At 54.5% G+C, this 137,223-nt stretch overlaps 2 protein-coding genes across 15 annotated transcripts; both read left to right on the forward strand.

Annotated features, from left to right (window-relative positions):
- Positions 1-1,534: 1,534 nt before the first annotated feature.
- On the forward strand, positions 1,535-25,816 carry LOC105494540 (FGR proto-oncogene, Src family tyrosine kinase). Of its 3 annotated transcripts, none has more exons than XM_011763052.2 (13): positions 1,535-1,687; positions 12,630-12,692; positions 13,856-14,094; positions 14,641-14,743; positions 16,132-16,230; positions 20,837-20,940; positions 21,128-21,277; positions 22,271-22,426; positions 22,502-22,681; positions 23,185-23,261; positions 23,528-23,681; positions 24,761-24,892; positions 24,989-25,816. In XM_011763052.2, exons 3-13 carry the CDS (start codon positions 13,869-13,871, stop codon positions 25,195-25,197), a joined length of 1,590 nt encoding a protein of 529 aa, XP_011761354.2. In that variant the 5' UTR covers positions 1,535-1,687; positions 12,630-12,692; positions 13,856-13,868; the 3' UTR covers positions 25,198-25,816. The 3 variants fall into 3 exon arrangements, with proteins under 3 accessions (XP_011761354.2, XP_011761356.2, XP_011761357.2); XM_011763054.3 differs by lacking the exon at positions 1,535-1,687 and adding an exon at positions 11,082-11,318; XM_011763055.2 differs by lacking the exon at positions 1,535-1,687 and adding an exon at positions 12,124-12,146.
- Positions 25,817-34,339: 8,523 nt separating this feature from the next.
- On the forward strand, positions 34,340-104,343 carry LOC105473734 (AT-hook DNA binding motif containing 1). Of its 12 annotated transcripts, none has more exons than XM_071097770.1 (8): positions 34,340-34,354; positions 35,017-35,114; positions 80,329-80,506; positions 80,682-80,906; positions 86,022-86,133; positions 86,278-86,315; positions 87,018-91,946; positions 104,119-104,343. In XM_071097770.1, exon 7 carries the CDS (start codon positions 87,092-87,094, stop codon positions 91,901-91,903), a length of 4,812 nt encoding a protein of 1,603 aa, XP_070953871.1. In that variant the 5' UTR covers positions 34,340-34,354; positions 35,017-35,114; positions 80,329-80,506; positions 80,682-80,906; positions 86,022-86,133; positions 86,278-86,315; positions 87,018-87,091; the 3' UTR covers positions 91,904-91,946; positions 104,119-104,343. The 12 variants fall into 12 exon arrangements, with proteins under 12 accessions (XP_070953871.1, XP_070953858.1, XP_070953864.1 ...); XM_071097757.1 differs by lacking the exon at positions 34,340-34,354 and adding an exon at positions 34,517-34,786 and having other exon boundaries at positions 85,903-86,133; XM_071097763.1 differs by lacking the exon at positions 34,340-34,354 and adding an exon at positions 34,517-34,786 and having other exon boundaries at positions 85,917-86,133.
- The last annotated feature ends 32,880 nt before the right edge of the window (positions 104,344-137,223 follow it).

A 137,223-nucleotide genomic window follows, 5' to 3' on the forward strand; every position in this document is an offset into this window, starting at 1 on the left:
GCTGCCCGGCTAGGGTGAGGCCACTCTTCCAGAGACCCTGCACCGCCACTGGCTCCTCTGTCTTCCTCCTCATCCCTCCTCCCATTTCCTAAGAGAAAAGCATTCTTATCTGCATCCCACCACTCTGTTACCCCAGTCACATTGGGACATACTTGAGCATGTGAACGCATGCACACATACATCCCCACACGCTCCTGCCCATACATACAAACACACCTGCCTGCATGCCGTGGCCTAGTTGTTGATTCCAAAAGCAAAGTCATCATGTCATTGCTTTCTCTTTCTCTCTGTCTCTCTCTCTATCTCTCCCTCTCTCTCTCTCTCTCTCTCACACACACACACACACACACACACACACACACACACACACATTCTCTCTCTCTTCTGTGTTTATACACACTCTCCCTGCCTCTCACCACATCCCAACTGACACATACTTCTCCACCAAACAGCCCTCCCCACCACACCTCTTCCTCTCCTGGACAGGAGGGATATTCCGGGTTCTTGCTTTTAAGGCTGAAGTAACAGTGGTGGGAGTGGGGACTGAACCCCAGGTTGAGGAAGGGTCAGGGATCCCTACCAGACAGAGAGATTGGAACTGATAGAGGATACTACTGTTTCTCTTGTTTTTAAAAATCTTTTTCCACATGTTCTAAGATACTCAGTTTTTCTTTTTTCTTTAAAAAAAAAATCATTTTCTGCAACAAAACCCACATTTTTTTTTTTTTTTTTTTTTAAGGCAGGGTCTTTCTCTGTCACCCAAGCTAGAGTGCAGTAGCTCAATCACAGCTCACTGCAGCCTCGACCCGCCTGACTCAAGGGATCCTTCCACCTCAACCTCCACAGTAGCTGGGACCACAGGGGTACAACAGCACACCCAGCTAATTTAGAAAACAAAAGATGGTGTCTCCCTATGTTGCCCAGGCTGGTCTGGAATTCCTGGGCGCAAGCAATCCTCCCACCCAGCCTCCCAAAGTGCTGAGGTTACAGGCTGAGCCACTGCCCCCTGCCCAGTTTTTCTAAAACTTGGGTGTGTGGGGGAGGCTGACACCCTTCCCGCTCCTCTGAAAGGCAGTTGCCTAACAGAAAGGTCCTCTGCTGCTCACTGCCCTGTGTCCCCAGTGCCCAGCCCCTGAGGAAGGGAAGGCATGCTGACAGGGTCCAAGTGATCCATGTCCAGTGGCTCTGGTGACAGCAGTCTGAAGTCAACTGGCTGTGAGAACTCGAGTAAGGCCAGTCCCGATCTGGTCCTCAGTGATGGAGAAAAGCCCCTCTTAACCTCCAATTCAATGATCCTGAAAGAACAGGTGCTTCAGGGGTGCGAAAACTGCACTTTTGGAGGGGGCCTTTGGGAAGGCCGTGCTGGGGACTCAGGTCTGGAGGGTGACAGACCTGACCTCCCGTAACCTGGGGAGGAGGAAGGTGGGGGCGGGTGGGCCTGGGATCTGAGGGCGCCTCCTCGCTGCGGGCAGCTGGCTTGCGGCTGGGGCGTGACTGTCTCCCCGCCACCACCACCGCCCGCCCGCCGCGACTGCAATAAGAGAAGTCCGAGGCGGCTTCCTCCTCCCTGCCCAGCAGGGGCGGCGGTCAGAAGCGGGCAGCACCCCAGTTCTCCCCGCACGCCGGCACTCGCGGCTGCTGGAGCCCCGGCTGGCTCGCTCCGGGGCCAGGCAGAATTTGGCTCCAGGTAAGAGACCGCGTCGGGTGGGGGCTGGGCAGGTCAGGCAGTGCCCTCCCCCTCGGGGCTCTGGGGAGAGGACTGGGGGTGGAGGGGAAGAGAAGCCTGAACATGGGTGTGGGGGGACACCTGAGCAAGGTGACAGCCAAAGGGACCCCAGCCCGAAAAGGCCTAAGGAGTAAAACTGGCGACCTGGAGAGCAAGGCTGATAAACCTGGGGGAGAGGGCGGAGGGGAGCACCGGGGAAGCCGACCAAAGGGACCCCAAAAAGGTCTAGTGGGTAGAATGGAGGGGACTTACGAGAGTTTAGGAAGGGGGGCTAAGACAGGCGGGGGAGAAGGACTAAGGGGAACCCCAGGAGGGTCTGGGGGAGAAACTGGAGGGATCGTGAGAGTGGGACTTCGGGGAGAAGCCGACGGGTCTGATGGGTCCGCGAGAAGGGAAATGGGTGGGGGTGCTGGAGGGAACAGGTGAGGAAGCTGGCGGGAAGAGGGTCGAGGAGAACGATCTCTGGAGGACGGAGAACCTGAGGTGCAATTGCGGGTCCAGGAAGTTCCCCTTTTCCGAGCCGGCCGAAGTCGGGGTGAAGCCCACAACCCGCAGGGTAACGTAGGCGGCCGCGACCCTCCCGGCCCGCCCTTGCGGTGGGTTCCGGGCTGCAGGGGACTCCTTCCCGGTGCGCAAGGCGTGGGTCCCCTCTTCCTGGGGAAGTCCCCGCCCTCAGCAGGGACTGGCCTCTCCGGGCGCCCCCTCCGCGCCCGCGGCGGTCTCGGCCCGCGCTCCCCGCGGGATCCGGGAATTGCTGCCTCCCCGACGGAAATCCTGCCTTTGACCGCCAGTGCCCGCAGGGGCTGCCTCCATGGCAACGCGAGGGCGGGCCGCACTGGGCCGCCGCGGGGCTCCTGGCGGGGGCAGCCCCCTTTGCTCTCCACCTTCGCCCCCTTTTTGCATCCTCGGTCTGGTGGGTGGGTGGGGGGGGCTTCCCGACTTAGGAGGGCGCGATGCCGCTGTGTTTAGGGATCCTGAGTTGGAGGATCTGCTGTTTGAGAGACCTGGGTTCTTAGCAAGACTGGGCCCTTAATTGCTGTGTGACTGTAGGCAAGTTACGGGGCTTCTCTGGGCCTCCTTTTCCTCATCTGAACTATGGGGAGAAATTATCCTCGTGTCCACCCTACCCCCACGAGGATCAGGTGTAGAAAGCAGTATTTGCTGAGTGTCCTGAAGGATTAAGGGCTATCCCTGACTCAGCGAGCCTCCCCTTCACTATCTCAAAAGCATGCAGAGGAGACCAGCCTGGGCAGCACAGGGAGACCCCCGTCCTGTCTCTACAAAAAAATATAGTTAGCCGGAAGGCCAGAAGTGGTGGCACCTGCCTATAGTCCTAGCTACTGCAGAGGCTGAGGCTGGAGGATCGCTGGAACCCACGAGTTCAAGGCTGCAGTGAGAGCTCCTGGGTGAGAGAGTGAGATTTTGTCTGTAAAAAACAGCAACAAAAAGCATGGATGAGGCCGGGGGCGGTGGCTCAAGCCTGTAATCCCAGCACTTTGGGAGGCCGAGACGGGCGGATCACGAGGTCAGGAGATCGAGACCATCCTGGCTAACCCGGTGAAACCCCGTCTCTACTAAAAAAATACAAAAAACTAGCTGGACGAGGCGGGCGCCTGTAGTCCCAGCTACTGGGGCGGGGGGGGGGCTGAGGCAGGAGAATGGCGTGGACCCGGGAGGCGGAGCTTGCAGTGAGCTGAGATCCGGCCACTGCAGTCCAGCCTGGGCGACAGAGTGAGACTCCGTCTCAAAAAAAAAAAAAAAAAAAACAGGCCGGGCGCGGTGGCTCAAGCCTGTAATCCCAGCACTTTGGGAGGCCGAGGCGGGCGGATCACAAGGTCAGGAGATCGAGACCACAGTGAAACCCCGTCTCTACTAAAAATACAAAAAATTAGCCGGGTGCGGTGGCGGGCGCCTGTAGTCCCAGCTACTCAGGAGGCTGAGGCAGGAGAATGGCGGGAACCCGGGAGGCGGAGCTTGCAGTGAGCCGAGATCGTGCCACTGCACTCCAGCCTGGGCAACAGCGTGAGACTCCGTCTCAAAAAAAAAAAAAAAAAAAAAAACAAACAAACAAACAAACAAAAAAAACAAAAAAAAAAAAAACAAAAAAAAAAACAGCAACAAAAAGCATGGATGAGGACCAGACAGCCCTGCTCTCACTGACAGGGCCTCCAGGGACCAGCGCTCAGTTGACATCTAAATAAACAGTCTATGGCTCTGATGAGGGCCCACACTGGGGAGGTCAGCAGAGTTGAAATCTGTCTCGCACCCTCTCTGGTGCCGCACCCAGTTGGCCACACCTCGGGTGTGTACTCTCAAGGACCCTGACGTCCTCAGCATCCTTCCGACTGTGGTGGTGATGGGAGAGCAGGACCCTGTTCCCACTTCACAGATGGGAAGATGGAGATTTGGGAGTTGGCAACCTGCAGGGCCAACAGTAGGGACCAGAAGTCCAGGACATCTCGTCTCTGATGTAGCCTGAGCTAAGGCCTGAATCCTTACCTCATCCAGACCAAGTTTCATGTCCCCACCAGGGAGGAGGGTGTGGGATTCCAGGGCTTCATGACCACTTCCCGTTCCAGTGAGTCGGTGCTCCCACGCCCTCCTCCAGTGAGGGTGTGAGTGTTTGTATGTTTTGGTCTCTGAGTGAATGAGCATGAACCCTTGAGCACACAGGTGGATGTTCGGGTGTTCTCTGCAGCCACCTGGAGCTGATGTGGCAAAGGAAGTGGCCAGACCTCAGGAGGCTGAGTAGGGAACCCCAGAGCTGGAGAAGTAGGGGCAGGGCTTTTCCCACGGGGAGCAGACTGGGCTGACCTAAGGTGGGAAAAGGCAGGATGTCCTCCTCACCGCCCCCCTCCCCTGAGGAACCGGGGACGGGGTTTCCTGTCTGGCCACACTGAAATCTAGACTCCCATCCCTCGGCTGCCCCTGGACACCCCCATGGCTCCCATCTCCTGAAAATCCTGAGTCCCAGGACAGATGGCACCTAAAGAGCTGTGTTTTAGAGGCTGGTGGGTGGTTTTCAGCGACAGGTGGAAAACCGCTTTTACCCACAAGAAGTGGAAAAAACTGCTGATGGCTTCGGGACCACATGGAGGGTAAAGGCTACCCCCAAACACCCCCTGCACACACCTGGCCTCACCATGGTGGTGGTGGAGTCACACAGGGTTGGGTGGGCATGTCTTCTTCAGGAGGCAGTTTCGAGGCCTCAAGAAAAGATCGTGTGAGATGAAAGGTGGTTAATGAAGGCCAAGCACAGTGGCTCACACTTGTAATCCCAACACTTTAGGAGGCCGAGGTGGGTGGATCACCTGAGGTCAGAAGTTCAAGAACAGCCTGGCTATCATGACGAAACCCCGTCTCTATTAAAAATACAAAAATACAAAATTTTAGCTGTGCATGGTGGCGCATGCCTGTAATCCCAGCTACTCAGGAGGCTGAGGCAGGAGAATTGCTTGAACCCGGAAGATGGAGGTTGCAGTGAACCGAGATTGAATCATTGCACTCCAACTTTGGCGACAGAATGAGACACTGTTTCAAAAAAAAAAAAAAAGAAGAAGAGAAAGAAAGAGAGAAAGGAAAGAGAGAGAAAGAAAGAAAGAGAGAGAGAGAGAGAAAGAAAGAGAGAAAGAGAAAGAGAGAGAGAAAGAAAAAGAAAAAGAGAAAGAAAGAAAGAAAAGAGAAAAAGAAAGAAAGAAAGAAGGGGCCGGGCGCGGTGGCTCAAGCCTGTAATCCCAGCACTTTGGGAGGCCGAGACGGGCGGATCACGAGGTCAGGAGATCGAGACCATCCTGGTTAACACGGTGAAACCCCGTCTCTACTAAAAAATACAAAAAACTAGCCGGCCGAGGTGGCGGACGCCTGTAGTCCCAGCTACTCGGGAGGCGGAGGCAGGAGAATGGCGTGAACCCGGGAGGCGGAGCTTGCAGTGAGCTAAGATCAGGCCACTGCACTCCAGCCTGGGTGACAGCGCGAGACTCCGTCTCAAAAAAAAAAAAAAAAAGAAAGAAAGAAAGAAGGAAGGAAAGAAAGAGTTAATGAGCAGTGGGGGCCTCAGCGAGAGAGATGGGGATTCAGCAAAGGCGCTGGGGTTCAGCAGGGTGAAGGGTCTCTATGAGAGGACTGGAGATGAGGGATGGAAGCCCGGTCTGGGGGACAGAGCCTAGTGAGAGATGCGGCACAGTGGGATGGGAGTCACCTGCTCCCTGCTCCTCCAACCCTGGCCTGCCCCCGGTCAGCCCAGAGCCCGGAGGAGAAGCCGGAACTCTTGCAGGATGGTGGTTTCCTGCCCCTGCCCAAAGTCCCAGTTCCCTTTTGGTGAAATCCCCCAGGCAGCTGGGCCAGCTCAGCCCTCTCACCTCACCCTGGGAACTTCTGTTTCTTCTCAGCCCTGCCCAGTCCTGTACCCTCTGGTCCCATACCATCATTGCCATGGAGGACCTTTCTCAAGGGACAGGAGGGAAGTGAAAGTTCACTGGGCACTTACTGTATGTCTGATGCTTTCAAGGATGAGACCCCATTTGATGCTGAGAAGCAACCCCAGGAGGTGGACATTTGTATTCTCATTTTATAGGCAAAGATGCTGCCGCTCAGGGAGATAAACTGACTTGCCCAATGCCTTAAGTCAGTTGTCAGGCAGGCTAGAATGTGAGCCTAAATCTGCCTCTAGATCCCACAGACACTTGGTGAGGGTTGCGGGGGCAGGACATCCTGTGTCTACATCAAAGAACTGGCATAGCTTTGGGAAGTATGGGCCTCGAAAAAGAATGGGTGAACCTGGGGTTCCTATGTCCAGCAGTAGGGATGGGTGGGAGGCAGGGTCCCTCCCTGCTGGGTGACCAGCTGCCATATGACAGGGGTGGTGTGTTCGACCGGAAGTATGACATTCACTAGTTAGGAACAGGATGATCTCCTGCTCAGGCTTTGGAGAACACAGCCATGGGGGAGGGAGCAGAACTCTGGACTTGAATTAATAGTCCTGACTTTGAATCCCCTGTCTGACTGTGTGATCTTGGGAAAGTAACTTCTCCCTATGCAAAAGAAAGGGTGGAGTTGTAAATGGTCCCTGGGGGCCATTCTGGTTTTGGTTATTGGTCACACTTGGCCACTGCACATTGGGCAAGAGCCACATGTCATGAAGCCCTCACAACAACTGCTCAGAAGGTACAGATGCAGCAACTAAGGCTCAGAGGCTTATGTCAAAGATCCAAGGTCACAGAGCTACTGAAGAATGGAGCTGGGGAGGGCCACAGGGCAGATGTTGAAGTGGGGAGCACTATGGTCCAGGGTTGGACCTTAGTCTGATACTTGTAACCTGATTTTGACCCTGATGGGGATCTCGGAGCCAACTCCTGTAAACCAGATGTTCAAGAGACATATTTATAAACAGAACTAAGTGCCCAGAAGGATGCTGTGGCTACTTTCTGGGCTGCCGCCTTTCTGGTGTTAGCAGGCAGCCAAGTTCAGTGCTGAGAAAAGAGAGACCTGGCTTCTTCAGATTCAGTGACTTCCTGAGAAAATCTGGGCAGATATGGCTCGCTCTCTCTCTCTCCCGCACCCCTCCCTCCTCCAACCTGCGCCCTGCCTGCTGGATCAAGGATTCAGAGCATGAGGCACAGGGCTCAGAACACTAGGTGCTCCGTAAGAGACACACGTTATTGCAGGGATGTCCAATCTTTTGGCTTCCCTGGGCCACACTGGAAGAAGAAAAATTGTTTTGAACCACACATAAAATACACTAACACTAATGATAGCTGATGGACTTTAAAAAATTGCAAAACAGGCCGGGTGCAGTGGCTCATGCCTGTAATCCCAGCACTTTGGGAGGCTGAGGCAGGCAGATCATGAGGTCAGGAGATCGAGACCACCCTGGCTAACATGGTAAAACCCCGTCTCTACTAAAATTAGCCGGGCATGTTGGTAGCACACCTGTAGTCCCAGCTACTTAGGAGGCTGAGGCAGGAGAATCACTTGAATCCAGGAGGCAGAGGTTGCAGTGAGCCAAGATCATGCCACTGCACTTCAGCCTGGGCAACATAGTGAGACCCTGTCTCAAAAAAAAAAATCTCATAATGTTTTAAGAAAGTTTATTCATATGTGTTGGGCCACATTCAAAGCTGTCCTGGGCCGCATCTGGCCCATGTACTGTGGGTTGGACAAGCTTGCATTATTGCTTCTACTAGGATTGCAGAATGGACCAGTGGTTACAGTGGTTTTTGGCAACAAATTGATCAGCATTGCATTTTATCATCCTTTAGTCACAGTGTAATCTTGGGCAAGTTACTTAACATCTCTGTGCCTCAGTTTCTTCATCTGTAAAATAAGGGCAGTCATAAACCCACCTCATAGGTTCACTAGACAAGACCATGACTGGGAATTGCTTGGCAAGATGCTAGTCACTATTTAATAAATTAGCACATTTTTACTGCCACCCAGATTTCTAGGAAGTCAAATTACTCTCCAAAGGATTGGTGGCACATAGAGATCAGAGTAAGGGGAGGATGATGAGTCCTAGGGCTATTTTTATGTAGATGCCTGAGCAGAGTGAACCCAATCCGCTCTCCCTCCGAGGTCTTTTCCCCTCCTTGTCTCTTTAGCTCTCTCTCTCTTTCTTTTCATCTCCGCCTCTCTCTGTTTCTGTCTCTTTCTGTCTCTCGGTTACTCTTTCTCCTTAATTCTCGTTTCTGCCTCTGTCTCTTTGTCTCTGTTTCTTGCTGGCAGTGTGTGCTGGAGCCAGCTAGTTACTGGCTCAGGGGAGTTCATTCTGCGCATCTCTTCCACCCCAGCTTTCAGGAACTCACTCTGGTAGCTTTAAATCAGCCATGGTGGGAATATTTACACCATGGAAATCAGAAAATGCGACAGATCAGGGCTTTTTTTATTTTTTTGAGAGTCAGTTTGCCAGCCTACCACGCTGTATTTCTCTGTCTCTGGCTCGTCCTTCTGTCTCTTTTTCTGTCTCTCTGTCTCTGGCTCTTTCTCTTTATCTCCCTGTATCTCTCAAACTCTGCCTCTCTCTCTCTCTCTCTCTCTCTGCCTCTCCTTTTTCTATCTTTCCCCATCTCTTTCTTTCCTCTGACAAAACAGCATGAACATGGCTACATGCAGTGTGGCCCCTCACTGCCTTGGGCCATGCAGATGCCATACCCTGTGCCCTACATCCCCTGACCCCTCAGCATACTGGTCCCCAGAGAGCCAGGCCTGGCCAGGGCTTTGGTCTGTACCAAGTCTGGAAGTGGTAAGACTCAAGAACTGCCTACCTCTGCCTGCTGACAACACTGTCAGCCGTGCCAGGGCTCTTCCTGAGCCCACAGAGCTTCCTTCTCAGATGCTGATAGTCTCTCCCTTCCAGCCATACTGGGCATGCAGAATTCAGGGATCCCCTTGGTCTGATGTAGATATGTTGTGGCAATATATACGTGGGTATTATTGGAAGTGGCAACATTGTATCTGTGTGTGAACATGAGAGATTGTATAAGTCTATGTTCTATAGAGGAGAGCTCTATGTGGGTCTGTGTCACCGGAGAGAGCTGTGTATATCTGTGTGTGTGTCTGTGTGTGTGTGAGTGTGTGTGTCCCTATGTGGGGGGCAGGGGGACAGTGTGGGGGCATCTGCATTTGTGCATGCCAGCAGGAATGGCTGCATCTGTCTGTATCTGTGATGGGCAATGGAGAGAAGTACTTGAAAGCTCAGATTCTGGAGCCAAACACCAGGATGCATCATATCTGCGGCCACCTTTTTTGAGACAGAGTTTCACTACTTTGCCCAGGCTGGAGTGCAGTGGCATGATCATAGCTCACTGCAGCCTCTACCTCCTGATCTTAAGCGGTCCTCCTGCCTCAGCCTCTCGAGGCACGTGCCACCATGCCAAGCTAATTTTTGGAGTTTTTTTTTTTCTTATCGAGACGGAGCTTCACTATCGCTCAGGCTGGAGTGCAGTGACAGGCGTAAGCCACCGTGCATGGCCAATTTTTGCATTTTTTATAGAGCTGGAATTTGCCATATTGCCCAGGCTGGTCTCGAATTCTTGTGCCCAAGCAAACCTCTTGCCTTGGCCTCCCAAAGTTCTGGGATTATAGACATAAGCCACTGTGACTAGCCAACCCTGGGCAGATTTCCAAACCTCTCTGTGCCTCAGTTGCCTCATCAATAATAATAATACTTAGGCCAGGTGCAGTGGCTCACACGTGTAATCCCAACACTTTGGGGGGCCAAGGTGGGTGGATCACTTGAGGTCAGGAGTTCAAGACCAGCCCGGCCAACATGGTGAAACCACTGTCTCTACTACAAATACAGAAATTAGCCTGGCGTGGTGGCGGCGCCTGTAATCCCAGTTACTCGGGAGGCTGAGGCAGGAGAATGGCTTGAACCCAGGAGGCGGAGGTTGCAGTGAGCCAAAATCATGCCATTACACTCCAGCCTGGGTGACAAGAGCGAAATTCCCTCTCAAAATAAATAAATTAATAATAATAATAATAATACTTAAATCATAGGGTTGTGTGGATAAAATGAGATAATATAGGTAAAGTGCTTAATGCAGTGGCCAGCACATAGTAAGTGCTATAAATTCTATATTTGCTATTCTTGTATAGAAGATGTGTGTGTGTGTGTGTGCACATGCGTGTGCATACGCATCTATGTGAAGACGGATGAGGGCTGGACGTGTGTGTATATGGGGTGTGTGTACACTGAAAGATGTTTGTGCTAAGAATCTGCAGAGTAGCCTGAGACTGCATGAGGCAGCTGAGGTAGCGTGCCATCTGAGAAGGGGCTGAAGGGCTGTGTGGATCTGGGTATCAGCACGGTGCACCATTTGAGGTGTGTGTGTGTCTTCCTGTGAGAAGGCTTTATTCTCACCCTTGGTTTTTCTGTTTTCTTTTTAAAATAGAGACAGGGTCTTACTCTCTCTCCCAGGCTAGAGTGCAGCGGTACAATCACAGCTCCTGCAGCCTCAAACTCCTAGGCTTAAGCAATCCTCCCACCTCAGCCTCCCGAGTAGCTGGGACTGTAGGTGGGTGCCATCAGGACTGGCTAATTTAAAAAATTTCTGTTTTGTAGAGACAGGGTGTCCCTATATTGCTCAGGCTGGTCTCAAGCTCCTGGGCTGAAGCAATCGTCCTGCCTTGGCCTCCCAAAGTCCTGGGATAGCAGGTGTGAGCCACTGTGCCCGGCCTCACCCTCGTTTTTGTATCAGCCTCATTTCTGTTGTCACCAGTCCCTGAAATCCCTTCCCTTGGGCCCTGGATGGCTTCCAATCCTCCACCTCTATTTTCTGCCCTGGCTCTGACTAGCCCTGTAGCATCCTGGGGCCTTTTAGACACAGGGGTTTCATCCTAGGGAGGGGTCCCAGGGCACAGGTCTCAGGCAGGGCCCAGTGAACAGGGGCTATTTTAGGGCAGGCTTCTCACCACAGCCCGCCCCACAGTTCACCACATGGGTGTGAGGCCCCTACCCCCACCCAACACACACATGAGAGCACAGCAAAGGGTGAGAGGGGCAGGTGGGGCTAGGGTGGAGACCAAAGCACTGATGTGACGGAACCATCGGCCAGGCAACTGGACCTGGTGGATCCAGGAAGACTTCCTGGAAGAGGTGAGTGGTGCTAGGAAGGAAGGACAGGACCCAGAGAGAAGAGGAAGAGAATATCTGTAATGGTAACTGGACTGGGGATCAAGAGGAGAAGCTGGTGGGTCCTTGCTTCTAGGACCTTGGGGCCCCTCTGGGGCAAATCAGGGTTCACTGGATTGGCCCCACCCTCAACTCTCCATTCTTCTCACATCTTAGGAAACCAAGCCTTCTCACCAGTCAGTTCCTCTCTGAGTGTTGCAATGGCAGAGTTTCTGGCAGGGTGTGGGGGACCCTTGCTCAATGACCTCCTGCCCTGTTGTTCAGAGGATACAGCTGCCAGAAAAGAGTTGGCTCATTGTGGGCCTTCCCAAGGGACTCTGGTGGCCCCAACTTCTGACGTGGTCCTTTCCCTGCTATGGGGATAGGGGCAGAGCTCCGGAGGCAGGTATCCACTGTCACTCAGCCACCACATGGAACCCTAGGGTGGCTGGGAGCACAGCAGGGTTCAGAAGAAGGGCTGTTTTTTGTTTGTTTGTTTGTTGTTTTTTGAGATAGAGTCTTGCTCTGTCACCCAGGCTGGAGTGCAGTGGTGCGATCTCGGCTCACTGCAACCTCTGCCTCCCGGGTTCAAGTGATTCTGCTGCCTCAGCCTCCCGAGTACCTGGGACTACAGGCGCCCACCATCACGTCTGGCTAATTTTTGCATTTTTAGTAGAGATGGGGTTTCACCATATTGACCAGGCTGGTTTCGAACTCCTGACCTTGTGATCCACCCACCTCGGTCTCCCAAAGTGCTGGGATTACTGGCATGAACCACCGCGCCCGGCCAGAAGAACTGGTTTTTAGGAGAAGGTGACTGGGGACTATGAGGGAGCTGAGCATGGCTTGATAGAAATCCTGTTAGAGAGATGATTATAATGTACAAAATCATGCGTGTCTGAGTGTGTGTGTCTGTTAACCTGGCAGGCACCACATGTATATGTGCATGTGTATGTGTGTGTGTTATTGTGAGCTTGGGCTTGTTAGAGCCTCTGTTGGCGTGTGACGGTGTTGGCATGCACACTCATGCAAATGCATGCTGTGAGTGTTGTTGCGTGACTGTGCTGGTGTGTCCCGTGAGTATGAGTGTGAAAGAGAGCTGGTGTGGGTGGTGTGCCCTGTGTGACAGTGGTTGTGTAAGTGTGCCAGGGGTGATAGGAAGGAAAGTGAAGGCAGAAGTCATGCTGGGGCAGAGCCCAGGCCTTCTGGCTTCCTGAAGAGGGCAGGAGCTGGGCAGCTGCTGACAGAAACATTGGCAGAGCCTTCATCTTCCTTGTCCTTCTGTCTCACCCTCAGGTCTCTGACCCCTCCCAAGGATCATGCCGCAGCCCCACTGACCCAGGAGTAGGGGCCTAAGGGGTGAGTGGGGTGGACTGAGGGCTTTCAGGGTCACGAAACAGGGTGGGGGTGGCCTTCCTGAACCCCACAACTCCTCACAGCCCCTTCCTCCTATAAGGACCCTGTTGCTAGGTAACAGATGGGGGAGCCAGAATGAGGCAGCTTGAGAGGCTGGAGACTGGACCCATGACAGGAAATGGCCTTGATCCCCCTCTGCAGTGACTCTCCAGGTGCAGACACACAGCCTCACACACACTCACACACAAACATGCACAGATATATAGACATACACGCAGAGATACATCCAGAGACAGGCACACTGCTCCCACACAGAGCTACGTGCACATTCATAGACACAGACACAGAGACACCCACTCACACAGACAGGCACACATAGACTCACACAGAAGCACATACACACAAACACGGTCTTACAGACATACACACATGCAGCCAAACACATACATAGAGACTTTTACACACTGTCACATACACACAAACCTGCACACACAGACACACAGACATCCATAAAGAGCTGCACACACACGCACACCCACACAGGCAAACTCACCCATACTTAGAGACACACAAAGACACACATGTACAAGCACACTGAAAGAGTCACAGAAACACAACATATCAAAGCATTAGGACCCAACCTGAGCAATATAGCAAGACTTTGTCTCTACTAAAAATCGAACAAATTAGCCAGGGGTGGTGGCACGCACCTGGAGTCCCAGTTCTTGGGAGGCTGAGACCAGAGGATCACTTGAGCCCAGGAGATCAAGGCTGCCGCAAGCTGTGATTGTGCCACTGCACTCCAGCCTGGGCAATAGAGTGAGAGCTTGTCTCAAAACAAAACAAAACAAAACAAAAAACAAAGCAATAGGAGGCAAAAATATACAAATAAGCATAGCAATATCCCAATGTAGAAAGCCAGCCCCGGAGACATAGACACGAGCCAATGGAAAGAGAAGCACTGAGCGGGGACATACTGTGAGGCAGACTGAACGGTACAGTAGGTGGCCCGGCTCCGCTTTTTTCCCTTAGAGGGAGGACCCCAATCTAGGCCCAAGAGAGAAAGCCATGTGCCTGTATGAGCGTATGAGCATGTGCGTACACGTGTGTGCGCAGAGTGATGCACCTGGCAGGGGCCCTTGAGTGAGGCATGCCCCATTCTGTAGCAGGGAACCTGGAATGGGCTGTGTGTACTGCAAGAAATTGGAGCCGGCGGCCACGGCCAAAGAGGATGCCGGCCTGGAAGGGGACTTCAGGAGCTACGGGGCAGCAGACCACTATGGGCCTGACCCCACTAAGGCCCAGCCTGCATCATCATTTGTCCACATCCCCAACTACAGCAACTTCTCCTCTCAGGCCATCAACCCTGGCTTCCTTGATGGTGGCACCATCAGGGGTGTGTCAGGTGAGTCCAGGGGGCCGGAGTCAGGTGCTGCCTGGATCCTGGGAGAAACTGAGGGAAGAAGAGGAGATGCGGACTTGCCCTTAGGAGCCTCCAGTAGGATGTGGCAGACACAACCCCGCTTTCAAGATCACACAGGCTGAGGGAGTCTGTACAGCCCTACCGTCAGAAACCACAGTCTGCAGGGGAGGGTCAGGAAGCTCTACTCCCAGGCTGAGAGGGGCATGACCCTGTGACAGATGCAAGTGACAAAGAGAAACGTCTTGCCCTTTTAGGAGCCACTTCCCAGATGGGAAGTCTTCTTGGTGGGGAAGAGGAGGAGTGGGCAACAAGGGGATCCTCCGTGGTGGGAGGAATGGGCTTGAAGTTGTTGTCCTAAGCTGTGGAGACCAAATCTGAAATTCCTTAGACTCCAAAGGCCTTTGGGAGCCGGGGCACTAGAGGAGTGGGGAGGTGCAGCGCCTGGCTGGGGAACAGGAATTTGGGGGTGCAGCCCCCTTGGTGCTTCTGCCCCATGCCCTACCCTGCTGAGTAGCCCTGACTCTGCAGGGATTGGAGTGACCCTGTTCATCGCCCTGTATGACTATGAGGCTCGAACTGAGGATGACCTCACCTTCACCAAGGGCGAGAAGTTCCACATCCTGAACAATACGTAAGTGACCAGGCCACCTAGTCAGAACATTGTCTGGGCTGGAAGCAGGACCCAGACAGGAATCCCGCCTGGTCCCTAGCCTCAGAATGCTCCAGCCTAGTTGCGAACACATATACATAAAAATAAAAACCCTGGATGATTGCAACTGTGTGCTGGGGTGGGGTGGGGAGTGGGGTGGGGGGTGGGTGGGCAGGTGTTGGGCCACTGCAACCGGCCTGGAGAAGGTGATTTTTAAGCTGAGGCTATAAAAATGAGATAGACGGCCAGGTGCGGTGGCTCACGCCTGTAATCCCAGCAGTTTGGGAGGCCAAGGCGGGTGGAACACCTGAGGTCAGGAGTTCAAGACCAGCCTGGCCAGCATGGTGAAACCCAGTCTCTACTAAAAACACAAAAATTAGCTGGGCCTGGTGGTGTGCACCTGTAATCCCAGCTACATGGGAGGCTGAGGCAGGAGAATCACTTGAACCCGAGAGGTGGTTGCAGTGAACCGAGATCGCGCCACTGCACTCCAGCCTGGGCAACAGAGCAAGACTCCATCTCAAAAAAATAAATAAATACTTAAAAAATAAAAAATAAGAGGGAGGAAAAGAGGAAGAGAGTGACAGAGAATGAGAATAAATGATAACTTCTGAAAACCACAAAGTGGTTCACCTTAGGTGGTTCATAAAATATGGGATGCAGAATGGGAGAGAACAGAGGCTAGAGAGGTAGGCAGAGGCAGATTCTGTCAGGCTTTTTTTTTTTTTTTTTTTTTTTGAGTTGGAGTCTCACTCTCTCTCCCAGGCTGGAGTGCAGTGGTGCAATCTCAACTTGCTGTAACCCCCGCCTCCTGGGTTCAAGTGATCCTGGGACTACAGGCAGGAGCCATTACGCCTGGCTAATTTTTTGTATTTTTAGTAAAGATGGGGTTTCACGATGTTGGCCAGGCTGGTCTCGAACTCCTGACCTCAGGAGATCCACCTGCCTCAGCCTCCCAAAGTGCTGGAATTACAGGCATGAGCCACCACACCTGGCCTCTGCCAGGCTTTTTAAGCCACGTTGAGAAGTCTAGATTTTATCCAGAAGGAAATCTGTAGCCATTTTCTGTGGGGAAGTGACCTAGTCAGCTGTCCACTGTATTCCCAATCCCCAGCCCAGCCCAGCTGAGGAGCCCATGGAAGAAGCTAAGAGGCCCAAGTGCCCCCGAGCTTATTCCTTCTGCAGGGACAAGCCCTCCCAGGGAAGCTGCAGTGGCTGGGGCAGAGCAGACAAAAGACCTGGTGGTGGTGGGGTGTCCAAGATGGGGGGTTGGCAGGATTCATCTCTGCAGTCCTGTGTGGCTCCACCTGGCCCCAGGGTGCCTTGGGGGCTGGGGGTGCTGCTGACCATGCCCTGTTCTGTGCCTACAGTGAAGGTGACTGGTGGGAGGCTCGGTCTCTCAGCTCCGGACAAACTGGCTACATTCCCAGCAACTATGTGGCCCCTGTTGACTCCATCCAGGCTGAAGAGTAAGTGAGGATTGCGGCAAGGCCAGCCCTATGGACAGGACCCTGGAGTCCAGACTCCAAGGCCACCTCTTGGACAAGTCATTGCTCCAGTCTGAGCCTGTCTCCTTATCTAATAATTTTGTAAGGTCATTGTGAGAATAAAAGAAGATTATACTGATAATAATAGTAGTAGATAATACTTACAGAGCATGTACTATGTTCTGGGCACTATTGAAAGTACTGTCTGTGTATTAATAGGGTTAGAAACTACTATTACCCTATTTTACAAATGAGGAAGTTGAGGCACAGAGAAAGTAAATATCCTGTGCGAGTTCACACGGCTAGTGAGTGGTGGAGCTGATGTATGAACCCAGATAGTTAAGCTGCATTTGCTCAGCATTATACATATTGCCTCCCAGTAAAAACAACAGTGTGTGAGCTTTAAAAAATTGTAAAGTGCTGGACAAGTGCAAGGGAGCATTACTAGGAATTAATTCTATTAAGGAGACAAGAATTTTTCTTTTCTTTTCTTTTCTTTTTTTTTTTTTTTTTTTTTTAATTATTTTTTTTTTTTTATTTTTTGAGACGGAGTCTTGCTCTGTAGCCCGGGCTGGAGTGCAGTGGCCAGATCTCAGCTCACTGCAAGCTCCGCCTCCCGGGTTTACGCCATTCTCCTGCCTCAGCCTCCAGAGTAGCTGGGACTACAGGCGCCCGCCACCTCGCCCGGCTAGTTTTTTGTATTTTTAGTAGAGACGGGGTTTCACCGTGTTAGCCAGGATGGTCTCGATCTCCTGACCTCGTGATCCGCCCGTCTCGGCCTCCCAAAGTGCTGGGATTACAGGCTTGAGCCACCGCGCCCGGCCTTCTTTTTTTTTTTTTTTTTTGAGACAGGGTCTTACTCTGTCGCCCAGGCTAGAGTATAGTGTAGTGACACAATCACAGCTCACTGCAGCTTTGACCTCCCTGGCTCAGATGATTCTTTCACCACGCCTAGGTAATTTTTGTATTTTTAGTAGAGAGAGTGTTTCGCAATGTTGCCCAGGCTGGTCTTGAACTCCCGAGCTCAAGCGATCCACCCATCTTGGCCTCCCAAAGTTCAGGGATTACGGGCATGAGCCACTGAGGCCTGGCCCAAGAGGCAGGAATTTACCATTCATTGAATGCCTTTATATACTTGAGCAAGTATACTACAGCAAGTATTTACCACCTTGGTTCATTTAACTCTCACAATAACACTGTTGATATTATTAGTTTTTTAAGAGACAAGGGCGTGCTCTGTTGCCCAGGCTGGGGTACAGTGACATGATTTTAGGTCACTTCAGCCTCAAACTCCTGAGCTCAAGTGATCCTCCCACCTCAGCCTCCTGAGTAGTTGATACTACGGGTGTGTGCCACCATGCCTGGCTAATTTTTATATATATATTTTTTTATAGAAGCAGAATCTTGCTATGTTGCTCAGGCTGATCTCAAACGTCTGAGCTCAAGCAATCCTCTCACCTTGGCCTCCCAAAGTGCTGGGATTTCAGGCATAAGTCACCATGCCTGGCCTTGACATTATTATTTTAGACAGAGTCTTGCTCTGTTGCCCAGGCTGGAGGGCAGTGGCTCAATCTTGGCTCACTGCAACTTTCACCTCCTGAGTTCAAGCAATTCTCCTGCCTCAGCCTTCCAAGTACCTGGGACTACAGGTGCACGCCACCACACCTGGCTAATTTTTGTTAATTTTAGTAGAGACGGGGTTTCACCATGTTGGCCAGGCTGGTCTCAAACTCCTGACCTCAAGTGATCTTCCTGCCTCAGACTCCCGAAGTGCTGCGATTACAGGTGTGAGCCACCATGTCCAGCCCCTTGTTATTATTATTGTCCCCATTTTACAGATGAGGAAACTGAGGCTCATAAAGCTTTTAAAAAGCTATCCTCACAAATGTCATACATATATGAGAAAAGAAGGGATTGAAGAGACTGCAAAGTGAGAATCCAGGACTCTGTGATTGATTTGGGTTATGGGGAGTGGGAGGAATCAAGGGTGACTCAAAGTCTCCTTAAGGAGCTGGGTGGATGATGGCACCATTTGCTAAGGCAGGGAACACAGGAGCAGGTATAGGTTCATGAGTTCTAGGGGGTACTTGTTGGATTGTGGTTTGTGGAGAGGAACATCCATGTGGAGGAGGCTGCCAGCAATTCGATTAGGTTGTGCTTTGTATGGCAGGCAACCAGCCCATGCTAATCCATGCCCCTGAATCAGCCCAAAGGAAGGGGCACCTTTTCCTAATTGGCACTAAGACTCCTCAGTTTGTTTGCTATGGTCCTTGCAGAGGTCACAGTGGGCTAGGGCAGAAATGTGGAACTCATGAGAGTAAAGATGATCATTAAAGCTATATAGGAGGGGGCCAGGGGCAGTGATGCATGCATGCAATCCCATCACTTTGGGAGGCTGAGGTGGGTGGATCACCTGAGGTTAGGAGTTCAAGACCAGCCTGGCCAACGTGGTGAAACCTTATTTCTACTAAAAATACAAAAATTAGCTGGGTGTAGTGGCAGGCAACTGTAGTCCCAGCTACTCAGAAGGCTGAGGCAAGAGAATCACTTGAACCTGGGAGGTGGAGGTTGTAGTGAGCCGAGATGGAGCCACTGCACTCCATCCTGGGTAACACAGCGAGATTCAGTCTCAAAAAAAATTAATTAATTAAAATTTTTAAAAAAAGCTATATAGAGGGTTAAGGAAGAGAGCAGAGAGTGAAAAAGATTGGCTCTGGGACCCCACTTTGGGGAAAGCTGCCCTCGAAGGAGAAGGAGCCACTGGAGAAGTGAGGAAATCCAGACCAGGCCAAGTCAGAAGAACCAAGAGAGCGCAGAAGCTTCAGGAAACTAGAGAGGGCGTGTCAGAGGCTGCCACTGGATTTGGCAGTGGGGGTGACCTTGGTGAGAGATTTCTCTGTGCGAGGGTGGGAGGCGGAGGCCAGACAGCAGAACCTGGGAGGCAGTGGGAGGTGAGGAAGTGGAGACCCAAGTGCGAAGCACTTTTTCAAGTAAAGGGAAGGCGAGAAGATACAGCAGAATGTTGATGGCAAGATGGAACTTAGAATAGTTTCCTTTGGGGAAGGGAGAAATGTGGGCATGTTTGGAGGTTGTTGGAATGGAGAGGCTGCATGCAGGTGGAGGCTGCTGGCAGGAAGTGGGTATGACTGAGCAGGAGCGGGTGGGCATCACTGAACAGGAGTGGGTGGGCGAGGTTCAGAGGTCAAGTGCAGTGAGGCCCAAGTCTGGGGAGGTGGTAGGAGGCATGAAGGAGAGGAGGGACAATGATGCAGAGGACAGGAGGTTTGTGGGGAGCTTCATGCTTGTGTCCACATCTTGGAGCCAGTGTCACCAAGCGCTGAGAGGTGCTCAGTGCAGTGTTGTGGTTACGGGTAGTGTGGTTAGGAGCACAGGCCCTAAAGCAGACAGCCTGGGTTCCTGTTCTATCAACTGCAGTCCTGACTGTCTAATGGGGGTGAACAATGGTAGCTATCTCACAACGTTGTTAGGAGAATTAAGTAAATACATACATGTATTAAGGCAGACCCTAGCATGAAATACGTGCTGTTATTATTATACTGATTATTAAGGAAGTAGCTAATGTCATGCTTGTGGGAGGGGGGAGGGCTTTGAAAAAACTTGACAATGTGTCCTGTCTATACAGTCCTTCAACACTTCCTCCGTCCCCCTCCCGCCTGCCCTCTTGGACACACCACTTGCCAGTGCTTTCTCCTGTTTCCTGAACTGTGCCTAGTACCCAGGGGCGGACTGACTTACCCAGGGGCGGACTGACTTTCCCAGGGTCCACTAAGACTTCCATCACCCTTGGTTTGAAAACACGAGGCTCCTTTAATTCAACCCAAGATGGCCACAGGCCAGTTTCATGATCATCTGAGTCTTCTATGGCACCTGTGGTCATGTCAGCTCCCCCATTGTACCTGCACAGTTGGTTTAGGGCTACAGTTCAATCCCGGAAAGAATCACCCAGGGAGAGGAGTGATTGAGGCCTGAGGTTGAAGTTTAGACTTAGGACAACATCCAAGTCTAAGAGAGTGCAAGAAGAGCAGGAGCTGGGGCGGGAGCAGCCAGAGAGAAGAGAAGCAGGAGACCGTGTTGCTCTGGAGGCCAAAGGAGGAAAGGATTTGGAAGTGGGGGTGGGAGAAGGATCTGAGTGATCTGATTACTGGAGTGGTGAAAAAAGAACTAGGGTGAGGGGCAGAGGATTTTAGGTAGATCTCATTAGCCAGCCTGTGGACAGGTCACTTTCCCTCTCTGAGCCTCAACTTCCTCATCTGTAAAATGAGTGCACAGAGGGGCTAGAGTGAGATGAACTGAGGGTCCATGGCACCCTGATGACTGGGATTGAAGCAATTTTAATTCAAGAGAAACCTAACGAGAAGAGATGCTAACCTTTGCTGGGCACCTACTATGTGCCAGGCATTTTACATTCCCCTTCTCTGTGATCCTCCCAGCCAGGCTGTGAAGCAGGTGTACCAGCCCCATTGTACACATGGGGAAAATGGAGTATTGACTTGTGAAGTGACTGCGCAGGAGGCTGAGGTAAGGATTGAGCAGAGCACACCTGACTCTTGCCTGCCTTTCCCAACAGGTGGTACTTCGGAAAGATTGGGAGAAAGGATGCAGAGAGGCAGCTGCTCTCACCAGGCAACCCCCAGGGGGCCTTTCTCATTCGGGAAAGCGAGACCACCAAAGGTAGGGGTGGTGCCATGCGCCAAGGTGACTGGGAGGCCCAACCATTGGGGTAGGGCTAGGAGCGGTAGGGTGCTTGGGTCAAGGCCAAGACTGGGACCAGGTCCTAGGGATGCTGCTGTCAGGCCTCTCCCAGCTCCCAGACTAGGGGAGAGGAGAACAGCAGATCCAAAGTGATCCTTCTCCACAGGTGCCTACTCCCTGTCCATCCGGGACTGGGATCAGACCAGAGGCGATCATGTGAAGCATTACAAGATTCGCAAGCTGGACATGGGTGGCTACTACATCACCACGCGGGTTCAGTTCAACTCGGTGCAGGAGCTGGTGCAGCACTACATGGGTGAGGGCAGGGGCCTCAGATCCCTGAACCAACCCACTGAAGCATTGTCCAGATGGGGAGACTGAGGCCCAGAGAAGGGAAGGGTCTACCAAGCAGTATTGGCCAGACCAAAACCAGAACCCAAGGAGTGGTCTCCTAGGCCAGGAGCTTTTGTGAGCTTCTGGAGGAAAGCAGTCCATCACCACGCAGCACCTCCTAATAACTGAGCAAGGCATTGGTCAGTTTCTTGCCTCAAGGCCTCAATTTGTGGAAACTTGATGGAATGTTTGTGCCACCTGAATGCCCCACCAAGGCACCAGGACTGCCCTGTGGGCAGACAGGGAGCCATCATCACAGGGCCCTGAGCAGGGGGTGACAGAGGCTGGTCTCACTTTTGTGAGAAACTCTGGCTGCTGGTGGAGCTTGGATGCCAGGGGACAAGGCAGAATGAGGGGTCCATCAGAAGGCAGGGGCCGTTGTTGATGGTGAGACTAAATTGGTGGCAGTGGAGTAAAGACGAAGCAGATGATTTTGAAGCTGGGTAGGAGGCAGAATAGGCCTGACTTGGTGGAGAATTGGCTGTGGGGGTGAAGGCAAGGCAGGAGTCAATGCCCACGTTTCTGCCTTGATTGGTTATGCCAAGGATGAAGTCCATGGAAGACCATGCGCCTCATGTCCACACCTTTGCCTGGAATCCCCAACCCCATGTCCACCTGTGAGAATCACACCTTATCCTTCAAGGCCCAGCTGGAGGCTACCTCCTATGGGAAGGCCCCCAGGCCTTACAAAAGGCTTACAGGGATTATCTCTCCCTCTGGGTGCCACTCCCTTCCTTGGGCACCAACATGTTCCCCTATTCAGTGGGTCGAGTTGCCTTTCTTCCTGGCCTGTGACCTCATTTGGGGCCTAGTTCCTTATAATTGATCTTAGGGTCTGGCACCAGGCTGGTATAGGATAAGGAGTGGAGGGGGGTGTCCTGGCCCTCCTGTGACTACCCCATGACCCCTCCCCTAGAGGTGAATGACGGGCTGTGCAACCTGCTCACCGCGCCCTGCACCATCATGAAGCCGCAGACGCTGGGCCTGGCCAAGGACGCCTGGGAGATCAGCCGCAGCTCCATCACGCTGGAGCGCCGGCTGGGCACCGGCTGCTTTGGGGATGTGTGGCTGGGTACGGAGCTCCCGGGGGCCGGGGCGAGGGCCTGGGATCGGGGGAGAGGGTCCTGACAAGACAGCCTCTGAGCAGGCACGTGGAACGGCAGCACTAAGGTGGCGGTGAAGACGCTGAAGCCAGGCACCATGTCCCCGAAGGCCTTCCTGGCGGAGGCGCAGGTCATGAAGCTGCTGCGGCACGACAAGCTGGTGCAGCTGTACGCCGTCGTGTCGGAGGAGCCCATATACATCGTGACCGAGTTCATGTGTCACGGTTAGGAGGCGGAGCCTGGTCGGGCGGGATTCGGGATGAAGTTAAGAGGGGAGTTTTCAGGCGTGGGACCTGGGACGCGATCTGTGAGGGACGAGGGACAATGGGTAGAGTCCCACTAAAGGACCAGGTGTGTAAAACGACTGGAGCGCTGGGGTGGGAGCCGGGCCGAGTGAGACCACTACGGATCTGGGGCTGGGAGCGGCGCCTCTGGTGTTGGGGGTGTGGGGTTTGGGCTAACGAAGGCAGAATCGGGAATGAGGGAGGGTCTGGGGCGGAGTCTGAGTGGGTCGTGTCCGGGGCACCAAGGAACAGAAGAAATGAGATGTGGGCAGAGTCCGTGTCTGGCAGCAAGGCCAGCGCGAGACAAGTGAGGGGTTGAGGTACCCGCGGGATCCTAAGTGAGGGGCGGGTCCAGGTGGGCAGGGATGGAGGGGCGGGGCCAAGCGAGAGGAGGAGGGGCTGGGGCCAGGGCTAGGGCTGACGTTCTGGCTTCCTCTTCCCAGGCAGCTTGCTGGATTTCCTCAAGAACCCGGAGGGCCAGGATTTGAGGCTGCCCCAGTTGGTGGACATGGCAGCCCAGGTAACTGGGCCAGCAGCCTTTACCTCCCGGACCTCCTACCTATTAACTGTTCCCAAATTCTCTGTCCCTTCAAACGCCTGGGAGGGCGGCCCCGCCCACTGCATCAGTTGTGCCTCCAGCTGTGCCTGAGAGGTACTGCCTCTCTTTCTGGGCTTCAGTCTCCCCCTCTGGAAAGTGGGTTTTTCAAATGGTCCCTCACCCCTCACACAGGCCACGGTGCTGTGAGTCCACATGAGCTCCCATCTCTCCACACTTTGGCCCCCCAGGTAGCTGAGGGCATGGCCTACATGGAACGCATGAACTACATTCACCGCGACCTGAGGGCAGCCAACATCCTGGTCGGGGAGCGGCTGGTGTGCAAGATCGCAGACTTCGGCTTGGCCCGTCTCATCAAGGACGATGAGTACAACCCCTGCCAAGGTGCCCTGCCTCACCCCACCTTCCAAGAGCTCCCCATGCAGCAAGGGACTTCCATGGGGCCCCACACACTCAGGAACCCTTCTTCACCCCAGGTCACCCGAGTCACCCCCATCCTGATGTAGTATGAGAGGCAATTCTGGGCTCAAATCCCAGGTCAGCCACTTACCAGCCATGTGGCCTTGGGCAAGTCACCTGACCTCCGGAAGCTGCCTTTTCTCTTCTGTAAAGTGAAAATATTCAGATAACAGCAAATCAGCAGATGTTTACCAGGCACCTGCTATGTGACAGGCACAGCTATAATTCTTAAATGAAAGACAATGACGTTCAACAGTGGGAATTCTGTAGCCAGAATGCCTGAGTGTGGATCCTAGCCAGGTATTAACCCTGTGATCTGGGCAAGTTACCTAACTAATCAGTGCCTCTTTTCCCTCACCTGTAAAATGAGTCTCTATCTCATGGAGGTTTTGTGAGGGTCAAATGAGTTAATGCATGCATATCACTTAAAACAGTGTCTGGCACACAGGAAAGGCTAGCCAAGTATTGGCTGTTATTAGGATGAGAATTATTGCAATGTTTGGAACGTGCCCATCACTATACTAGACACATAGTAGGTGTTGACTAGATACCAAGTCCTTTCTACTATGCCCAGAGACCCTTGTGCTCAGGATCCCCAAGATCCTCATCCCTAAAGTCCCCATTCTCTCTCTCTCTTTTTTTTTTTTTTTTTTTGAGACAGAGTCTCACTGTCACCCAGGCTGCAGTGCAGCGGTGCGATCTCAGGTTATTGCAACCTCCACCTCCTGGGTTGAGGCGGTTCTTCTGCTGCAGCCTCCCTAGCAGCTGGGATTACAGGCACCTGCCACCATGCCCAGCTAATTTTTGTATTTTTAGTAGAGACGGGGTTTCGCCATCTTGGCCAGGCTGGTCTCAAACTCCTGACCTCAAGTGATCTGCCTGCCTTGGCCTCCCAAAGTGCTAGGATTACAGATGTGAGCCACTGTGCTCAGACCCCATTCTCTTAATCCAGCTGTTTCCAGGGACCCCCTCACTAACTTTCCCTGCTCCCCCATCCTCTCCAGGGTCCAAGTTCCCCATCAGGTGGACAGCCCCAGAAGCTGCCCTCTTTGGCAGATTCACCATCAAGTCAGATGTGTGGTCCTTTGGGATCCTGCTCACTGAACTCATCACCAAGGGCCGAATCCCCTACCCAGGTTTGCCCCACCAGGGGTAGGGCTGGGGTGGGGGATAGTCACGGGGAAGGGCTTCTTCCTGGCTGTCCCTTTGACTAACAGAGCCCCATCCTTCAGGCATGAGTAAACGGGAAGTGTTGGAACAGGTGGAGCAGGGCTACCACATGCCATGCCCTCCAGGCTGCCCAGCGTCCCTGTATGAGGCCATGGAACAGACCTGGCGTCTGGACCCGGAGGAGAGGCCCACCTTCGAGTACCTGCAGTCTTTCCTGGAGGACTACTTCACCTCCACCGAACCACAGTACCAGCCCGGGGATCAGACATAGCCTGTCTGGGCATCAACCACCTCTCTGGCGGTGACCACCAGTCCTTGCCAATCCCCAGAGCTCTTTTTCCAAAGTCTCCAGGCTGGCTTAGAAGCCCATAGAGTCCGAGCATCTCCGAGGAGGCGGGCTGCTCTGACACCACCTAGGGCAACTCACTCACTTTACAGATGGGGCAAAAGGAGGCCCAGAGCTGATCCCTCATCCGCTCTGGCCCCAAGCACTATTTCTTCCTTTCCCACTTAGGCCCCTACATGCCTCTAGCCTTTCTCACTCCACCCCCACCCAAAGTGCTCAGACCTTGTCTAGTTATTTATAAAACTGTATGTACCTCCCTCACTTCTCTCCTATCACTGCTTTCCTACTCTCCTTTTATCCCACTCCAGTCCAGGTGCCAAGAATTTCCCTTCTACCCTCAATTCTCTTGTGTCTGTAAGTTACAAAGTCAGGAAAAGTCTTGGTTGGACCCCTTTCCTACTGGGTGGATGCAATGCTCCAGGACTGGGGTCTGGGCCCAGGTTTGAGGGAGAAGGTTGTGGAGCGCTTCCCACCTCTCTGAATAGTGTGTATGCGTTAGTTTACTGATTCTGTAAATAAGTAAAATGACAATATGAATCCTCAAGCCATGAAATACTCTTGAACTTTCCTTTGGGAGGGAGGATGGTCAATGGGAGGTGAACGGACAGATTTGGCCACAGGCAGCAGCAGGGGAAGCTGAGAGAGGGCCCTAATGCCTACCAAGCATGGGGCATCCAAGGTGTGGAGTTTTAGAACACCCAGAGTCCCACTGCCCATCTGCTTGTGAGTTTAGAAGACAAGCAACTGGCCAGGCGAGGTGGCTCAAGCCTGTAATCCCAGCACTTTGGGAGGCCGAGGCAGGTGGATCACGAGGTCAGGCGATCGAGACCATCCTGGCTAACATGGTGAAAACCCATCTCTACTAAAAATACACACACACAAAAAAAATAGACGGGCGTGGTGGCGGGCACCTGTAGTCCCAGCTGCTCGGGAGACTGAGGCAGGAGAATGGCATAAACCTGGGAGGTAGAGCTTGCAGTGAGCCAAGATTGCGCCACTGCACTCCAGCCTGGGCGACAGAGCAAGACTCTGTCTCAAAAAAAAAAAAAAAAAAAGGCAAGCAACTGAAGATACATTAAAATTAAAATGTCCCCTTCGTTACTGATGTGGCCTTCAATCTGTGTACAATAGGTTTGCTAATTCTTTATCTGAGTTCGTCGGATTTGGCATTCATCACAGGCGCAGTGGGACAACCTTAGGCCTCCTTTGCCACGGCAAGGAGGAAGACCACAGCGGAACTTCTGGAGCTGTCAGATTCTCCAAAAGAGGACAGAAGAGAGGGGAGGAGAGAGGAGAGGCCTGAGGGTTAGTCTAACTCACTGTATCTCACTAGGGGAGTTTTGCCCCCAAGGGAGCTTTTGGAGAGGTTTAGAGGCAGTTTGGTTTGTTTGGCTCCTACAGGTAGGGATCAGGGATGCTGAACAACCTGCAGTGCACCTGTGCCACGATGAATCTTCACACTCCCTCATTCCCCTTAGAGAAACTCTGGAAGCTGACATGCCTCCGTGTGGAAACAAGGGGAGCAGGGAATAAAGATTCCCACCTCTCCCGTCAGTAAATTTTTGTTGACCATCTGACTGACTAAGGGAAAGGACAGGGAAGGAGTCTGGAAGCTGGGAATCACTGCTGCAATTGGCAAATCATTACTGAGCATTGACTCTGCAAAGCATTGACTCTTTGCTAAGGAGGACCCTGGGAACACAAACATGAATAAGACCTGTCCCTGCCCTGGAGGAGGAGTTCATAGTCAAGCAGAGAGGAAAATTGTAATAATAATAACTCATTTATTAAGTGTCCTCTGAATGTCAGATGTATTTACAGCCATCTTTTCATTTTAATCCAGTCCTGAGCCTGGTTCTGTGATTAGTCCCATTTGTAGGTGAGAAAACTGAGGCTCAGGGGTTACATGATGTACCAAGGGCATGCAGCTGTATGTGACAGAGCTAGGATTTGAACCTAGATCTTACACCAAAGCTCATGGTCTTTTCACTAGACTTCATTGCCTCTAGGCTTTGGGAAGAGAGCATCTGTGGGGTGTGGGGTGTGTGTGTGTGTGTGTGTGTGTGTGTGTGTGTGTGTGTGTGTGTATGATCTTTCCTCCTCTAGTTATTGGTGGAAAGATTCCCTGGAAATCCTCCTATGCTGGGTGACCTAAAGGAAAGAAAGATAAGGCGATCAATGCAGACTGAGAATTCCCTGTGTCCTGCCCTGTGCTGGGGGTTGTTAAATGAGAGCAATAAGATGGAGAGAAGCCAAATGGCTGCTCAGAGGGGTTGTCATAGGGGTGGCAGCCTTAGCTCTACAGCAAAAGTCTCAGGGGCCAAGGCTTCCCAAGGGATACAGTTTCTGGTTGACCAAACTCACAAGAGCCTGATGTATAAGCCAGAGGCCAGTGATTCTACCTGCCATGAAATAAGCAGAGAAGAGCATGGCACTGGAGCTGTAGTGCCTGGTGTGAATCCTGCCTCCACCACTCACTAGCTGTGTGATTTAGTGTAAATTTTTCACCTCTCCAAGCCTCGATTTCCTCATCTCTGAAATAGTAATCAAATGATCAATACATGTTAATTCTCTTTGTCACTACCATTTGCAAATTGTTGACTCTGTGCCAGGCATCCTGCTAAGTGCATGCATGCTGCCATTTTATCCTCGCAGATCCCTATGAGGAGGAGTTTGTTGTATCTTCATGTTGCTAATGAGGAAACTGAGGCACAGTGAAGTGAATCAGCAGGACAGAAGTGGCAGAGCAGGGGCTTACACCAAGTCTTTTGACTCCAAAATCAGTGCTCTCAGTCTCCATAGCATTTTTCAGGGACCAGAATATTCTTGTCCGCCCTACAGGGCTCTGTCTGGTACTGGGATGCCTGTTTGGTTTCAACGAAAGCCCAGCAGGGCAGTGAACCACCCGGAGTTCACCAGGCCCCTCACTGCTCCTCAGTAGAGACCAGGGCCTCCTGAGCCTGGAATCCCTGTGTCTACTGGTACCTTCCTTGTCTCTCCCTCTGAAACAGCTAGATGAATTCTCCCTTGCACCCCATTTTCTGTGCTGCCTTCTGTTCCCTTCAGATAGAGCACAATGCAATTGATTAGGCTTCTGCTTTCTCAATTTCAATCACATCCTCGCCCTGCCTCCCTGAGATTACAGGCGGGTCACCTTGATTGCGGTTTGCACCGTTCACAAAACTCTTCAGTCGTTTACAAAACCATCTCTCGCCTCATTCACTCCCCCACCTGGCTCTTCTCCTCCGTGATGCGTGGATTTTACTGGTTTAAGACTCAGAGGGCAATTTTATTTCCAAGTTCATGGTGGGGGAGGAGGACACCTAATTGACTAATGCTGGGTATTTCGCATGCATCGTCTAATTTGATCTTCACCACAAGGCAGCACAGATGTGTGATTATCCCCATTTTACAAAAGAGGAAACAAGACTCTGAGAGGCTACAACACTGGCTCAAGGTCATACAGGCGGATGGTAGAGTCAGGATTTGAACTCAAAGTCTCATGTGTTCCCCGAGTCATATTTCTTTATTTGAAGGAGCAGCCTGGGAAAGTGTCATATTGACCCAGAGTCAGGACCAGGAAGGGCCTGGTGCACATAGGGCTCAGGGGTAGCTCCATACATGCTGAGGATTGTACTCGTAAAAGAACTAAGTCATTTATTAATTTCACACACATCTACTGATGTCTCCTGTAGGCTGGTCCTGTCTAGGAGGCAGAACAGTAAACAATGACAACACTTAGGGGCAAGGTCAGTCTGGGAGCCAAGTCTGGGGGATTTCTTGGAGTCTGTGAAATAAAAATCTGCTTGATGAAGCAGCCAGAGGGTGAGGTCATCTCCAGCAGAGGGAACAGCATGGGCAAAGGCCCAGAGGTATGGTGGAGTAAGGCCCATTCAGGCTAGGCAAGTGCCAATAATTAGGCATGGGAGGCCTGAGGGTGAAGATGAGGCATGGAAGAAGAGGGATGGAGAGTCAAAGGCAAGAAGTAGGAGGGGGAAAACCAAGGGGTATGGGCCCTGAGTTGTGGGGAAAATAAAGAAGAAATCTGGGGGACCCAGGACTCATTGTGGGGAATGGAGTCTAATCTGGATCCCACTGCTCCAGGACTGAGCTGAGTGGATCCTCTCTCCACTCCAGTAGTTGTCTCCCAGGTACAGTATCTAAGACACACACACACACACACACACACACACACACACACACACACATACACACATCCTCTCTCCACTCCAGTAGTTGTCTCCCAGGTACAGTATCTAAGACACACACACACACACACACACACACACACATCCTCTCTCCACTCCAGTAGTTGTCTCCCAGGTACAGTATCTAAGACACACACACACACACACACACACACACACACACACACACCCCGCGCCTGGATGGTCCTGCAGTGATGTTCACACTCTCTCTAGTGGTGACTCTGAGTACTACATCCAAAACTGCAAGAAACTTTCCCCTGGGATGGGTCTTTTCAGAAACTTCCCACCACAGGACAGGAGGTATGGCACAGTTCCTGCTCTCAAAGAGGTCACAGTTTAATGGTGATGGGTGCTAATGGGACAGATGCAGGCACAAAATGACAATAAAGCTATGTGGGAGAACAGGGGAGAGTCCTAACTCAACTGGGCTGGGGGAAGTCTGGGAGGCTTCTCAGAGGAGGTGTTGATTCACGAGAAACAAGAGTAAGAGTAAGAGTAAGAGTTTGCTTGGTAAAGAAAGAAGCAACAGAAAGGCATTCCAGACTGGACAGAATTAAGTGAGCTCAAAGGCAAGAAATGAGACTGCTCAGGGAGTTACAATTAGGTAGGTGTGCTAGGAGTGTGAAATTTCAGAGGGGTTAGTGGCTAAAGATGAAGATGGCAAAGGCAGGCATGGGTCTTGTCTGCCACGCACTCGAGCTGGGATCCTAAGCCTTGGGCAATGGGGAGCCACTGAAGGGTTTTGAGCAGGGTAGTAGCAAGGTCAGATTTACTTTTTTTTTTTTTTTTAGACGGAGTCTCACTCTGTTGCTCAGGCTGGAGTGCAGTGGTACCATCTCAGCTCACTGCAACCTCTGCCTCCCGGGTTCAAGTGATTCTCCTGATTCAGCCTCCCAAGTAGCTGGGACTACAGGCGGGAGCCACCATATCCGGCTTATTTTTGTATTTTTAATAGAGATGGGGTTTCGCCATGTTGGCCAGGGTTGTCTCGAACGCCTGACCTCAAGTGATCCGCCCACCTTGGCCTCCCAAACTGCTGGGATCACAGGTGTGAGCCACCGCGCCCAGCCAGATTCATTTTTCAGAAGGAATCCTTTGGTGACAATGGGGAGGAAAGATGGGAGGGGAAGAGGCAGGAGAGGGACACCCTTCTTGGACACAAAGAACCATACCAGGTCACCGTCATATAAGGACATGTAGCTTTGACCGCACCAATGAACCAGACAGAGTGATACAAGTTATGGCACCTACAGACATGTCAGTGGGATCCCAGGCTGAGCACCCACAGACAAACATGTACTGCTTCACACGCAGACACAGAAGTCAGGCCCGCAAGCGAAAGCAAACCGAGGACACACAGTTATCCCCCAGACACAGGCGCACAGCGGGAACTACACAACCCTGATGGCCACAGGAATTCACACACACTCAGTGTGGCTGTCAAGGGCCCGACCCTGCTCCCCCTCTGTCTCCCCCAGGTCCCTTACCACCCCGGCAGGAACAAAGCTGACCTTTGCCCTCTGGCCTCTGGCCTCTCCTCCCACACCCCCTGCCCCAGAGGGAGGAGCTGTTTGAAGTCTGGGCTGCAGCTGGGGTTTCCTGTGGCCTAGAGGAATGTGGGAGGACTTGCACGGGGGAGGGGAAAGAGGCTGGCCCAGGAGGAGGGCTAACGGGGCCTGGGGGCCTTAGTCCCCACTGTACCACAATGAGGGAGGCTTCCTGCTTGCATGGCCTCTTGGGCTCCAGCTTTGAGTTGTTCCCATCCAAAGAAGGGGAAAACCAGGGCCATAATGGCTCCAGTCCAATAGGCCTCTTGTTCCTGGATCTGCAGCTCAATAGCTTAGGATAGGCCCACAACCTCTCTAGGCCTCTGTCTCCCCTTCTTCATACTGGGCTGAACCACCCTCTAGCAGTCCACACCTCCCCTGAGGCAGCCCCAGGAGTAGGGCCAGTCCCAGAAATTCCTTATTCAGGGAGGGCCATGCTAGTCCCTACCCTATCCTGCCCTTTCCATGAGGCCCGGGGGCCTGGCTCCAGGCTGCTGGGACCTGTCAGTTATTGTCATTATTAGTGTGACTCATCATCTCTCTCACCATGCCCTTGCCAGTTTTCACAGTGCTTTTACATCTATGTGCTCAGTTAATCTTCTCAACAGCTCTGCTTCTATTTTACACACGGGAAAACTGAGACTCACACAGACTGAGGACACACAAGTAAAATCAAGATCAGGACCAGGCCTGTCTGGCTGCTACTCCACATGGCCTCTCAAACCCGACTCCACAACTTTATCTCCAGACTCTCATCTTTATTTTCTAGGGTCTAGCTACACCACCTTCTGCTTACACTGAAACAAAAGCGGCTGGAGGGAGCTGAGCCCAGAGAGGGATGATTCAGGCGCTTCCAGAACCTGTGTCCTCTGCCTCAAGCCTCCTTTCCCTCCTGCTTGCTAACTGCTGAAGCAGAAATGGAGATTAGACACTAGGTGGCAGCAGCAGCCCACGGGAAGACAGTTTGAGTTTGGGGAGACCCCCCCCCTCCCCAGCTCAACACAATTTGGAGAGGTTCCACGAAAAAGACCAGCCCCCAGATAACAGGGAGACTCTGCAATGCTTGGTTTCCAGTGACGATCAACACTTTAAGGGCTAACGGAATTCACCCTCACAGGGGAGGGGACACTGAAGTAGCCTGGGGTGGGAGGGGCATCCTTGGGAAACCCTACCTAACTTCTACTTCCCTCTAACTCATAGCCATGGGTCCTACTAATCTTGCCCTCTGCATCTCATTACTTAACCTCCCCCTCCCACGCTTTTCCCAAACTCCCCTTCATCCCAGCCTACTGGGGCTCTCCACACCCCAGAAACCATCCTATATTATCCCACCCAACTCCCTCCTAAAACTTGATTCAAACTGAGTAGAGTCTTCATGTCCAGGGGCAGAATCTAATGGGTAATGGGGGAAGGGAGAGAAAGGAGGAGGAACCTGGGTCTCTTTCACCTTCCCCAACACCAAAGTTGTCTGTCCTATAGGGGGCCAGCTAGGGCAAGGTGCCAAAGCCTCATCTATTTGCGATCACTTCAGGCCCAGGCTTTGGAGCTGCAGAATTTCTAATGACTTTAGCCACTACTTTTATGAGTATATTTCCCATTCAGTGAATAAATCTTCGAACCCAAGGTCTAACTTGTCTGCAAGGAGAAGCTGCTCCAAGATGATGGTCTCTCCAGCCGGTCATGGCAGCCCCATGATGCCAAATCAATAGTGTACCGTTTAGAGCCCTAGACCTCTCCTATTACTGCTGCACACACCCTCTGCCAAGGGCCAATAGAGAGTGCTCCCCAGATCCCATCTTTTCATCTTTTGTCCTCTGGGGATACCGGACTGCCATAGAGAAGGAGCTTGGAAGGAGTGGAGGTGTGGGGAAGATAGTGACCAGGGAGCTGCAGTTGGCAAAATGTCACCAGCTGCCTTTGTCACACACTGGCCATCACCCTGCAAGGCCAAAGGAAGAGTCAGAAACAGGGAGGCCAGAGACAAAGGCACTGCTCTAGGAACTTCAGACCTGGAGCAAGATAGACAAGGCCAGCAGACACAGAGTGTGGAACATCAGACACACAGATGAGGTGGTCCCATGAGGTGGGACCGCCGCAGGGCCAGTCAGGGCCGGCGTTGGTAGACACCTAGGACACAGGACAGGACAGCCACTATGCATTATTCATCTCCGAGTCCCCTGCAAGCCCTGCATACCTCAGTTAACATTTGTTGAATTGCCAAGAAAGGACACACAGACACAGGGAGAGAAGGTCAGTTACAGAAATGGAGGGAATCACAACTGCTTGCCATAGCCCAGGGTTTAAGCTTGTGGGGTTTGGGGTTAGTCAGACCCTGGTTCAAACCCAGCTGGGCTCAGCCACTTGCTAACCAGAAGAACCTGGGCCTCAGTGCCCCCATCTCTAAAATGGAAATAACAGCACGATTTTACCGCAGCAGTTCAGCCATCTCTGGAGGCGGTAACAAGGCCCTCAAGCAGCGCACATTCCCATCTGTGGGATAGGCTAGGGAGGGGGCCCAGGAGCCAGGGGCTGGAGAACAGATGTGACCTGAAGAGGAGGTAGGTGAAAGTGCTGAGCCCAGCCCCCGGCCGCGGCAGGAGGTCAGCACCGTTCAATCTGAATCCTGCTTCCTGACACAACGCAAATGCTCAGCAGAATTCGGAAAAGGGTGTGTGTGTTCTATCTGTGGATTATCCAAGACTTCTGAGCCCTCGCCGCCCTTGGACATGTAGGAAAGCTGGGTTGCAAGGGCGAAACCCAGAGCTCGGAGTTTGAGAGGAGGGGTCACCGAGTGGGGAGGCAGCGCTGGCTGGGTCTCCTCCGCTGCCCCGCCCCAGCAGCCCTCCCGCCATAAATACTTGCGCTTTACTCAATAAGAAACCTTTTCAGAAAAGGATAACGTCCCCAGATTGAGAGAGCCGGTCCTCTCCTCCGTCCCTTCCTCCTCACATTTAACTGGGACGCCCCAGAAAGTCGCAGCCCCTTTGGTTAATCCCCTGGTTCCCTATTCCACTCCCATTCCGCTCTCAGACCCCGCCCCTTCACTCCCACTCGCAACCTCCGCTCGAACCAGAGCCCCCCGGTGGAGACAAGGAACACGGGGACCATTCGTAACTCTTGGGGAGGATCTGCGCCCGTTGGTAAACGAGGACGCGCCCCAGTCAGACGCGCCCCAGGCACGGGGTCCCCGCGGCTCCCGGCCGCGCCGTCGGAGCACCCGGCGCGGCCCCGCCCTCCCCGCGCGCGGAGCGGCCGGGGCGGGGACTACAAGTCCCGGCGTGCCGCGCGCGCGCTCCCCCCTAGGGTTCCGGATGGTGAGCGGCGAAGGTAAGGCGAGCTCGCAGAGGCATCGGCGGCGGCGGCGGAGACGGAGAGAGGCAGGCAGGCAGGGCGAGGGCGAGAGACGGAGGGAGGGAGCGAGCGAGGCGGACCAGACAGACAGACAGGCGGGCGGGCGGGCAGAGCGAGCCACCCGCCAGGCTGCGCTCAGCCCCGCTCGCAGCGGAGAGAGCAGAAGGCAGGAGGAGGGAGGGGAGGAGGGGGAGGGAGGGAGAGAGGGAATCCAGCTACCACCACCCAAAGCCAGCGTCTGCTTTCTGTCCTCATTTCCTTTTCCCACCCAGCTTGGAGAGCAGAGAAAGGCAGAGAGAGCGAGAAATAGAGACAGTCTGAGAGACAGACAGACAGCCAGAGAGAGCGGGAGGGAGGAGGGCGGAGGAGGAGGAGCAGGAGGACTACGCGGGGCGCGTTCCCTCCCAGGTTTGCAATTGGGGGGGTGGGGGCGGGGGTGTCCAGGGCTGGGAGAGTGTGTGCGCGGCGGGAGGGCGAGGGGAGCGCAGAGAGCGAAGGAGTGATCGAGGTGGGGGGGCGCCGCGGGAGCGGGGGGCCGTGTCCAGCGGAGTTAGCGGCGGAGAATGTGAGCCGAGGCGCGAGCCATGCTGTCAGCGACGGCGGGCGGCTCAGGGCTCTTCCACGACTCCTCTCCTCAGCAGCCGGGCGCCCGCGTCGCTGCCACCGCCGGAAGACAGACGCCCCCTAAAACCCCTCGCTTGGCTCGGACCCACGGAGCCGGCAGCCCAGCACTCCGGTGAGTGGCGCCTCCTCCCCAGCCCTAGACCCCCGCTGGGGACCGGCCGGCCGGGCTCTTTTGTGCAGCGCACGGTGGGGGGGGCCCGCGTCCCCCGGTCCGGTCCGCTGGACCCGGTGGCTGCGGTGCCCGCGGTGCGATCGGTCTTTGTTTCCACCGGGGCCCGCGGCTCGGCTGGGCTCGGCTCGAAGCCTGGCAGGCAGCGCCGGGAAGGGGGAGGGGGAGGTGGACGGGGAGGGGGGGGGCGGGGAGGGGGGGTTCTCGGGTTTCCTGGCCGCCCCGCGGCTCCCCCGGCTCGGGGGCGAGGTGCGCGCCCAGCGCTGCCGCGCGCCCCCTCCTCCTTCCCCCTCCCTCCGCCTTTGGATTTAAAACTGCAATTTGCTCTCCAGCTTGCTGAGAATGTGGGGGGGGGGAATGAAGGGGGGACCGTGGGAGCGGAGAACAAGGCTGGATTTTAGGATCGGCGCTGGGAAAAGGGGAGACTGCGGAGGGAGGAGCCCCTCCCCTCCAACCCCCAAATCCCTAGGATCCACTGGCTCTCGGGGAGTTGAGGGGCGGGGACCTAATGACCCGGAGGGGGTGTGGGGCGGAGGAGGGATTTGGGGGCGGCTAGGGCTGAAGGGGTTGGGCCGCGTGCCCGGTTACCTGGCGAACAAAGTCGGCTCACTTTTGCATAAATAAATAAATAATCGCCTATCAATGCGTTTCCTCTGGGGCTCTGATTGAATCGGCCCCCTCTTCCCCAGGGGGTGGGGTGCTGAGTGACAGCTGTCAGCCCCCTAGGCAGGGAGCTGGGGTGAATTGCTGAATCTCTGCTTGCTGGTTGAGGGCGCCTTCCCCTGCTGGGTCTGGGTCCCCGGGCAGAGCCAGAGGGGCAGGGGGCTGGCTCTGAGTCTAGGAAATAACCTTGTTTCCTGTTCTACAGGAAAAGGGACAGCAACCCAGAGTTTGGGGGCTGGGGATGAGGACTGATGGGAGCTTGGGGGGGTTCCCCAGCAGCCTGACCCCCCAGCCTCCTGCCAGGCAAAGGGGCCAGCTGAGGGAGGAAGGATGTGGGCCTTGCTGGCCGGAGGCGGGAGCTGGGGCTGTCCCTGAGGCGGGCAGCGGGCACAGAGCGGGAGGAGGGAGAGAGAGAAGCGGGGGCGGGAATTCTCTACCGCAGACCCTGGGGGCCAGGGCCAGATGTGGAGGGGTGGGGAGTCTCCCCTCCCTCCCAGCTTGGGGGCCCTGGGGCTGGGCTGGGAGGGGCTGAGCCTGGTGCCCTCGGTTCTGCACCAGTGCCTGACTGGCAGGGCCAGCTGAATTTGGGCCCAGGCGTCACCCTGGGAGGCAGGGCCGGACTGCACCAGCCTGGTCCCTGAGCACAAGGAGGGACCCTTGGGGGGCCTGTGCCTGTCTGGCTGGGCAGGCGTTTCCCGCCGGACCAGTTGGTGTCAGGCGGGACTTGGCCCCAGCTCCCTGGGCAGAGCTCAGGGTGTGAGGACAAGCTTTGCCTCCGGGTCAGGGTGGCCACATTTTGTCCGCTGCTGCTGTCGCCGCCGGCTGGGCGGGGGCATGTGCCTGGGCCTGGGCAGAGTCCTGCCAGGGGCATTTGGGGTGTTTCTATTGTTGGCTTGTTCCTGTTCCGTGTGGCCCGGTGTGTGTGACTGTGTGAGCTGGGGCTGTAAGTGAAAGATTACCAGTCTGTCTGTCCCCCAGCCTGGCGTGGGGCGGGGGCAGGCAGGCTGGGTTGTGGGGGGGACCCCCCAGGTGGCATGTGCATGCTGCTTGCCATCTCCCTCCTTTGAGCAGATGTATATTTATTTTTATAGTAATGGAAAATCAAACTGGATAGTAAGTTGAATTCATTTTTTTCTCCTGCTGTGTCAATAGTTGGAGTAATCCCCAGAGACTGGTGAACTTCTGGCCCCAGAGCTCCCACTCTTCAGGGGTTGCAAAGACCAGTGAGGGCATGAGCTTTGGGGGACCAGTGGCCACCAGCCCAAACCAGTGACTTGTCCTTCTTCATCCGGCTTTGGAGCAGATGCCCAGGTGGGCAGGCATTGCCCCCTCCCCAGGAATCCCCCACAGCCCAAGGTGTAGCCTGGCCTTTCTAATCTGGTCAGTGCCTAACTGTGCCCAAGCCCTCAGGGACATTCCCCTGGTGGGCTCTCTCCTCTATCTGGGCTCCCGGCCCACGTGCTGATATTTATTTTCTGTAGTAAAATCCATTTTTAATGCCGTTACTTTTGAAATAATATAGAGAGAAACAAATGTGATGTGTTTAAGTTGCCCTCTGTGAGTTTTTAATGTGATCTATGGCTGAGGTAGTGATGGAAGGAGCTGTTGGGCTTGGAGAAATTTGGTGTCATAAAGAAAAAGAGCTAGCTGTTTATTATTGTTGCTGGGCTGGGGGGTCTGGAACAGGGTCGTGGGGGCAGGGAGCCCCTACCACCCTCAGGCGCTGTGAATGGACAGCATAGCTTCTCAGTTTCAATGCATGAGGATTCTGGGGTTATTTTGCATTGCTCCCCAGCCCTTGATGGGGCCTTTGGGGAAGGGGTTTGGGAGCTGGGGGGCTTTGTTAACCCCCACTGCATGTACTTAGATCTGGGCTGGGAGGCTTCTGGAACCCCCTGCTGAGCTAAGTGGAGGTGTACAGTAGGGAAGTTGGACTTGGACTCAAAAGATTAAAAGATGGGGTCTCCACCTGATTGCTATGGTTGTGCTGGAGGCTTGAGGGGCAGACTGCCCCTGGCAGAAGACATTTGGGTAGGGGGAGCTGTTCTGGACTGACAGAGCCCCAGAGGGACATTGTTGTTCTCCAATCAGCCTGGAGCATTGACTTTGAACCACTCCCTCCTCTATGCTTCTGTTCCCCATTGGACAGGGGCTTCCTCCAGGCAAACCTGATCTCCCTCATTTCCCCCTTCCCCTCTCTGTCCCACCCCCAGGTCAACTTCAATTTTTTTTTTTTTTTGGTTTGTAGAACACAGAGCTCTGTGTCTCATGCCAGCCACCCAAGACCAGGGGGTGTCATGCCTGCGTACCAGATGCCCAGGCCCTTCTGGTCTGGCTTGGTGAGGTCAAGCAGACTCACTATTATGGGATGGAGCCCAGCTCTGTCTCTGGGTCCCCTGGGTCTCTTGGGACAGAGTGGGGAGGTGGAAGCCAGGATGGAGTGGAGCTGGGGACTATGGGAGGAAGCAAGGGTAACATTGTTGCTAATGCCAGCAGATGGGCCCCCCACAGGGAGAGGGGTGGGGGCATGGGGAGGAGAGACCCACAGCCACATGCATGGTGAAGAGAGAAAAAGATGGAGACCAAAGCCAGTGATGAGAGTGAAAGAGAAAACAGGCAAGAAGAGCTGGGATTACAGCCCCTGGAGGTGGGGGCCGGGGACCAAGAAGGCCTGGGAATATACCACTCCCCACCCTGGAGCCAGAGAAGAGGCAGCACTGAGGGCCTCTCACCCAGGATCAGATTCTGGGGTTGTTTTTGGAGGAGAGACAAGCAGATGTTTGGGAAGAGGGAGGAGGACAGGTGGGGGTCGGGGAGAGAGAGAGACTCTCACAGGAGGAGGGAAATGGGGAGACAGAGGGATTCCAGGGTTTTCGACAAATGCTTATGGTCCCAGGGTAGCATCTCCCCTCTGCCCTCCCCAAATGCCTGGAACACAGCTAAGCTTTTATTGGGACCTGGGGGGGCGTGGCCTGTGGCAGGTACTGCACACTACAGGTTGTCAGGTGCTCTGTGCCAGAAGACACCCAGGTTATAAAAGTGGGAAACATTAGGGTCCCAGAGTTGCCAGGAGCATCATCCAGTTGGACACCCCCCAGTTGTTCGACAAGAGAAAGCCAAGTCTAGGGAGAGGAGCCACTTGCCCAGCGTGGGGGTCACAGATACCTTTGGCAAGGCCAGGCTGGGATCTGGGCTGTTTGCACTCCACCTCACTGTAGTTAGAGAATTAGAACAGCTGCAGGGGGCCTCCTGGGAGCGGAGGGGGCTGGAGCCTGGGGAGAGAAGCAGGCGGGCACCCTTGCGGCCAGAGCCCCCCCAGGGGAGGGGGAGGCGCCACTGCTGCCGGGAGAGAGAGGGAGGGAGGGGAGAGAGGAGGGGAAACAGTGAGTCAGGCTTCCAAGAGCTGAGGATGAGAGAGCCAGAGCTGGGAGGGAGAGGGCAGGGAGGGCTGCTCAGAACGGGGGAGAGGGAGGGGGCCCAACCAGGGGCAAGGAGAGCTTGAGAGGGAGGGAGCCAGCCCCTGGCCCTGGCCCTGGCCCAGTGGAAGGGCTGTGTGGAGGGCGCAGCCAATACGGACTTTGCCCGTGGTAGGTCAGGAAGGAGCCTGATTCTGCCCCTGCAGCATCTCTTCTTTCCTCATTTATGATCCTATCCCTGGGTCTCAGGAGGGATGACTGTGTCCTCCCATCCCTTCCTCTTGGGCCTCAGTTTCCCCATCCACTGTGGGATTTGGACTGTGAGCTATTGGAGAGGAGTGGGGGACAGGGATAAAGTAGCCAGGAAGAATGTTGAGGGATGCTGTCTGAAGCTGCTGGCTTTGTGACGGGGGCGCTGTCACCGGTGCAAGGTAGGGTGCTGGTCTCTGCGTTCATGTCATGACGGTGGGTAGTGGTGTTAGGGGGCGTGGGCAGGCGGTGCGTACTGGGATGCACTGTATATATGTGTGTGTGAGGTGCTAGACTCAGGATGGCCAGTGCCTAGACAGGGCCAGGGTCACTACATAGCCACAACCAGCCTCCACCATTGTGGGGGTGACACTGGTTTGATCCCCCCATGTCCCTATGGGTTGATGGAGGTGGGAATGGCCCCAGTGCAGTTGGCAAGAACAACCCCTCGTGCCTGGAACTGGGACCAGAGCAGGAGGGGTCCCCAGGGACTGCCTGGAAACGAGTAGGGAAGGAGCCCCCCTCCAGCCTAGCTGACAGGAAGCCCTGGCTCCCAGCCCCTCCTTCCCCCAAGGCCTGGCCTCTCCTGGCCCCTCCCTCCTGGATCCCAGCATCTCTTCCATTGGCCAGGGGATGAGGAAGGTGGGCATCAAGGATCCCTCTCCTGCAGGGCCTGGCTCCGGGGGCAATGGTGAAGTGAGAGTAAAGTGAGGCCCTGCCTCCCTCTAGCCCCCTTCCAGCCCCCCTCCACCACACACGCAAACCCAACTGCAATGAGGCCCTGTTTTCTCTCCTCTTCTGCTCTGGGGTCCTTGGCCTGGGAGCCCAAGGGAGGGGCCGCTTCTGCAGCTGGCTGGCCCCGAACTCCCAATTCAGCCCAGCTGCTACTGAAGCTTCCAGAAGCTGCAGCTCTGCACCCCTTCCCCACCCCCTGAGCCAGGAGAGGCCTTGCTGACCTGGGGGAGGGTGCCTTGGGGAGCGAGTGGGCACCCTTGGAAGGACTAACACAGACAGCCAGACAGATGGGTGGTGGAACAGATGGACAGAGACACCCACACACAGACAGACGGAGAGAGACGGACAGATGGACTGGGACAGGGAGAGACGGACAGACAGAGGTGCTGGCAGAGAGGAGGAGGCAGAAAAATGGAAGACAGAGACTTAGAGACAAGAAAGGAGACAGGGTGACTGAGATTGAGAAGGAGAGAGATGGGGAGGCTGAGAGACAGGAAGAGATAAAGAAAGGGGGAAACCCAGACAGACAGAGAGAGAGAGGGAGGGAAAGGGAGGGAGGAGAGACTGGAGGCTACAAACCACAAACAGGGATTTGATGAGAATCTGGAAGGTGTTTTCTCCCTCTTCCCTCCCCAAACCCCCAGGCCAGCCAAGTCTCCATTCCTTCCACCCCCGGCTCAGCTTCCAGCTGCTAAAGAGGTCAGGGAGAAAGAGCAAGAGAGAGAAGCCGCCCAGAGCCCCTTGCTCCCTGCTCCTCTTTTCGTAGGGGAGGGGTTGCTGAGAGGCCTGCAGCCCTGACCCCTCCACCAGTTGCAGATGTGTACCTCTCCTGTCTTGGGAAGCACCCCCTCACACTCACCTGGGGGATGTCCCTCGTATAAACGCAGCCCCCATGGCCACACCTGTCTACACAGGCCCTGCGTCTCTCTCTGTCTCACACACACACACACACACATTTGTGACATGTAAATCTCTACCCGCACACTCATTCTACGTTTCACGAACATAACTGGTGAACACGCACCTGTGCTTCTTTCCCTGTACGGGTGTTGACTCGCAGGCCCTGTCATGGGTCTCAGGACATGTTATCACACCCTCACACATACAGTGGCAGTCACACCAGAGCACAGAGAACCTGCCCCTGCCGCCCGGCCCCCCCCCCCTGCCATACTCTGACCCAGCTGGCAGGGTGGGGAGGCAGAAGGTCCTCTCAGTTGGTGAGAGCCCTTCTGGGAAGCTTCAGGGCCTGGCCTGGACACCGAGAAATGCCCAGTGGGTTGGGTAGTGGGGAGCTGTCTCAAAGGTGGTGAGGCATGTGTGTATAAACATGTGCTTGCATGTGCAGGTAGAAGAGATGGCGAGTGTCATGGAGTGTGACAGAGACTGGGTGTATGGGAGATAGGATATGGGTGTGACAGGGAGCTCCAAGGTGTGTGGAGTGTGTGGCTGTATGTGTGAGTGACTTGTCAGGTATGTATGTGTGGATGCACATTTATGTGATAGGTGTGTGTGTAAGATGGGTGTGTGTAACTGCAGGTTTTGCCGGGTGGGGTATGTGTGATGGGGGTACAGAGACGAAGGTTTAAGGGCATGGGGCAAACTGCACTGTGAGGGTGCAGTGGCAGGCATGCATGTGGGAAGGTGTATGAATGCATGTGAGTGTAGGGACTGCAGATATGAGGGTGTAGTTCAGGTGTGAGGCTGGGAGCCTGTTGCCTAGATTGGAGCAGTGTTTGCCAAGGCCTGAGTGCTACCTGAACAGGAACATCCAGCACAAGCATGTGGGAAGGGGCCCCTGGCCTGGAAGTTGGGCACTGACCCACACAGATGCACAAGGACAGACATACCCGCCCCTGTCCTCCCTCTTCCTCTCTCCTGGCGTCAGTGGTTTTTAAAGGAGCCTCCGTGAGGACTGTTTGCTGTGCAGTTCCCCCACCCCCAGCCTGTGTCTCTTCAAACACAGTGATGCCCTCCAGGCAGATTTGTGGAGGCTCCTGCCTCGACCATCTGAAGGCAGATGGGTGGGCTCAGATCTGCTGCTGCCCCCCAGGGAGCGAGGAGGCAGCTCCGCTCCTTGGGCCTGGGCACAGGCTGAGACAGATGGACTGCCTGTCTCAACACCCCCACACAGGCACCCCATACCATAGGGGTTCTAGCGGGTAGCCCCCAGTTAGGCCCCGGAGTGAAGGCCAGGACGCTGCCCTTCGTTCTCCCAGAGGGGCATCCCCCCTAACACACACACACACCCTGCAGCTCCATCACCTCTCTGGGGCACAGGGACTCAATTACAGCTCCCAACACCTTCTAAATAGACGACTGCCCCGTATACACACTCACAGCTCTAACACCTAAAACACAACTGATCCACCTACAACACCCAGCCCACACACTTCCACACACACTCTACATACAGACACCCCCCGACATCCAGCTACCTCACATACACACACCCCCAAACACACAACCACCATGTGATTACCCACACACCTGCAACACCTCCCCAACACCAGAAACCCGGTTACAGCCCTCATACCTGCCCACGCATGGACCATAGCCCGTGGCACATCTCTGATATCAGAGACCCATTCTTCCATTCCCACGTACAGAGGGACCTCAGGTCTCTAACACCTCCCCAGACCCTTGCAGGTACCCAGTTAAAATCCCAATAACCTTTCCAGAGACACTCCCCAGCTCCTCCCCAAAACCACAGTGCATCCTCCACCCACCACAACACCTTTCCAGGCACATGTTCACAGCCCTAGTACTTAAAACCCAGATTTTTATGATCCCCCAATACATCCCTAAACACCCCAACACACACACACACACACACACACACACACACACACACACACACACACAGAGCTCCCACACCCTCAGCATATCAACCGCCTGTCCAACCCCAACACTTTGCCAGATACACCCAGGACCCAGCTACAGCCCTGCTACCTTCCCACTGACTCACACCCTCAAAGCCCTGACACCTCCCCAGACACACACACTCTGCCCACAGCCCCCACCATTTCTCCCAACTATAGCTCAGCACTTCCCCAAACACCGGTATCGTCTCCTATACCTTTCCAAACATACAACCTCCCCCTACAACACACATACACTCACTGCTTCAAACACCCACTCAAACAAGAACACCCTCTGTAGCCACAACATTTGCCTCAAACACACAGAGACATGGCTTCAGTTATAGTATATCTCCAACAGATCAGGCCCTGAATCTTCTGATACCTCCCGAAGCTTGCACGTGCACACATGCACACTGCCCCCTGGATCCCAGCACCTCCTCGACAGGCAGTCCTAAAGGCCCGGCCCCACCACTCCCCAGACGGTCTCAGCTCCAGTACTTTCCTCAGCCACCTAAGGGCCCAGGGACACCCCTACACCTCTCCAAACACCCCGATACCACACCTATACACAAAGACATACAGCCTCAGCAAGTCACAACCCTGCACCCATTCTGTGCTCTGCCTGCACCCCACGGCACCCTGTCACATACCCCGCCTAATTCTTCTGCAACCCTCACTCCCACCGTTGGCACATTCCAGCACACCCTCTCCCCCACCTTGTTCCCCTAGACAGCCTCAGCCTGTCACACACATTGCTCACTCTTGTGTGCTCTCTCTCTCTCTCTCTCTCTCTGCTGCCCAGGCCTCCCCCTCTTCCCAGAGCCTCCTCTGCCTGGGGAGGCATCTCCACCCCTTCACCGCCCCAGGCTCTTCATTCCTGGACAGTGAGGCTGGACATCTGGTTCAAAGCTGCCCCACCCAAGACCCTGTGCTCTGGGCACCCTGGCCTGGGCTTGAAGGTTTGGGGCCCCTTTGGGGTGGGGGCAGAGCCTGTTGGCACCTGGTCACCCTGGTCTTTCAGCCAGGAAACTCTCAGTACCCAGCCCTGCCCTGGCTCTGGCATGTATGTGGGAGAGGGGGACAGGGGGAGTTGCCCCCAGCCTACACTTTTTCAAGTGCTTGCCAAATCACTGCCCCTTCCCCCAACCCCTTGGCTCACCTGAGAGGGACACGGGGCCTGGGGCTTCAGGGAGAGGGATGGGGAAGGTGCTGGATTGACACTACCCCCCACCACCAAATCCAGGCTGCGGGGCTTGGTCTCCCTGGGAGTCAGTTCCGACAGTGAAGGTTACTTTACTAGATGCATGATTTTAAACGGAATCTCCACCATCTGTTCCACCCCGTAATTACAGATGCACAGAATCCGCCTCAGAGGGCAGCATGAGGGGAGTGATTTAGAGGCTGAGCTGCTTCTGCCTGCATTAGGACTCGGGAGATAGGGGGGCTCTGGGTATTGCTCACAGCCCCCAAATCCCTTCTCTTTCCTAGGGGTCCCTTGTGCCTCCTCTCTTGCCGAGGGAAGGCTCACAGAGGGGCTCCACTGACCCCCAAGACCCGAAAGAGGAAGCAATGGCAGTGCTGTGGGAAGGGTCCCCAAGACATCGCCTGTGTCCCAGTCCAGCAAGTCCTGGGATGCAGGCTCCATTAGGGCCTTAAAAAATTCAGTGAATCGATCTCCTGCCTGCCTCTTGTGCCCTGGGGAGCCACAGGCACTGGCTTAGTCCAGCTGTCTGCCCACCCTGGGGGTAGCAGGGATTGGTGAGATAGGGAGGGGTTCGGAGCAGAGGTGGGGCAGCCAGGTTCTGGCAGCAAAGCCCACGGGCAGGCATGCCAAGATCCACCGGGGGTGTTTGCACATATGTGCCCATCCGCCCTGGCGCAGCTGGCATTCCTGACCCCAGCTGGAGCCATGGCTGTGGGACTGGGGCAGCACCAAGGGCCAGAGGGAATGGGCCGGGGCCTGGGCCTTAGAGGGTTCTGAGGGACACAGGGCTACACCCTGAGAATGGGTCCATCTTTGCCCATGGACACCAGGGACCTGGGTCCCAGCCTGCCTGGGGGTAGTGGCGGCGGCAGCAGTGGGCACACTGCGGTAGACTCTGGAGCATTCACTGCAGGGAGAGAGGTTGGGCTGGAGGAATTTTAAAGATTGCTGCAGGCAGGAGGGTCTCTGGAACCCTGTGGAGCGGGCAGTCATGCAGAAGTAATCCTATCGCTGCCTGCCTGGAGGAGTGGAGGGGGAGGGGAGGGACGGAGCTGCTCCCCCTTCCCCACCTCAGCCTCTGCCCCAGCCAGCCCTGGAGGGAGCCCGGGACCCTAGGGGCCTTCCCTGAGGAGGCACCGTGTCTTCTCCGTTCCACCGAGGCCTGTGCCCCCTGGAGGGGCAGCACCGCAGCTGTTGCTCAGTTCTTTGCTCTGGGTTTTATAAATAATGCAGCTCGGAGGTGGGGCCAACTCTGCCCCTGGTCACCTTGGGTCACCCAGTATGGCACCTCCAGCTGGCAGTTCTTTGGCAGAGCCCCTCTCCTGTCCAGCCTGTGCCTCCTCATCTGCTGTGTGAGCTTGGGCCAGGGGCCCAGCCTCTCTGAGCTGGGCCCAAGGTAGAGGAGTGTGGAAGAACCCAGAAACCCTGGTCCTTTCGTCCCACCCCCAGCCCTCACAGGTTAACCGGCAGCCGACTCAGCCAATCCGGGCTGGAGAGGGATGGCCTGTCTACAGGGCCTCCTCCGTTCCGGCCCCTCCATTTTGCAGATGGAGTAACCGAGTCCAGAGGGGCGCAAGGGTGGTTAAGGCCAGCCAGCTGGGGAGCCCCCTCCTTCCTGCCCCATTCTGCTGTCACTCAGGCTCTTCTCAGCCTCAGCTCAGCTAAGCTAAGAGCAGGGCCTGGGGGGGGGAGGGCGGGGGATGTTTGGGAAAGTGGTTGCGGCTGAGAGGTTGCCATGGCGATGCTGCAGGATGCCGAGCTGAAGTGGGGGTCCTACAGGGTCTCTGGGGCCCCCAGCTCTGCACCCCTGTGGTCTTCTCCTCCCCATCTCCTGTCCCCCACCCAGATGTCTGTCAGGCGGCTCTGGTGACAGGCTGGGTGGGTGACAGGTGGTGCAGGTGATGGGCTGGGTGGGTGACGAGCTGGGTGGGTGACAGGTGGTGCGGGTGCGAGGCAGGCAGGTGACAAGCTGGGTGGTGACGGGCTCTGCGGATGACAGGCAGGGGGTGTGGTTGGCGAGGATGCTGTCTCCTGGCTGGTGGCCTGTTGCAGCCCCCTACCCTCATGCGTGTGCACACATATAGACTCTGGGCTCAGAGCTTGGGGCTAAGATACTAATGAGGCTTATTACTCGTGGAGGGGCAGGTGCCCAGGCTTACTAATGAGAGGCCTTTAACGAATAGGGGAGACAGCTAGGGGGCTTCAAGGAATTGGTCTGGCCCTTCTGGGCTGAGACCCTGGGGGTCCTGATCTGGCTCAAGGATGAAGCTGGCATCGCCTCCAGCCAGGTCAGGGATCCCTCTTTCCACTTCTCCCTGGCCACTGGATTTATGTTAATACTAACCACAATTATGATCGCTACCACTGTTCAAGCCCTTATTATGTATCAGGCACTGTGCCAAGGCCTTTGCATGCATTTTCTCATTTCAGCTCAACAGTCCTAGGAGGAAGGCACTATTACCCCATTTTACAGATGGGGAATCTGAGGCAGAGAAAAGGCACAGGACTTCATATAACAAGTTACCAGTGCAGTTAGGACATTAATCCGGGTCTATGTGTCCCTAGAGCATGTGCTCTTAACCACCTCACCAGTAAAACTCAGGTCTTGGTGCAGACTCCAGATCCTCTCTCAGGGACTGGAAAATGGGCATGTGGTGGAGGGGTAATCCCCATAAACTCTTCAGCTCTGACTTGGGTGGCTTTGAGGACTCCTTCAGGTAGCTGCTGTGACCTTACCCCTTCTGGGCCAGATTCTGGACAGAGGGCAAGGCTTAATGCTAAGGGGGCTGAGCCAAAAGGGGGTCACCTGGGATATCTGAGCCACTTTCTGCATTGTGCAGTGGGAAGGCTGAGGCCTGGCGAGGAGCAGTCACCACCCAAGGTCACACACCCTGTGAGCTGTAGGGCCCCATGGGATCCCAGGTCTCCTGGCCTCTTGAAAGGGTAGAGCTGGGTGTGGTGCCAGAGCTGGGAGGCTACCTCCTCCTGGGCCCCACCCGCCAGCCTAGTTTCCTCCCTGGATGTTGTGAGCCCCCAGCTTCTGGGAGGGTGTAGGGGTCTGTTGGCAGACTCCTTAGGGCCATGCCCTCTCCCCATCAATCTGAGCCCCTAGTGTCAGTTGTGCCCCTCCCTTTGGAACCCACTGGGGTGGAAACTCCCTGGCAACAGCTGATGGATGGGTTAGGGCTTTGACATTGGCCTGGGGCCACAGCATGGCCCTGGAGGGACCAGGCTGGGGCTGGGTGGTGGGGGTTGGAGGGGAATTTAAGGGAGAAGAATTAGGTTCATAAATCATGGAGCATCTCGTTTCTCCTCCTCAACCTTAATCTCTTAGCAAACCTGCTCTCCAACTGCTCATCCAAGGTGCTGAGGGTTGAGGGAGCCCACCTGCCCATTCCCCACTCCCTCCAGCTGATGCTCATCCCCTCCGGAAATTGCACCCTCCCACGGGAAAGAAAGAACTGCAGCCACTATTGCTAGGCAGCACTAAGACAAGTCCAGATGACTGGGTTTTGCCTCTGACTCATTGTGATGAGTAGGGCGGAGGGCTTCACTGCCTCAGTTTCCCCAACTTTGGACCTTAAATCCTCTCCTGGTGTCTCTCAGCCCAGCCAGGAAGGAGAGCTAAGACCAAGAGGGATTTAACAGATACGGGACACACAGCCTTGTCCTCAGACCCCTAGGTCTGAGAGGAGAAGCAAAACCCTCACCTTGAGCGCCCTCGCACTTGGAGGCGAGGTGCAGAACCCAGGCTGGGTGTGTGCTGAGGGGTGGGGGGGCGGGTGGTGCTGGGTGGCTGGCCTGGGAATGCTTTCTTAAGCTAAGGCTGGGGCTTGGGGGAGGCCAGAGGAAGGGTAGTGGTTTGCTGGGGGTGCTGGGGAGCCATCTTTCGTTGGGAGGTATGGGCCTGGAAGGGTCTGGCTTTCCCACAGGCCCAGGCAAACAGTAGGTTGGAGTTGTGGGCCTCCCACCCCCAGCTCCCCAGGGAACCCGCTGCTGCCTGGCCCCAGAGACCCAGGCATCCTGGCGGGTGAGGGCGGGTCTCCAGCAGGCGCCCTGCCAAACCCCGCAGCCTGCTCACCAGGAATCTTGTTGCTGAGAGATGGAAAATCCCGGCCGGGCCTGCAGCTCATCCCTCCCCTCCAGGAGAAGGAGGGGCCCAAAGAGTCCTTCCTGCACCCCCAGCTCTCATCTCAGGGCAGGGCCCTCCTCAGCAGTGGGTGGGGCAGGGGGCCCAGGACAGGCCTCTAAGGCCCAGTCACATGTCCTGGAGCCCTGCCCAGCCCACAGTGGGCACTAGGGCACTCTGGAGGCAGAATGAGCCTGGTGCAGCAGAGGAGGGGGTGGGGGTGCTGAGGCCAGAAGGCAGCCTGGGTGGGGGCCGGTGCCTGGCCCTGGCCCCACTGGCTCCCCCAGGGTGGAGGGTGAAGAGTTGGTTCTCTCCTTGGACAGGAAGACGAATGATCCCATTATGGGAGCGTGATTTTATTCCACGTGTCACGGAGTCTGAGATTAACTTGCTCACCAGTCTGTGACAAACCCCTCACACCCAACACACACACAGACACAGACACACACATATCCTTGGTCTCACAAACATCACACAGACAGATAAGCATCTCTATACTACAACACATGGCATAGTCTCCCATACAGAAACACAAGCACACACTTAGATACACCGAGGCCTAGACCCACAGTCTCAAAAACACAATCTGCCCTCACTCACACCGAGGCCGCATAGACCCACAAATGCAAACAGCAGTCCAGCAGGATGCTGGCACCCACTACTTAGACATGCATGGAGTCTAGGACACACGTAGACACCCACAAAACCAGACACTGCCATGCAGACAGGCATAGATCACCAGCCACACACACGGAGACAAAGGCCCAAAACATATAGAGACAAAGACAGGCACAGACACACAGCCGGAGGTACTCACACAAGCACAGGCGTGCACACCCGGACACAGACAAAGACAAAGAAATGCCCAGAGGTTTTACTGTGGACAGATGTGGAGGCGCACGCACATCTGGGCCTCCTCCTCGACCTCCCTGCCTAGGGACATGGTAATCTGGCGCCTGTGGCTCCAGGGAGGACTCTGAGGAATCTTCTGCTCTGTCAGAACCCCCCACCCTGGGCCCAGGGCCAGCCCCCACCTCTGGCACCAGGCCTGTGGTCGAGGCCATGGCAGCTGCACCCTCAGCAGAGCCCTGACACCTCTTACCTATGTTCCCCACTGGTCACACTTGCAGGGACACCATCTCCTCATGCACATGTTCACAACAGCCCCCCATACATAGTTTCTCACTCACTCGCCCCTCCTTCGTGTGTCTCCTCTTGTCTTTCTCAATGACTCCCTCCTAGCGGAAGTGTACAACCTCCATCATGTACACACACGGCATCCTGTGCACACACACAGCCTTACACACACACTCATAGATACCCAAGCCCTCATGGCATGCGTACACAGCCCCCCGACAAACACATGTACATGTTTGCATACTTCCCTGCCTTCTCACACAGGCCAATTCACAAATGCAGCACACACATGTGTCCTCACCTCTTCTTGCCTATGTACACACACACACACACACACACACACACTGAGAGCCTCCCTCACACCATCATTTTCCTTCCTCTGTCTCTCATAAACACTGTCTCTGCCAAGAGTGTGGCCTGCTGCAGATTAGCTCTGACGGTATTTGTTACTGCTCTTCACCGTGTCCTTGCCCTTCCTGGCCTCAGTCTCTCCCTGTCTACCTCCGGCCCTGCCTACTGTGGCCTTGTATTCTTTTGTCATTTCTCTGTTTAGTCAGCAGGTCTATACAGAGCATTCACTGATTCATTCAACAAATATTGATTGAGCATTGATGAGTTAAGCCCTGGGGATACTGTAGTGACCAAGATGGACATGAGCCCTTCCCTCACAGGGCTCTCAGTTTTGTGACCAGCCTATTTGTTGCCTGTCTCTTCCAACTCCATTGTAAAGTAACCCTTGATCTTGGATGTTGAGGGATGTGTAGGAATTCATAAGAGGAAGCGTGGGAAGGGTGTTCCAGGCAGTGGGAATAGCGTATGCAAAGCCTGGAAGTGAATCAAGTGTGTTATGCTGGGAAAGCGGAGGACATTCACAGACCAGAGGAGACACTGCAAAGAGGCCAGAAGGCAGATGTCACAGCGTGTAGATATCATGCCTTGGGGCTTGAGTTTTATCCAGTGGGCTACAAGGGGTTATGGGAAATCTTTGGTGGCAGGACCAAGGGAGGGAGAGACTGGAGGCAGGGAGGCTAGTTGAGGGGCTTAGGAAGTGCAAGTGGGAGATGATGGTCTAACCTAGAAGTGGTGAGTAGGATGGAGAGGAGATCCAATTAGAGTTAAGGATCAGTGGGGTTCCAGTTCCTGAGCTGAGTGACCTTAGGAAAATCATACAGCCTCTGTGAGCAAGGTTCGTCGTGCAAGGATGGGGCAGTGCAGCTGTTGGGCTTGTAGTAGCTGCTCAATAAATGACAGCCATTATTGTCAGTTATCACTTGGATATGGGGGGACATCAGATGAAGAGATTTACTGAGCATCTTCTGAGAGCTGGGTACTGTGCCAGCTGCTGGGGCCCAGACTCTTCTCTTAGTCTACAGAAAGCTCACCTGATAACCGTATCACGCAGACCACAGAGAGGGAGTCTTCGCTTTCAGCTCCACCCCAGAAGCTTAAAGGAAGTTGTCAGGGTTCTGGGTGGCTCATGAAGGAACTGGTATTGAGCTGGCTGGCAGACTTTGGGCAGGGAGAAGTTGGGGAAGGAGCTTCCAAGCAAACTATGTGAACAGCAAGCCCGAGGGCAGGAACTGAGGTTGGTTGAGGTCTAACCAGTTGCTGCACAGGACAGAAGGGAAAATTGTCAGATGGACTTATGGAGGCAAGGCCTCAGTGGCTAGCTAGGCTGGGAGGGGGCAGCGTGGAACTGAGCTGCCCTCTGAAAATCCAGTGTTGTAGCGGTGACATGGAACGGACCCCTTAGAGAGCTTTAGGTTCTCCTACTAGGTCATTGGGAGACCACAAACAAAATGCCTTGTCCTCCCCGGCCTCAGTTTCCCCATCTGTGCAATGAGCCGATTAGTCTTGTGTAGGAGGCAATTCTGGCATCACGTCCTAGGGGTTGGTTGGTCTAGCCAACTGGGTCAGGCATTTTCTGGCTTGGGATTCTGGGCCTCAGCAGTGCTTTCTTCCAGAGCATCCTAAGCCAAAGAGTGGAGGAAAGTGAGGGGTCCTCAGAGATGGATTTTGGGGCACTCCAAATGAGGGGCTAGGGGCTCAGCACAGAAGTTGGGGGGTCTTGCCGAGACCTGACTCCAAGCCCCAGAGGGGACCCAGAAGAGAGGGCCAGGGGCCCTCCTTTCTTCTGCCCTGACCTGTGTGGTAGATGTGGGCCATGTGTTTAGGAGGGCCCAGTGCCCAACCCCTGACCTAGAGGGTGTCAGGACCGTTCCCGCCCACTAGGGAGCAGGGCTTGGAGTCCCCCAGGGATAAGGAGCCAGGAGGCCAATCTTGGGGTGGCAGAGCCAGGTGGATGCCTGTGGGTGGCTGGGCTCCGCCGTTGATATTTGGGGCTGTCGGGAGTTGTGGTAACAGGCAGGTTTTGGCGACGCACGCCCCCAGCCCAGGCTGCCCTGGATCCTGGCTACAAGGGGCCCGTTAAGCACCTCACCTGTGAGGTGGGGCTGGGAGAGAATTAATTTCCTGTGCTATTTTAATTTTGCTGTATTTAATCTGCTGTTTATTTTAATTAATTAATGACGGGTAATCGCCTATCATAACCTACTGCTGCTGGCTCCTCTTCCTTTTCGAATGGGTGGAAGGTTGGGCCAGGTGATTGCTGGGTTAGCGGTGGGGGAGAGGGAGGTCCTTGGGTGCCTGTCCCTCTCCCCTTCTGCCCCTCTCATCCCAGGGGTCCTCCCCACCAGGGGTCCTCTCCTCCCATCTCACCTGTGGCTCCACCTTTCCCTCCCTTTTCTCACCCAGGTCTGCTTCAGGGCCTTGGAAGTAGTGACTGTGGCAATGAGGGGCCTGACCTGAGGCCCCTGCCTGTCTCTCAATAAACAGTATTTTGATGTCATAGGATGGTGGTTGGAAGGATGGGGAACTTGCCTTGGATGGTGCTTAGGCACCCTTGGGGAAACTTTTGAAGTTGGGGTCAGTTTTTAACAGCAGCCCCTTTCCCCTCTCCCCAACCCCAGTTCCCAAACAGCATCCCCATCCACATTTTCAGGACTGTGGGACACCAGCATGTCTTAGTATCTATGGACATATCCGTGGGTATGAGTTCAGTTATTCATTAATCCCTAGGACAGACCTCCAGGGGGATTATCCCCTTGTATAGAGGAGCTCGCTGAGGCTCAGAGAGGCTAAGTAACTTGCCCAGGGTCACACAGCAACTAAGCAGCAGGGCCTGAATTCTGGCCACAATCTGATTGCATGGGAAGAGTTAACAGTTGGAGGGAGGGGAGGGGAAGTGGCTTGAGGACTAGGGTGGGGGGATTAGGACAGAAGACTGATTAGGCCAGGAAATGGGGTCCTCTGTCTCTGGAGGATGTGGGGAGGAGGAGTGGGTCCCTGCCACAAGGGGCTTCCCAAAGGTGTGCGGTCTCTGCTACCTCTTCACGTTTCCTTGTGTGTCTTCAGTTATATGTTTGGAACGGGCTTTGTCAGTAGCTCTGTACCCTACCATGGGGACCTTTCCAGAGCTAGGTGGAGCTCAACTTTTATTTATTTAACAAACACGTATATAGTGTTTACCATGTCCCAGATACGATTCCAACTTTGTAAATAGATCTTCACTTAATCATTATAGCAGCCCTTTTATTAGTGTCTTTGTTTCATATATCAGAAAACTAAGGCATAGAAAGGTAAAGTGACTTTCCCAAGGTCACACAGTCAGTATGTGGTGGAGCCGCCCTTTGAACTTGAAAGGCTGGGATCCAGAGTCCTTGTTTGTTCATTTGTTCGTTCTTTCTTTTTTTTTTTTTTGAGACAGGGTCTTACTCCTGTCACCCAGGTTGGAGTGCAGTGGAGCAATCACAGCTCACTGCAGCCTCGACTTCCCAGGGTCAGGTGATTCTGTTCTCAAGTAGCTGGGACTACAGGCATGCACCACCACGCCTGCCTAATTTTTTGTATTTTTAGTAGAGACAGGGTTTTGCCATGTTGCCCAGACCAAGTAGCTGGAATTACAGGCGCCTGCCACCACACCTGGCTAATTTTTGTATTTTTAATAGAGACGGGGTTTCACCATGTTGACCAGGCTGGTCTCGAACTCCTGACCTCAGGTGATCCACCCACCTTGGCCTCCCAAAGTGCTGGGATTACAGGCATGAGCCACTGCACCTGGCCTGTCCTGCCCCCTTGTTGTCCTAAGTAGGAGATGGGAGCCCTGAATTCCTGGGAGATAAGGCATCTCTGGGGAGCCTCTAGTTTAGGTCGAAGGGGAGACCTAGCCCTGCCCTTCCCAACACTAAGTTTGATGGGGTGATAGGGCAGAGTGCTATGGGGGAAACAGGCAGAGTGTCAGGCTATGCCTCCCTAGGAGTGTGCAGATCAGCAGTTCAGAAGCCTCTATAGAACACAGCTCACCCTGCTACAGTGCTGGCCACCAATGGGAGAAGCGGAAGGGTTGGCCTCAGAGAGCTTGCTGCCCAGCTCACTGGGAAAACAAGGCAGATACGTCCATTCCCAACAGCTGGATAAAACCATAAGAGAAAAACATTGCAAAAAAAAATCATGTCATTTAAAGAATTTGGGCTTTGAATCCTGTGTGTCCTTAGTTACTTGACGCCTCTCTGAGCCTCAGTTTCCTCACCTGTTGAGGGGAAATAATAATGGCACTGATGCTATAGGGTTTTGTGAGGCTCAAATGAGATAAAACATGAAGGTTTAGCTTTGGAGCAGGGGCTCAGTGAGCATCTCTCTAGATGCTAAGATCCAATACTTGGAGAAAGAAAGGGTCCCTCCCTGGGGTTGGCATCAGAGCAGATCAGGATGGGAATGGCAAGGATGGAATGGGCAGTGAGCGGCCCAGCTTTGGAGTCAGACTGCTTGGGTTTAAATCCCAGCCCCTGGGAGCTGCTTTCCCTCTCTGGGCCTTGAGTTCCTTGTCTGTAACATGAATATAATACTAGTTCTTCTCTCCTCCATAGGGTGTTGTGAGGATTAAATTAGCTGATTAATTTATTCAACAACTAATACCAAGCAACTGCTGGGTGCCAGACATGTTTCCAGTCACTGCAGATCGTAAGGGGTCGTGTTAGCAATCTTATTATCATCATCATAATCTGGAAAGAAGGGACAACTGTTTGGGAAGGAGGCAGAGAGGAGGCTGAAGACTTCAGAATGGAGATAAGTGACAAGATAAGATGCTATAGAAATAATAAAGGGCTGATACTTAGTGCTTACTATGTGCCAGGCACATTTGCTCATGAAGCAAGTGCTCATATTATCCTTATTTCACAGATAGAATCAGGTTCAGAGAGGTATAGTGACATGATCAAGGAAACACAGCTAATAGGGAGAGGGTGGAGCTGCAGTTTGAGAGACTCAAAAGCCATACTATTAATCACAAAGCTTTAAACCTGATTAAGAGACGAGTTAGGGGTGAGGGCATTAATCCAGCAGAGGAAGGAGGGGGAGACCTGGCCAGGAGAGGGACAGAGGGAATAGAAAGGAAGGACAGAGGTGAGCAAGGCCTTCAACTTCAGGAAACAATTAGAGAATGAACCAAATCAACGTACACTCCCCGAGTGGGTTTTACTAGCAATAAACAACAAGGCATGAGCTCAGGGAAGGGAGCAAGTGAAGTCTGGAGGGAGGGCTTCCCGGGAGAGGTGAATCTTGAGAAATGGGTAGTTGAAAGAGATGGGGGAGCCAGAGCATTCCAGGCAGGGTGCACAGCACCAGCAAAGGCCCTGAGGTGAGAATGAACAGCGGTTTAGGGCCGAGAAGTGGGAGGAAATTGCTGAGTGAGATCAGGATGAGGATTGGGAGGGCTGGTGGCCTCAGGGACATAGGAAGGGTGACAGATTTGAGAGGCTTAGCTAATGTAGAAATAGAAATAAACAGCCGGGCACGGTGGCTCACGCCTGTAATCCCAGCACTTTGGGAGGCCGAGGTGGGCGGATTACCTGAGGTCAGGAGTTCGAAACCAGCCTGGCCAACATGGTAAAACCCCACATGGTGGCAGGCGCCTGTAATCCCAGCTACTTGGGAGGCTGAGGCAGGAGAATCGCTTGAATCTGGGAGGCGGAAGTTGCAGTGAGCCAAGATTGCGCCACTGCACTGCAGCCTGGGTGACAGAGCAAGACTCTGTCTCAAAAAAAAAAGAAAAGAAAAGAAATAGAAATAAACCCCCATCTGGACAGAAACTACAATATAGTGATCAAGAAAGCAGGCTCTGCAGTCCAATCCTAGCTAGGTTGCATCCCACCACGTGACCAGGGCAAGTCAGCTGAACATCGCATCTCCAAAATGAGGGGTCATCAAAGTACCTGACCCCTCCGATGAGATGCTCTGTGAGGAGTGCTTAGCACAGTGCCTGGCACGCTGTAAGCACTTGACTCATGCATTCCTTAACCATCAAGTGCACACTTGATGTCAGGCACTTTTCTAGGACACTCAGCAGTGAACAAAACAGACACAAATCCCTGCCCTCAAGGAGCTTACATTTAAAGGGTAAAACAGTTAATGTAAAAACAAGTGAAATAAATGGTCATTAGATGGTGATATGTACAAAGGAGGAAAATGAATCAGAGAAGGGGCATCGGGCAAGCCCACGTTACAGGGTTATTGCAGTTTTAAGTCAGTGTACAGATGGAGGCTGTTGTTACTCTTATTTGTATAGTAGGTTTTAATAGAAAAAGCATTTTCCAGTTTACAAGGCAGTTATTCCTCGTGAGAATCAAGTGAGATGCAGATATTGCCATTCCCATTTTATAGATAAGGACACTGTGGCTTGAAGACAACAATCCGACTGAATCAGGAGTCATAACTTTGAGGACAGAGCTATACCTGCTAACTCCCTGTGGGATTCGCTGTTCTGTTCCTGAAAGTCTAGAGGACAGACAAAAGAGATGGGAATTGGAGGGATGTGGGCAGTGCCGAGGTGGGTCAATGTCCAGGGATGGAGCTGCACTGGAGAGCAGGGGCAGAGGCCTGTTTCCTGGAGCCAAGCCTGGCCAGCTTCTGCTGGTCTGGCAGAATCAGGGTGAGTTCAGAGGTTGGCTGGACCCAGAGGCAATCCTGAGGGCATAGCAGGGGAGGCCTGAGACACTGTGTGATTGAGCAAAGGGGCAGAATCTGTCCAGAACGGAGTGAGTGTGTGGGTGGCATTGAGACTCAGGGGAGGGCAAGAGAGAAGAGGAAGAAGTCAGCCCTGCTGACCAGATGAGAGGGAACAGCCAGGAGGTTGGTGGGGCCGGAGCTGGCTCTGAAGGCCCTTGAATGTCAGGCTAAAGACCTCGGCCTTGATGTTGTCAGCAGTAGGGAGCTGTTAAAGGTTTCGGGGCAGAGACGCAGTGTCGTGAGAATGGGATTTGAGGAAGGTGTAGCTAGCTCGAGGTGGAGGAGATTCAGTGGAGGCGACTGGAGGTTGGGAGCCCACTGGGAAGCTGCCACAGCCAAGCAGGTGAGAAATGATGAGGTCAGATCAGAGAGACCACTTGGACTGGTGGAAGGAGTAGGGCCTGGGAGAGGATACCCCTGGGTTCTGGCCTTGGATCTGCCCAGATTTTCTGAGGGTCCCTTCTTTATTATGCACCTCTGTTTTCCCATTTGGATTGAACTAAAGGCATGTGCCTGCCCTTTTTTTTTTTTTTTTTTTGCCTGGCTACCATTTTGGCTAAGGACCCATTTTGAGAAGATGATGAGACCTAGGGGCTTTCTCTCCAGAAAAATTAAAAAAAATAAAAAAACTTTTAAAAAAGTTTTGAGCCTGGGCGACATAAAAAATTAAGTAGCCTGGACTGGGCGCGGTGGCTCACGCTTGTAATCCCAGCACTTTGGGAGGCCGAGGCAGGCGGATCACGAGGTCAGGAGATCGAGACCATCCTGGCTAACACAGTGAAACCCCGTCTCTACTAAAAATGCAAAAAATTAGCCGGGCGAGGTGGCGGGCGCCTGTAGTCCCAGCTACTCGGGAGGCTGAGGCAGGAGAATGGCGTGAACCCGGGAGGCAGAGCTTGCAGTGAGCTGAGATCGGCCACTGAACTCCAGCCAGGGGGACAGAGCAAGACTCCGTCTCAAAAAAAAAAAAAAAAAAAAAATTAAGTAGCCAGGTGTGATGGCACATGCCTGTGATCCCACTTGGGAGGCTGAGGTGGGAGGATTACTTGGGCCCAGGAGGTTGAGGCCGCAGTGAGCTGTGATCATGCCACTACACTCCACCCTGGGATACAGAGCGAGACCCTGTCTCAAAAACAAAATAGGCCGGATGTGGTGGCTCACACTTGTAATCCCAGCATTTTGGAAGGCCGAGGTGGGCAGATCACCTGAGGTCAGGAGTTCGAGATCAGCCTGCCAACATGGTGAAACCCTGTCTCTACTAAAAATACAGAAATTAGCTGGGCGTGGTGGCGCGCACCTGTAATCCCAGCTACTTGGGAGTGGGAGGCAGGAGAATCACTTGAACCCGGGAGGCAGAGGTTGCAATGAGCTGAGATCGCACCACTGCACTCCAACCTGGCGAGAGAGTGAGACTCCATCTCCAAAAAACAAAACAAAACAAAAACAGAAACCAAGTTTTTGGTTGGTTAAAATTTTGTGAGGCTTATAAACCTGCTGAAGTCCATCTACGGAACTAAGCTAGATGATCAACAGTAATAAAAATAGCAGCTAGCATTAAATGCTTACTATGTGCCAGGCACTGGGCAGAGCGATACACCTCAGGATCTTGTTAAAGCTATACAACAACCTGTGAAATAGTTACCATTGTTATTTGCCATTTTACAGATGAGAAAACTGAGGAGGCCTAGAGAGATGAAGTGGCTTGCCTAGAGTCAGAGTTGGAAGTTAAGCCTGGGCTTGTCAGATCCAGACCCTGAGATCTTAACCACAAAGATTAGCCAAGGATTCTAGGATTCAGGAAGAAGAAATGGCAGGGAAGGGGACAGGTATGGGAAGGTTTTCAAAGAAAGCCGTGGAGATAGCAGAGCAGGAGAAAAGGGAAGAGGGGTAGTGGTGCCAGCTCAGCCCTGAGGGGAGATATATCAGGTAGTTGGAGGTAAGGGGCTGGAGATGCGGATTTCATTTAGAGCTCGCTGACCTGGCTTCCAGAGGGCTTGGTATCTGTCCCACATGACCCCCAGCTAAGTGACCTGCTCTGGAGCCTGCCGGGAAGGGGTGGAGGTGGGGCTCCTCTATCTCTTGGCCTCATTATATTTTGCCCCCTTGTTCTGGAAGGACTTACCCCTAACTCTTTGACTCAGCCTCCAGTGCTGTCTCTGGAATCTACCCTCCCTCCCACATCCCAAGGCCATCAAGAAGGGCCCATGGGCCTTGATCTCTCTAGGGGAGTTAAGAAGTAGAGACACCCTTTCCATCCCAGAGAGGAGTCCTGGGGCCCATCTGCTGAGATCAGAGTAGGATTCGGAACCCAAGCACCAGGGGACCAGTGTTAGGCTCTGGTTTTAGATCCTGGTCAGCAGCACTGTCTCGAACCACAGCAGGAGGTGATCTAGATTAGACTAGGCCATGGTCTTGGACTGGAATCTAAATTTATAGTGGGTTGGATTTGTTGCTCATCTAAAACGGTCATTCTGGAAAGTAAAAATTTTAGACTTTGTAAGCATTCAGTGTCTGTCATGAGTAGTACTTAACTCTGCTATTGTACCTTGAAAGCAGTCATAGACAGTGTATAAGCGAATGAGCATGGCTGTGTTCCAATCAAACTTGAATTATAAAAACAGACAACAGGCCACATTTGGCCCATGGACCATAGTTTGCCAACCTCTGATCTAGAACTTTATTCCTCCTGAGGGGTATGTAGATTTTAAACCTAATTAGACAGTGATCTAAGCAAACAATGTTGGCCTGTCAGGCTGGAACCTTAGATCCGTGGCAAGTTAACATGAAAGGTGATCTATAGTCACACTCTTGCTGAGATCTAGATATTGGGGATTGATGAACAAGAAATGCACTAAATAGTGTGTATAAAGCAGACTAAGCCATAATCTCTGGCTGAACCTAGATTCACAGAAAATTGAGGTAGGGTGGTATGGGGTGGTGAGATTTAGACTAACACATAAGGCTGTGGTCTGGATATGAGAAAGTGAGTGAGCTAAAGTCACACAGATATTGATCTAGAGAAGGCAAAGCTTTAGTCCAAAGCCAGAACCCACAAGACCTAGAACACCAGCCTGGGCAACATAGTGAGACCCTGTCTCTACAAAAACGTTAAAAAGTTAGTTGGGCATGGTAGCGTGTAGTCCCAGCTATGCAAGAGGCTGAGGTGGGAGGATTGCTTGAGCCCAGAAGATTAAGGCTGCAGCGAGCTGTGATTATACCACTGCACTCTAGCCTGAGTGACAAAGCCAGACATTGTCTCAAAAAAAAAAAAAAAAAAAAAGAGTTAAAACAGGACTATCCAGTAGACACATAATAGAAGACACATATGTGGCCGGGTGTGGTAGCTCACACCTGTAATCCCAGCACTTTGGGAGGCCAAGGCAGGTGGATCATGAGGTCAGGAGTTCAAGACCAGCCTGGCCAACATAGTAAAACCCCGTCTCTACTAAAAATACAAAAAATTAACTGGGCATGGTGGTGGGCACCTGTAATCCCAGCTACTTGGGAGTCTGAGGCAGGAGAATAACTTGAACATGGGAGGTGGAGGTTGCAGTGAGCCGAGATCACGCCATTTCACTTCAGCCTGGGTGAAAGTGTGAGACTCCGTGTCAAAAAAAAAAAAAAAAAAAGCCACATATGTAACTTAAAATTTTCAAGTGGCCACATTAAAGTAAAAAGAAGTAAGTGGAATTAATTTTAACAATTTAATCTTTTTTTTTTTTTTTTTTTGAGACGGAGTCTTGCTCTGTTGCCCTCGCTGGAGTGCAGTGGCACAATCTCAGCTCACTGCAACCTCCACTTCCCGAGTTCAAGCAATTCTCCTGCCTCAGCCTCCCAAGTAGCTGGGATTACAGGTGCCCACCACCACACCCAGCTAATTTTTGTATTTTTTGTAGAGACAGGGTTTCACCATGTTGGCCAGGCTGGTCTCGAACTCCTGACCTCAGGTGATCCACCCACCTCGGCCTCCCAAAGTGCTGGGATTACAGGTGTGAGCCACTGCACCCGGCCCAACAAATTATCTTATATAACCCAGTATATCCAAAATACTATTATTTCAATGTATAAGCATTATAAAAATTATTGAGGTATTTTACATTTAAAAAATGTATTAAAACTTCAGAATCTGGTGTATATTTTGTACTTACAGCGCATTCCAGTTCTGACTAGCCACAGTCACATGTGGCTAGTGGCTACCATGTTGGACAGCACAGGTTTAGAAACTGACTTTTCTTTGGGACCAGGGTCCAGAGGAGTTATGAGCCAGAATAATCTGCAATAAGTAGGGTTGCACTCGCTAGAGGTTACACCCTTAGCAGACTTGAACTGGGTGTAGTCTGACTGCCTGGGAGAACATCTGGGCTATGGGCTGGGGAGTGGGAGTTTCCCTCCCCTGGAGTCTTGACTCCCTGGCCTCAGGTGGAATCTCTGTCAGGGCTCTGGCCTCTCAGGGTATTCAGTATCACCTCTGAGCACTGGCCCCCAGTTCCTGTCCCTTACCCAGTGTCACCTCAGCCTTGTCTGGCCTGGCAGGTCAGGGGGAGGGAGCAGGGCGGCAGCTGGACCCTTGAGAGAGCAGGAGCTCCACCCCTCCAAGCCAGCTGCTGCCAGCCTTCCTGGAGTGACTCTGTGGAAACAGGGGGCCCAGAGACAGAAATAAACTGCCAGGTTTCCGGGGCGGAGTGGGGGGCCTGCCAGCCTTTGTGCTTCCTTGCTTGGGAGTGGGGGGAGCAGGAAGCAGCTCCAGGCCCTGTCCTAGGCTGTTCCCCCTGTATGCCATCTCCCCTCACCCCCAGGTGCCCCTGCCCCCATGGTTCTGAGGCTGGGCTGAGTCTAGAATTTGATGGATTAGTGAAACCTGGGGGCCCAGTAGTCTGGGACTGACACTTGGGAGCAGAGATTAGTCCTTAGGACTCTGATTGCAGCTTGGTGCCCATTTCTAGAACCCTATCATGGGGGCCCCTCTAGCTGCCGCACGGCAGGAGCTGAACAGATTCAGAGGGCTGCAGTGGGGCAACCAACCAGGAGCTGAATGATTTCTGTTGGATGCCCATGTCTGTCATTAACTGGCCAAAGGCAATTTTCTTTCCTCATTTATGATCCTATCCCCGGGTCTCAGGAGGATGACTGTGTCCTCCCATCCCTTCCTCTTGGGCCTCAGTTTCCCCATCCATTGTGGGGTTTGGACTGTGAGCTATTGGAGAGGAGTGGGGGACAGGGACAGAGTAGCCAGGAAGAATGTTGAGGGATGCTGTCTGAAGCTGCTGGCTTTGTGATGGGGGCGCTGTCACCAGTGCAAGGTAGGGTGCTGGTCTCTGCATTCATGTCATGACTGGGTACTGGTGTTGGGGGGTGTAGGCAGGTGGTGAGCACTGGGATGCACTGTATATATGTGTGTGTGAGGTGCTAGACTCAGGATGGCCAGTGCCTAGACAGGGCCAGGGTCACGGGTCACCACATGCCCAAAACCAGCCTCCACTGTTGTAAGGGTGACACTGGCGTGGTCTCCCCATGTCCCTATGGGTAGATGGAGGTGGGAATGGCCCCAGTGCAGCTGTTGAGAACAGACCCTCATGCCTGGAACTGGGACCAGAGCAGGAGTCCCCAGGGACTGCCTGGAAGGGAGGAGGGAAGCAGCAATGCTTATCCTGCCTGTGTCAGGGTGTGAACACTGTGTTCAGTGGTTAATGGGTTCTGGAACCAGAGTTTCTGACTTTAGGCTCTGACATTGTGTGACCTTTGGTGGGTCACTTAACCTTCATCGTGAACTTCAGCTTCCTCGTTAAGAAAAAGGGGATAACATTACCTACTTTATGGAGGACTTATAATTAAGTGAGCGCATGCTAACAATGCAGGGCAGGTGCCCCGTGTTGGCAGTGACCATTGGGTAGTCGCTAGGCACAAATAGGTGGTCAGTGAAAACGCATTGTTCGGATGTCCGGATGCTTTCCCTGCAGAGGGCCTTTTCAGACCCCTTCATTTTAATAAGGAAAACGGAGTCCCCCAATTGTGACAGCGTTTTGCCCAAGAAGAGGAACAAAACCTTTATATGGCACCTACCCTATAAAGCCAGGTAGCTCATCCCCAATTTACAGGTAAGGAAATCGAGGCCTGTGATTGGCCGCCGGTTCACGGTGGCGCTATCCAGTTAGGCCTCAGTCCGCCGCTGCGGAGGGAGCGCCGGGCTGCCTGTGCTCTCTGGAGGAGGGGCGTGCAGGTAGCGGGCGCCCTGGAGCCACTGCCCGAGCCAGGCGCGCTATTAATAACCCCGCCAGTCAGCCCCAGCCGAGAGCGCAGGTCCGGACCGCTGCCGGGCGCCTCCAGTCCCCGGGCCGAGCCCGAGCCCGAGCCCGAGCCCGACCCGGATCGCGACGGCTCTTCCCTCTCCCCGCCACGTGACGCCCCCCCCCCCCCCCGCCCCCGATTCCGCGGGCAGCGGAGGGCCCGGGCTGGCGGGCCGGGGGCCAGGAAAAAGCCGAAAACACCGAGGGCGGGCCGCTCCCCTCCCGCTCAAAATAGCCCCCGGACGGGGCTGCCACGCATTCCGCCGGGCCCGGGGCGCGGGAAGGGGCGGCCGACTTGGCCCCCGCCCGGCCCGACGTGGCTACCCGGCCGGGTTGGACCGGGTGGGGGCCGAGGGCGGGCCGCGCGGCCGGCCGGCATGTGGCTCTCCTTCTGGGAGCCTTGGCAGCCCGGACTGCGCGCTGCGCGGGGATGATGGAGAGCTTCTGGAATTTCCTGCAGCTGGAGAGCGCGGCCGGCCGGGGGAGCGAGCTAAGCGCGCGGCTTGGGCAGGGGCGCCTGGCGCCCGACCCTAGGGGGCGCCTCCGCGGCGAGGGTGGTAGGGGGAGACCTCGCCGCCCGGCCCCAGACTGCGGGAGTGGAGGGGGCACTCCTCGCCTCCCCGGCCTCTCTTTTTGGGTCTGGCGGGGGTCCAGTCCTGCGCCTCCGGGCCTGAGCGGAGTAGAAGGGCCAGGTGCAGGCAACGCCCCTCCCCCAGCCGCCTGGTTTCCCTCTCGGCCCGTCACCTCCTCCAGGAGCCAGAAACTCTGCGGCTTCATCTGGGAGGGGGGCGGAGGTGGCAGGGATCAGTGGGCAGTATAGCCTGCCAGGTAGCCCCAGAGGCGATGGCGGCGGGAAAACTCGGAGGCGGGCTGTTCGGGCCCGGAGAACTGCTGGGCTTGCGGACTGGAGCCTCTTGCTCCAGCCAGAGGAGTCTGAGGGCTGCTAGGAAGGAGGCAAGGCAGTCTTCTCCCAGCATGCCCCCCCTCCCACCTCCGCCGCCGCTCCGCCTCCCAACTGCGGAGCGGAGGGCTGGGAAAATCCTGGATAATTTCCCCGACGGCGACAGTGGCTTTCTTTGAGGGCAGTTCTGCACCTTGCAGGCCCCAGAGTCCAGAGAAGGGCCCCGGAGTGGGAGGGGCTTCCTTTTACAGGAGCCCTGAGAATCCAGGGGAGTAGGTAAGTGACCTCTCAGGGCTCACTCTTGGCACTGTGGGTGGGGGAAGGAAAGAGGTCTACCCTGCCCTTTGTTGGGGAGGGGAAGGGGCGCTTTCCCACAATTTTGTTCCCTTCCAGCACCATTTGGTGCTATGCAAACTGATGAACCTTTTGGCAACTCAGCAGGCGTCTTCCCCATCTGATGGTGGACCCTTCTCCCCCTGCCAGTTGCCCCTGTTCAGTTGTTTCCTGCCCCCACCTAGCATACCCTCACCATGGTAAACAAAAGCAGTGGGGATAGGCACCCTTCACCTATGCCACAGTTCCCACTTACTGGCTATGTGACCTTGAACAAGTCCCTTTACTCCTGAGTTTCCCTTTCCTCACATGAAAAACTAGATAACACTAGATAGGCCATGGCCTTGTGGTGGGGCTTCAAGTTGCACAACATGTCAATCAGTTAGCATAGCGTCTGCACATAGTAAGGGTGGGAAATGAAGGGCACCCGTGTGACATCAGCCCCATCCCGAGGAATAGAGGTAGCCCCCAAAACATTTGAATTCCTTTCCCCTGCACCAAGCCTGTGAGAGTTCACTTCCCAAGGTCTCTGTCACACTAGTCTCCTCACAGTGCTCCTTTTGCCTTCCACTGGGGATGGGGCGGGGGCTGGCAGAGAGCACCAGGCTGGCTCCCCAGGGGATGGTCCAGGCAAGCTGTGAGGCTGGTGGAATTCGGCTTTCCTCTTCCTCCCATCTCTTTGCTGACCTTTCACTCTACCACTGCCAGATACCCAGATTCAAATTCAGATGCCTTGGGGCTCCTCCTCAGCCCAGGATGTCGGGTCTGGGCCTGTGTGAACTCCCAACCTCCCCCACCCCCAATTCTCCCTGTTTCCTGTTTGATTGGCCTTCAGTGTCCACTGGGAAAGACCCTGGTGTACTGGAAGGAGCTCAAGGCCCCATTTATTGTCTGTGTGAACTTGAGCAAATTACCCTACCTCTTGTGAGCCTCAATTTGCTTTTCTACAAAATGGAGTTGAAATAAAAACTACCTAGCAGAACACCTCTTTACTCATGCATCGCAGAGGCTTCCTGGCAGACATCTATGTAAATAATAAAAGGCAGGGATGCCCTGGACCACAGAGGGAACTTGCATTTAAGGCCAGGTATAGGGATCCGTGTAACCTTCCCTTGCCTTTGGTTTGGGGAGACACCTCTCTGGGGCCCTGGGATAGGAAATGGAGCAGGAATGAGCATCCACTAGCTCTTTCTGGCAAAGCCTGGATTCCGCCAAATTTATGTGACCCAAATTCCAGGGCTGCGAGGTGCTCATGGCTTTGGATGCACTGCTGGGCAGTTCTCATAAACTCCTCTCTAGGACTACAGATGCCTCTTCCAACTAGTCCACCTCCCTCGGCCTCAGAAAAGTCTTCCTGGGCTAACTGTACCCTACTCCCGAGTGTCTCTCCCACCCGTAGAGGGCTCCCAGTGGGGAACTATGAAAGAAAAAGGGGCTGGCAACCAGCAGTTGGGCTGTGTGACGTTAGGCAGGCTGCTTCCCCTCTCTGGGCCTTGGTTTCCTTCCTCCTGCGTAGTGAAGGAGGTTGGATTAGTGGCTCCCTAAGGCACCTTCTAGCTCTGACAGGCTCCAAGCCTGTGTTGACTGATGTATCCTAGGAGATAGGCGCACACAGAGAACTAAGTCAGCTCGGAGATTCCTGTCAAGGTATCCCCACCCCACCCCCAGAAGGCTGGAGTGCCTCCCTTCCTGAGACACACCCTTCAAGGATACTGGTGGAGGTTGTGGTGGGTGGAGGGGGCAGATCACCCAAGCCAGTGGCACCGCTGCTTCCCTGGGTCCCTGTTGTCTGTGGAGAGGCCTGTGCACAGGAACAAGAGCTTGTGTCAGGCAGGGCTGTGAGACTGCGTGCTTCTAGGGGAAGGGAATGTGTGTGTCAGTGACCAGTCAGCCTCCAGGGAATGGGGGCGCGGTGCACAAGGCAGCTAGCTCGCGGGATGGTGGTGTCTCCAGAAGAGCGATCCCAGGGGCAGTGTGTTGAGGTGTGTGCAGGACGAGGGGGCTGGCAGTGGGAGGGAGGAAGAAACATCCATGAACCAGGCTTTGGGTCAGGACAGGCTCCTCAGGGAGGCTCCAGCCTCTTGGGGAAGCGGCTGGAGTCAGCACAGTCCCACACTGCGTGGTTTCGCCTGCGCCTGGGTTTGTCAGTTGTTTATGGATGTTGAACTGAGTGGCACTGTTCGGAATTGGAGTTGTCATGTTCTGTTGTGGGGGTATCTGTAGGGGTGTTGTCAGGGCCTCTGAACAGTGCGTGTGTGGCTGGCTGGGGTACGACGCGTAGCTGTCCAGAACGGTGTTGTAAGGCAGTAGGCAGCTCCTGGTCATTTGGGCTATCAGATGTCAGGTTGTACTGGGACCATCCGGTGGTGTTTTCAGGCTGTGAGTGAATCCTGGCCATGTTTTGGGTGCCTCGTCTCCTCTATCTTTATACAGAGGGAGGCCCCAGTACACCTGGAGGGAGGTCTCCTGTCTTAATCAGTCCCTCCACAGGTAAGCAGGCGGGCAGCCTCAAGCCCCCTCACTCTCAGTAATTTTACCACGGTGCCTAAGTCAGGAACAGGCGTGAATTGACCTTTTAACCCCTTCCCCACCACAGGATTAGACTCTGTTTCCTGTTCAATCTCCTCCAGAACCAATTCCACCCTGTCTGGACCACCCCCCAAAATGGATAAGCAACCCCCTCCATCTTTTCTCCCCCACCCCTGTTGGGCCTTGAGTGAAGGGCTGAAGGCCAGGCTGGTGCAGGGTCTGGCAGGAGCTGAGGGCCCAGGCGGGAGTGATAAATATTGAAGAGGAGGGATTTCGGTGTGGGCTGGAGCAGCTGCAGTGGTTCGAGTGTCACACTATCTCTCCCCAGGTTTACTGACCCATTTCCATTCACGCGGCTGCTGGTTTCCTAGCAACGGCAACAGTCCCCCCAGAACAGGCGGAGTGTGTGTCTGCCATTAGCGACTGCCGCAACTGTGTCAAGGTTACCCCGCTCCCTGCAAACCCACCCCGGCGGGTTTGTTTTCTGCCAGCGCCTGGCACACACCATGCCAGCCTGGGAGGGGGAGGGGAGGGGGCTGGGGGCCAGCCCCAGGGCTTGGGTGAGGTAGGGGGCCGAGGAGGAGCTGCTGTTCCCGGTCCAGTGGGAGCCAACTTGGACAGAGGCCGAAGCAGCCACCCGCCCCCCCCTTGGCTGGTGGAATTCCTGAGCCTGAGGGGAGCAGGGGGTGGGGCTGTCCCTCAGCCCTGACCCCCGAGATTCCAGAGCCTGGGGGGAGGGCTGTGGGCCGAGGGGGCCACGGGGGCCTCCGGGAAGCCTGTCCGGTCTGACCCCACCTGACTTGTTCTGCTCCTGCCCTGACTTCTTCCTCCTCCTGCTGCAGCTCCAGGCTCTGCTCTGCTCCAGGCTCTTTGTCCCAGCCTGCCTCTGTGCCTGGTCTCCCCAGTCAGACTCCCCAGGGCAAGGTTGTATTTCTCCCATCAGACTAGGGGTTCCCGAGGTTGTCTTTTCCTTCTCCACCCTCAGCACCAGCTCATGACTGTTTTTCCAAATGGCATGGGAGATGAGATGAGACATTTGGGGTGGCAGAGAATACTAGTGGGGACTCTGGGCAGATACCCTCATTCCACCCCCACTCACTGAAGGAGATTCTTCCTACACTCCTTCCACCTGGCAGCCCACACTGGCTCTGGGCACAGGAAGTAGAGTACCCTGCCTTTTCTCCCTGACAGTCAGGCTGCAAAGGGTTAAAGGAGCTCTCCCACCCCTTGCCTTGGTATGTGAGCTCCCCCAGGCTGGGGGGATGGGAGAATGGGGGGGTCTGTCACCTTATAACCACTCATGTGGTCAGCTCAGACCTGACCAGTCACATTCCTGCCCAGGAGGGCTGGGGCTTGAGGCAGAGGGACAGGGGCAGGGGCCTGGAGGGGGCTGGGTTTGCAAGAATGGAAAGGGGGGACCAAGAAGCTGGGGCAAGGGGCTGCTGGGAAGTATTAAGATACATAAAGCTTGAGTTCATCTCCTTATTCCTCTAGGCCTCAATCTCCCTATCTTTCCTCCCAATTTGCACCCCCTAAAACCTTCCAGTGGTGCACGTGCCTGTGACACAGGTACAGACCTGGTCCCAGTTCTAAACAAAGAGAAGAGTGTGGCCAAGGCAGTTTCTGACATGCAGGGCAGCTCAGGGACTTGTTGGTAGCCTGCAGTGTGACTTTCTGGTGCTTAGGGGAGGTTGGCTAGGTTTTTGGCTGGGTCAGAGGATTTGAGATCTAGGGTATGGATCAGGCTGTGCTAGACAGTAGAAAGAGACCTGGGCGGGGACCCAGGAAACTTGGTTCTTTGCCCAGCCCTGTGCCTGACTCCTAATGGCCTCAGTATCCCTGTTTGAAGGGTTTAGGCCAGTGGTCTCTAAAAGCCCTCCTGTCCTGTTAGTCAGTAGCCCTGGGTGAGGGATGAGGGGTGGGGGGCGATGGTCTGGAGGGGTGTGGGAAGCTGCCAGCTCAAGGGGGAGTTTGCAACGTGATCCCAGAGCGAAAATAGCCCAGGTCATTTTCAGCTGCTTGGGCGGAGGTATCTGATCCCGGCAGGGCAGCTTGGGCAGGGGGCAGGGAGGAGCATTCTGTAAAGCTCTCTGGGAAACCGGACCCTAGGATAGGAGGGTAGGGAAAGGTTGGCATGCCTGGCTGGGCTTCCTGAGACCCGCTGGGGGCCGGGGAATGGAAAGATGAGGAATGCAGAGGGTTAACAGGAGGTGAAGGCTGGACTCCAGCCCCCTTTGGGTCCTGGCCTGGCTGAGGTGAAAGGTCAGCTCCAGGGAGTCCAGGCACAGCTGGGGAAAGAGTAACCCGATCCTTCTCCCTAACCAGGCTCAGGGCATCACAGTGCCGCCTGCCCCAGGAAAGGTGCTTTGACATCTCCAGGAAGGAGTTTGTTTCTACTTGTTCTCAGCAGGAGTTGGGGGCTAGGGGAGGGTCCAGGCCTATGGGGTCAGGGAGAGCTACAGGCCAGGCGCCCCAACCAATATGGCAGTGCTTTGTCATCCTGGGGTCAGGGGAGGTGGAGGTGAGCCTGCTGGAAAGGTTAGAGGTAGCCTGTTCTGGCCCTGCTCTCACTCTGCCCCATTTATGACTCCTGACGGCCAGCATCAGGGCTGGGGAAGCTTAGAGGTAGGAGACACTCCTTCCTTCCCCAAACACACTGAGTAGTGACAGAACCCTCCTGGTACTAGACTGTGACAGCAAGATATGTTTGGGGTGGAGAATTACACCTCAACTCTGAGATAGATGGCTTTGCTGTCTGCAGTTGTGTGTGTGGTGGGGTACTAGGGTATAAGGTGGTGTGGGCCGGGCGCGGTGGCTCAAGCCTGTAATCCCAGCACTTTGGGAGGCCGAGACGGGCGGATCACAAGGTCAGGAGATCGAGACCATCCTGGCTAACACGGCGAAACCCCGTCTCTACTAAAAACACAAAAAATTAGCTGGGCGAGGTGGCGGCGCCTGTGGTCCCAGCTACTCGGGAGGCTGAGGCAGGAGAATGGCGGGAACCCGGGAGGCGGAGCTTGCAGTGAGCTGAGATCTGGCCACTGCACTCCAGCCTGGGCGACAGAGCGAGACTCCGTCTCAAAAAAAAAAAAAAAAAAAAAAAAAAAGGTGGGAGGCTGAGATGATGCGACATGGAAGAACATGGGGTTCAAATACTTGCCCATCTTAGGCAGGCTATTTTACCCAAGCCTCAGTTTCCTCATCTACAAAATAAGACTAATAGGACTCACCATGTAGGTGATGATGAAGATTGGCACAGAGTAAGTGCTCAGTAAAAAGTAACCTTAACAGGCCTTATTGGATGCCAAGGTCACACAGTGTGGAGCCAACATTGCAGCTGGCAGTCTGACTCTAGAGCAGCGGTTGGTGAGCTATAGACCATATGAGGGAGAAGGCAGTTTCCAGAATGTGACTGCGTCAGTGTCCCCAGGGCTGCACACTAGGTGATGGGGGGTAGTATCCAGATGATTTGGAGTGGGATGGGGTGAGGGGGCTTTCAGTATGTGGCAAGTGGGGAGGTTCGGGGCAGGGCTCTTCTTACAGCCGACTTCTGGGGCTTTCGCCAGCCCCCCGCGCCCCACCCTGACAGGCTTTGTGTGGCTGTGTGGGTGTAGTTGTCCCTGGAGTGCGGCTGTAGGTATGTTTGAGAAGGCGCAGGCATCCCGAGAAAGAACAAGTCGCCTTTTGTACGCGTCCAGCCCCAGGCTGGGCTGGGCGCTCTCTGGGGGATCCCCTGTTTCCGCGCCCAACTCCCCGCCCACGGACAGCGCCCCGGCCCGCCGCAGGCCCCCCACCTGAGGGGCGCATTGAGCGGGGCGCCCCCTCCCGGGGACCCGCGCCGCGGCGGGGGAAAGGGTCCGGGGAAGAGGGCCGGGGGAAGAGGGCGTGTCCGAAGCCCCGACCCCGCCCCTCTGACATCACTCCAGGTGCTACCAATCTCCGGGAGCCCGGCCCGCGCGGCCCGCCCCCTCGCCGGCACGCTCCTAGTGTTCGGGACGCGCCGTGGGTGGAGTCGGCGGGAGGTGGAGGAAGAGGGAGGGCTGGCCTAAGGGGCGGAGACCGTTGAAGGCCTCGCCCTTCCAAGTCTAGGAGAGGCTGAACACGCGACCTGGAGACCGAGCTGCTCTGCTCCGGTGAAGCTCCTCACAAGACCTCTGTCCTGGAGTGCTCCACCTTCCTGCCCACCTGCCCCAGATCTTGCCAAGTACCACTTTGTGCAGGAAGCCTTCCCAGAACCTACCCTCCTACCTCTTCTGATTACCTGCACCCTCTAGGGCCCTCTATAGTAAGGGCAGTACCAGCCCTACTGCCAGCGCTAGCTGCCGTCCACTGAGCAGTTTGCTGTGTACCCCACACTGCTCCATGTTTTTCATGGAACGTCTTACCGGCTGCATTTCTGCTGGCTGTCCACCTTGTATTATCGGGCCCTTCTCACCCACAGGGTTGGGTGTTCCTCTGGTCAAGCGTTACAGACACGGGCCCGCCTCAGAATAGTCACTACTGCCTCCAGAGTCACACAGAGCAAGGAGGTAGGAGCATCAAATCTGGACACCAGGTTTCCCAGCTCCCTTCAGGCCTTTGGTTCAGGCATGTGACTAAGAGCAGGGAGTTGCACAGAGACTTGCTTTAGGCCTCACCTTTCCCCATAGGAGGCCTCTGCCCTTCCCTGTCCCTCCCCACAGATTGGAAGAGCCCTAAGCCTGCTTTCCTCTGCAATTCACAAATCTGGACCAGAACCCCAACTTCTGGGAAGAGGGAGAGATGTTGTGGGAGCTGGGAGGGCTTTTGCAAGCCAAAGGGGCAGCTCTGGGCTACAAGGAGTATTATGGGCCCAGTGGATTTGGGGATGCTTGCGTTGGGGACATAATGATTTAGCTTGCAGGTGGGAGGTTCCAAGTTAGGCAAAGAGGAGGGTTAGGAGCCACAAGTATGTGGGGTTCAGTGCAGTGCAAGGGAGGCAGGGATTATGCTGGGCCAGCACTGCCCCCACCAACAGCCTGGCCCGGTGGAATGCTGGGAGGCCCCAGGGATGGGGCCAGGCAGCCAAGGTGTCTCCGGTGGCACGGAAGCAGTTAAGAGCTGCCTCAGCCTGTTCCTTCAGACAATTAGTGACATCTCGCTTGACAACACCACACTGAGCCGATGCAGACCTCAGTCCCCCCTCCCGGCCCCCCGACGGCCGCTTCAGCTGTTTATTCTTGGGCTTTAACAATTGGGATTCTGACTTGGAGGAGCGGGCGCCCCGCGCTGCCCTCTGACCCGCCGTCGCCTTGGCAACTGGAGCCCGGTAGGCCTGGGCTCTGCGTTAGGATTACAGATCCTGAATTCACAATCTTGCTGCTCCCCTGCAAGCAGCAGCGGCAGCAAGCAGCAGCATGCAGGATCTTCAGCTAGACTGGAGGGGACAGAGAGGAGGGTCCCCAGGGCCAGCCTGAGGTGCATGCAGGAAGCTGGGATGCCCACAGACAGCCTGGAGAGCAGTGCACCCTCCGCAGCCTCCCTAGGATTGGGCAGGGCCCAGAGCTGTGCTCTACTCCCAACATCTCTGTGGCTCTCTGGAAACTTTCTTCCTGGTAGAACCCCGAGGGCAGGGGCGAGGCTTCTTCCTTACCCTGCCTTTCCCCCTCAGTCAGCCCCCTACCATGCCCAGAGCGCCAAGTGCCAGCAGACTGTGCCCCTGCCGTGCCCGCCGCCATGGCAACAGGCCCCCCTCCCTCGACAGCTCTGCTCCTTCTTCCCCCCACCCTAGCAGCCAACTGCCCCAGCTGAAACCAGAGCTGATGCATCTGTGAGCCTCATGCCCAGACCCACATTCCATTTCTGTCCTCTGTCCCCCCCAGTTCTGGCAACGACATCCCTCCTCCTCCTCCTCCTCCTCCTCCTCCTCCTCCTCCTCCCTCTCCCCCTCCCTCCTCACCTCTGCCTACTCCTGCTGTTCCCCCCACACTCTAACACTTAGTGTCACCCCCTCTTCCCGCCCCATCTGAGTGTGTCTCACCCTCCGACTGTCGCTGTGGGGCTCTGGGTGTGTCAGTCCCTCTGTCTGTCTCTGGCTCCTGGGTCGCTGGTGCTCTGTGCCTCCGCCCGTCTGTGCAGACTCCTCAGGTTCCTTCTCCATCTCTTCCCCCCTGTGCATGTGTCTTTGTCTCTGCATCATCCTGCCTGTCTCTCTCTTTGTCTTTTTCTTCCTCCTTGTCTCCCTCTCTTCCTGAGTCTCTTTCTTGCTGTTTTCCTTCTTCTGGCATGCTCGCCCTCTCTCTCCCTCTCTGGCTCTCGCCCCCTCCCTCCAGATCATTTTCTCCTTCAGCCTCTTTCTGCCCTGTTTCTTTTGCCTCAGTGTCCTTCGTCTTTCTGTCTCTCTTCCTGGATCTGAGTCTCTGCCTTGATTTCTCCCGCCCCCTCTCTTTCTTCTGACTTTCTCCTTCTAAATACATATCTTTCTTTCAGAGCTGGGCCTTTCAGTTCTCCTTACTCTATTTCCTACCAGGTTGTTTCCTTCACAGGCCTGTGAAGGTTGGGGAGCTGGGGCGGGGGGCGGGGCTCCAGAGTCACCCCAAAGGGTTCCTCTTTTTAGTAGGGGCCAGATGTCCTGGAAGCCCCACTGGGCTTGTGTGGTTGAACCTGAAATGGAGGGTGCAAGGTTAAAGAACCTGCAGAGAGTGTGGCACCAGGAAACAAGAGTGTGAGTCTGCCTTTCCAGGGTTTTAGGGGATGGGCTCCATCCATCTAGTGTACCTTCCACTAGCCCAGGTTAGGAACAGAAGATAGTCCCAGGAGCTAAACTGGCCCAAGAAGCTCTCTAGAGGGCAGGCCTCACTGATTCCTGGAATTTGTTCCTTCCCTTGCTAAAATGATAGCAATTTCAGACTATGCCTCAGTTTCCCCAGATGGTATAGGGATACTATCCTTGCTTCATGTCTGACTTCTTTAAAGTGCTTTGAGTTCCTGGAACAAAGTCAAAGTTATGAGGAACAAGGAAAGACTAGAGTGACTCCCGCCCCTTGCTCACCAGCGCCGGGGGACACCAGACAGAATGTTTGTCCAGGGCATGGGTGGAATCAGGGTCCTGTCTCCTTAAGGGTTGGGTGGAGGACAGTGCCTCGCCTCCCCTCAAGACTGGCAGCCCCTGCTGTCTGGCCCGCCCTCCCAGTCTGGGCAGTGGCCTCTGTCCTTCCTCTCTCGCCCCTCTTCGTGGCATGAGCTTGGCATCGTGGGCAAACAGGCCCTTGGGTGGGGAAGCCAGGCCTCACCTCTGGGTGTGGTGAGGCCTGGTAAGGCAGGCCGTTCTAGGATCCTGGGGTCTGGGCACTACTCACCAAGGGGCTAGGCGGGGGAGTAGGGGTGCCTGGGGGAGGCAGGTTGCACGCAAGGCATGCTGGGCCCCCTCGGCGGGTGGGTGGGGGGAACAAAGCTGGCATCGAGGCCTCAGCTAAAATTAGCCGCTTCCCTGCGCGGGAGCGAGCATGCCTGCCAGCCGCCCAGATCGCCGCTGCCTCGGCAGGCCATCTGTCGCCACGCTTTGCTCAGTCCCCCAGGGCCCCCCAGCTCCAGCCACCCCCAGGGGCTAGAGGGACTCTGCTCTGAGGCTGTTCCCGGCCAGGACTCTAGGCTCTTCTGCTGTCATGCTGTGTGACGTCAGGCTAGGCCTTTCCCTCTCTGGGCTCCTGTAAAACGAGGGGCCCTAGACACTGACATCTCAGATCCTCTGGTCCTTTCGAGCACCAGGTGCTGCTGCTGGTCATGGTGGGGTGGGAGGTGGGGTGCCTCCCTCCACTTAGAGCCACTCCTCTTGTCCAAGCTTTGGACCAAGTGGGGTTTAGGGACTCCTGTCAGATTCATTGGTCTTCACTGGGCGGCAGGGAGGCACTGCATCCAACAACACCCCAGCATCTCCCCTGTCCCCCTCCACACTTGACCTCCAAGCAGTCTTAAAGAAACAGCTCCAGGTGGGGAGCCAGGAGATAGAGGCTGAACTCAGCTGATCCTAATTTGCTCTGTGGCTTGGGCAAGTCTCTTAGTCTATTTCTCCCTCTCTTCAATCAGAAGCTTCCCATTTCTTAAGCAGTGGCCCACTTTATGCTATCTTGTCTCATGAGGCTGGCACTGTTGTCCCTATTTTATGGATGAGGAAGCTGAGGTTCCTTGTGAAGAAGCAGGGGAACGGGGCTGGAGCCCTCCGTGGCCTGAAGTTTCCTGTCTGCTGGTCTCCAGCTTCAGCTTCTTTTCTCCGACCCTGGCACTTCTCTCGCTGCGGCCCCTTCCCCTCTCCCCAAAGCCAAAGAGACTGAGCTGCTGCTCCAGGGTCACCCAGCTTGGCCCTGGAGGAGCTCAGACTGGAACCCGGGCCTCTTGGCTCTTGGCCTCCCTTACCACTATGGCCAGCAGGCTGGGCCTGTTCCCTGGGTGAGTCATGTCCCTGGACTTTGGCCTCCTTGTCCCCAGCTCTGTGGCCTGAAGTTTGGAGAGGGGGCCTTTGTAAGGAAGAAGTGCTTCCCTGGAAGCTGTGGGGGTCTCAAGCCATTATCCCACCCCCTCCCCACTGAGCACATGGTGATAGCAACCCCTAACCGCCCTACTCCCCACTGATCTCTAAGCAGTCTCATAGTAACAGCTCCTCAGGCCTCAGGACAGCCCTCCCTCCACCACTGATTCGGCCCCCTTCCTAGATACACAACTACAGTGAATGAGAAATGGAGTGGAGTGGAGTGGGGGCCGGGGGAGGTGAATGGAGTGGAGTGGGGGCTGGGGGAGGTGGCATTTCCAGGTAGTCCGTGTGACCAGCAGCTTCCTCCCCAGCACTCCTCTCCCCCAGCACCCGCCACTGGGCGGGAAGCCACAGCACCTCCCCTCCTGGTGTCCAGAGACCAAGGTCACACCAGAGCCCTGTGTGCCTTCACCTTCTCTGGGACCAGTGGTGTTTGTCACTGGGGCAGTGTGTGGCTGTGCCCGGCTCTGGCAGTGCTGGGGTGACATTCATGCCCTGTGAGCTGTGACGCCTCTGCAGGCAGAGGGACAGCACTACCCAGGCTGGTGACAGTGATAGGGGAGGGGTGAGGTGGGCTGTCACCTGTCCGAGGCAGCCGGGGAGGTGACATGTTGTGTACCCGTCCCACAGTCTTCAGGGAGGATTCCCAGGCAGGGGCGAGGTTGTGTCCCTGCCTCATGCTGTATGGTGCGTGGAGAGCTCCATGCCTTCCTTACACCTGGAAGGTGGGACTTGTCCCGTGTGTGTGTGTGTGTGTGTGTGTGTGTGTGTCTTGGTCAACTGTGTGACAGGTTCTCTGTGTGTGCATGTGTGTGTGTGTGTGTGTGTGTGTGTGTCTTGGTCAGCTGTGTGACAGGTTCTCTGTGTGTGTGCGTGTGTGTGTGTGTGTGTGTCTTGGTCAGCTGTGTGACAGGTTCTGTGTGTGTGTGCCTGTGTGTGTGTCTTGGTCAGCTGTGTAACAGGTTCTTTGTGCATTCACATCCTATTAGTGGGTGTGGGGGTGCCAGGTTGCATGTCAGTTATGCCATTGTGCGGGGTGACAGACGCCTGCCCCATGCTGTTGAAGGTGTGTCAGGTGCGCCCATCTCATGCTTTGGGGGAAGCGACAGGTTATGTGCTTAGTTCATCCCGTTAGGAGAGTTGTCACCGACTTGTGCGCCTGTCTCTGGCTGTTGTGTGTGTGAGATGTCACCATGTGCCCGTCGCAGGCTGTTGTGGGGAGTGGCATGTGTGATTCTCTCATGCTGTTGGGAAGTTGTCAGTAACTTGGGAGCTCGTGTCTCACTCTAAAGAGACGACATGTTGCCTGGTGATATGGGGCTGGCAGCTGGTGGGGCCTTCCCATGCAGACCACAGAGCCCCAAAGGGCTGGCCAGAGGAAATGCTTGGGGCCCTGAGCAGAGGGACAAGTGCGGGTTGGGGGGCGCTCAGTCCCACATGATCTACCCTCTCACCCATATGCCAGCCCGTGGGACTGTTCCCCAGGCGGAGGGACCCAGCATTCTTCAGATGGTGTGGAGAAGGGCCTTTGGGGCCAGGACAGGTGTGTGTGAGGTGGGGCACCAGGCAGGGTTTGCATGGGGAGTGGGGAGCTGTGTCCCTGAGGGCCTGGGGACCCTATTTCCTGCCTCTCCTGCCCCTGAAACTGTTAAACTAATTAAGGCTGTGGAGCCGCAGGATTAATCGGGGCAGCTCTGCGCGGGCCGGGAGCTCAGGTAGTCGATCAGTGCACCGGGGAGGATATTGGATTTCTGAACCGCAAGTCAGCACTATTCGGGCCTGTTATCTCTCCCAGGCTCGAGGGTCAGGAGGCGGGAGGCTCGGCACGCTGGCCGCCCCCGCCCGGCCAGCTCGGGCGTGTCCACTCCCCCTGCCCACACATCCCAGCTCCGGCCTATCTGCTGCCCACATAGGCCTCCCCTCGGCCCTTCTGCCCGGCCCACCCTGCCTGTGCCTCGCCGCCTCTTTCTCAGGCTCCTGTAGAAATCCCTGGTCCCTGCTCTCCCCTGCCTTTCCCATCTCTGCCTGGCTCACTTCCCCCATGCCTCTCTTCCCTCTGGGGCTCTTCCTTGGTCCTTACTGGCCTCAGACTCACTCTGGGCCTGAGCTACCCCCTCCCCTCAGCCTCCGACGAGGTCTCACCGGGCTCTCTCTACCTTCCTCTCCATCTCCCTTCTTCCGTGAGCCCCTCATCACCAGTCCGTCTCTGCTTTTGTGTTTGTGCTTGCCCATCGCCCAGTTTCTGTCTTTCTCTGTCTCTCTGTCTCTGTTTCTCTCGCCATGTCTCTGTGTCTCCCTGTGTATCTTTCTCCCTCTTCCTCTCTGTCTTTTCCTTTCTCCCTCTGGCACACTCTCTCTCTTCTGTCTTTTCCTCTCTCTCTCTTGTGTGGTCTCGGCTGGTGTCTGCAACCAGAACAAATCTCCCCCAGCCAACACCCCCTGAACAAGGAGGCCAAAGCAGCTAATGGGAAACATGTGATTCTGCCTTGCGCCTGGAGCACCGTGAAGGGAGCCTTAGTCCCAGCCCAGCCCCTGCACCCCTCCTTGCTGCGTTCTCTGCACCACACTGTCCTCTGCCTCCCAGCGGCTCCCCCAGCCTGTGTGGGCACTGTTGGAAGTTCATTTACACTGGGTGGAGGCCCGACGTTTATCTGCTGGGGAGTATCAGGTTGTGGAGGGGCTGAGGGCAGCTTTGCTCCTGAAGTCCCCCCAACCCCCAGGGCCAGGCAGACCCCATGCAGACTCCCCCCACCCACCACTACCATATGTAGGAGAACAGGGCCAAGATGAGCTGAGCTGTGGGGGCCTGGATGGGGGGCAGCCAGTCTACCCCCACTGGAGGGCTCTGGGGCCACCCAGATTTCCATCTTTTCCTTCCTCCTGGGCCTCTGGGGAGCTGCAAAGGTGGGGGCTCCCCAAGGGCTTGGGAGCTGCCGGGCTGTGTTTCTGTGCCCACCCAACCACAGGGAAAGGGGGGACAGATCAGAGGAGGGAGGCTCTGGCAGGTTGGAATTCTCCTTCTCTGCCTGTGGATAAATTGTCCCTAATCCAGGCTTGGGGAGTTGTCTGGCTCCTACAGAGAGAGAGAGGAAGGGAGGGAGAGGGAGGAAGGAGGGAAGCAGGCACACACAAACACAGTGACACAGACACACACACACCATCTCACAAAGGGTGTCTCACATGCATGCTCACACGCACTCATACACTGAGCCCTTCACAAAGGTACCACACAAACACTGGGGCACCATTGTGCTGACACACCATGGCACACAGACCTGCTCACACACGTTGACGCTGACACACGGCCATACTGGCACAAACATACAATGACATAGCACAAGGACCCACTGACACACACAGAGACACGCAGTGGTGCACAGACACAATAAGGTCACACAAATCCACACATGCATGGACACACACACAAGCACATACTGACCCATGGTGAAGGAGACCCACAGGGACACCGTGGCCAGTCACACTACCACACCATGACCCTGAAAACACAGAGAAAGGCAGAGGTGGGAGGGAGGGAACACTGATCCACAGTGACACCAGTGCCTGCAGTCACAGGCCTCGAGATTGGAAACCTGCAGGGACAGCAGAGGATCAGCCGCACGCCCCCACCCCCTGCCAAACACACATCCAGAGAGCTCTGAGACAGGCAGGAGCCGGTTTGGCTCCTGACACAGCGAGATGCAGAGAGCCAGGCAGAGCGTGTGCACACCGAGGCATGCTCACACCCAGCCACAGCTGGGCTCACCTGGCTACACACAGGCACACATGCACCCCTGTGTCCTCACACGCATACAAACAGGCTTAGCTAGACTCACACACACACACACAAAAACTGAATAGAAGAAACATGAAAAGTGCACATACCCACATGTATGACTGAAGACACCAAATCCAGGCACACACTCAACCTGGCATCACACTTACACACAGCTGACCACACCAGCCACAACTGAGCAAACGCGTGATCCTACACACAGACATGCTTAAGCCCTCATGTACCCACACAGACATACAGAAATACAGAGAAGCACACAGACAGGCTAAATAGACCCAGGAACCCACATGCAGGTATATTTACCCAGACAGCTGAGCCTTGACAGATATGCATTTGCAAAGGCAGAATCTCAATCACACACATACAAACTCCCAGGCAACCAGAACCTGTAAGCAGTCCGTGAGGCCTGGTTCCCAGACCCCCTCTGGGCTCCAGTACAGACCTCGAGGAGGCAGACAAATGGGCAGGAAGCAGGGGGGTGGTGAGGCGGGCCATGGTGGTTAAAGAAAACAAGAGACATAACCAGTTACTGATGGAGATGGGTAAATGCCAGCTGCATATACACCCTTGTGGAAATTCACATCCACCATCACTCTGAACAGCACCTCTCACACCTACATTGTCAATAAGCTCTTTGCATTATAGTTTCCCCGGATGTTCCTCCCCATTCATAAGATCTCACTTTTCCCATTTTATAGATGAGAAAACTGAGAGCCAGAAAAGTTAACTGACTTGCCCAAAGTCACACAGTTACGAAGGTTGAGCCAAGGACTGTCTGACTCCCAAAGGCCAGGTTCCTTCCACTATAGTATATGTGCGTGTATATGCATGTGTGTACATAGATGTGCAAAAACACTGCTTCTCAGTAGGAGCCTGGGATTTCAAGAAACAGGTTTGGCAGTCGCAGTGGCTCACACCTGCAATCCCAGCACTTTGGGAGGCTGAGGCTGGAGGATTGCTTGAGCCCAGGAGTTCGAGACCAGCCTGGGCAAGATGGTGAGACCCTATCCCTACAAAAAATTTTTAAAAAACCAGCCAGGCATGGTGGTGCACACCTGTAGCCCCAGCTACTCGGGAGGCTGAGATGGGAGGATCACTTGAGCCCAGGAATTCAAGGTGGCAGTGAGCTATGATCATGCCACTGCACTCCTACTTGGGCCACAAAGCGAGATGAGGCCCTATCTCTCTTTAAAAAAAAAAAAAAAAAAAAAAAAGAGTGTCTCACAGTTCCCTGGTGGGATAATGGGGTGAGGTTGGAGCTGGATGGGACTTCATGTATGAGAGCCTCCCGGCTTGGTGTCCCTCTGCACCCTGCTGTCTGGCTGGCTTACCCTGTATCCATGCTTATCTCTGTGGTGTTGTGTTTGCTTCCACAGATGGGAGCTTGCCTGATTGTCAAGCCATCGGCCTGGACCCCAGAGCCTACCCAGCTGAGCATGTGCAGAGGGCCCCGAGTGCGGGGCAACGCTCAGGCCATTACAGAGACCACCCTGGAGATGCTGATGAAGACAGGCCTTTCCTGCTGAGCCGGGCCTGTCTGCACAGCCTGCTCAGGTAACAGTGTGCAGGGAAGCCAGGCTTGGGCCTGGGCCACCTCCAGGAAGTGGGGATCAGGGGAACTTGCCTCCCAGTCCCAACAGGGATCCCTTCCCAGCTTAGGTCAAAAAGAGGTTCTTTACAGAGTCAAAACATATTAACCCAACATTTACTCAAACTCCCCATTATCCAGAAAGGGGAACTGAGGCTCATGGATATACAGTGAGTCCTACCTCCTAGCCTGAGGACTCTTCCCTGCGCCTTGATGACCTGAGAGAACTGGGAGGAGAAAGGGGTTGTGACAATGACCAGGACTCAGGGCAGAGGTGGAAACCAGAGTGCCTGATGTGTGCAGCTGCTGACCCCCCAGGACACCTCTCTACCGGAGTCTGTGGAAGCAGAGAACTGGGAGGCCAAGGTGAGGTGCTGGGAGGGCCTGGGTAGCCCAGGTATGCTAAGGTGCCCTTGCAGGACAGGGAGGGGGGTGGGGGCAGTGGCAGGACCCACCTCACTACTCCTGGCCCAGGTTAGCCCACCCAGGCTCAGGAGCTGCGGAGCCAGGTGAAGCTGCCCTGCCCTGCAGAGGCAACTCCCTGAACTGACACATGAAGCCTCCGGCTCCAGGAAGCTCCCTAGAGCTGAGCCTGCCTGGGGACCCCACCCAGCTTCCAAAGGAGCATTCCTGGGGCCTGAGGTCTGGGGGTGGAGTCTCCTGGGATTGTAAGGGTGGGGAGGTACAGCTGTGGGAGGATGCAAGGCTGTGTGTATCCGACTGTAAATGTACAGGGCACTCAAGCTTGTGTGCAAGCAGGTGTGTGTGGCGGGCTCTGTCCTTCCGTGCACATGGGGTAATATACAAGAGTTGTATAAGTGGACCAGGCTGGGGAGCGTTCAAGGGCTGTGTTATGTGGTACATGGGAGTATGAATATGCAGGATTCTGGGTGTGTACTGGGCAGGTGTGGGGATACTTCGTGTGCCACACTGGATGGTGTGTGTGCAAGGGTGCTAGTGTACACTGGAGAGATGTGTGTATAGACAAGATCTGAATACACTGCGATGGTACCGTGTGTGCACACGGGGATCTGTGTGTACACTGGCTGTGTGTGTGACCAGGGTTCTGGATGCACAGTGGGAGTGATGTGCACATGTGGCTCCATTTGTGCTTTGGAGGTGGGTTGGGCAAGCCTTGAGCTGAGCTGGGCTCAGCAGTGCCCAGCCTTGTGGCCAAATTGCTGAAGTCACTTCCTTTCCAGCAGCAACTTTCCAGGAGGAGGAGTTCTTCAGACCTGGGCGGGGAGGGAGGGGGGGCGGAACAAGGAGCTCTCTGGGGAAGGAGGTGGGCGGGGGTGAGAGGCTGCAGGGAGGGCCTAGTGGGGCTGGAGGAGGGGAGTCCTCCGGGAGACAGAAGGAAAGACAAGGACGGGAGTCTGCAAGGGCCAAGGGCAGGAGGGGAGGGGGGCGGAGCAGGGCGGGAAGCTTAGTCCCTGGGTGACCTCGGAGGGAGGAAGGGAGGGCCGCCGGCAGGGTGACCCTCGGGTCCAGCCAGAGCTGGCGGTGGTGGTGGCGCCCGCACACCTGGCACCCAGGGCAGGGGGCTGGCAGGGGGCGGTTCTAGGGCAGACCTGCTTGCCAGGTGCCCCGCTCCAGGGAGGAAGGGGGTGGGCGAGGGTTGCACAAAGGAGCTCTGTGTGGCTGGGGGTAGGGTGGGGTGGGGTGTGCAGTGCTGTGCTGTGCTGTGGGGGGGCCCCTGATGGCCCCAGGGGGTGGGGCAGGGCCAGCTCCCCTTGGGGGCATCAGTGGCTCCAAGGGGACACCTAGTGGCGAGGGAGAGTAGTGCATCTAGTTGAATGGTGGTTGGTGGGAGGTGGTGACTAGAAGCTGAGAGAATAGATTAGAAGTCAAAAATTAGAACTGATGGTTGGGACTAGGACAGTTGGAGGAGGCTGCATGGGAGGGGGCTGAATCTCTGGACACCGAAGCAGTTTGATTTAGAGAAGCCCTACCTAAATTCAGACACCAGCTGAATTGAGTGAGATGGCTGTTTGTCCTTAAGGGCATAACTTAACCTCTCTGTGCCTCTATTTAAATGATGCCAAATGAGTGACAGCTGCCATTATTATTGCCATCATTGTTATTTGTATTATGATATTGTTCCTGGGATCAGGTTGAAAGAAGATCTTCAGGTGTTACTGTGTGGGCAGGTAGGTGGCTGAAGGGAAGGAGGTGGAGAGAAGTGAGGACTCGTCCCCCGAGGGGCAGATCCTAAGAGATAAGGCCGCTGGAGGAAAAAGGAGGTGATGGGAAGGTCTCAGAGCAGGAGTAATGGCCCCTTTGATGCAGTGTTTCCCATTTGAGGACATCCCAGGGCCTTCAAACCAGGCTAGGAGGGAAATGGTGGGGGAGGAGGAGTGTGCAAGCTGGAGAGAGGGTCATGAGGCCGGAAGTGAGAGCTGGGGCTGGCAGCCTGGCTCCCCTGGGGAGGCAGTGGGTGGGGGAGGGGAAGGAGGGCTGGGGAAGGGGTGGGGTGGTCACAGCCACAGCTGGGGAGGGTGGGGCTGGGGACTCAAGGATGTGGGCTGGCGCTTCCCGGCACTGTGCACAGCAGGTTGGGGCCCCCAGCCTCCTCCCAGCCGGCTGGTGTCCCTATGGGCGAGCTCAGACACACTGACCCAGCAGCAGACAGGCAGACAGAAGGACCCCTTTGACTTTGTCCCCAGACCAGGGCTAGGTGGTACCCTTGGGAGGGATCCAAGAGAATGGCCGCCGGGGTGTGGTGAGGAGGGGAGCCAGCTGCTTCCCTCAGATCCTGGAGGCTGCGAAAGAGAGCAGTGGCCAGCCTCAGGAGGCCTGGCAGGAGGACGTGCCCAGAGGTCTTCATGGGTGGATGGAACAGAAGCCACCACCAGAGAGGAGGTTTTTCTCTTCTGCCAAGATCACACCCTCAGGCCCCAGCTGGGAGGTCTCCAGAGCGGGGAAGGCTCAGCTAGCCTGACCCTCAGTAAGGGAGGGAGGGGGCTTCTGATGGTCATCTCCAAGTGGGTGCCAGGAGCCACGGCGCAACCACACTATTGGAAATTGGACTTGGAGATTCCAGAGTCTAAGCCCCTTTTCTCGTTTGTGAGGGTGTTACCCACTGTCCTCCCTGCGAGGGCAACAGTGCTCCAAGTTCTTGGACTAGAGAGATCCTGACCTAGGAGGGGCCAGGTCCACAGCCAGGCCTGGAGAGAGCAAAGTAGGTGGGACCAGTAGGTGGGACAACGAGGAGCAGCTGAGGCCTGGAACCTGCAGAGAGAGAAGGAAGAGTGAATAGAGGGATGTTCCACCTGGGTGGGCAACAAAAGGGCCCCTTCCTGTGCCATTTTGTGACCTCAGACAAAGTCTCTTTCCCTCTTCAGGTCTCAGTTTCCTCATCTGTAAAATGGGAGGGGCATGAGATGGCACTAGAAAGTGTACCCACTGGGGTAGCTGGTTAAAAATACAGATTCCCAGATGTCCCTTCACATCTATGAGTCACATTCCCCTGGACTAGGGCCTGGGTATCTGGAATGTTACACAGCTCCCCCAGGCCCAGGCTTTGGAAGCCAATGGGTTAGATAATTTTAAGGTTCCTCCCAGCCTTAAATTAGACCACGGCGCTAGAAGGAGCATTTTCAGAAGTGGCTGAAGGATTGTTACAGGAGCTGGGAGTGGAAGGAGGCTTTGGACTTAAGGCAGAATTAGAAATCCTGCCACTTAGCAACTGTGTGACTTCAGGCAAGTTACACATCCACTCTGAGCCAGTTTCCCCTGTAACATGGGGATAATAAATCATGCCTCCCAGGCTGCTGTGAGGATTCAGTGGGTCATAGATGTGTAGGTAGGTGCTTTGTAGATTGCAAATCACCATCCCCCAAAGGGGAGCAGAGAAGTGTCTCTTTCTACTCTATCCTGTCCCTACAGCTCTGCAGTCTTCCTGTGGGGTGACAGCACTGGTAGGTGGGGAGAGTCTACATGAGTCTCTGGCACATAGGTCTCAGTGACCCAGTACCAGGTCAGAGCCAAACATTAGGCAGGCATCAAGGTCAGTCTTTAAGACCCTCACAGTATTGGGGCCCATTCAGCTCCCTGCTCCCTGAGATCCCAACTCCTGGAATCAGCCATGGCCCTGAGTCCTCGGGCTCCTTTGGGAGTCAGACATGCCTGGATCTAAATCCCAACTCTGCCCTGACCAGCTCAGGGAGTCAGTCGGTAAATATTTATGTAGCATTCATAGCCTAGGCCCTAGGGTCAGGCAATACAGCGATAAACAAGACAGACGTGATCCCTGCTCCTGAAGAGCCCACACTGTTGCAGGAGACACACTAAACAGCCAGTCACACAAGTAATTGATTATAGTTGCGATAAATACTATGAAGGTGAAATAGATAGGGCTCTGAGAGGATGTAGCAGGGGCCAGGACAAGACCAGAGGTAGGATAGAGCGGCAGAGTTTTTCTGATGAAGGTGGAAGAAGGATCAGAGAATGTCCCTTTTCACACTCTTGGGTCCCTCCCTCAGCATCCTTCTTGGGTCTGGAGAAGAAGAAAGAGCCTAAAGGGAAAAGGCAGGGTTGATTGCTCTGTGTACCTATTCGTTTGTTGATTCATTCAACAAACTTTAAATTTAATGTTTTGGAGAAAGGATCTCACTCTGCTGCCCAGGCTGGAGAACAATGGCATGATCATAGCTCAGAGCAGCCAGCCTGAACCTCCAGGGCTCAAGCGATCCTCCCACCTCAGCCTCTTGAGTAACTGGGACTACAGGTGTGCACCACCATGCCCAGCTAATTTTTAAATTTTCGTAGGGATGGGGTCACGCTATGTTGCCCAGGCTGGTCTCGAACTCCTGGACTCAAGCGATCCTCCTGCCTTAGCCTCCTAAAGTGCTGGGATTACAAGTGTGAGCCCCTGCACCTGGCCAAACAGCCATTTTTTAAAATGCTGCTGTAGGCCATGTGCTGTTGAGTGTTGGGAAATACATATAGCAGTGAATAGGACAGATATCTTTGCTTTTATGGTGTTTACCATCTTCCAGGGGATAGTTTCTGTAAGACTGGGGAAGATAATCATATTGATCTCATGTTTGTATGGGGAATTTGATGAGATAATCTATATGAAGCACTTGGCCCAGTGTTTGGCAACAGAAAATGTCCCCAAACTATGGACTTTTATTGTTGTTGACTCCCCGTGTGATTGCTCTGACCTCAGGCATCTTCACTTTTTCTTTGCAGCTCTTATCCCACTAGTAATTAAGTAATTTATAATGATCTGATCAGTGTCTGTCTGTCCAGTCCTTGTCCAAAGTAGGTACTTCATAACTAATGAGTGTATGAATGAATGATGTTACTTTATCTCTGAGCCTCCATTTCTTCATCTGCAAAATGGGGTTATTAATAGCCCCTACCTCACAGGATTGGTATGAAGAATTAAATGAAACGATGCCTGGACAGCTTCCAGCCCAGTACCTGGCGCGCAGTAGGTGCTCACTAAACCTGAGCTGCGATGGTCCTTTCCAGGCGCTGTCCACGCCCCGAGGCCTGGGCTCAGGCCGAAGTTGCTCCACAGCACCCCCAGCTGACAGCCAGCGACTGGCAGAGCCCCCAGGCACGGGGGCCCTCTCTCTTCCAGGTCAGCCAGGTGTCTGCGCTGGATGGAGCGCTGAGGGAGCCGGGGGTGGTACCTGGAGGAGGCCGGGCCGGTGGGCAGGGGTTGAGCTGTGGCCACTAGACCATTTGGGGAATTCAAATCTATTTCCTGTCTTATTGCCCACAGAGATCTCCAGTGTGACAGCCCAGGCGGCAGAGCCGAGGGTAAGTGGTGGGGGTTCTCCTGGAGCCCTTTGGGGGTAAGAAGCAGGAAGGCTGTGCCCTTGTTAGAGCTTCCTGGCCTTCTCCTTAAGTTTGATCACCCTGCTGATGTGCTTCCCTCTCAGAGGCAGGGGTCCTGTTCTTCCTGAGCACATAGCCAGATTTCCAAAGGGGATGAGCTGTCAATAAGTGAAGCTGGGCCAGGCATGGTGGCTCACGCCTGTAATCCCAGTAATTTGGGAGGCCAAGGCGAGTGGATCATCTGTGGTCAGGAGCTCAAGACCAGCCTGGCCAACATGGTGAAACCCCGACTCTACTAAAATACAAAAATTAGCCAGGCGTGGTGGCGCGTGCCTGTAATCCCAGGTACTTGGGAGGCTGACACCTAAGAATCACTTGCACTAGGAGGCAGAGGTTGCGGTGAGCTGAGATCACACTACTTCACTCTAGCCTGGGTGACAGAGTGAGACTCTCTTTCAAAAAAAAAAAAAAAGTGAAACTGGGGCCCATGAGGGGCTTGCTGTACATATGGTGGTTTGAGAAAGGCTGGGAGTCAGCAAGGGGATTGGGCTTGGGGTGGGGATGGGAGCTTGGTAAGGAGATGAGACCTCAGGAGGGAGGGGTCCAGGAGCTCATCGAGGATATGGGAAGCTGATGAGGATGTAGGTGTTCAGTAAGGGACCTCCTGCTCTTCCTGCCTGGCAGGTCCTGGTCCCGGCTTCTCGCACCCTCATGTCAGCCCCGGCCCCGCCCGGCGGCCTGCGGAGGACAAGGTCAGGATGCGTGTGAAGCCCCAGGGCCTGGTGGTGACTTCCAGTGCCGTGTGCAGCTCTCCTGACTACCTCCGGGAGCCCAAGTACTACCCCGGCGGCCCCCCCACCCCCCGGCCCCTGCTTCCCACCCGGCCCCCTGCCAGCCCACCCGACAAGGCCTTCTCCACCCACGCCTTCTCTGAGAACCCACGCCCACCCCCACGCCGGGACCCCAGCACCCGGCGCCCACCAGTCCTTGCCAAGGGGGACGACCCGCTGCCCCCACGGGCAGCCCGTCCTGTCTCACAGGCCCGCTGCCCCACACCGGCCGGAGACGGCAGCAGCTCCCGACGCTGCTGGGACAACGGGCGGGTGAACCTGCGACCAGTGGTGCAGCTGATTGACATCATGAAGGACCTGACACGCCTCTCCCAGGACCTGCAGCACAGTGGTGTACACCTGGACTGTGGTGGGCTCCGACTGAGCCGCCCGCCTGCACCGCCACCCGGCGACCTACAGTACAGCTTCTTCTCCTCACCCAGTTTGGCCAACAGCATCCGTAGCCCTGAGGAGCGAGCCACCCCACACGCCAAGTCAGAGCGGCCCAGCCACCCCCTCTACGAGCCTGAGCCTGAGCCTAGGGATAGTCCCCAGCCTGGCCAAGGCCATAGTCCTGGAGCCACGGCTGTGGCCACGGGTCTGCCCCCAGAGCCTGAGCCAGACAGCACTGATTACTCAGAACTTGCTGACGCCGACATCCTTAGTGAGCTGGCCTCCCTCACTTGCCCAGAGGCCCAGCTGCTAGAGGCCCAGGCCCTCGAGCCACCATCTCCTGAGCCAGAGCCTCAGCTCCTGGACCCCCAGCCCCGCTTCCTGGACCCGCAGGCACTAGAGCCGCTCGGGGAAGCTCTGGAGCTGCCACCCCTGCAACCTCTTGCTGATCCTCTGGGGCTGCCGGGCCTGGCTCTCCAGGCCCTGGACACCCTGCCTGACTCCTTGGAGTCGCAGCTGCTTGACCCCCAGGCACTCGACCCCCTGCCCAAGCTGCTTGACGTCCCAGGTCGCCGTCTGGAGCCCCAGCAGCCCCTGGGGCACTGCCCACTGGCCGAGCCCTTGCGCCTGGACTTGTGCTCACCGCACGGCCCCCCCGGGCCTGAGGGTCACCCCAAGTACGCCTTGCGGCGTACTGATAGGCCAAAGATCCTGTGTCGCCGGCGGAAAGCCGGACGGGGGCGCAAGGCGGACGCCGGACCCGAGGGCCGCCTACTGCCCCTGCCTATGCCCACGGGGCTGGCAGCCGCCCTGGCCGAACCCCCACCGCCACCGCCGCCTCCACCCCCTGCCCTGCCAGGCCCAGGCCTGGTCTCAGTCCCAGAATTGAAGCCAGAATCTTCCCAGACCCCAGTGGTCTCTACCCGCAAAGGCAAGTGCCGAGGCGTGCGGCGCATGGTGGTGAAGATGGCCAAGATCCCCGTATCGCTCGGGCGACGGAACAAGACCACATACAAAGTGTCTTCCTTGAGCAGCAGCCTGAGTGTGGAGGGCAAGGAGCTAGGCCTGCGTGTGTCAGCTGAGCCCACCCCGCTGCTGAAGATGAAGAACAACGGGCGGAATGTGGTAGTGGTCTTCCCACCCGGTGAGATGCCCATTATTCTTAAGCGTAAGCGCGGCCGCCCTCCTAAGAACCTGCTGCTGGGTCCTGGCAAGCCCAAGGAGCCAGCTGTGGTGGCGGCCGAGGCAGCCACTGTGGCAGCAGCCACCATGGCCATGCCAGAGGTGAAGAAACGACGGCGGCGGAAGCAGAAGCTGGCGTCTCCCCAACCGTCCTATGCGGCAGATGCCAACGACAGCAAGGCTGAGTACTCAGACGTCCTGGCCAAGCTGGCCTTTCTGAACCGCCAGAGCCAGTGCGCTGGACGGTGCTCGCCACCCCGCTGCTGGACACCCAGTGAGCCGGAGTCAGTGCACCAGGCCCCTGACACCCAGAGCATCTCCCACTTCCTGCATCGTGTGCAGGGCTTCCGGCGGCGTGGGGGCAAAGCAGGTGGTTTTGGTGGCCGGGGTGGGGGCCATGCGGCCAAGTCAGCCCGATGCTCCTTCAGTGACTTCTTTGAGGGCATTGGCAAGAAAAAGAAGGTGGTGGCCGTGGCAGCCGCTGGGGTGGGGGGCCCTGGCCTTACCGAGTTGGGGCACCCACGCAAACGGGGCCGGGGGGAGGTAGACGCTGTGACTGGGAAGCCAAAGCGCAAGAGACGGTCCCGGAAGAATGGGACTCTGTTCCCAGAGCAGGTGCCCAGTGGCCCAGGCTTTGGGGAGGCGGGTGCCGAGTGGGCCGGAGATAAGGGTGGTGGCTGGGCCCCTCACCATGGGCACCCAGGCGGGCAAGCTGGCCGAAACTGTGGGTTTCAGGGGACCGAGGCCCGGGCCTTTGCCTCCACTGGGCTGGAGAGCGGAGCCTCAGGCCGTGGCAGCTACTACAGCACGGGCGCACCCTCAGGCCAGACCGAGCTCAGCCAGGAGCGCCAAAACCTCTTCACCGGCTACTTTCGCTCGCTGCTCGATTCGGATGACTCCTCCGATCTCTTGGACTTTGCCCTCTCAGCCTCTCGCCCAGAGTCCCGGAAGGCATCAGGCACCTATGCAGGGCCACCCACCAGCGCCCTACCTGCCCAGCGGGGGCTTGCCACCTTCCCTAGCCGGGGAGCCAAGGCCAGCCCAGTGGCAGTGGGTAGTGGTGGGGCTGGGGCGGACACCTCCTTCCAGCCTGTCCTGCCCACGCGCCAGACCTTCCCACCAGGACGGGCAGCGAGCTATGGGCTAACTCCGGCCACTTCAGACTGCCGGGCAGCCGAGACCTTCCCCAAGCTGGCTCCCCCGCCCTCAGCCGTGGCCCGCTCACCTACCACCCACCCGCCTGCCAACACCTACCTGTCCCAGTACGGCGGCTACGGGGCTGGACAAAGCGTATTTGCCCCGGCTAAGCCCTTTACAGGCCAGGACTGCGCTAACAGCAAGGACTGCAGCTTTGCCTATGGCAGTGGCAACAGCCTCCCTGCCTCACCCAGCAGCGCCCACAGCGCCGGCTATGCCCCACCGCCTACCGGGGGCCCCTGCCTGCCACCAAGCAAGGCCTCCTTCTTCAACAGCTCTGAGGGGGCCCCCTTCTCTGGTTCAGCCCCCACGCCCCTGCGCTGTGACAGCCGGGCCAGCACAGTCTCGCCTGGGGGCTACATGGTGCCCAAGGGCACCACAGCCTCTGCCACCTCTGCAGCCTCTGCCGCCTCCTCCTCCTCTTCCTCCTTCCAGCCCTCGCCCGAGAACTGTCGCCAGTTTGCGGGGGCTTCTCAGTGGCCTTTCCGGCAGGGCTATGGAGGCCTGGACTGGGCCTCAGAGGCCTTTAGTCAGCTCTACAATCCCAGTTTTGACTGCCACGTCAGCGAGCCCAACGTGATCCTGGACATCTCCAACTACACACCACAGAAGGTGAAGCAGCAGACGGCTGTGTCGGAGACCTTCTCTGAGTCATCCTCCGACAGCACCCAGTTCAATCAGCCGGTTGGTGGCGGCGGGTTTCGGCGTGCCAACAGCGAGGCCTCAAGTAGTGAGGGCCAGTCGAGCCTGTCCAGCCTGGAGAAACTGATGATGGACTGGAACGAGGCATCATCTGCCCCCGGCTACAACTGGAACCAGAGTGTCCTCTTTCAGAGTAGCTCCAAGCCGGGCCGTGGACGGCGGAAGAAGGTGGACCTGTTCGAGGCCTCACATCTGGGCTTCCCAACATCCGCCTCTGCCGCTGCCTCAGGCTACCCATCCAAACGGAGCACTGGGCCCCGGCAGCCGCGAGGTGGACGGGGCGGTGGGGCCTGCTCAGCCAAGAAGGAGCGGGGTGGCGCAGCGGCCAAAGCCAAGTTCATCCCCAAGCCACAGCCGGTCAACCCACTGTTCCAGGACAGTCCTGACCTAGGCCTGGACTACTATAGCGGGGACAGCAGCATGTCACCACTGCCCTCACAGTCGAGGGCCTTCGGCGTGGGAGAGCGAGACCCCTGTGACTTCATAGGACCCTACTCCATGAACCCGTCCACGCCTTCCGATGGCACCTTCGGCCAAGGCTTCCACTGCGACTCGCCCAGCCTGGGTGCTCCCGAGCTTGATGGCAAGCATTTCCCACCGCTGGCCCACCCGCCCACGGTGTTCGACGCCGGCCTGCAGAAGGCATACTCGCCCACCTGCTCGCCTACACTGGGCTTCAAGGAAGAGCTGCGGCCACCGCCCACCAAGCTGGCTGCCTGCGAGCCCCTCAAGCATGGGCTCCAGGGGGCCAGCCTGGGCCACACAGCTGCAGCCCAGGCCCACCTGAGCTGCCGGGACCTGCCACTGGGCCAGGCCCACTATGATTCCCCCAGCTGCAAGGGCACAGCATATTGGTACCCTCCAGGCTCGGCTGCCCGCAGCCCGCCCTATGAAGGCAAGGTGGGTACAGGGCTGCTGGCTGACTTCCTGGGCAGGACGGAGGCCGCGTGCCTCAGTGCCCCTCACCTGGCTAGCCCACCAGCCACGCCCAAGGCCGACAAGGAGCCACTGGAAATGGCCCGGCCCCCTGGCCCACCCCGTGGCCCTGCTGCAGCCGCTGCTGGCTATGGCTGCCCACTCCTTAGTGACTTGACCCTGTCCCCCGTGCCGAGGGACTCGCTGCTGCCCCTGCAGGACACCGCCTACAGGTACCCAGGCTTTATGCCCCAGGCGCATCCTGGCCTGGGAGGGGGCCCCAAGAGCGGCTTCCTGGGGCCCATGGCGGAACCTCACCCTGAGGACACATTCACCGTCACGTCCCTGTAGTGCCAACTGAAGTGCCGACTGGACCGCGAGGTTTTGTTCCTGGGTGAGTCTGGGGATGCGGGCGCAGTGGGCAGAAGCCTGGGGGTGGGGAGAGGACATCAGAGCTTAGTCAAGGACAGAAGTATGGAGTGCAGGAAGCAGATGCAGGATTTAAGGGCAAGGCTGGGGACCGACAGCAGGGCATAGGGACTGAGGATTCGCTGTTGCGGACAGCCTCAGAAGGAGATGGGGTACTTGGGCTGGGAACTCGGCAAGGGGCTTGGACTTTCAGGGGGTCTTGTTAATTGAAATGGCCAGAGGACTATACACTGGATGGGTCCCCGTAGTTTGGTTCAACAAGCTTTCAGTTCTTTGTTCGTGCTATGTCTTGGATAGGAAGTAAGTATTTCCCAGGAAATACACTGATAAGGGCGGGCATTTACATTGCCCTGTGTGAGACAGGTGAAGGGAGGAGCAGGTTGGATGGTCGTCTACCCAGGGCCTATCCAGAGCACCAGCCCTGCTGGCACCCCCATTTCCCTGGGAACTTCATCGATTCTAAGAGGCAGCCTGGTGAGGGCCAGGCCAAGAGTGGCCAGTATGGCATGGTCACACACTCTGCGAGGGCTTCACAGAATGGCCCAAAGTGTCTTCCCTTGACCTCTCAAGGTACCCCCAAAGGCTATTTTCCAACATCTTTGCCCTGAGATAGGCTAGGTGTGGCCAGGAGCATATGGGGTAGGGACCCAGAAGTGGAGAAGGGGTGCTGGGATCCCACTGTCCCTGCAAACCTGCAACCAGTGAGACTATCTTCAGGCAAGGTATTTTGACCCTAGAAAAGCCAGTCCCTTTCCTGAAGCCAAAGGCTTTTCTGAGAGTACAGTTAAAGAGTGTTAAATGTTTCGATACTGTTTTTATCAGGTACTGTGACCTCATTAGTTGGAGTCAGTTTTAGTATTCTCAAGATTGGGTGTTTTAAAAAAGGAAAATAAAATACAGAAAAATGCCCCCAAAATGATCAAAGAGAACAAAGTGGAAGGAGCCATCTTCTTGAAGAACAGCCTGCTCCAGAAATACAGCCGCCACTGGCCCCGCTTTTGGACAAAGATCTGTCACAAAGTTGTCCCAGATGTGGTAGTGGGTGGCAGGGCAGGCTGGGGGCATGCCTGCGCCCCTCACCCTTCACCTTTGCTGCCACTGAAGCTTCCTGGGAGTTTCTCTTCCTGGAGGAGTAGCTGGGCTCCTGGAAAGTCCCATCCGTGCTCTGGGAGGCCATTCAAGGCCAGGGTGACTCAGGGTCCTGAAGTCATGTCAGTGGAAACTTGTTGCCCGCTCTCTGCCAGACCCCAGCTCCCCTGGTGCCTGAAGGTGACAAAGGGCAGCATGCGGGAGTCAGAAGGCCTCCGGGAGGATCATTCCCAGATTGGCCACCAACTTGCCACATGCCCTTGACCAAGCTTTTGTCCTTCTCTGTGCCTCAGTTTCCCTATCTTTTCAAGGAAATTTACTTTGATAATCCCTTAGGCTCTCACAGCTCTGTATGGCAGAGACAGTGAAGCAAACTTTTTTTTTTTTTTTTTTTGGCAGTATCTTTTCCTTCCTAATGAAGCCAGGCCAAGATTAAAACGGCCTTCCATTCCCCATGCATCTCATTGCAAGCAGCAGAACCTCAGATCTGAAGCAGGCCAGGGAGAAGCTGCTTAGGGTTTAAAATGTCAAACTGTTGATCCTTCTCACTGGAGGGGAGATGTCTCATGGATAATCCAGAAATGTGAAATAATCCAAAAACCGTTCCTCCCAGGCTCTGGGTGGGAAAATGGACGTGTGTGGGGGCTGGGTGTTTGGGCAGGTCACAGCTCAGTGAAATACATAATGGAACCACCCAGTGAGGCCTGAACGCAGGAGGAACTGGGATGCCATCCAGCCCCACATTCTGGCCCTGCTCCCCACTCAGGGCTGGGAGTTAACTGCACTGTCCTCAAACCAATGCATTCCATTGTTCTAGAGACATCTGTCCAGCACCCACTAGAAGCCAGGCATTGGGGGCATCACAGTGAACACCACAAATGAGGTACTGGTCCTCAGGGGGCTTCCCATTTAGAGGGAAAGACAGCAAACAGTGGCATTAAGCATGGATGATTCCAGCTATGGGAAGCACTGTGTAAGAGAAAAAAGCTAGAAGCTTGTGAGCGCACACAGCATGCTGACCAGACCTTGAAGCTGAGGCCTGAGGAATGATGGGGCTGGACAACTGGCGGGGAATGGGAAGAACATTCTGGGCAGAGGGAACAGCAGTGTGGAAAGCCTGGAGGCAGGAAGGGGCTCAGCTTTGAGAAACTGCCTGTGGGAACGCAGTAAAGCTAAGTGAGGGGACGAGGCAGGCAAGTCCAGATCACGTGGGGCATTGGAAGGCGTCTGAACTTCATTCCCAGACACACTGGGATCCACTGAATAGTTCCCTGCCGGAATTCCCCGGGCCACCATGGAGCGGGGCTAGTGTTGAAGCAGGGAGACCAACTGCAGAAGTCCACACACGCAGTGATGGTGGCCCAGACCAAGGTGGTGGGAGGGCTGCCCCCTTTCCCTAAGATGGCACACAGGCTCTAGGGCAACCCCCCAGTGCCAGGGGATGATCAAAATCACCACGGGAATGAGAAAGAGTTGGAGATACAGAGAAAGAGAGTGGTAAGGAAAAAGAGTTCATGCAGGGAGTTGCCACTTTCAACAGAGGGCTTAAGCAGAGAGGACAGGGACACACTCATTCACCAATAGCAGTGAGCGGTTTTGACGCCAGGCCCTGGAGAAGCAGTAATTGAGCTTAGTTGCCCAACTTGAGCACCTGTGTGTCCATCCAGTACTGGGTACTGGGGAGACAAAGCAGACATGGCCCCTGTCCTCCAGTTCAGCCTCCACCCCAGGAAACTAAAACAAGTACACAAAGAACCTGAAAACACCTGGTAGAGAGTGGCAGGTGCTCAGAGGCAGTGAGAAACAAAGATTTGCACTGGGCAGCTGGGTGTTGTAGTCAGAAGTCAGCCCTCTGCTCCCTTGATGAGAAAAGGGACACTTGTGCTGGGCTGTTTATGTAACACTGCCTCCCTGACTTTTCACAGCAGACTATAAGGTGGGGTGTGTGTCCCCACCACAACCCCCTGCCTCCCGCCCTATCCCACATTAGAGAGAGTTGAGGAAATGGGTGCAGCTCTGAACCTTGCCCAGGGGATCCATTAGCAAATAGTGGACCCAAGATTAGAACCCAGTACTGTCCCTCCTGAGCCTGGGTACTCTGCCGTATGGCTGCCTGTCATCTCCCCATGCCTGATTCCCCATCTGCAAAAGGACAGATTAGATTGAACAATCCCTACAACTTATGTATTTATTTATTTATTTATTTATTTATTTATTTATTTATTTATTTGAGATGGAGTCTCACTGTATCGCTCAGGCTGGAATGCAGTGGCACGATCTCAGCTCACTGCAACCTCTGCCTCCTGGGTTCAAGCGATCCTCCTGCCTCAGCCTCCTGTAGCTGGGATTATGGGGGTGCGCCCCACGCCCAGCTAATTTGTTTGTATTTTTAGTAGAGACGGGGTTTCACCATGTTGGTCAGGCTGGTCTCGAACTCCTGACCTCGTGATCCACCTGCCTCAGCCTCCCAAAGTGCTGGGATTATAGGTATGAGCCACTGCGCCTGGCCCAGTCCCCACAGCTCTTGCTGGTTCTGATATCTTAAATGGATTTTGAGGTTCTGTGGAAGAAGCTGCACTTGAGCTCAACCTTGAAGAATAGGCAAGGTTTGGACACATGGAGACCGTGAGAAGGGCATTCTGGGCAGAGGGAGCTGTGGGCAAAGGCAGGTCACATCCCAATGTGAATTAGAAGATAAAAGCTCCGAGGAGACAGAATGGGGAATGTGGGGCCCGACTGATCTGAGAGCTGTGGCTGATGGGACAGGGAACAGAACAGGTCAAGCAGGAGGGGGCCTTGGGCCTGTGCAGACATCTTCTCCAGGCCTCTAGATGGAAAGTAGAGCCAGACAGACTGGCTCCACGTTGGGCCCTGTGGGCTAAAGATCGACCCTGTCAGACACTGGGGACAGGGGTGGGAGGGTACGAAGGGCCCTCCAAGGTGTTCAGGAATCTGGAGTCCCTCTCCCCTCCCTACTCCCTCTCAGGCCTGACCTGAGGCCAAGAGAAATGTCACAGGTCCTCCAAGGTTACTCCAGCTGCGGCCTGACCGGAGCAGGAAGCAGTTTCCAAGGCCACCATCCAGCCGGGGTCAGCAGGCATGCCCGGGCCTGGGCCAGGCCCCAGCTGCTCTGGGCTTTGTCTCTTCGTGTCTTGAAACCTCGAGAGGTCACTTGATCTTGCCTGTGACTCTGAGCAAGAGGCCTTACGTCAGGGCCCAGCCAGTCCTGCCCTGACTCTTCTGGGCACAAGTTCTTCCCCACACTCTCTGAGGCCATCCTCCCTCTGATCCTATCTCTTGCCACTCCTGCAGCCATGTTTAGGCCAGGCCTTGTTCTGAGCCCTCATTTCCTGAAAACGTAATCTCTCCACAACCATGCCGACTCACCCTCCTTCTTTCTTATCTTCCCACGTCCCAGAGCAGGGCCACAGAACTGGAGGGTGGTGGCTGGGAGCCTGCCTGTGGACACAGATAGGCCTCTATGCACAACCCAGTTCCATCCCTTACCAGCCAGGTGACCTGGTGAGTCATGTCACCTGATGAGTCACGTCACCTCTCTGCGTCTCTTGTGAGAATTAAACGAGATTACACGTGAAACCCTTGGCCAGGTCCCTGGTACACAGTGAGCACGTAGGCAGTGGCTGGTGATGGGTAGGTAAATACCCCGCAGAGGCTGAACTCTGGGGCCTCTGACCAGCCTGTGTGAGTCACACACCTCCAACCCTCGCCTCTTGTACCTTCGCGCAGGACCACAGAGCCGGCCCTCCCTCGCCTGTGCCCCTCCTAGGAAGGAGCTTGTATTCTAGTGTGGATTTGGGGCCTTGGGGGAGGCTTTGTGATAGCACCTAGTTCTTTGCTTTAGCAATTGGGCCGAGTCCTCCCTGGGGAACCCAAGGACAAAATGACCTGGCTCAGCTAGAAACCCTGTCATCACAGTTATGCACACCAATCCTCTCCCCCACTGCAAATATGAAAAATATTTTCTCGTGACTGTAATATGTCATGATTTTTCCCCTGGCAGTTGTGCCATCTTTGTCAGCATAACCTTTGCTGCCATAGGGCACTGCGTTTGTGCTGGAAGGCTGGGGGAAGTAGATGAATTCTGTGTTCACACACATGAGCTAGTGACCTGCTTGGGGCCAGGCATTGTATCCAGTTCTGAGGGTATCACTGAGCAAGACAGGCAGTGCCCTGCCCCCACAGGGCTTGCAGCCTTTTACAGGTGTTTGTTTAAAACCTCCTTGCTGGGCGCAGTGGCTCACACCTGTAATCTCAGCACTTTGGGAAGCCGAGGCGGGAGGATCACCTGAGGTGGGGAGTTCGAGACCAGCCTGGCCAACGTGGTGAAACTTCGTCTCTACTAAAAATACGAAAATTAGCCGGGCATGGTGGCAGGTGCCTGTAGTGCCAGCTACTCGGGAGGCTGAGGCAGGAGAACTGCTTGAGCCCGGGAGGCAGAGGTTGCAGTGAGCCAAGATCGCGCCACTGCACTCCAGCCTGGATGACAAGAGCAAAAACTCCGTCTCAGAAAAAAAAAAAAAAAAAAAAAAAAAAAAAAAAAAACCTCCACATGGGCTGGGCACAGTGGCTGACGCCTGTAATTCCAGCACTTTTGGAGGCCGAGGCGGGCAGATCACTCGAAGCCAGGAGTTCGAGACCAGCCTGGCCAACATGGTGAAACCCCCTCTCTACTAAAAACACAAAAGTTAGCCAGGTGTGGTGGTGTGTGCCTGTAATCCCAGCTACGTGGGAGGCTGAGGCAGGAGAATTGCTTGAACCTGGGAGCCGGAGGTTGCAGTGAACCACAATCACACCACTGTACTCCAGTCTGGGCAACAGAGCAAGACTCCGTCTCAAAAAAAATAAATAAAAATTTTTTTTAAAAATCCTCCACATGAGCATCACTGTGTAGAGCAGGGCCTGGGACACTCCCACGAGAAGGATCAGGGACCACCCTCTAAAACCATTGTGAGCAGGGCAGGCAGCAGGAGATTCCTGGAGGCAGGAAATGGGTCTTGACAAATTTGAGACTTCGGAGGCTTTAGTTCTAGCTCAGCCACCTGAGTTTCTGGCCCAACTCCCTCCCTGCTCCAGGCATGTACCCCACCCCCAGCCCCCCAGTTCATTCTCCCCATATGGCCACCAAAGTGCTGGGGAATTTTTTTTTTTAAGCATTTTTAGATGCACAGTGTCTGGAGTCCCTAAAATATTTATTGGATGAATTGATTAAAACACATCTGCTCCTGTGACTCCATTGCTCTACACCTTCTGATTGCATCCTTCCCTCTCCAGCCTCCTTCCTTGCCTACAAAATAAAGGCCCAGCTTCCCAGTATGGTATTCAAGGTATTCCAGGCTTCCGTCCTGGCATCCAACCTTTTTTCCAGCCCCGATCTTCCTCACACACACCCTCCCTTAACAGCCAGGAGCATGTGTGGAAACAGGAGGGAGCACTGGGAGGGCTGGCTCCCAAAGGTGCCCTGTGCTTTTGCTGTTCCTGGCCTGGGTGGCCCTTTCCTACCCCATCTCCCACCTGTCAGTTCCTATCTTTCACTCAGACATCACTTCCTCCAAGAAGCATTCCAGAGTCCTTCTCAGGCCCAATTAATCTCTCACCCTTTCTGCATCCGTGACAGCCCTTCCTGGGAATGCCCTCCTTGCCACGCCATCAACTCCTTTAGGGCGATTACTCATCTCTGGGCACTGTCCTCCCCTCCCCCACCGAGTGTCTCATCATGCCTGGGACATCTCAGGTTTTTTGTTTTTTTTTAAACTTGAGTTGAAGAAAAGCATGTAGAATAGGGAGAATTCTAAGAGGAAAGGTTAAGCCCTGGGGAACGGGATGGGACAATTTCTCCCTGTCATCAGGAAGTGCTCCTAATAGAAGGGCAGGGACCAGTTCAAATTTTCAGGGCTCACTGGGCCTGTGGATGTCTCCAAGCACAATCCCTCCGGTTTACACAGAGGGAAGGGTCCTCGCCTGAGGACTCAGAGCCACCTGGTCATTGAAGCACGGAAGGTAGAGCCAGGAAGGGCCCCTGGGGATTGCCTGGTTCCATGGTTCTTGCTCTTTCCTCAGCCTCCACTTCAGTTGCGTGTCCGACACAAACCTGTCAGGAACACCTGTCTTTACATATGGCATCTCCAGCCACAGGGTAGAGGGGGAGAGAGAGAGAAAGAGAGAGATGGAGGAGGTGAGGCTAGCCTCCTCCTAGGACAGGTAAGGAATGTGAGGCTCTGAGAGCTGGTGGAGACACAGGGTCACACAAGGCTGGGGAACCCCATTTGATCCTACTGCCCCACAGCTGCGGAGACAGGGAAAGAACCTTAAGGAGGGAATGGCTGGCAGAGCTAGAGTTTAAGGAGCACCTCTGGTCAGTAGTGGACACACATTTGAAAAAATTCTCAGGCCAGGAGCAGTGACTCACGCCTATAATCCCAGCACTTTGGGAGGCCCAGGTGGGTGGATCACAAGGTCAGGAGTTCGAGACCAGCCTGACCAACATGGTGAAACCCTGTCTCTACTAAAACTACAAAAATTAGCTGGGTGTGGTGGCGCGCACCTGTAATCCCAGCCTCATCGATAATTCAGTGAATTCCAGGTCCACCTCTCTAACGGTATTTCTGCATACCAGTTGTGGGCTGAGCCCCCAGGAAGCAGTATCCTCTCCACATGGAGGTGACTCAGAGGCTGGCTGCCTTAAAATGTTACAGGGATGGATCAGGCTTTGAGCCTCTGTGGTTTGCCCCTGACTCTTTGTCTTTGGGGCACCATCCCAGTGCCTGAAGATCTCTCCCATCACCTGTTCAACTCCCTTATTTTATAGAATAGAAACTCAGGCTGCCACGGTGGCTCACACCTGTAATCCCAGCACTTTGGGAGGCCAAGGCAGGTGGATTGCTTGAGTTCAGGAGTTTGAGTCTAGCCTGCACAACATAATGAAACCTTGTCTCTACAAAAACTAAAATGAAGTAATTAGCCATGTATGGTGATGTGTGCCTGTAGTCCCAGCTACTCAAGAGGTTGAGATGGGAGGATCGCTTGGGCCTGGGAGGTGGAGGTAGCAGTGAGCCATGATTGTGCCACTGCACTCTACCTTGGGTGATAGAGTGAAAACCTGTCTCAAAAAAAAAAAAAAAAAAAAAAAAAAAAACTGAAGCCCAGAGAGGGAAGGGACTTACTCTGGGTCACACAGGAAATCAGTCTCTCAAATTCACATGGACTTTTTCCTTTTTTTGAGACAGTCTTACAGTCTTGCTCTGTCACCCAGGCTAGAGCGGAGTGGTGCGATCTCAGCCCACTGCAACCTCCACCTCCCGGGTTCAAGCAATTCTCATGCCTTGGCCTCCCAAGTAGCTGGGATTACAGGGTGTGTGCCGCCACACCTGGCTAGTTTTGTGTGTGTGTGTGTGTGTTGGTTTTTTGTTTTTCTTTTTGTTTTTGTTTTTCTTTTTGTTTTTGCTTTGACAGGGAGTCTCACTTTGTCACCTAAGCTGGAGTGCAGTGGCATGATCTCGGCTCACTGTAACCTCTGCCTTCCGGGTTCACGCCATTCTCCTGCCTCAGCCTCCTGAGTAGCTGGGACTGCAGGCACCCACTAACACACCTGGCTAATTTTTTGTATTTATAGTAGAAACGGGTTTCACCGTGTTAGCCAGGATGGTCTTGATCTCCTGACCTCATGATCTGCCCACCTCAGCCTCCCAAAGTGCTGGGATTACAGTGTGAGCCACCGCGCCCGGCCCAGTTTTTGTATTTTTTCTGTAGAGATGGGGTTTCACCATGTTGGCCAGACTGGTCTCGAACTCCTGACCTCAAGAGATCCACCCACCTCGGCCTCCCAAAGTGCTGGGATTGCAGGCGTTAACCACCTTGCCCGGCCTCATGCACTCTTTTTGCCTTCTGCTCTACTGCCTTGTTTGACATTGGACCCTTTCAAGAGAGTAGAGACCAGATAGTAGAGGTTAGACCTTAACTCATGTCCTGGCAGCCAGTGGGCATGAATACATGTTTGCTGGTTGCTTAAATGAAAGCACCAATATAGATTCCTTTTTGGAGGAGAGCAGCCCTCTCTGGACAACCTGATTTATATGTGCTCTGCAGCACTTTGAATCTCTGCTCAGCTGTCCCTCAGTGCTGCCAGTGCCCCCCCCCGACAGGCAGAGACCACTTAATGCCCTGGCACCTCAGATGGTGAAACCACCGGAGCGTGAGGACTCAGAGGAATGTGACTCTGCAGTTGTGTGTCACAGAGGCACTAGAAGGTGAAGTCTGCGTAACAGTGGTTGGTGTGCTGGGGGCTGGTGCGTGCTAGTGCTGGGTGTGCAGCAGTACCACATACAGGTTCCTGCCCTGGAGGAGCCAGGTCGGGATGACAAGGGTACTGTAGCTGTGGTAACAGGGTGGTATAAGGAGGTGTTCTGAAGGTGTGCAAGGCCCGAGCTGGACCTTGACATGCTGACCAGACTCAGGTCAGTCCCTGCTCTGTCATTCAGTCAGTGCATGTCTCAGCCCCAGCATGTGCTGGGCAGTGTTCAGTAGTGGTTGAAGAGCCACAGTCTCTCCTGCCATGACCAGGTTAGCTGCCTCCCCAGGACCTTCCGTGGCACAGCCACTATCTCCCTGCATGGTAATTACCTGGTTTGGGGTCTGCTTTGCTTTCCCCTCTATCTGCGAGCCTCTCAAGGACAGGAACCAGATCGGTCTTGGTCTCTGCTTTGTCCCCAGTGCCTAGCACTGGGCTGCGTGTTAGTGTCTGGTCCTGCTTTGTGGAGAGCTGAACCTGGTGAGGTCAGAGTTCCACACAGCCACAGCATTCTCCTCCCACCTCCATGAGAACCCTGGGGCTTTTGGGCTTTGATTCCCCCCTCCCCCACTCCCTCCCATCCTGAAGATTCTGCCAAAGTCTCTGGCTGGCCAAGTCCTGAAAGCTGGGGAGGGTAGTGGGAGGAGGAAGGTGAGACGCGATGGGCGGCTTAGCAGAGGGTGAGAAAGCCTCCTGCTGCCTGGCCGCAGGCACCGCGGGAATGGTTCTGGCAGGAGCCGCCTGCTGGGCTGAGATCACCATGGAGACCTGGCTTAGAGAGGGTCACTGGCAGTGGCTAAGGGCCGGGGGTGGGGGTGGGGGTGCAGGGATTTATGCAGAGGCTCCCAGCCTGCCCCAGGGCCCTGGGAGGGAGCAGAGGAGGCTGGCATTGGACAATATCAGTTTGCCAGTGGTTTGGAGCAGCCCATCCTAAAGTCCCCTTCCCTTGTCACCCAACACCCCAACAGAGGTTCTTTAGCTTGGCAACTGTTCTTCAACCGCAATAGAGCTGTCCTCTGGATGGATGCCCCCAGCCCTCTGGTTCAAGCAGTTACCCCAGATAAAATCCTTCTGCTCCCTAATACACACCCCTCTTGTCTCTGCAGCCTGTTTACCGCCTGACTATGGAGAGCTTGCATTCATCCCAACAGCAGCCCCTGCCCCAAGAGCTGCTTTTCTACCTATCACCCCATTGCAGCACAGCTGTCACCCTCCCAGGCACACCGCTCGCCCCTACGGCTAGTATTCCATCCTCCTGTAACTGCAGGCGACCTGACAGCTTAACAAAGATGCAGCTCTTCTCCTCTCCCATGCCTCTGCCTGCCACCTGGTCTGATCCACCAGAACGGGGTGCTGCCCTGCCTCCGCAGGAGCCCACCTGGTTCCCCTGGACCTTGGGGTAGTCCTGGCAAGTCCAGCCTCAGGACAAAAGTCGTCCCCGGGGCTGACTGCCCAGCAGACAGCAGCCGAGGCTGAGCAGAATTTAAATGTGGCTCTGGTAGAAAGGAAAGCCAAGAAAGTACAAGGGAGGAAAGGCTTTCTGTCGCTGCCTGGCTCCTGCTGGTGTGGGGGAGGACTGATGGGCTCCTAAGGAACCTGAGGAGGCCGCTTCAGCATCCTCACCTCGCCCCTTAATTCGGATGGAGATGGTTGCACACTGAGGGTGGGAGATGTGTGTCTCGGGGCTCTGAGAGGAGGACAGAAGTCTGAAAGGACCAGGCTAATGACTGGAGCTCTTAGGAAGTCCCGAGCCCAACCCTGTCCTTCAGGGGACCTTCTCACTCACCCTAGCAGAGCTGTGAATCCAGGGGGTCTAGCCAAGCTGGGGGTCTGGGTAGGGAAGTCAGATCCCCAGGGCCCCGCAAGCATAATGAGAACTGTCTGGGAAAAAGGGGTACTTCCAATCTCGAGTGTCTGGCGATGGGAGGAACTGGGAGCTTGGGAGTGTCTGAGCTTCAGGAAGGCAGGGTTAAGCCAAACACAGATGGCATTGTGTTGGGCAGTTTCTGTTCCTTCACTGAGAAAGACTTCCTCCTCACCTCACCTCTCTAAGGAACAAAATGGCATTGGTAAGAAGAGGATTGGATTTAGAAGAAATAAAAGCAGTGGTTCACACCTGTGCTGTGTGCTGAGGCCCTGCCCTCCCCATGATGTCATTCCTCAGAACAGCCTAAGTTGGAGGAATTACTAAACTCATCATGACATGAGGAGGCAGGTTTGGAGAGCCCAACTGCCCCAGAAAAATAATAATGAATAGTAATCAGTATAATTTATTATGCACTTAAGGACCAGGCTTCCTCTGCCCTATATCACTGAGTCCTCCCAACAAACCAGTGGGGTAGTTCAGTTATCTTCTTTTTACAGATGGGCAAACTGAGGCTCACAGAAGTCCAACAACATGCCCAAGGTCATAGCGCTATTAAAGGGTAGCGCTGGTATTTGAACTCAGCTGTGTCTGATTCCAGAGCCCAAGCTCTTAACAAATTCCACTGCCTGGAACCCCAGCTCCTCAACCAGCACCTGCTTCACCCTGTGGTTTGGGGCTTGGACATGCATGTTTTACAGATGGGTAAACTGGGCTCAGAGAAGGCAGGTCTGAGTTTTCAGGAGAAAGAACAATGGGTAGCTTTCCCGGACAAATCCTAGGAGGAGCTGGGTGAGGGTCTCCCTCTTCACTTCCCTGATCTCAGAGCAGTCGATGCCTGCCGCTCACTCCTGCCTCTTCTCTTGTGTTTCTTTGCAGCTTTCAGAAAACCAACGCCAAGATCCCTCCCAGTGTCCACATCGTCCTTTGGCAGGAGCGCCTGCCCCTCTGCCTCCCACCCTGCCCCCTACGCCCCTTGCAGACCCATCTCCCTCCACCCCCTCCCGCCCATCTCCTCCACGCAGAAGCCGAAGGTGAGCCCTTTCTGCACAAAACCAGCAATTGTAAATACTTTTTAAAAATGTACAAAACTTAAAAACAAAACACAGTTTTAGAAAAAGACAAAAAAAAAAAGAGAGAGAGAGCGAGAGAGCGAGCGTGTGCAAGAGGTTGCGAGCGGGGCCCCGAGGTGTCCAGAGCCCCTGCAAGTATGCACTGAGAAATTTATCTACAGGTCGTTTGACAAAAATGAACAATATCCTATTTATTGTATATACTGTTTTATTATAAATCGTGGATTGTATATTGCATTCTGTAAACCTGCTGTGGTCCCGTGGTGTGCAAATTCGCATGGTGGGGGGGAGGGAGAAGAACCTCTTGCGGGAGCTTTTTTTTTCTTTCTTATTTTTCACTCTTTTGGGTTTTCTCTTCTGTTGTTGTTGTTGTTGTTTTCTGTTGGCAGGACACACCCAAAGATCCAAGTTTGTATTAAAAAGAAATGAAAAAAAGCAAAAAAAAAAAAAAAAAAAAAAAAAAAAAACCAACCTTGTGTCTTGTGAAAGGGGGAGTGAGGGTGGAGGGCCATGGAAGGGACACCGCTGGGTTTTGTCACCAGCTACTGGTTCTCCAGAGGAGTTGAAATACCTGCATGTGTTGCCGGCCACTGAGTTCTCCCTTCTGCCTGAGATCTTGGTCACCCTTGGATCTGGGTTCCCCCCCATTTCACTCCAGGCCCTGGGTCTCCCCTGCCTCTGAGCTCCCCACTCTGCTACCAAGGACATCCTGGCCCTTGATCATGCATTCAGTCCCAGGTCCAGGGATTCTACCTCTTGGACCTTCATTTTGTCCTAGGTCCTGGGTCTCCTCTGACTCTGAGACCCTATATTCTATCCAAGTCCAAGGTCTCCCCAAATCCTGGATTTCCTCTCCCTGAGGAACCTCCATCATGGGCCAGAGTTTGGGGCTCCTGCTTGTGGATCCCCTTATTCCATCCAAGGTCCATGGTGTACTTTGGAGTCCCTTTGTGTGTCCTGTGTATTCATGGCTTTTGGGCCTCACAGTTCTACTTTGGTTCAGGGACACCTCTCTTGGCGACACTCATCCCATCGTAAGTCCAGGAACCCTCATGGGGCCTCCCTTTCCCACTAAGAATGGAGTACCCCCTGTCCGTGTATCTCCCATTTGCCCCGGGTCATCAGTCTTCTCTGCCTCCAGGCCCTTCATTTTACCCCAATATACCCACATCTGCTTATGCAGAACCTGGGATATCATCAGGCCAGTCACCCCAGTGTTGCTCTGCCCTCCCCTTTCTGTCTACCCTGAACTCCAAATGTTTCCTCCCAGCTTTGGTAAACTGTGGAAGAAGAAAACTAACCGTGTGCCTGCGTCCGGTGGGCCGGAAGAGCTGAGCTGTTTCCTGATCCCTGACTTTGGGGACTTCTTGGGTGTCCTTGCCCAAATGGTGCCCACTTTGGCCTCCCTGGTCTTTGGGAAGCAGTTTTTCCCATAGACCCATTTTATGTTTAAGTTCTGCTGAGTGTGGCTTCATGTCCCTCCTCAGTGAAGCTCAGGGAGACGTCAAGGGGTAGTACCATGGCGCCTGCCCTCCCTGACCCAACCAGCTAGGCCCTGGCCTCAGGAGAGTCAGAGGAGCCCGTGGTCTGAGGAGGAAACACACCTGGGCACACCTGTCTGGAAGAAGAGGCAGGAGGACTCAGGCCACAGTCCCCTGAAACTGTAGCCTCTGTGCTGGATGTAAAAGGCTCATCCACCCACCAAGCCCCCTCCTTGCATCCCCCAGACTCAGAGATGAAGACATTACCCTACACTTCCTGACTGCTGACGGGGAAGACAACACTACACTCAAGCTAACGATGCAGTATGGAGCTGGAAGTGGGGGCAAGAAGCAGTGAGACTCCCTGAGAGTTAGGGAGGAGGGCTTCTCCCAGGAGAAAGTGTTTATGGAGCCAGTCCTAAGGTGCTGGGAGGGAGTTCCTGGAGGAGGAAGAGGATGTGCAAAGGCCCAGAGATTCGAAAGGCTAACAGGAGGCAAGAGCCACATGCAGTTAGCTCTGTTGGGCACACCCTGTGTTGAGGGAGGGGAGAGGGCTTTGGCAAGGTCACTCTGGGTAGGGTGGAGCCTGATTGCAGCGGGTAGGGAGCATCAGAGAAAGCAGTGGGTGAGGCTGAGATAGGCCGACCCGAGAGAAGCCTGTGTTCAGCCCCAAGAGTCACCTGCAGGGAGAAAATGCCTGTGTGCAGCAGCTGCTGAGGAAGCAGAAGAGACGAGGAGGCTCTCCAGGTGGGGCAGGCTGGGCCCAGTTGGCGTTAGGAGAACCAGAGTGGGGCCTGGTGAGTCCAGCTGAGGGCTCAGAGAGGTGGCGGCCCAAAGGAGGTTTCGGGGAGGGGAGGGGACAATGGTGGATTGCTCAGTGGAAGGGACTGGGGCTCAACATGAGATAGGAGAGGAACTTGAGAGGGAGAGAAGGGCAGTGAAGGGTTGTGGGCCCCAGGGCTGTGGAACTGGGGCAGAGAGACAAGACCCAGGAAGGAAATGGGAGTTTGACGAGGTGATTATGGCACAGTGAAGGAGCCCCTTAACTCAAGGGAAGATGAGAGTTCACTATGAAAAGAGGCGCATAGCGACAGGGAAGGGATGGGAGGAAGGCTTGGTGAGAACAGGAGCTCCAGGAGATGGGAAGGGAGGGGCAGGAAGGGAATGGGCGCTCAGGGAAAGGAGAGGTTTCAGCCTAGGGTCTGCTGCTTAGGAAGGGGTGAGGCGGGCCGTGGTGTACTTTGGAGACCAGACTCAGGAGATGGACCAGGGCCTCTGGGATGGAACGTTCTCTGTGCCCTTAGGCAAGGGCAGCAGACACCCTGCACAGTGTATGGTGCAGGTTTGGGGCACGCTCTGTTTTGATCTGTTCTTTTCAGAGGTCGGGGCCCTACCGCCACCACAGTGCCACACCTGATCCCAGAATGCATCAAGGCAATGTGGTTCTCAGATACGTGGGTTTCGCCATCATTTATTAAACACTTCCCTGAGGTGTTTATTCTTCGAACAATCCTTGAGGTAGAGAAAGATGCTCACTTGGTTTACAAATGAGAAGACAGGTTCCCAGACACAGAGTAAGGGCCTGGTCCAAAGCTCACATGGAAAGTGGCAGAAGTAGGTTGGCCTAGGCTTTAAGCCCTTCCTTTATTTTTCCCCCCTTTTTGTATTTTTCTTTTATTTCTGCTTTTTAGAGATGGCGTCTTGCCATGTTTCCCAGGCTGGTCTCAAACCCCTGACCTCAAGCAATTCTCCCAGCTTGGCCTCCCAAAGTGCTGGGATTACAGGTGTGAGCCACCATGCCCAACCTTTTCTTCTTTAAATTTTTTTCCCTTTTTCTTCTTTTTTTTTTTTTTCTGATACGGAGTCTTGCTTTGTCGCCCAGGCTATAGTGCAGTGGCAAAATCTTGGCTCACTGCAACCTCCACCTCACAGGTTGAAGCAATTCTCCTGCCTCAGCCTCCCAAGTAGCTGGGATTACAGGTGCCTGCCACCACGTCCAGCTAATTTTTGTGTTTTTAGTAGAGACAGGGTTTCACCATGCTGGCCAGGCTAGTCTTGAACTCCTGACCTCGTGATCCGCCCGCCTCGGCCTCCCAAAGTGCTAGGATTACAGGCGTGAGCCACTGCACCTGGCCTCCCTTGCTTTTCACAGTTTTGGGCGGGGGGGAATCTGCTTATAAAATCCAAAAATCCATCCTATAATTTAAAATTTTTAATAATAGATATATGGCACTTATATATGCCAGCTGTTCCAAACACTTTGTATATATATTAATGCGTTTGGTCTCCACCAGAATCCTATGAGGCTTCTTTTTAATGATTATTATCCCCATTTTACAGACAGGAGACTCAAGTGCAGAGAGAATTTATGAAGACCACTCAGTGAGTACGTTCAAACCAGAACTTGCTAAGTGGTGACACCAGAGTACAGACCAAGCAGTCTGGCTCAGAAGTCTGTGCTTCACTGTACAGTTAAAAGTGAAAATCCCTGGGCATGGTGGCACACGCTTGTGGTTCCAGCTCCTCGGGAGGCTAAGGCAGGAGAATCGCTTGACCCGGAAGGCACAGATTGCAGTGAGCCGAGATGGCGCCACTGTACTCCAGCCTGTGTGACAGATCCAGACTCCATCTCAAAAAAAAAAAAAAAAAAAGTGAAAATCCTCTCTACTCCCATCCTGGGCTATAACCCCTGTGTCAACACTTGTTAGTCTCTTCATGTACATAAGGGGTTCTAGATCCTAGAACGGAATTGCCTGGAGAGCTTCAAAATGCCGATGCCCAAGTCTTACCCAAAAATATTCCGATTTTATGGGTCTGGGGTGGGGCCTGGGCATGGGGATTTGTGAAGGCTTCTTGGGTGGTTCCAATGCACAGCCAACTGGATAACCTCTAATTGAGCTGTTGAGCTGAGTGTCACACACACCTGTATTTAGTGTACTGTCCTAGGTGTGCATATGATGCCTTCTTGTATGTACACTGTCATATCCATTCGTGTTTTTCACTCCGAGTGGCTGTCAATTACTGTGGGTTCTCTGAGAGACCTGGTGTGAACACATTCATTCAGACATTTCTTAAGCACCTTCCAGGCACCGTCGAAGGCACTTAGGGAATCAACAGTGAGCAGGACAGTCAGGGGCCCTGCCTTTGAGTGTCTAGTCTGATGGAATTGACATATTTAGTTACGAGTTTTTCCCTGTGAATGGCAGGGGTTCGAGCCCCTCGAGGGTTGCTGAGTGGGGGAAGGGGTGGACATCTGACCCGCAGAGCTTAGGATGGGCAGAGACTTTCTGGTGGGGCTGTGTGTGCTGGGTCTTCTGGCCCTTTGTGGATGGGATTGAGAGAGGGAGGCCCAGGACATGTTTCTGGACTTGAATGAGTGTGGCTGGCTGTGTGGCAGGTGTGTAAAGGTGTGCATGATTTGGGCCTGTGAAAATGTGAACAGTGGTGGTGGGCAGAGGAGGTGTTTAATGAGGGACGGCTGTGTACAAGGTAAGCACTAGCCCAGTGCGTCACACAGATGCGCACATGCATGTACACGTGTCCACACACACACAACCAGCTGTGAGGAGGAGGCTGGCTTCCAGTCCCAGGGCCAGGAGAACTCTGCTTTGGGTATGTGGGGGAGGCACAGCTGGGGCTGGAAACTCTAGAGTGGGAGGGAGGGAGAGAGGAAGGGAGGCTGGGGAGCTGCATCCTTGATCTCTTCTGTTTCTGCAGTTCCGGACGCCGTGCTCTGGGTCTCTGTGTGCCTCTGAGTCTCCCTCTCTCTAATGTCCGGATCTTGGCATCTCTGTGCCTCTCTTCTCCGTCTTGGGCTTTGAGGCTGATCACGTGACTGGATCTCCACCTCTCCAGCCTACTTGGCTGTGTCTCCCTCCATGTCTCTGTCTCTGCCTCCATGTCTGCCTCTGCCTCTGCCTCCCTGTCCTTCCCTGTCCTTGCCAGGTTGGGGGAGGGGGGCCCAGTGCTCAGGGAGCAGGTGTCGGCTCACTCAGGCAGCAGGGAGTGAAGCCGAGGAGGGCAAAGAGCCAGCAGCCCCTGGACACACAGCCACACTCCAGGAGACGTGGGGCACTCACAGGAACACACAGTGCCATGAGTGGAGAGAGGGGCTCCTGGGGGCACTTACAGGGACATACACGTACAAAAGTCCACACACAGCCACACCCAAAACACGCATGGATGCCAGACACAGATATCCACGGGCCACACACACAGACACAAAGGCGCACACACAGGTACTCATTCAGACACACACGGACATCCAGAGTCGCAGACACACCCAGGGCGTTCCTCCTGGGAAAACCCAGAGCCATGGACGCGGACACGGACACACACACACCCCTCGGGCGCGTACAGACACACAGAGGCACAGGTACGCTCGGTTAACAGTGGCAGTCACACTTAAGCACTTGGGGCTAAGGAGGCAGATGAGCACAGACAGGCACAGACCCTCCAGGACAAGCGGAGACCGACATAAAGGCAGGGAAGGCCCGCCGAGAGACCCACTGAGGGGCACACCCAGGCACGGGTAGAACGTCCTCGAGGACACACTCCTCCCTCGGGCCTCACTCCGGAGCACCTGGGGACACGCCCATGGGCGGCTGCACGGGCGTCAGGACGCCCCAGCGCACCTGGCGCCCCCGGCGCTCCCCTAGGCTCCCGGGCCGAGTGTGCGTGCGTGCCCGTGCGCGCCGCCACCTGTGGGAGGAGAGGTGCGCGCTGCGCCCGGGGCTGCCCGGCTAGCGCGGCGCGGGGGGAGCTGTTGCCATGGCGCGCGGAGCGCGGCCGCATACTAATGGGGCGGCCACGGGCGCTGCCCCCACAACTGCCCCCTTGCCGGCCGGGCTCGCTCCTCCAACTCCTTCCTCCGGCTCCAGCCAAGTCACCCCGGGGGCTGGCGGCCTCGGCCCACGCACCCCCTCGGAGGGCCTGATCCCCTTGCCGAAGGTCTGGGGGCCCTCGCCTCCCCTTTCCCGGCAGAGAAGTCCCAGGCCGGGCAAAGGGCGACGCTGGGGCGGGCAAGGGCGAGGGCCGGGGCGCTGCGGGGGCTGCCTGGCCTGGGCTCAGGCACCAAGCGGGCACGGCAGCTGGGAGCGCAGGTGCTGCCCTGGAAATGGGTGGCTGTCCTGGAGGGGGCGGGACAGGGGAAATAAAGGGGGAATTTAACCCTTCCTTCCCCCAGGCTTGGCTGGGGAAGGGAGAGGCCTTGACCAAGCCCTGTGCCATCTGCCTCCAGCATCTCTCCAGTCCTGGTTGTGGCTGCTCTGAGGGTCCCCATCCCTCAGGACCTGCTCCTCATCACTCCCGGCCCTAAAGTGACTGGTGAAGTTAGGGGTGTGTGACGTGCCCCAGGACTAGGTGGAGGGGGTGGTGGCACGTGAAGGGTTAACACCTTCTCATACCTTAATTCCAGTCCCGGAGCTACGCTGACCCCCTACCCCCTCAGTCCCGCTGTGTTAATTGGCGCGGAGGGGCGAGGCCTATCCTGGCTTGGGGGGAGCCAACAGAGGGTTTGCAGGTAGAGCCAGTGGGAGGGGGCCTAATGGAGGGGGGAGCCAGGCGGTTGCCTAGCAACCCTACAGCTGTCTGTTGACCTAGAAGAAGCTGCGCCGTCTTGACACAGCTGGTGTTTACATGTAACCGAGGCTCTGGCTTAGCGCTTGCTTGGAGGAAACCTGAGGTAGGGCCCTCGTGGCAGCCTGGCCCTGGCCCCCGGCTGTCGTGGGCTCCCTGCCTGCCTGCCCTCTTTGCTTCAGCTCCCACCTGAAGTCCAACGGAGAAAGAGTGGGAGAGCAGATCTCAGGGCTGCAGGCTTTGGGGCTGGAGAAAGTTGCTGTACACACACACACACACACACACACGCACACACACAATGCCTAAGGCCTTCCACACAGAAATGGTGGGAGACTAGGAAAAGCAGAGGCAGATTCCAACCCACATGGAAAACACCAACATACAGAGGGACACATGGCCCTACAGACCTGCAAAATCAAACTGACCTAGGCACACAACACAGGCACGGAGGTGCCATAGACATAACGACAGCCAGGAAGACAGACATACAGACACACAGAAACATGGTAATTGAAACACTGACACACAGATGCACCCACATACACCTCCATACACAGGACAGGCACTGACCATTGGACAGAGACACACGCTCGAGCACACTGACACACAAACAGAAACCCCCATGGTGACATCGGCAATTCCCGCATGAATGCAGAGTCCATCCCGGCTAGTGTCTGCAGGCCTGCACAATGAAAGGCAGAAACCCACATACAGAGTCATCCATGTGCACACACAAGAACACAGAGAAGGCCGGGTGTGGTGGCTCATACCTGTAATCCCAGTGCTTTGGGAGGCCAAGGCAGGCAGATCACCTGAGGTCAGGAGATCGAGACCATCCTGGCTAACGTGGTGAAACCCTGTCACTACCAAAAATACAAAAAATTAGCCAGGTGTGGTGGCACACGCCTGTAGTCCCAACTCTCGGTAGGCTGAGGCAGGAGAATAACTTGAACCCGAGAGGTGGAGGTTGCAGTGAGCAGAGATTGTGCCACTGCACTCCAGCCTGGGCGACAGAGCAAGACTCCATTTAATTTAAAAAAAAAAAAAAAAAAAAACCAGAGAAACACACAACACATCCAACTTGTACTGATTGACCACAGTGCCCAAGGCGGGCAGTCGCTGACACCACTGATGCAGGCAGGAGCCCGACATGTGGAGAGGCACAGGCCCCCAGAGGACCACAGGCCCTGACATGTCCCACCTGCACCCACACAAGTACCCATAGCACAAACACGTGCCAGCCTAGGGTGTGGTGTGGGCAGAGCTGAGACTCCTCCCTACCCACAAGCTCTTCATCGCAGCAGATCTGCCCTGGGGTCAGAGGGCCCTAGTGGCCCCAGAACCAGAGCCCAGTGAAGCCCTGTCTGGCCTGGGCTGCATCCGTAACCCTCAGGCTTAGGAAGGAGACAGCACTAGTCTTTTCCCTGGGAGCCCCTGGTCTGAAGCAGACAGAGCTGTGTCCCCTGGAGTCCCTAGATGGGCAGAAGAGGCAAAGACCTGCCCCGTGGAGCTCCAGTCTGATGGGGGCCATATCTCCTTGCCAGGTAGACAGACACACAGACACACAAGCTCCTGGGGGGTTCTTGAGGGCTTCCTGAAAGAGGTGAGCCTGTAGCCTGGCTTTGGAGCCCAAGAGGAAAGGGGGAAGGGTGTGTACTGAGGAGGGCCTCCCTTCCTTCCCCTGTACCCCGCCCCCTCATCCAGCAGTTCCTCCTCCCCCTAGGGCCCAAGGGGCCGGCTGGGGCCCCACAGTCCCATCAGCTCGAGCAGTGAGCAGAAGGAGGAGAGCAGATATTTTTAGCTTCTCTGCCACTGACATTTCGCAGCAGGCGACCTGGGGTGAAGCTGAGTGAGTGCTGAAGGCTGGGAGAAGTCGACAGCGCCTTCCCAACCCCATGTACAAGCACACACAACTGTGCACGCACACAGACGTGGCCCAGCTTCAGGTACACAGTCACACACCTAGACACACATGCACCTGTGCACGCACTTGGTTCATAGGCCACTTATGCTAGAAACCTCACATATCTGGACACAAAAATGTATCCATTCACACATCCAGACACACACGCACGATTCATACGCATAACACACTTCCCACACCCTGCCAAGCATGCACACTCTTATTCATCATTCATTGGAGAAATACGTATCCAGTGCCTACTAAGTATTGAGCCCTATTCTGGACACTAGGAATACAGTTGGCAAAATAGATAAAAATTTCAGTCCTCATAGAGTTTACATTCTGACAGGGGAAGTTCAACAATAAACAAAAAATAAAGTATAGCCTTAAGAATCACAAATAGGCCGGGCGCGGTGGCTCAAGCCTGTAATCCCAGCACTTTGGGAGGCCGAGACGGGTGGATCACGAGGTCAGGAGATCGAGACCATCCTGGCGAACACGGTGAAACCCCGTCTCTACTAAAAAAATACAAAAAACTAGCCGGGCGAGGTGGCGGGCGCCTGTAGTCCCAGCTACACAGGAGGCTGAGGCAGGAGAATGGCGTAAACCCGGGAGGCGGAGCTTGCAGTGAGCTGAGATCCGGCCACTGCGCTCCAGCCCCGGCGACAGAGCGAGACTCCGTCTCAAAAAAAAAAAAAAAAAAATCACAAATATAGGCCGGGCACGGTGGCTTGCACCTGTAATCCCAGCACTTTGGGAGGTCGCAGCGGACAGATCACTTGAGGCCAGTAGTTCGAGACCAGCCTGGGCAACATGGCAAAACCCCGTCTCTACTAAAAATACAAAAATTAGCCGGGCGTGGTGGCACACACCTATAATTCCAGCTACTCAGGAGGCTGAGGCACAAGAGTTGCTTAAACTCAGGAGGCAGAGGTTGCAGTGAGCCAGGATCCTGCCACTGCACTCCAGCCTGGGTGACAAGAGTGAAACTCCATCTCAAAAAGAACCACACATATAACCTAATCCCCCAAAATACACAACCGCACATGTGAACAGCTTCCTAATATTCACTACTCCACAAATACACACGACTGCACATACAACCTACAGGCAAGACTCATACAGATAACTCCACACATATACCTCAAGGTAATTACAAACACGTGTACACATCTACACATATATGCAATTACACATTTAACATATAAATACGCAATTCAAACACATGATACACATTCATCCAGACACACAACACACACAACTGTACAGAGCTATACAGTTCACCTGCCTACGTACACAGGATACAGCCCTCGCAAGAACATGTAAGGCAGGTTCACACAAATCTTTCCACGCATACACAACCACTCCCTGCCGGTCACAGACACACATTCCTGCAGTCCTTCCCCTCCCGGCTGAAGTCCCAGCTTGTTCATAGCTGTCCACACAGAGTCCCAGCATACTCACAACCTCACGCACACTCTCAACAACCCTGCTCCAAAGAGACTACACACCCTAAGTCAATGCATGCCCAGGTTCATGCCCGCTCAGTACCCGCAATCCCCTCCTTTTCCCATGAGGGCAGTTCCGTCACTGTACCCCACACCTGCACCCTGAATACTGCTCCCAGGACTCCAACCCAGCTGCCCCCAGGGTTTGGGGGTTGGGCTCAGACCCTGGAGGAGCCCTGATATCCCCTTCCCAAGGCCCCAAGAGGCAGGACTCAGAGTCTCTGAGCTCAGAGCTCGCCCCTGTGCCCAGGCTGGAGGTGGAGGTAAAGGAGAGCCTGGGCTTCTCAGCTCTGCCGCCAGTGCCCTCCCCTAGCTCTTCTCTCTTCCTTCCTCTCGTCTCAAATTTCTTTCTTTCTGTTTCTCTGTCTCCCCATCCCACCCCTACCTCTCCAATAGCCCTTGACCAAAAACCAAGCTCTCTTCTCTTCCATATTCTGCCAGAGGGTATTGAAGCCCTGTGACAAACAGATGGACTAACAGGCAGACAGACATATCACCTGGGCAACAACAGCAACACAAAAAAGAGGTCATTGTCATATCCCGAAGACCTGGGAGGGAGAAAGAGTTAAATGGACCAAGGGAAAGATCGGACTAAGTGGCCCACAGGCCAACATGCACAGCGAGGAGAAGGAACCCCGGGTTCCAGTCCTGGTTCTGCTGTGTGACCCTGGATCAGCTGCTGCTCCTCTCTGGGCCTCTTCTGCCTCTCTGCAAACAGGGAGTTGCAGTAGGTGTTTTTCTGAGGCAACAGGACTCTCAAAGACACTGCAGCAGTTGTATAAACAGGGAGAGGGGCTGGGGACCTTGAGGGCCTGGTTAGGGCCATAAAAGCCCCTCCCCAGAGGCTCTCCGCAGCCTCTTCCCCACCCTAGGCCTGGGCTCCAGTCTGGATTGAAGCACCGGAGGCCAACAGCACCCCCTGCCCCCAACATACATAAACACATGTGCTCCTCCAAGACTCAGCCACTTCCTTTGCCCTCTCTGGACCTCAGTGTCCAGGGTTGTGCATTTAGGGGGCTCAGGTTTGGGCTCTGTGCCTATGAGCCAGTCTATGTGTGCACTGTCTGTCTGTCTGTCCGTCTGCCAGCAGCCTTCAGGCGCCAGGAGGGGAGGCAGCAGTGGAAGGTGGGGGCAGGGAAGGAGGTAGCGTTGACAAGTTCCAATGTCTGGCTTTCCCTCCTGGAAACCCCGAGCTGGGGCTGGCCCCCCCTTCCCTTCCTGTCTCTCTCGCTCAAGCACGTCCCTTCTAAGAGCCCCTCTCTGCAGACACCCCCAGTGGAACCAAGCCCAGATTTGCTGCCAAGAAGGCCGACATTTCTTAGACTTGCCACGTTAAAGGGGCCTGCACAGGCACGCACTCAAATCCGCCCCCCCATGTCCTCCGCCTGTGCACATTCAGGCGACCCGAAACACACAAAGACACGGTTGGACACAGCGGCCACCTGTGCACACAGGAGGTAGCACATGGAGCGCATCTGACCCCGGGCTCACAGACAAGTACAAACACAGCCATGGACTCCCTCCGCCCTCCTCCATTCAGCCTGCCACAGACCCAAGCATGCAGTTTCCAGCACACCGCGCTCACAGACACGCACAAACGCAGTCACACGCAGGGCCTTGCCACACAGAGAAACAAGCGCAAACCTGTAGCACAGCACCGTCACCATCACTACCACCACTGCCGCCACCGCCCTGTGTAAATGCAACCACAGAAACACAATGCCTGTGCTGCCTGTTCCCTGTACACACAGCCAAAGCATATACAGTCACACAGTGTTCCCCTGAGTCACTCTCAACAACCACACAGACAAAGTCTGTTGGGCACAGAAGCGCCCATACCTACCCTCTGGACATTTGGACTGGCCCACACCACCAGTACAGTGCCTTCCTGGGCACGAGACATGCACAAAATCCCAGCCACCTGCAGCGTTCCCTTCTGCACACACACTGTCCCTTGCACATACACAGACAAGCTCAAACCCACAGTTATGCTATTATCCTCTTGTACACCATAAAAATCACAGGGGCTCCCAACACACCCAGACGTGACATACACAAACTCAGGCACACGTACCAACTCTTTTGTGCATACAAATATTTATTGGCACTGACATGGTGCCCATCCGCTACCATGTGCACACACTGCTAGATCCCACGTGTCTCTGTACACAGGCCCGAGTTCAAACTCAGGGCACACAGCTTTCCCTTGTGCTTACACAAACACACAGTGGCCCCGATGTCGGCACAAACTCACACACATAGCATTATCACCTGTGCACATTGAGGCAAACACAGACTCACAAATCACCCCAACATGCTCTTCCATGCACACACGTATGTGTGCATGCTCCCACGGACAGACCCAGCTATCGGAACCTCACTCTCAGATACTGCAGCCCCCAGCCCCCAACCCCAGCTTCCTGCCTCCTTCCCTTGGCCAGTGAGGGTGGGGAAGGGCTGGGAAGGCTGGGGGCTGGCTCAGCCCTTGTTCCCTCCCTCCACCGGCTGGCTCGCTCCCTCCTGTCTGGCAGAGTCAGCCAGCCAGCCCAGCCCCGGCTCCGGCAGCCCTGACTGCTCTGGGCAAACTCTCGGCGGGTTGGTCTCGGCTGATGCCGCATCAGCAGCAGCAGCAGCAGGGGCGAGAAGGCTGAGGGTGGATGCCAACGTGGCAGACGGCGGGCAGGGCGGCAGGAAGGAAGCTGGGCCCATTCTGCGCCCACTCACTGGGGGAGACAAAACCAAGGGGGCTGGATGAGCAAGCGAGGCAGCTGGGCAGGGGACCTTGTGCACAGCCTGGCTCTTGGCCCACACTGGCCCCAGACTCACAGGGTGACCTTGGGGAACTTGCTCCCCCTCTCAGGTTCTATTTGCTCCTTCAGTAAGTGAATAGTATGGACTGGACGCTTCCTCCAGCTCCAAATCCTTGCATCCAGTTCAGTGCTCTGTGGCCTCAGGCTAGTCCCTCCCCCTCTGGAATCTTAGCCTTTCAGCCCAACGATAAAAATTCTTCGCCTCTGTGTAGCTACCACTATTGACAAAAGGTTTTCAGTCTACAAAATTAGCACCATTTTAGAAATAAGAAAACTAAGGTTCAGAGAGGTCAAACAATCCACCCAAGGTTACCCAGCAAGAGTGACAGAGCTGGAACAAGACCTCAGGCCTCCTGCTTTAGTCTCCGGAATCAGTGCTTTCTCCCTTCTCTTCCAGCCATCCCATGCCCCAGCTCACCCTTCAGGGTTGTCTGCCCACCCCACCTCCCAGCCCTGGGCCCCACTAGAGCCACCTGGCTCTGCCCTGGGGAGTCAGGGTGCAAAGGCCAGATAGGCCTCCCACCAGCATTCCAGCTGCCACTGGGAACACAGCTGTCAGCAGGGCCGGGAGAGCCAAAAGCCGCCTCCCCAGCAGGCCTGCATAATTGGTACATTGTCAGCTCAAAAACGGAACTGCTGTGGGATCTTGGGCTGTCCAGGCCTCAGTTTCTTCATCTGGCTGGCTGTCATGGATCGGAGGAGATGATCTCCAAGGGCCTTTTCAGCGTGGAGTGTTGCCTAAGGAGTGACCGAGGGAGGAGGCAGCTGTGCCAAGGTCCTCGGCCAGCCACGGGTGTGCCTCAGGTGTCCGGAGCCCCGAATTGGGTCCCTGCCTCACCTTTAGTTTGGGATGGGATCTGCGTCCTCTTTGAGGCCCCACAAAAGGGAGGGGCTTGGAGAGTTTGCAGGCCGGATGGAGAGACACACAGATGGAGGAACAAAGGTCTGAAGGAGAGAAGGAAAGAAAGTCTTCAACCTGCACTGAAGGAGGGTGTGAAGGCAGAAGACTGAGGGAGGCCCCCACGCCCTTCCTTTGTTTCTTCCGCCACCCTCTCCTGAGGCTCACTCTGCCCAACCTCACAGGGCTCAGTCTGTAGGAAGGACAAATGTGGGACAGTCACAGGCGGGTGCAGTGTGCTGTGGGATGAGCCCGGGGACTGTGGAGGAGGCCCCGCTGGTTTGTGGGGGTGAAGAAGGCTCTCGGGGAGGCATCACAGGTGTTGAGCTCAGGTTTCCAGGAAGAGGAGGAGTTAGCCTGTATGTGCAATGATTACCCCCGTTTTACAGATGGGGAAATCAATGCTCAGAGGTAGAGAAACAGAGCCAGGCCTTGCACCCAAGCCTGCTTGACTGCAAAGCCAGTGTTTTTTGTGCTATGCCACGCTGCCTCCTGAAGGAGTGCATTGCTAATGGTGGCATTTCAGATGCAGTGACAGTGCACCGGGAAGAGGTTCTGGACAGATGGTTCCCAACTGGGTCCCTGCCTCGGGCTAGCAGAGCAGAGGGTTGTCAGGGCAGGCAAAGCGTGCCCTCCTCCACTCTGCTAGTGTGTGGGCTGCGGGCAGGTCCCCACTCCACTCCTCACCAACCCCCTCCAGCCCTTTGGCCTTGCCTGGGTGACCTGCATGAGCTCAGCTTCCCAGCAGCCCTGCAGAGGAGTCAGCCTGGGCAGAGGCTGCCTCTGCCCTCTCGCTGCTTGGCAGTGCCAGGGGAGGCGGGGCTTCAGAGGGGTTGGGGAGACTTCCAGCCACCAGACCTCCGGTCCTGTCCCCTGGCTCTGACGCCCCTGAGGTCTTCTGCAGAGGGCCAGGCTGGGACAGGTAGTGTGGAGCTGGGCACACTGGTCAGGCCCATCCCTGTTGCTGCAGCCTTGTTGAGCTGCCATTAACAAGTGGCCGGAGGTTGCCGTGTCTCCATGGAGACCAGACAGTTAGTGCGGCTCCGGGGTGAGGGCCGTGATTAGTGAGTGTCAGCTTTGCCAGCCCTGCTCTTCCCACCGCCCGCCCGCCGCTGGGCTCAGAGACAACAGGCCTGGCAGGGGGATGGGGAAGGACTAGGAGGGGGCTCAGGGCCCTCACAGGCAGGGGGGCTCCCAGGCCCAGCCCCAGGTGCTGCATCTTTGTCTCCCCCAGTGGCTCCTCAATTCCCCTTCCTCTAGTCTCCCGCCTTCCCTCCCCAATCCATCTTCCACACAGCCACCAGGGTGAGCTTTCTAAAACCCGAGCTGCATCCTGACACTGCCTTCCTTTAGAACTTTCCATGGCTCCCCGTCTCCTGGAGGCTAACAGTCAAATCCCTTATCATGGCGTTCAAGGAATTCATTCATTCATTCATTCATTCATTCATCACTCATTCATCCAACAAATATTTTTTGAGCACATACTATGTGCCAGGGAGCCTGACAGGTACACATGGTCAATAAAACCAGCGAGATCCCTGCCTTCATGGAACTTCCAATCTAGTGAGGAAGACACACTGAAAATAAAATACAAATCAAGGGATACACAATTACAATCACAAGGTTTGGGAGGAAGTGGAGAGAGTGCATTGGTAGAGAATAATTTGTAGGGTAGGCAGCCTAGTTAGAGTGCTCAAGGTGGCAGCATTTGGACAGTCACAGACATTGCTGAAGATCCACTAGTCTACACAGCATCCCAGAAAGGAAGAATACTCCAAGGAACGGCCTGGGCCAGGACCGAGTCTCCTACCAAGGGAAGGCTCTGCCCTGCTCCTCTGCCCTGTCCTACTCCTCCCTCCCTCCCTCCAACCCCCTCCTCCATGGTTCCTATCTTGATTAGAGGCACAGGGCTTACCCAGATGAAAAAAAAACCTCTAAGTCATCACCAACTCCTTCTCTCCCCGTGTTCCCCTCTCGTGATTCCTGGGTCCTGTCAATTCTATCGTGTCTCTTCTCTCCTCGCTGCCACCGCAGACCCCGTCACTTTCACTCAAACTATCACACCTGCCCCAACAGGCTTAGCCATTCATTTGTTCCCTCTCAATCATGGATTGAGGCTCCGGGCACTATGCCTTAGGGCCTTGTGGATACAGCAGTGAGCAGTGCCACAAGGTCCCTGCCATTGGCCACAGTCCAGTCGGCGAGGCAGGCAGGTGGGCAGGTTTACAAGCGCAGAGGAGAAGTAAGTAGGAGGATCTAATCTGGACTGGGAGGGGTGTCTAGTAGAGCTTCCGGGTGGAAGTGCTGGCTAAACTGAGACCTGAAGGTGGACAAGGAGTTAGCCAGGCAAAGTCACGGGAAAGATACTCTAAGCAGAGGCAAGAGCACATGGGAAGGCAGGAAGTTGGAGAGGTCTCAGCGTGAGCTAGGGCTGGTGGGAAGCATGCTCAGATCTGCTCCCTGATAGCCAGGCTCTCCTCGTCCAGTTCACACTCTACACTGCGGTTAGAATCATCTTTCTAAAATAGGCGCAATAAGGCCAGGCACCGTGGCTCACGCCTGTAATCCCAACACTTTGAGAGGCCGTGGAGGGTGGATCACGAGGTCAGGAGTTCAAGACCCAGCCTGCCCAACATGGCAAAACCCCGTCTCTGCTAAAGATACAAAAAAAAATTAGTCAGGCGTGGTGGTGCACGCCTGTAATCCCAGCTACTCGGGAGGCTGAGGCAGGAGAATCCTTTGAACTCGGGAGGCGGAAGTTGCAGTGAGCAGATTGTGCCATTGAACTCCAGCCTGGGCAACAGGGCGAGACTCCATCTCTAAATAAATAAATAAATTATAAGAATAAAATAGGTGCAATCCTGTCCCTTCCCAACTCTTAAAATCCTGCTCTGTCTCCCCAGTCCTTTAAAGTCTGCACTCAATAGCAAGGCACTGGAGGCCCTCAAAACTGCCTTTGGAGCCTCATTTCCTACCATTCCTCTCAGTCAACTCTGTGTCCAGCCACACCCAAACAGGTCATATCCTTCCATATCCCTAGGCCTTTGTCCACAAAATACATTCCTCCCGGAATGCCCCCCACCACTTTTCCAGGTGAACTCTTCATTCTTCAGAGCCCAACACAGATGTTCCTTTTCTCTAAGATGCCTCTCTGGACCCCACCTCTCCAACAATAAGAAGTTTCTCTTCTATGCCCCATTACAATTTATTTTCATTTATTTTTATTTATTTACTTTTTTGAGACGAAGTCTTGCTCTGTCGCCCAGGCTGGAGTGCAGTGGCGCGATCTCGGCTCACTGCAAGCTCCCCCTCTCCGGTTCACGCCATTCTCCTGCCTCAGCCTCCCAAGTAGCTGGGACTACAGGCACCCGCCACCTCGCCCGGCTAGTTTTTTGTGTTTTTTGGTAGAGACAGGGTTTCACCATGTTAGCCAGGATAGTCTCAATCTCCTGACCTCGTGATCCACCTGTCTCGGCCTCCCAAAGTGCTGGGATTACAGGCTTGAGCCACCGCACCCGGCCTATTTTCATTTATTTTTTTTTTGAGACAGAGTCTTGCTCAGTTGCCCAGGCTGGAGTGCAGTGGTGGGATCTCGGCTCACTGCAACAACTGCCTCCCAAGTTCAAGTGATTCTCTTGCCTCAGCCTCCTGAGTAGCTGGGATTACAGGTGCACTCCATCATGGCTGGCTAATTTTTGTACTTTTAGTAGAGATGAGGCTTCATCATGTTGCACAGACTGGTCTCGAACTCCTGACCTCAGGTAATCTGCCAGCCTTGGCCTCCCAAAGTGCTGGAATTATAGGCGTGAGCCACTGCACCCAGCCTATGCCCCATTACATTTAATTCCAGATAGCTAATACTCACTGAATGCTTCTTTCTTTTTTTTTTTTTTTTTTTTGAGACGGAGTCTTGCACTGTAGCCCGGGCTGGAGTGCAGTGGCCGGATCTCAGCTCACTGCAAGCTCCGCCTCCCGGGTTTACGCCATTCTCCTGCCTCAGCCTCCGGAGTAGCTGGGACTACAGGCGCCCGCCACCTCGCCCGGCTAGTTTTTTGTATTTTTAGTAGAGACGGGGTTTCACGGTGTTAGCCAGGATGGTCTCGATCTCCTGACCTCGTGATCCGCCCGTCTCGGCCTCCCAAAGTGCTGGGATTACAGGCTTGAGCCACCGCGCCCGGCCGAATGCTTCTTTCTATGTGCTGGGGTTTACATAAACATTCCATGTTCGTGATCATATTTAATCTTCATGGTTATATCATAAGAAAGTGTCATGTCATCATTCCCATTTTGCTCGTGTGAAACTGAGACTCAGAAAGGTTAAGTGACCAGCTCAGTTCACAAACATAATCAGTGATAGAGCTGGGATTTGAACCCAGGCACTTTGTTGCCACAGTTTATGTGCTTAATCCTTGTTCCACACTGCTCTACAGTAAGGTTTTCTAGCAATGTATTTGCCTCCCCTACCAGACTAGCAGCATTTGGAGGGCAGAGGCCAAGACTGATTCATCCAGGTTCCCCAGGGCCCAGCACATGGCTCCACACACAAGTTGCGGTGTGCAAATGTGTGTAGAATGAATAAATAACTTTAGCTAGAATGCTGCCAGACGTTGAGATGGGCTTAAAGGTTACTTAGGGCAAATTGAGCCTTCGTGTCCTGTGTGGGTCTGGTCATTATCTTGGGACAGATACCGTGCCCACTCCAGCACCTACCTCTGGCACAGCCTCAAAAAGGATCTGCTGGTGGCCTTGGGATTCCCACCCCTTGGCTAGCAGCCCCGTTGGAGTCAGACAGATTCAGCTTTGAGTCTCAGTTCTCCCCTTAGATATAGCAAATGACTTCACCTCTCTGAGTCTCAGCTCTTCATCTTCAAAATGAGCTCAATAGTACCTGCCTTTCAGGGTTGTTGTGAAGATAATGAATGGCAGCCATTTTTACTATTTCCCAAGTGTCAGCTATGTGCTGTGCCAGCATTTGTCATTTACTCTTAATTAGTACAGACCCTAGGCCCAGGCAGCCGTGGAGACAGGGGCCCCAGTGTTTTAGAAGGCCACCCTAGCCCTCCTCCCCTAGGTCCCTCCCCATGGAGTGAGGAGTCAGAGAGGCCAAGAGGACATACCCACCCGGAGCCCACCCTTACCCCTTTCTAGACCACCTCTGAGTACCCAGGATCCTAAATTTCGCTGAGCTAGTTTCCAGGGCCTGGGTGGGCCCTTCCCTCATCCAAACCACACTTCCAGGGTAGATTCCTAGGCCTGAGGGGTGGCCAAGGGCAGCAGGGGTGGGTGGATACAGCTTGACACGCAGGCAAAGGGGCAGGCAGGGAATGTGGGAGGAGAAGGGCCTCTGGTGTACTCTTTTTTTTTTCTTTTTGTTTTTGAGACAAGGTCTAGCTCTGTCAACCAGGCTTGAGTAACATGCCTGGCTTATTTTTGTATTTTTGGTAGAAATGGGGTTTCACCATGTTGCTCAGGTTGGTCTCAAACTCCTGGGCTCAAGTGATTCACTTGCCTCAGCCTCTCAAAGTGCTGAGTTAACAGGCGTGAGCCACTGTGCCCGGCCCACTGCTATACTCTTATTAGGGACCAGTTTGCGCTTACTAATCTTCACAAATGCCCTGAAGCAGGAACTATTAGCCCCATTTTATCTATTATCTTCTATCTATCTATCTATCTATCTATCTATCTATCTATCTATCTATCTATTTATTTTTTAGAGACAGGGTCTTGCTCACCCAGGCTGGACAGGCTGGAGTGGAGTGGTGTGACCATAGCCCACTGCAGTCTCAAATTCCTGGGCTCAAACAATCCTCCTACCTCAGCCTCCTGACTAGAGGGTTTTGTTTGTTTTGTTTGTTTGTATTGATGGGTCTCACTATGTTGCCCAGTATGGTCTCAAACTCCAGCACTCAAGTGATCCTTCTACCTTGGCCTCCCAAAGTGCTGGAATTACAGGCATGAGTCACTGAGCCTGCCTTGTCCTGTTTTATTTATTTTATTTTATTTTTTATTTATTTTTGAGATGGAGTCTCTTTGTGTTGCCCAGGCTGGAGTGCAGTGGCACGATATCAGCTCACTGCAACCTCCGCCTCCCAGATTCAAGTGATTCTTCTGCCTCAGCCTCCCGAGTAGCTGGGACTATAGGCGTGTTCCACCAAGCCTGGCTAATTTTCGTATTTTTATTAGAGACGGGGTTTCACCATGCTGGTTTCTAACTCCTGACCCCAAGTGATCCACCCGTCTTTGCCTCCCAAAGTGCTGGAATTACAGGTATGAGCCACTGTGCTTGGCCCTGGCACCCCATTTTAAAGATAAGGAAACTAAGGGTCATCTAGAGGAGTGACTCCAAAGCCTATTCATTTTACTGCCTCTGAGGAGGCTTTAGATCCAAATGTTTTACATATATTATCTCATTTAATCCTCGCAATGACCCTATAATGTAAGTAATGTTATTATCTCACTTTTCAGATGATGAGACTGAGGCACAGAAAGGTTAAGAAACTTGCCTGCAATTGCATAGCTCATGAGTGGCCGAACTGGGAGTTGAACCCTAATAGTCAAGCTCTTAACCCTGGGCTCTGCTGTCTATTACCATGATCATAGTTATCACTCAGTTCCTTCACTTGGCTAGCAACCCCCTGCCTCAAACACCTGCCTGAGGACAGGAATACAGTGAAGGTGCTCTGGGTGCGCCCTGGGCAAAAAGCCAGAAAGAGGTAGAAATGGAATCCAACACGAAGGCATCTGGGCAGAACGTGTGGAAGGAGCTAGGGACTGGGTCTTTTTTTTTTTTTTTTTTTTTTTTTTTTGAGACGGAGTCTCGCTGTGTCGCCCAGGCTGGGGTGCAGTGGCGCGATCTCGGCTCACTGCAAGCTCCGCCTCCTGGGTTCACGCCATTCTCCTGCCTCAGCCTCCCAGTAGCTGGGACTACAGGCGCCCGCCACCACGCCCAGCTAGTTTTTTGTATTTTTAGTAGAGACGGGGTTTCACCATGTTAGCCAGGGATGGTCTCGATCTCCTGACCTCGTGATCCACCCGCCTCAGCCTCCCAAAGTGCTGGGATTACAGGCTTGAGCCACCGCGCCCGGCCGGGACTGGGTCTTGACCCTGCTCCTCACCCTCTGTCCTTCAGTGCCAGGACAGCTGGGCAGGGCCCCGGGGGCCGTTCAGAGAGAGGGACCTCTGGCCTGAGCCTGATACTATGTCCTTCTTCCCAGCCTGTGGCTTGAGAAGATGGCGCTTTCCCAGGACCGAGGCAGAGGCTGCCCCCCTACTTCCCCTCCAAGGCCCAGCTGTGAGGCGCCTGCCCAAGCTCCCACCAGCCCCGCCTCTCCCACTCCCCGGCCAAGCTGCTGCTGCTCTGTGGTCACCTGGACCCAATTTTCTTCTTCCTGCCTCCTCCCATCTCTGGGAAGCACCCCTTGGTTGCCCTGCCAATTTCCAAAGGCTTCTCCCCCAGGAAGCCATCTCTGTCTTCACCCCAGTCTTATCCCCAAGGTCCCCTACCTCCACTCGGAACACTCTGGCTCCTGTCCTTTCACCCGCACATGCAGAGAATCACTTGGACCATCAGCCCATTTTCCATTTGGTTCCTGGCGGAACACTGGGTCCGCCTGGCCAAACTATGAGTTCTCTTTCCCTGGGCAGTATCACTTCCTGTGCTTCCCTCTCCCCCAACAGTGCCTGGCAGGGAGGAGGCCAGAGCTAGAGAGCTGCCCATGCATCAGGAACTGAACCTTAGCACTCACAGGCCTGGAGTCAGCGTGACTATTATTCAAGCTTTTGAGGTCAACCTCCCTGTCACTTGCTAAATGAGAAAACTCAAGAGGCCCAGGGAGGGGAAGGGACTTGCCTAAGGTCACCCAGAGGCCAGGCCAGGACTCAAATCCAGGTCTTCCAACTCTCAGACCCAGGCTTTTCACGCTATGTGAGATCAAGTTTCCAACCCTCCCTGATCCTCCTCATTTTCAGACAGATGACCAGAATAGTACCTGAGAATGTACTGTCAGAAACTCAGGGGTTAATTCTGCCCCAAGGGCCATATCTGGAAAAGCCCCAAAGAGATTATTAGTCCAATCACATCACTCTCCATCCACATCCACTCCCATCCTTTTTTTTTTTTTTTTTTTTTTTTTGAGATGTAGTTTTGTTCTTGCAGCCCAGACTGGAGTGCAATGGCAAGATCTCGGCTCACTGCAACCTCCGCCTCCCGAGTTCAAGCGATTCTCCTGCCTCAGACTCCTGAGTAGCTGGGATTACAGGCGTCTGCCACCACGCCCGGATAATTTTTGCATTTTAGTAGAGATGGGGTTTCACCATGTTGGCCAGGCTGGTCTCAAACTCCTGACCTCAGAAGATCTGCCCCCCTCAGCTTCCCAAAGTGTTGGGATTACAGGCGTGAGCCACTGCGCCTGGCCATCCACTCCCATCTTACAGACAAGCACGCTAAGACCTAGAAAGCAGACTATCTCTAAAGAAAACAAAAAGGGGGCAGGGCGTAGTGGCCTGTAATCCCAATACTTTGGGAGGCCAAGGTGTGCAGATCACGAGGTCAGGAGTTCGAGACCAGCCTGGCCAACATGGTGAAACCCCGTCTCTATTAAAAATAGAAAAATTAGCCGGGCGCGGTGGCTCACGCCTGTAATCCCAGCACTTTGGGAGGCCGAGGCGGGCGGATCACAAGGTCAGGAGATCGAGACCACGGTGAAACCCCGTCTCTACTAAAAATACAAAAAATTAGCCGGGCGCGGTTGTGGGCGCCTGTAGTCCCAGCTACTCGGGAGGCTGAGGCAGGAGAATGGCGTGAACCCGGGAGGCGGAGCTTGCAGTGAGCCGAGATGGCGCCACTGCACTCCAGCCTGGGCGACAGAGCGAGACTCCGTCTCAAAAAAAAAAAAAAAAAAGAAAAAAGAAAAATTAGCTGGGCATGGTGGCAGGCAACTGTAATCCCAGCTACTCGGGAGGCTGAGGCAGGAGAATCTCTTGAACCTGGGAGGTGGAGGTTGCAGTGAACTGATATTGCTCCATGGCACTCCAGCCTGGGCAACAAGGGCAAAACTCCGTCTTAAAAAAAAAAAAAAAAAATACTGGGCGCAGTGACTCACGCTTATAATCCCAGCACTTTGGGATGCCGAGGTGGGCAGATCACGAGGTCGGGATATCGAGACCATCCTGGCTAACATGGTGAAATCCTGTCTCTACTACAAAATGCAGAAAATTAGCTGGGTGTGGTGGTGGGCACCTGTCGTCCCAGCTACTTGGGAGGCTGAGGCAGGAGAATGGCATAAACCTGGGAGGCAGAGCTTGCAGTGAGCCGAGATTGTGCCACTGCACTCCAGCCTGGGGGACAGAGCAAGACTCTGTCTCAAAAAAAAAAAAGAGAGAGAGAGAACCTGTTAATTCCAGGCTCTGTTCTGAGTGCTGAGAATATAAGAGTAAGAAAGACAATCATAAGGCCAGGTACGGTGGCTCATGCCTGTAATCCCAGCACTCTGAGGGGCCGAGGTGGGTGGATCACCTGAGATCAGGAGTTTGAGACCAACCTGGCTAACATGGCAAAACCCTGTCTCTACTAAAAATACAAAAATTAGCCAGGTGTGGCCGGGTGTGGTGGCTCACGCCTGTAATCCCAGCACTTTGGGAGGCCGAGGTGGGCGGATCACAAGGTCAGGAGATCGAGACCATGGTGAAACCCCATCTCTACTAAAAATAGAAAAAATTAGCCGGGCGCAGGGGCGGGCGCCTGTAGTCCCAGCTACTCAGGAGGCTGAGGCAGGAGAATGGCATGAACCCGGGAGGCGGAGCTTGCAGTGAGCCGAGATTGCGCCACTGCACTCCAGCCTGGGCGACAGAGCGAGACTCCGTCTCAAAAAAAATAAAAAATAAAAAATAAAAAATTAGCCAGGTATGGTGGCACACGCCTGTAATCCCAGCTACTCAGGAGGCTAAGGCAGGGAGAATCGCTTGAACCCAGGACGCAGAGGTTGCAGTGAGCCCAGATCACACGACTACACTCCAGCCTGGGCCACAGAATCATTGCTGGAAAAAACAGGAGGTGGCTTCTGGGTACAGGAAATGTTCTGTGTCTTGATCTGGGGACTGGTTATATGAGTGTGTTCAGTTTGTGAAACTTTATATCAAAGTGTATGTTTTGATATGTGTATTTTTCTGCATGCATATTTCAATAATATATATATATTTTTTTTTTTTTTCTTTTTTTTTTTGAGACGGAGTCTCACTTTGTCACCAGGCTGGAGTGCAGTGGCGCCATCTCAGCTCACTGCGGCCTCCACCTCCCAGGTTCAAGCGATTCTCCTGCCTCAGACTCCCCAGTAGCTGGGACTACAGGCACTTGCACACACACAGATAATTTTTGTATTTTTAGCAGAGACTGGGTTTTGCCATGTTGGCCAGGATGGTCTTGATTTCTTGACCTCGTGATCTGCCTGCCTTGGCCTCCCAAAGTGCTTGGATTACAGGCATGACCCACTGCACCTGGCCTGATTTTTTTGTTGTTTTTTTTGCTCTGTCGCCCAGACTGGGGTGCAGTGGTGCCATCTCAGCTTACTGCAACTTTTGCCTCCTGGGTTCAAGTGATTCTCCTGCCTCAGCCTCCCAATTAGCTGGGACTACAGGTGCTTGCCGCCATGCCTGGCTAATTTTTGTATTTTTAGTAGAGACAGAATTTCACTATGTGGACCTGGCTGGTCTTGAACTCCTGACCTCAGGTGATCCACCTGCCTCAGCCTCCCAAAATGCTGGGATTACAGGCGTGAGCCACTGCGCCCAGCCTAAAATGGATTTTTTTTTTCTTTTTTTTGAGACGGAGTTTTGCTCTTGTTGCCCAGGCTGGAGTACAATAGCATGATCTCCGCTCACCGCAACCTCCACCTCCTGGGTTCAAGCGATTCTCCTGCCTCACCCTCCTGAGTAGCTGGAATTACAGACATGTGCCACCACACCTGGTTAATTTTGTATTTTTAGTGGAGACATGGTTTCACCATGTTGGTCAGGCTCCTGATCTCAGGTGATCTGCCCGCCTTGGCCTCCCAAAGTGCTGAGATTACAGGCGTGAGCCACCGCTCCCAGCCTAAAATGGATTTTTTAAAAAGACAGTCACAAGCACTGAGCCCACAAGGCTGCAGTACAGTAGGGGGGATGAGATATTAAACAAGGAATTACACAAATAATTGTTTAATTACCGTTGTGACAAGTGCTACAATCAAGTGGAAGGTGTCATGAGATATGGAGTAGGATGACCTGATCTAGTCTGGGAGTAGTCAAGGAAGACTTCTCAAAGGAGGTGGGGTATCAGCTGAACTGTAAATAATAAGAGTTAACAGAGTAGGAATGATTCTCAACCCCTACTTCACACTGCACAAAAGTTAATTCAACATGAATCATGGACCTAAGTGCGAATACAAACACTTTGAAGCTTCAAAACCTATGGGGCTGGGCGTGTTGGTTCATGCTTGTAATCCCAGCATTTTGGGAAGCCGAGGCAGGTGGATCACCTGAGGTCACAAGTTTGAGACAGCCTGACCAATAGGGTGAAAGCCTGTCTCTACTAAAAATACAAAAATTAGCCAGGCATAGTGGCGTGCACCTGTAGTCTCAGCTCCTTGGGAAGCTGAGGTACAAGAATCGCTTGAACTCGGGAAGCGGAGGTTGCAGTGAGCCAAGATCTTGCCACTGCATTCCAGCCTGGGCAACAGAGCAAGACTCTGTCTCAAAAAAAAAAAAAAAAAAAAAAAGGAAAGAAAGAAAACATATGGGAATATTTTCATGACCTTGAGATAGGCAAAGATTTCTTTTGCTGTTGTTGTTGTTGCCGTGTTTTAGAGACAGAGTCTTGCTTTGTTGCCCAAACTGGAGTGCAGAGGCATAATCAGGGCTCACTGCAGCTTTGGACTCCTGGGGTTAAGCAATCCTCCTGCCTTGGCCTCCCAAAGTGCTGTGACTACAGGTGTGAGCCACTCTTCCCGGCCTAAGCAAAGATTTCTGAGGCATTGAAAGCACTAACCATGAAACAAAATTATCAGGCAGTGGGGGAAACATTCAAGACGGAGAAAACAGTATATGTGAAAGCCCAGAGGAGAGAAGGGGAAAGGTGTGTTGGAAGAGCTGAGGAAAGGCCAGAAGAAGCAAAGTCAGGGAGAGAGTGAAGTGTGAGAGAAGGGCCAAGAGGTTGGAGACAAAGGTCAGCGATAATGTGACTTTAACCAGAGTTTGCAAAAACCTAGTATGACCCTCTTTGACGTGCTCAGGACTACAAGGTGTTGCCTACACAAAAAGGAGAATAAAAGGGAACATGCCCCCTTCTCCCAGCTCAGCAACAAGGCAAGGCCAGGCTTGGATTCTGCTTCTTTGCAATCGAGACGTAGTTTTTTTTACAACTTGAAAAGTCACTTAATCCAGGCGCCAGGATGAGGTGGGGCATTGCAGGTGGGGACTCGGGCTGTTAGGCCCCGTCCTGCCAGGCCCAGCCCTGGTCTTAGAGGAGCTAGAGTTTGCCAGTTCCCACCCACGCCTCAGCTCCTGCTATAGCCCCACCCCACTCCTGCTCAGCACCTGGACCTCCTCATCTCCTCTTCCCTCTCCCCCTCTCTTGGAGGGCTGACAAGTCCCACAGGAAAGAAAGAGCTCAGAGGTCAGGAGTTTCCTCCACCCACTGGCACTCCCACATACATCCCAATATACCCTAAACCAGAGCTGGGGGCGGGGGGTGGCCTCAGGCAACCAAGTAGCCACAGAGTTCAACTGTCTCATCATTAAGGCCTCTTCCCCGCAAGGCGCTCAGGAAAGACTGATGGTGGTGACTCCATTCAATTCAACCAACATTGAGTACTTGCTGCATGCCAGGCCCTGTGTTAGAGTTAAGAAGGGTGTTGTTCCTACTCTCTGGGAACTCTTGGGGCAGTGGGGGAAAGATAGTGCACACAGCCCACAGTATTATATGTGCTTTATAGTGGTGCAAAGTGCAATTGAGTATAGAAAGTGAGACTGATTTCACTTGGGGAATGCTGAGTGGATGTCAAAGAAGATTTCCTCTAAGAGGTGGCATCTGAGCTGGGCCATAACGAATCAATAAGACTGCCAGTAAGAAATGCTCTTTGAGGCCAGGCATGATGGCTCATGCCTGTAATCCTAGCACTTTGGGAGGCTGAGGTGGGAGGATTGCTTGAGGCCAGGAGTTCAAGAGCAACCTGGCCAACATAGCGAGACCGTCTCTAAAGAAAACAAAAAGAAGCCAGGTGCGATGGCTCATGCTTGTAATCCCAGCACTTTGGGAGGCCGAGGCAGGCAGATTACAAGGTCAGAAGATTGAGACCATCCTGGCCAACACGGTGAAACTCCATCTCTACTAAAATACACACACACAAAAAAATTAGCTGGGCATGGTGGTGCGTGCCTGTAGTCCCAGTTACTTGGGAGGCTGAGGCAGGGGAATCACTTGAACTTAGGAGGCGGAGGTTGCAATGAGCTGAGATCCTGCCACTGCACTCCAGCCTGGTGACAGAGCAAGACTCTGTCTCAAAAATTAAAAAAAAAAAAAAAAAAAGAAGTGCTCTTTTTAACAGAGGAAAGTATGAGAATTATAGTGACTACCAGAAATGTGAGGTAGTTTGCTCAGCACCTTATGTATTCACTCAATTGTCACGATGACTTTGTGAAATTGTATAATTATGGCCATTCTCCAGATGTGGCAGCTGAGGCTTTGAGACATACAGCTAGTAAGAGGCAAAACTGGGATTTCGGCTCAGTGCTATCTGCTTCCATGAGTTGAACTTCTGCCACCTAGAGTAGCCTGAGCAAAGGACATGTGGCAACATGAGCAGAAGGCCATGAGGTGAGGCTGGAGGGCTGAGTAGCAGGGGTTGGGTTCGGGGAGCCTTGGTTGAGGAGTGTGGGCTTTAGCCAGCAAGCAATGACGGGGGGTCATGGGAGGTTCACTAATGGGGGTGTGGGGTAAAGAAAGATGATGCTTACGATAAGCTTTCTGTTTTCAGAGGCCCACTTTGAAGAGAAGAAATTAGAGGCAGAGAAACCTGTGTGGGAGTTGCTGCAAAAATCCAAGAGAAAGATGGGGGTTGAGGGATGAAGAGGAAGGGATGCATCCAGGAGATACCAAGCGGAACCTAGGGATTGATTGGTTCCAGTAGACAAGTGGAGGGAGGAGTCCAAGCTGATGTCTCAGGCTTTTGGCCTGTATGCTCCAAAAGGAAGCCCAATAATTAGGTTTTGTGTTTCGTTTTGTTTTTCGTTTTTTGAGACAGGGTTTCACTCTGTCTTCCAGGCTGGAGTGCTATGGCACGATCAGAGCTCACTGCAGGCTCGACTTCTCTCCACACTCAGGTGATTCTCCAACCTCAGCCTCCTGAGTAGCTGAGACTACAGGTGTGCTCCACCATGCTCGCTCATTTTTTGAATTTTTTGTGGAGATGGGGTCTTGCCATGTTGCCCAGGCTGTTCTGGAACTCCTGGGCTCAAGCAATTCTCCCACCTCAGCCTCCCAAAGTGCTCAGATTACAGGCATAAGCCACCATGCCCGACCTTGGCTAATTTAATTTAATTTTTTTTTTTTTTTTGAGATGGAGTCTCGCTCTGTCACACAGGCTGGAGTGCAATGGCGCGATCTTGGCTCACTGCAACCCCTGCCTCCCAGGTTCAAGCGATTCTCCTGCCTCAGACTCCTGAGTAGCTGGGATTACAGGCACGCGCCACCATGCCCAGCTAATTTTTGTATTTTTAGTGGAGACAGGGTTTTACCATGTAGGTCAGGCTGGTCTTGAACTCCTGACCTCATGGGGATCCACCTGCTTCGGCCTCCCAAAATGCTGGGATTACAGGTGTGAGCCACTGCGCTTGGCCAATTTTTAAAATGTTTTGTAGAGACGGGGTCTCGCAGGACAGGCGTGGTGGCACACACCTGTAGTTCCAGCTACTCAGGAGACTGAGGTGGGAGCCTGGGAGGTTGAGGCTACAGTGAACCCTGATTGTGCCACTGTACTCTAGCCTGTGCAAGAGAGTGAGACCCTGTCTCAAAAAAAAAAAAAAACAAAAGGCCAGGTGCAGTGACTCACACCTGTAATCCCAGCACTTTGAGAAGCCAAGGCAGGCAGATCATTTGAAGTCAAGAGTTCAAGACCAGCCTGGTCAACATGAGAGATTGGATCTGTGTTGCCCGGACTGGTAGTAAACTCCTGGGCTCAAGCAATCCTCCTGCCTTGGCCTCCCAAAGTGCTGGGATAAGAGGCATAAGCCACTGTGTCCAGCCCCAGTAATTAGTTTTTAACAACATACTGGGTACCTCCTAGTCCCCTACCATGACTCAGCCCTACATGTGGCACCTGCAAAACTCACTCCTGAAAGGTGCTTTATTCTTCTCCAAATATTTATATTCATCACCTATTTGTGCATGTATTTATCTAACATATATGGAGCACCTACTGTATGCCAGAGGCTGTGCCAGGAACCGGGGATACTTCAGGACACAAACTAACCTCGTGTCATTAGTGATATAATGGTTACAGCCAGGGGTCTGCATTTGAATCCTGATGTGCAGCTTATTTGTGGTGAGTCCTGGCTCAGCCTCCAACTTGCTGTGACTTCAGGTGAGTGAGTGAACCTCTCATTGTCTCAGTTTCCTCATCTGTAAGATGGGGATACCAACAGTACCTACCATGCAGATTAAATGGGTTAAATGTAAAGTTCTGGGCCCCGGGTCAGCATTTGACATTAGCTATTATTAGAGTTTACATTTTAATGAGGATCCAATTGCACTACTAATTATTTAATTTGTTAGTATTATTGAGACAGAGTCTTGCTCTGTCTGTCGCCCAGGCTGGAGTGCAGTGGTGCGATCTCGGCTCACCACAACCTCCGCCTCCCGGGTTCAAGCAACTCTCCTGCCTCAGCCTCCTGAGTAGCTGAGACTACAGGTGTGTGCCACCACACCCGGCTAATTTTTGTACTTTTAGTAGAGATGGGGTTTCACCATTTTGGCCAGGCTGGTCTCAAACTCCTGGCCTCAGGTGATCTGCCTGCCTCAGACTCCCAAAGTGTTGGGATTACAGGTGTGAGCCACACCACCTCTGGCCTATTTAATTTATTTTTATTTTTATGTTTGAGACAGGGCCTCGCTCTGTTATCCAGGCTGGAGTTCAGTGGCGCAATTACAGTTCACTGCAGCCTCCTTGACCTCCCAGGCTCAATCCATCCTACCACCTCAGCCTCCCGAGTAGCAGGGACTACAGGCACATGCCACCATGCCTGGCTAATTTATTTTTTGTAGAGACAGGGTTTTGCCATGTTGCCCAGGCTGGTCTTGAACACCTGGTTTCAAGTAATCTTCCCACCTCAGCCTCCCAAAGTGTTGGGATTACAGGCCTGAGGCACCACACTGGCCAATAATTTTTTTTTTTTTTTTTTTTTTTGAGACAGAGTCTCGCTCTGTCACCCAGGCTGGAGTGCAGTGGCCAGATCTCAGCTCATCACAAGCTCCGCCTCCCAGGTTTAGGCCATTCTCCTGCCTCAGCCTCCCGAGCAGCTGGGACTACAGGTGCCCGCCGCCTCGCCCGGCTAATTTTTTGTATTTTTTTGGTAGAGACGGGGTTTCACCGTGTTCGCCAGGATGGTCTCGATCTCCTGACCTCGTGATCCGCCCGTCTCGGCCTCCCAAAGTGCTGGGATTACAGGCTTGAGCCACCGCGCCCGGCCACTGGCCAATTATTTAATTATGTACAACCATGATAAATACAGCACTGCTGTCTTTCTTCTTCTGAAGGTGCCTCCAGCTGGAGGTAAGGGAAGGTTTCAGAGCAGACGATGGTCCCACTGAGCTGAGCTAAGTGAGTTGGGGCTGGCCAGGGAAAGCATGAGGGAGGGAGGGGCATTTAAGGCAGAGGGCACAGTGAGAAGGCAGACCAGCAGGTGGAAGGAAGCACTGAGAGCTTTGTATTTCCAGAATTTTACTTGGAGCCTCAAAACAGTGCTGAGAAGTAGATCAGGCAGATATTGTGCCCCCATTTTACAGAAAGGGCACTAAGGCCCAGAGAGGAACAATGACTTAGCAGGTCTGTGACAGAGGAGGTGCTCGTCAATGTTCTGCCAGCTGATCCAAGGGGCTGGAGAGGACAGGCCTGAGAAGAGGCCTTTGTCCCTTTGCCGGCTGGGGCGGGAGCAGCAGAGGCTGAGGCTGCAGCTGGCCACCAGCAGCTGTGGTGGCCAGAGCTGCATTCCTTCCCCTGCCAGCGAGCAAGTCCAGGCTTATGACAGGGGTTGGGAATTTTCTTTTTGTCTTTAAGAAAAAAAGCACTTTAGTCAACATTAAGTTGTGACTTCAAACAGACACAGCTCCTAAGTGTCCTCCTCAGCTCTCCAACTCCCCAGGGTAAGCCCCCAGGCAGCCAAGTTTCTGGGAAAGGCAGGAGGCCTGGAGGTAGAGTCCAAAGACTGTGGTGAGCCTTGGCTCAACCTCCCACTTGCTGTGTGACCTCAGGCAGGTCACCACCCTCTCTGGGCCTGAGAGTCCTCTGCAAAACAGGGAAGGGAGGGTTGGATGACATAAGGTGGGGTGGGGAGCCCAGCAGCTGGCTCTAGCCAGTGGCAACACAGCTCTGCTGCTCTCCAAGTTTGAGGCAGTGGGGCCTTGGGGGTCCGGAAGCTGGGGACAGGCAGCCTTTCATCCCTGCTGGCCCAGGGTCGCTGCAGGTTGGCAGGCCCCACATCCCGAGATCGCGTTTCAGGCTGGAAGAGGCCTTCCTGTGACCTCAGCTGGCCAGGCCTGCCCCTGCCTCCCTCCTCCCCATTCTCACCAGAGGGAAGCAGGCAGTATCCCGCCCAAGGTCACCAGCCAGCAAGTGGCTGTCCTTCGGCCTGCCCTTCCCTCCCACCCGAGCCGGCCCCCACCGGCCTCCCACTGTAAAGCCTCAGGTCTCCTGGGCCATTAGGAATCTGCCAGGCGAGGCGTGGTCTTTTTCCTCTCTCTTGTTTCTTGGCTTGTTTTCCCAGTTCTCCAACAGCCGCCTCCTGCAAAAGCCTCCGGGTGCGTGTACAGGAACATTTTTCTTTAAAAAAAAAAAAAAAAAAAGAGAGAGAGAGATTGAGAGAAAGACAGAGAAATACAGCAGAGTTTGGGTAAAAAAGCAAGGAACTCCTTAATCCTTTCTCTGTAACCTCTGGCTTCTCAGCTGGGTTGGCCCCAGGCACTGGGAAGGCAGGCTTTGCTGGGGTGAGAGGCCTGGGCTTGTCCCCCACCCGCCCCCTCCTCACCCGCCTCTGTTCTCCGGGGTTTGGTCTGGCTTTTGGAGCCAGGAGGAGACGAACTGCAGGGCTCAGCAGGGCTGGGAAAACATGGGGGTGCTGAGGGGCTTGGCTGGGACTTTGCCTCCCTGCCCACTTGGCCACCTTCTATGGAGGTTACAGGATCTGAATATTTCACCCATAACCCATTCTCTCTCTTCCTGCTTTCATTCCTTTATCCTCTGTCTTCGGAATCACTGGCCTGTCCAGTGCTAGCTCCCTGAGTGCCATCTCCCATCCCTGGACGCAGTCACCCCACACGGGGCGTGGCTTTCTTGTTTTGTGAAAGTCATACACTTTCACACTTTGTCTTTATCCAGTCAGACCCCTCTGTAGAAGTGGCACTCAGTGTCCTGCCCTTTGTCCTGTCTGAGGAACCCCTAATTATCTGTTATAGTCACAGTTCCTGGGTCCATGCCTGACACATAGGAGGT

The sequence above is a fragment of the Macaca nemestrina genome, chromosome 1, assembly GCF_043159975.1.
Source record: "Macaca nemestrina isolate mMacNem1 chromosome 1, mMacNem.hap1, whole genome shotgun sequence".
NCBI classification, from domain to species: domain Eukaryota; kingdom Metazoa; phylum Chordata; class Mammalia; order Primates; family Cercopithecidae; genus Macaca; species Macaca nemestrina.

Bases quoted from the DNA above. Each gene is read 5' to 3' on its own strand.
- LOC105494540 (XM_011763052.2), top strand. From the start codon at position 13,869: ATGGGCTGTGTGTACTGCAAGAAATTGGAGCCGGCGGCCACGGCCAAA. The intron at 22,427-22,501 runs GTACGGAGCTCC...GCCTCTGAGCAG, and splicing joins CTTTGGGGATGTGTGGCTGG to GCACGTGGAACGGCAGCACT. The intron at 23,262-23,527 runs GTAACTGGGCCA...TTGGCCCCCCAG, and splicing joins TGGTGGACATGGCAGCCCAG to GTAGCTGAGGGCATGGCCTA.
- LOC105473734 (XM_071097770.1), top strand. From the start codon at position 87,092: ATGCGTGTGAAGCCCCAGGGCCTGGTGGTGACTTCCAGTGCCGTGTGC.